Here is a 139,881-nt window from a genome sequence, read left to right as displayed (position 1 = left end):
GTAAAGCATTACAGTAATTTTTAATGTGTGGTGTGAGGATGTTTGTAAGTTTCTTGTAGTATAGTGCCGTGAGGCCGTCAGGTCCGGGGGCTTTGTTTTTTTTTAGGTTTTTGATTACTGCAGAAACTTCGTCCTCAGATATTGGTGCATGTAGTTGGTCTATCGAAGAGCTGGGGATTTTAGGTAGTTTCAACTCATCTAGGAAGGAGGATAAGGATTGCGGTGAAGGTATCTGTGGGGAGGTATATAGTTTCTGATAGTAGTCTCGAAATGTTTCGTAAACTATATCAGGGTGTGCGGAGATTCTGCCTTTGGAGTCTTTGATGGAGGTGACATTATTTAAGGATTCTTTGCATCTGAGTCTACGTGCCAACATGCCAGAAGGTTTATTTGCATATTTATAAAAAGTTGACTTAGTCCAAGTTAACGCTCTCTCTGTTTTGTTTGTAAGGATAGCGTCTAATTGTAGCTTAGTGTCTCTAATTTGTTTAATCAGAAAGAGGGAAGTGGTGGCCTGGTTAGCGAGCTCAAGTTTCATAAGTTTATTCTCTAAGCGTGTTTGTAATTCAGATCTTTGTTTTTTTTTATTGGACGCAATTTTGATTAGTGAGCCAGTAATAAATTTTTTATGCGCCAACCACACCAGTCCAGGAGAAATGTCGTTAGTGGAATTGGTCTGGAAGTACAGTCCCAACTCCTCTTTAATTGTAGAGAGTATAGCAGGGTCAGTAAGTAAGGATTCGTTCAGTCTCCATTTGAATAATTTAGAAGTGGTGATATTGAATTTAAATGTCGATAGGACAACATCGTGGTCAGACCACGATGATGGGATATGACGTGAGAATAGAACAGATGGGATCGTTCTTGCAGTAGTTAGGTGTAGGTCTATTCGAGAATAGGACTGGTGTGCGGGAGAGAAGTATGTGTAACCCTTTGTAGGGCCATTTAGTTCTCTCCACACATCGACTAGACAGTTATCTTTCATTAGGTGTTGGATTTTTTTTTTATCAGCTTTTGTTAAATCTGATCGTTTCTGAGCGCTGCTATCTAATTTAGGGTTAATGATAAAGTTGAAGTCGCCACACCAGATAAGGTGATCATACGTAAGAGAGGCTAGTTTTGATATAATTAGCTGAAAGACCGATCTCTGGGAAGTTGCGGGTAAATAGCTATTAACAATGCAAATTGTCTGGTTTTGTGATGTTCCTAGAGTAATGAGGAATCTGCCCTCTGAATCCGAATGTGTGCTAATGAGCTGAAATGGGAAGTTATTCCTAATGAAGGTGGCGACACCCCTCGTTTTTTTATCCCAGCTTGACATATAGTATTGTGAATACTTGGCATCAAAGTGTTTAGGGTGGGAGGAGGTGGAAAAATGGGTCTCCTGGAGACAAATAATGTCTGGTGCGTGTTTTGAGTAATCAAGGAAGGCTTTCTTGTGTTTAATAGGGGAGTTAAATCCTCGGACGTTATGAGAAATAACATTACACATTTTTCCGTAAATATTTACCGCTGAAGAATGTGGAGGCTCTAGCGGGAACAAGAACCGTGTCTCCGATTAGTAGGTGATGATTTAATCGATAAGTGCAGTGATGATCTCTGTGGGGAAACAATAGGAAGGGAACAGACTGGGGGAAGACAAAGACAAACATAACAATTAGTAATAACAAACGGATATCATATCCGGAAAATATGGCGATCTGGTTTACCATATTAATTGGAGTACCAGGTGTCGCCAAGTTTAGGCAGCATGTTATAAACCCGACATTTAGGCCCTTGGTAGAGAGATAGATATAAAGGAGAGGGAGAGAAGAAGAGGCAGGAGAGGAAGAGGAGAGAGGAAAAAAAAAAAAAAAAAAAGGGGAGGGGGGAGTAAGGGGGGGGGGGAGGGAAGAGAAAAGGAGAGGACTGAGGTACGGGAACGATTGGGAAGAAAGAGGGAAGAAGGGGGGAATCAGAGTGAGGTAAGGTAAGGGAGGAATAGGGTCAATTAGGAATGTGATAGTCTGAAGGACCACTTGCATTTAAAGTCAGAATAGGACATCTATACAGATATTCCGCATACATTTACTAATTCCGGAGGGTTGAGAGGAGAGGTAGTAGAGAGCCATCAACCTCCTCCCTCCAACTCCGGGAGCAATCATGATGAACAGCATCAGTCCGATCCGCCCCACAGAAATCAGGGTGGATGATCTTGTAATTTGTACATATCAGACGACCCGCGCGTTTTGGCTCCTTGTTCTGGGAATGTTTTGCCATTCTTTTTGTGGTCTTGGCTTTCTCTGCGGCATGGCTGAAGTCTCTATTGAGATCGGGATCCCAGCTTTGAGCATGGCTTGTTTCCCTTCTTCTAGTGTACGGCAGGTGTAGAGTTGGGAGCTGTATGTAAAGATGAGGGCGAAGGGGAAGCTCCATCTGTATTTAATTTGTGCTGTCTGCAGGGCTGATGTTATTGGTTTGAGGGCTCTCCTCCTGGCAAGGGTGGTTGATGCGATATCCGCATAGATATGTACCGAAGATGGTAGTCCCGGTAGGTTTGGATTATCACGTGCAGCATTCAGGATTAGATCTCGCGCTTCCTCATAATGAAGTTTTAGGATCACATCCCTGGGCATGTCGTTGTTGCGTGGTCTGCCCAGAGCTCTATGGATTCTGGTGATATGCAGCATAGACTGATCTGTGTCAGGGAGTAGTGCGGTGAAGAGGGCAGTAGCAGTGTCTTTGAGAGCTACAATATTTTCGGGGAGTCCCCTGATCCGTAGATTACCCCGACGCGATCTGTTCTCATAGTCTTCGCATCGGAGTTCTAGTTCTGTGACACGTTCTGCATGTAGTTTGAGGGTTTCGCGATCTTCTTCTAAGGCGTCTGCAGTGGCGTCCATCTTTTCTTCTAGAGCCACCGTACGTTGCATAATATCCTGAATCTGGGAGGAGATCTTCTGCATAGCTGAGGAAAGTTCAGATCTGAAAGTCTCTTGTAAAGACTTGGTAAGAGTTGCCGTGGAGATCGTTGTCTCCATATGGGGACCGGTTTCACCTTGGTCCATTATATCTCCTGTGTTCTCCGTAGAGACCAAGGGGAGAGAAGTCGTAGTAGTCACCTTGGAAATGCTGCCACTCTGAAAAAGGTCTACGATATTACGGCTCGGTGTTTGTGCCGCGCCTCTCTTCCTAGGCATCACCAGAAGGAGGGTCTCCTGAGAGTGTAGTAAGTCCAGTTGTGGTGCGTTTGGCGAAATTCAGGTGCTGATTAGGGCCTAAATAGGTAGGTCGGGTAGCGGGGATCAGCAAGACATGATTGTCACTGCTGAAAACCGCACATGCGCCTCTGAGAAGAGGATTTTTTAGATAATCCTCATAATGTGCACAGGGTTAGAGCTCAACATGGACACTAGGTGTCGCTATTGTATCAGTGGGGACGTTCTGTGGCTAGTTGAGTCTTTTTTTGTGTGTATTATAAAATGTATCACCAGTTCTTAGATTGGGCACTAGATGTCACTAGTTGTCTGACCTTCAGAGGATCTCCTTTGTATTTGAGTCCCAGGAGGATACCAGTGACACAGGAAGACTGAAATCTGGAGATTATATTAGTAATTGCTGCGCTGTAAGTTGTCTGAAATGCAATTGCTCTTCTGTAGACATAGCTCAGGGATTGGTGTAAAATAAACGATAATATTGTAAATGCAGCGCTGGACTGTGAATGAGAGGTGGTTACTGCCAATTTGGGGTGCACGTTTATGTTCTCTGCAGCCTCCTCTGTCCCTCAAAGTCCCCTCTTTATTGTGATGCACTGAGTCTGCAGTGGAAAGAATTAGTCCAAAAGATAGATCAATTCCCAGGGTAGCGAAGAGGTACTGTATTAATTGAGCTAGAGATAGGCAAAAAGGGTATGGAACAGTATGGGTTGTAATGTAATTATAAGCTGTAGGCAAGGAGAGATCTCAGCACCAGATGTAGTACTTGGTATTAATGCACACTAAGTATAATGTGTGCTCAGATCACAAACAATCCCTCCAGCTTCTTAGCCCCTAATTAAATGAGTGTGGGGGATTGGGAGACAGCGTGCGGGGTGCAGTAGTGGGTTATAGGTGGTGAGCGAACCCAGGCCGGCACAGTCTCCCAGTCAAATGTGTAGAGGATCTCCCCACACCGCACGGTAGGCTCAAGATGGCGCCGGGACTGGCGGGAAAGTCCCAGCGCTCCACACACACCGCTGCCAGGGAAGCACCCGGGACACCCACCAGGCCGTCGGAAGAAAGGAGTGCCGCCACGGAGGGTGAGTCTGACCAGATATATTTCTGATCGCTATGATCAGCTGGACGCACCATAAGGTGCAGGGGCCGAGTGGCTGCAGCTGCTGTGCGGCACCATGCGGGGCGCCTCCAGAGGTGCCAGGTCAGGGGAGTCGGCTCCACCGGTGGATAGGGAGACCTGTGAGCGGTCAGTCTCAGTAAAAGAGGGTGCGGAGGAAGGGGGGGAAGATCGTACCTCCCTGTGTCCTCTTTAGTCTGGTGCAGGTTTGCTCTGGTACTGTTGAAGATGGCGGCGTCTTCACCATCACTCCTTCCCTCCTCCTAAGACCTGCGCTCCGTGCTGGGATGAGACCCCCTAATCTTCCACAAGTTGCTCCAGGGTCAGGTACACTTCCTTGTCTGTCAAAGGAGGTTATTTTCACGATCTTTGAGTGGTTAAATTTGGTGGATAACTAGTGCCGGGCAGGAGCTCCACAAAGGTGCGACTATTCCCTTCCACAGCTAGGCCACGCCCCTAATTTATTTCTCTTTGAATCAATTCGGTCAACTCTCAATCATTACTGAAACTTAAAAAAGACATGTCTATCATGTTCAACCAAGGGCGAGGAGAAGACACTGGATCAGTGTATCCCAAACTCAAGTCCTTACGTCCCCCACCAAATAAGTTTTTGGGATTTCATTAGCATTGCAAAGACGAAAGAGACTGTGGCAATTTCTGATGCCTTGATCATAATTGTATCACCTGTGCATTAGTAAAGAAATCCTGAAAACATGATCTGTTGGAGGCCATGAAGACAGGAGTTTGCAAAACATTGCACTGGATGAGCGGAATTATGACTGCTGGTAACAACTGGAGACAATATCTATAAGAGCCTATTCAGCTTCTCCAAACGTCCTCTGGAAGCAGCGCGATCTTGATCCTGCTTTTCTTCAAAGTGGTGGAGCACCTGACCTCTTCCAGTTGCTTTTAGGTTGGAGAGTCAGTTTTAGCAAAGTCAGCTGGTTTTGGAAAGCACAAGATGCATCTAAATTATCAGGATGAGTTATAAGAGTAGAAAGCCATAATTCTGCAAAATATGTCTAATCTCACCAGCTGCTAAGACTATTGCCCTAGGAGTAGCCTTTTCCCGTGGATGTTTAAGCTTAAAGGGAACCTGTCACCCCCAAAATCGAAGGTGAGCTAAGCCCACCAGCATCAGGGGCTTATCTACAGCATTCTGGAATGCTGTAGATAAGCCCCCGATGTATCCTGAAAGATGAGAAAAAGAGGTTAGATTATACTCACCCAGGGGCGTTCCCGGTACGATGGGCGTCTCGGTCCGGTCCGGGGCCTCCCATCTTCTTACGATGACATCCTCTTCTTGTATTCATGCTGTGGCTCCGGCGCAGGGGTACTTTGTCTGCCCTGTTGAGGGCAGAGAAAAGTATTGCAGTGCGCAGGCGCCGGGCCTCTCTGACCTTTCCCGGCGCCTGCGCACTGCAGTACTTTGCTCTGCCCTCAACAGGGCAGACAAAGTACCTGTGCCGGAGCCACAGCGTGACTACAAGAAGAGGACATCATCGTATGAAGATGGGAGGCCCCTGACTGGACCGTGACGCCTATCGGACCGGACGGCAGCGGGACCGCCCCTGGGTGAGTATAATCAACAACTTAAGGTGGTGATAAAATTAAGGGCGGACACCATGAAAACTGGCATCAATTGAAATTTGCTAATGACACAGCAACAGTCAGTCATGGGCCATGCATCAGGTATCAGGGTCTGGCCCAGCATTTAGAGCTTTCAATTAAAGCTTCAATTAAGAATTGGTGGTTAAGGGAGCGTTGTAAGCCTTCTTTGCTGGGAGCCCTAATACCTCATGCAACAGCTCAATTTTTTTTCCAGCCACACTCAGATGGCACAAACATCAGTTTCACACAGTACTATTGTTAGAAAAATGTAAGAAAAGTAACGAAGGTAGTTGACTGATCAATTGACCCACAGAACATTTTATAATGGCACAGAAACAGTCAGTCATGGGCCATGCATGAGGCATCAGGGTTTGGGCTAGTATTTAGAGCTTTGAATTGAAGTTGAAATTAAGAACTGGTGGTTAAAGGATCAGTGTAAGCCTTTCTTGCTGGGAGCCCTGATATCACATGCAACAGCTCAAATTTATTTATTTTTTTTGCCCAGCCACACTCAGGTGGCACAAACATCAGTTTCATAGCGTACTGTTGGTAGAACAATGTAAGCATAGTCATGCAGATAGTTGAGTAAAAGTAAATGTGGGGCTGCCTGTTTGGGAGCTCTACTGACTCTACTGCTACAGGCAACACATATGAAGGAGACCACACTTGGATTCTCCATATTTAACCCCTTCGCGACATGCGCCGTACTAGTACTGCGCTGCCGGCACTGCATTAGTGCCAGCAGCAGTACTAGTACGGCGCCCCGATCACCGCGGTCTCACGCTGAGTGCCGCGGTGATCGGGTGTGGGTGTCAGCTGTATATGACAGCTGACACCCCGCAGCAATGCCCACGATCGGCGCTGTCGCCAATCGCGGGCATTTAACCCCTCTGATGCCGCTGTCAATAGTGACAGCGGCATAGAGGGGGATCGCGCAGGGACGGGGGCTCCCTGCGCTCTCCCACCGGAGCAGCGCGATGAGATCGCGCTGCTCCGGTGACCTGGAAGGAGTCCCCGGATCCAAGATGGCCGCGGGACTCCTTCCGGGTCATGAGATGACCCTGCTTGCCGGCGTCTGCTGAGAATTCCTCATAGCAGGCGCCGGCAAGCCTCTGCAAAGTGCCTGTCAGATCGGTGATCTGACAGAGTGCTGTGCACACTGTCAGATCACCGATCTGTGATGTCCCCTCCTGGGACAAAGTAAAAAAGTAAAAAAAAAAATTCTCCACATGTGTAAAAAAAAAAAAAAAAAAAATTCCTAAATAAAGAAGAAAAAAAAAATATATTCCCATAAATACATTTCTTTATCTAAATTTAAAAAAAATCACACAATAAAAGTACACATATTTAGTATCGCCGCGTCCGTAACGACCCCACCTATAAAACTATATCACTAGTTAACCCCTTCAGTGAACACCGTAAAAAAAAAAAAAAAAAAACGAGGCAAAAAACAACGCTTTATTCTCATACCGCCAAACAAAAAGTGGAATAACACGCGATCAAAAAGACGGATATAAATAAGCATGGTACCGCTGAAAACATCATCTTGTCCCGCAAAAAAAAAGCCGCCATACAGCATCATCAGCAGAAAAATAAAAAAGTTATAGCTCTCAGAATAAAGCGATGCAAAAACAATTATTTTTTTATATAAAATAGTTTTTATTGTGTAAAAGCGCCAAAACATAAAAAAATTACATAAATGAGTTATCGCTGTAATCGTACTGACCCGAAGAATAAAACTGCTTTATCCTTTTTACCAAACGCGGAACGGTATAAACGCCTCTCCTAAAAGAATTTCAGGAATTGCTGGTTTTTGTTCATTCCGCCTCCCAAAAATCGGAATAAAAAGCGATCAAAAAATGTCATGTACCCAAAAATGGTACCAATAAAAACGTCAACTCGTCCCGCAAAAAACAAGATCTCACATGACTCTGTGGACCAAAATATGGAAAAATTATAGCTCTCAAAATGTGGTGATGCAAAAACTATTTTTTGCAATAAAAAGCGTCTTAGTGTGTGATGGCTGCCAACCATAAAAATCCGCCAAAAAAACGCTATATAAGTAAATCAAATCCCCCTTCATCACCCCCTTAGTTAGGGAAAAATAATAAAATTTAAAAAAATATATTTATTTCCATTTTCCCGTTAGGCTACTTTCACACTAGCGTCGGTACGGGGCCGTCGCGCTGCGTCGGCCCGACATACCGACGCATACTGTGCAAGCGCTGCACAACGGGGGCAGCGGATGCTGTTTTTCCACGCATCCGCTGCCCCATTGTGAGGTGCGGGGAGGTGGGGGTGGAGTTCTAGCCGCGCATGCGCGGTCGGAAATGGTGGACCGTCGGCACAAAAAAAGTTACATGTAACGTTTTTTGCTGCTGGCGGTCCACCACAACACGACGCAACCGTCGCACGACGCTTGCGACGTGTGTCAATACGTCGCTAATGTTAGTCTATGGGGAAAAAACGCATCCTGCAGATGACTTTGCAGGATGCGTTTTTTCGCCAAAACGACGCATTGCGACGTATGCAAAAAAACGCTAGTGTGAAAGTAGCGCTAGGGTTAGGACTAGGGATAGGGCTAGGGTTAGGGTTGGGGTTAGGGTTTCAGTTAGAATTGGGGAGTTTTCACTGTTTAGGCACATCAGGGGCTCTCCAAACGCAACATGGCATTCGATCTCAACGCGTTTGTTTGCGTAAAAAACGCATGCGTTTTTATAGAGAAAAACCAGAACACACACTGAAAAGTCACCCACCACCATCAAGGTGATAAAGGGATCCAAACCCTAACCATAACCCTACCCCTAAACTCACCCCTAACCGTTTAATGAACATTTTCTGACAGTCATAGTGCCACGTATTTCAGTGCCACGTATTTCAGTGCCACGTCTTTCAGTGCCACGTATTTCAGTGCCACGATATTTCAGTGCCACGATATTTCAGTGCCACGTCTTTCAGTGCCACGATATTTCAGTGCCACGATATTTCAGTGCCACGTATTTCAGTGCCACGTCTTTGAAATATCGTGGCACTGAAATACGTGGCACTGAAATACGTGGCACTGAAATACGTGGCACTGAAATATCGTGGCATTTACGTGAAATACGTGGCACTTATATACGTGGCACTTATATACGTGGCACTTATATACGTGGCCACTGAAATATCGTGGCACTTATATACGTATATAAACGTATTTCAGTGCCACGTATTTCAGTGCCACGTATTTCAGTGCCACGTATTTCAGGTTAGGGTTAGGGGTAGGGTTAGGGGTAGGGTTAGGGTTAGATTTTTCTGTTTTTTTCTTGTTTTCTTGTGTTTTTCTATAAAAACGCATGCGTCTAAAAAACACATGCGTTTTACCGCGTTTACATGCGTTTTTTCACACATGCGTTTTTTTTTAAAACGCATGCAGATAAAAACGCAAGTGTGAAACCAGCCTTACCCTTGGGAAAATAAAAACATGGGGGCTAAAATATAATTTTCGTGGAAAAAAATATATTTTTTATTTTCGCGGCTCTGCGTGATAAACTGTAGTGAAACACTTGTTGGTTCAAAGTTCTCACAACACATCTAGATAAGTTCCGTGGGGGGTCTAGTTTCCAATATGGGGTCACTTGTGGGGGGTTTCTACTGTTTAGGTACATCAGGGGCTCTGCAAATGCAACATGACACCTGCAGACCAATCCATCTAAGTCTGCATTTCAAACGGCGCTCCTTCCCTTCCGAGCTCTGCCGTGCGCACAAACAGTGGTTCCCCCCCATATATGGGGTATCAGCGTACTCAGGACAAATTGGACAACAACTTTTGTTGTCCAATTTCTCCTGTTACCCTTGAGAAAATAAAAACGTGGGGGCTAAAATATAATTTTCGTGAAGAAAAAAAATTATTTTTTATTTTCACGGCTCTGCGTGATAAACTGTAGTGAAACACTTGTTGGTTCAAAGTTCTCACAACACATCTAGATAAGTTCCGTGGGGGGTCTAGTTTCCAATATGGGGTCACTTGTGGGGGGTTTCTACTGTTTAGGTGCATCAGGGGCTCTGCAAATGCAACATGACACCTGCAGACCAATCCATCTAAGTCTTCATTTCAAACGGCGTTCCTTCCCTTCCGAGCTCTGCCGTGTGCCCAAACAGTGGTTCCCCTCAATGTATGGGGTATCAGCGTACTCAGGACAAATTGGACAATAACTTTTGTGGTCCAATTTCTCCTGTTACCCTTGGGGAAAAAAAATTGCGGGCTAAAACATCATTTTGTGGAAAGAAAAAATGATTTTTTAATTTTCACAGTGCTACATTATAAACTTCTGTGAAGCACTTGGAAGTTCAAAGTGCTCACCACACATCTAGATTAGTTCCTTAGAGGGTCTACTTTCCAAAATGGTGTCACTTGTGGGGGTTTCCACTGTTTAGGCACGTCAGGGGCTCTCCAAACACGACATGGGTTCCGATCTCAATTCCAGCCAATTTTGCATTGAAAAGTCAAATGGCGCTCCTTCCCTTCCGAGCTCTGCCATGCGCCCAAACAGTGGTTTATCCCCATATATGAAGTATCAGCGTACGCAGGACAAATTGCACAACAACTTTTGGGGTCCAATTTATCCTGCTACCCTTGGGAAAATAAAAAATTTGGGGCAAAAAGATCATTTTTTGTGAAAATTAATATTAATTTTTTTTTACGGCTCTACATTATAAACTTCTGTGAAGCACTTGGAGGTTCAACGTGCTCACCACACATCTAGATTAGTTCCTTAGAGGGTCTACTTTCCAAAATGGTGTCACTTGTGGGGGTTTCCACTGTTTAGGCACGTCAGGGGCTCTCCAAACACGACATGGGTTCCGATCTCAATTCCAGCCAATTTTGCATTGAAAAGTCAAATGGCGCTCCTTCCCTTCCGAGCTCTGCCATGCGCCCAAACAGTGGTTTATCCCCATATATGAAGTATCAGCGTACTCAGGACAAATTGCACAACAACTTTTGGGGTCCAATTTATCCTGCTACCCTTGGGAAAATAAAAAATTTGGGGCAAAAAGATCATTTTTTGTGAAAATTAATATTAATTTTTTTTTTACGGCTCTACATTATAAACTTCTGTGAAGCACTTGCAGGTTCAAAGTGCTCACCACACATCTAGATTAGTTCCTTAGAGGGTCTACTTTCCAAAATGGTGTCACTTGTGGGGGTTTCCACTGTTTAGGCACGTCAGGGGCTCTCCAAACACGACATGGGTTCCGATCTCAATTCCAGCCAATTTTGCATTGAAAAGTCAAATGGCGCTCCTTCCCTTCCGAGCTCTGCCATGCGCCCAAACAGTGGTTTATCCCCATATATGAAGTATCAGCGTACGCAGGACAAATTGCACAACAACTTTTGGGGTCCAATTTATCCTGCTACCCTTGGGAAAATAAAAAATTTGGGGCAAAAAGATCATTTTTTGTGAAAATTAATATTAATTTTTTTTTATGGCTCTACATTATAAACTTCTGTGAAGCACTTGGAGGTTCAAAGTGCTCACCACACATCTAGATAAGTTCCTTAGGTGGTCTTCTTTCCAAAATGGTGTCACTTGTGGGGGTTTCCACTGTTTAGGCACGTCAGGGGCTCTCCAAACACGACATGGGTTCCGATCTCAATTCCAGCCAATTTTGCATTGAAAAGTCAAATGGCGCTCCTTCCCTTCCGAGCTCTGCCATGTGCCCAATCAATGGTTTACCCCAACATGTGGGGTATCGGCGTACTCAGGACAAATTGTACAACAACTTTTTTGGTCCAATTTCTCCTGTTACCCTTGGTAAAGTAAAACAAATTGGATCTGAAGTAAAAATTTTGTGAAAAAAAAGTTGAATGTTCATTTTTTTTTAAACATTCCAAACTGATATAACTCTCTAATTTAAGGACATAAAAAAGAAAAATTTGAAAATTGCTAAATTTTCATAATTTTCGACAAATTTCTGTTTTTTTCACAAATAAATGCAAGTCATATCGAAGAAGTTTTACCACTATCATAAAGTACAATATGTCACGAGAAAACAATCTCAGAATCACCAGGATCCGTTGAAGCGTTTCAGAGTTATGACCTCATAAAGTGACAGTGGTCAGAATTGTAAAAATTGGCCGTGTCACTTAGGTGAAAACAGGCTTTGGGGTGAAGGGGTTAAAAAAAATATATTGTTATAAATCCTTAAAGTGGCATCAATTTTCACAGAAACAATATAATAGGCCTTTGACACACTTTCCATTACAGGCAACCCACCAGTTGGAGACCCAACTTGGAGTCTCCACATTAGAAAAAAATATTTGTAACATCAGCAGCAGTAGCAACAGCAGGCACAGAAGACACCACAGAGAATGCACAGACTGCAATAATGCGAGATCAACATATGACACTAATAACAACACCATCGCCTAGTCTGCCCAGCCTGCAATTGTGGTGCATAAGACGACTTGTTCATTTTGATGAAACTTAGGCGGTCTACACTTTCAGGGAACAGCCAGATGACACCACCAGCAGCGCTGAAGACATGTTCTGAGACATCGCTGGTTGCCGAGCATGACAGGTGAGCTCAGGCCACTCTTCCATTTTTGAAAAACAAAATGCAAAAGGGTCCAAACCCCCTCAAATGGCATTGATATTGAGCTTCAGATACTCTTGCACCATCCTCTTCAGTCATTCACAGCGTGTCAGACTTGTACTCTGTTCTGCTGGTGCACGGGCTGGTCTAAAAAATGTGTGAAATGACTCACAGAAATTGCTTACACCATTTATGCTGCTGCTAATGTTTTTGCGATGACGCCTTGACGTTCCCATGGTTGGACGTCTAGAACTAGGATGCAAACTGTGTGTCTCACTGCTGTCTTGGGGTAAACCACTTTAAAGATTGACTACAAGCATGTTTCGATATTCCAGCATGCGCACATCCCTATCCAGGGGAGAAAGCATCTGGCTAAATTTACTCCTGTACTATGGCTCTAACAGAGTGGCAACTCAGTAGTAAGTACTATTTTTAACCCTAAGAATACGGGTGCCATGTTGAAGATAGGGCAGTAAGAAGGCGCGCATGTGTCGGGCACTTCCATTAGGTTCAAGTCCTTGGTTTGTTGGTGGCAGGGTAACACTCAAGGTTGCTTTCATCATCCCCTCCTGCCAACCTCGGACAACAGACAGGGGATCATTATCCTCTTCAACTCCTGACTGTTATGTGTCCATCATCTCGTCCTCCTCCATTTGTTCCTCAGCCCTTGCAACCTTTACTAACAGTTTGTCTGGTACCATGAGGCCCCCTCGATCACTGTAAGCAACCCTTCCATGACACCTGCCTGCACAATGACAGTCCAGGAATTTGAGATATTGTTATCATTTTCGCATCCTCCTCTTCCTCTGGGATCACCACCTCCTCACACAGACTAATCAAAGTGTGTTCCAACATGTACATGACCAGAATAGTGATGCTGATAATGGCATCGTCAGCGCTAACCGTATTAGTAGCTATTTCAAAACTGTGTAGAAAGGTGCAGAAGTCCTTCATCTGTGACCACTCCGTAAACATGATTTGCACCATGTCTGCACTGCATTGGCCCAGGCTATGCAAAAGGAAATACTGCACCAAGTCTCAGCAGTTGCTGCAATATCTGCAGAGTGGAATTTCACTGTGTTGGAATATCGCAAATCAAATGGCTAACCAGTAGACCAAAAGACCTCTGTAGTGACTCAAGTCGATGACCTGTATGGTGCGATCGGCGGAAATGAGCACACAGCGATCGTGCTTTCTGCAGCAGCGCATCCAGGCCTAGATAGTGGTGGAGAAATTGCTGTGCCACCAGGTTGAGGATGTGAGCCATGCAAAGCATGTGTGTGAGGTTGCCCAGCATAGTGCCACCTTCAGCTTTGCACCGCTATCGCACACGACCTTCCCTGGCTCGTGGTTCAGTGGTGACAGCCATTGCTCTAACTCGGCCTGGATAGCTGTCCATAACTCTTGAGCCATGTGATCGCAATCTCCAAGGCATATTAATTTGAACACTGCCTGATTGCAGTGAGCCATGGCTGCACAGCATGGAGGTGGGGTAGATTCTAGTTGCACTGTTGGAACACGTGTATTATTAAGGAAGAAGTTGAGGGAACAGGTAGAGACCCTAGAGGAGGTGGAGGAGCAAGAAGCAGTGGAGGAAGTGTTAGATACAGAGGTTTGTCTCACATTACTTTGGGATTCCAAGACTTGTGGAGCAGCCCCTTGACCGCCTGTCCCCACGGCCATCAGAGTCACCCAGTGCCCAGTCAGTGAGATGTAACACCTCTGCCCAAGTTTGCTTGTTCATGTGTCAGCGGTGAAATGCACCCTGGCAGAGATAGATTTTTTCAGGGAATGGATGTTGTTGTCGGCGACATGCTGGTGTAGCACAGTCACAGCCTACAGTAATGGTGACTGGGCAACTGGTACTGGGGACTGCAACGACCATCAATTTTCTGAAACCGCCTGTATCCACCAGGCGGGAAGGCAGCATTTCCGTGGCCAACAGATTGGAGATGGTGGAGTTCAAGCTCTTAGCTTTGGCATGTGTTCTTTTACGAGCCCACAACTGCGGGTAGCGAGGGATAGTTGCTGTGATGAGAGAGGGTGGAGTACGGAGAACAGGACAAGCTGTTGGAGGTGCAAGCAGAGATGTTATGGTGGATTGAGAAAAATGTCTTGTGCTAGGTGACACAAAAACAGAAGTCATGTCCACTTCTGTAACAGCTGACGGGCTCTCACTCAGCCCAAATGTAGGAGGTAAACAAGTGGAGTTTCTGTGGTTGGAGACTTGTGTTTTAAGACTTGGTATGGTGATGGAGAAGGAAGAAGCAGCGGATGTAGTTGATGTGATGGCTGGTGGTTGGCAAGGCCCACTAGTTGGCATTTTAGCTCAATGGGATTCCCACACTAAGGCATGTTGATCGCTCATGGGCCAGTTCATGCATGTAGTTGTAAAATTATTGCAATTTTTGCCTCTACTGAATTTTTTTGAAAATTTGGCAGATAACGTGAGTTGGGTCATCCTTTGCAGTCTCAAAAAAGGCCCAGGCTAGGCAACCCTTGTCGCCCCTGCGAACTGCACACTCATGACCGGTGCTGGACTCAGCCAGAGTTGGGGCTGAGGATGCAGTGCTTGTTGTGGTTGCATCACAGCTCTGCAGAATGGGCCATCTGTAGTTCCCCACAGTCAGCTGGGCGTTTGGAAATTTGTGAAGCGGGGGAAACAAGTGTGATTGGGGTGACCCCTCTGAGGATTGTACTGTGTATGATGTTAGGGTGGAGGAAGAGGAGGAGAGGCTACATGATGCAGCGCTTGCCATCCACTGCGGCACATGCTCTTTCTGGCCCTCATCTACAAGGTGTACTGCTGTGCGGCTGCCATAGAAAGGGAATGGAGTAGTCCATCCAGTAACAGATGTAGTTAGTGGTCTTTGGATAGGACGAGATGGTATTTGTTCAGTTGAGCTTTCATTAACATTATCCCCTAACCCACGTACACGTCAAACACAAAGCCTATTCCCTGTTATGATCCGGTGACTTTGGAGCCGCATGAACTTTCTCTGGAGTAGGTGGAAACTGTACTGACCGCAAAACCTGAACTAACACCGCAACTAGAAGTAGCCGTGGGGTGTGCCTAACAAACCCTAGACACCTCGACACAGCCGGAGGACTAAATACCCCTATAGATGGAAATAGGAATACTACCTTGCCTCAGAGCAGAACCCCAAAGGATAGGCAGCCCCCCACGAATATTGACTGTGAGTAGGAGAGGAAAGACACATGCAGGCAGAAAACAGGATTCAGCAAAAGAGGCCACTCTAGCTAAATAGGGAAAGATAAGACAGAATACTAAGCGGTCAGTATTAAAAACCCTTCCAAAAATATCCACAGCAGATAATACAAAAAGTTCCACAATCTAACTAAAGACATGGAATGTATATCTGCCACTCCAGAGAATCCAACAAGACTGACTGAGAAAACTGAGAAATTGAGAAAATACTAACACAATCTAAGCTGGACAAAAAAACACTGAATAGCACAGAATTATAAAGCACACAGCATGTGTGCCACAGAAACAAAACCAGACACTTATCTTTGCTGATTTGGCAGAAGGAACCAAACCAGGACCAAAACCTCCCAACAACTGGACAACTGGCAAGGACTAATGAATCCTGCACGCCTAAATACCCCAGTCAGAACTGCAATCAGCAGATACACCTGACCAGGACTGCAACTCAGGGACAACTGCATTACCACTACAACCACCGAGGGAGCCCAAAAGCAGAATTCACAACAGTACCCCCCCCCCTTGAGGAGGGGTCACCGAACCCTCACCAGAGCCCCCAGACTGATCAGGACGAGCCAGATGAAAAGCATGAACCAAATCAGCAGCATGGACATCAGAGGCAAAAACCCAAGAATTATCCTCCTGGCCATAACCCTTCCATTTGACAAGATACTGAAGCCTCCGCCTCGAAAAACGAGAATCCAAAATCTTCTCAACCACATACTCCAACTCCCCATCAACCAACACAGGGGCCAGAGGATCAACAGAGGGAACAACGGGTACCACATATTTCCTCAATAAAGATCTATGGAAGACATTATGGATAGCAAAAGAGGCCGGAAGTGCCAATCGAAAAGACACCGGATTAATAATCCCAGAAATCCTATAAGGACCAATAAACCGAGGCTTAAACTTAGGAGAAGAAACCTTCATAGGAACATGACGGGAAGACAACCAGACCAGATCCCCAACCTGAAGCCGGGAACCAACACACCGATGACGGTTAGCAAAACGTTGAGCCTCCTCCTGAGACAACACCAAATTGTCCACCACATGAGCCCAAATCTGCTGCAACCTGTCAACCACCGAATCCACACCAGGACAGTCAGAAGGCTCAACCTGCCCAGAAGAAAAACGAGGATGAAAACCAAACTTACAAAAAAAAGGCGAAACCAAAGTAGCCGAACTATCCCGATTATTAAGGGCAAACTCGGCCAATGGCAAAAAGGCCACCCAATCATCCTGATCAGCAGACACAAAGCATCTCAAATAAGTCTCCAAGGTCTGATTAGTTCGCTCGGTTTGGCCATTTGTCTGAGAATGAAATGCAGAGGAAAAAGATAAATCAATGCCCAGCCTAGCACAAAAGGCCCGCCAAAACCTAGAAACAAACTGGGAACCTCTGTCAGACACAATATTCTCCGGAATACCATGCAAACGAACCACATGCTGAAAAAACAACGAAACTAAATCTGAAGAGGAAGGCAATTTAGGCAAAGGCACCAAATGAACCATCTTAGAAAACCGGTCACAAACAACCCAGATAACCGACATCCTCTGGGAAACAGGAAGATCAGAAATAAAATCCATAGAAATATGCCTCCAGGGCCTCTCAGGGACCGGCAATGGCAAAAGCAACCCACTAGCACGGGAACAACAAGGCTTGGCCCGTGCACAAGTCCCACAGGACTGCACAAAAGAACGCACATCATGTGATAAAGAAGGCCACCAAAAGGACCTACCAACCAAGTCTCTGGTACCAAAAATACCAGGATGACCAGCCAACACAGAACAGTGAACCTCAGAAATCACTCTACTAGTCCATCTGTCAGGAACAAACAGTTTCCCCACAGGACAACGATCAGGTCTGTCAGCCTGAAATTCCTGAAGAACCCGTCGTAAATCAGGGGAAATAGCAGAAAGAACCACCCCTTCTTTCAGAATGCCGACCGGTTCAAGGACCTCAGGAGAATCAGGCAAAAAACTCCTAGAAAGGGCATCAGCCTTAATATTCTTGGAACCCGGAAGATACGAGACCACAAAATCAAAACGGGAAAAAAACAAGGACCATCGAGCCTGTCTAGGATTCAGCCGCTTGGTAGACTCGAGGTAAATCAAATTCTTATGATCGGTCAAGACCACAATACGGTGCTTAGCTCCCTCAAGCCAATGTCGCCACTCCTCAAATGCCCACTTCATAGCCAACAACTCCCGATTGCCGACATCATAATTGCGTTCAGCAGGCGAAAATTTATGGGAAAAGAATGCACACGGTTTCATCAAGGAACCAACATGATCCCTCTGGGACAAAACGGCCCCTGCGCCAATCTCAGAAGCGTCAATCTCAACCTGAAACGGAAGAGAAACATCCGGTTGGCGCAACACTGGAGCAGAAGTAAATTGACGTTTAAGCTCCTGAAAGGCAGAAACAGCCGCAGAGGACCAATTCGCCACATCAGTGCCTTTCTTCGTCAAATCGGTCAAGGGTTTAACCACACTGAAAAAGTTAACAATGAAACGGCGATAAAAATTTGCAAAACCCAAAAACTTCTGAAGGCTCTTTACGGACGTGGGTTGAATCCAATCATGAATGGCCTGAACCTTAACCGGATCCATCTCAATAGATGAAGGAGAAAAAATAAAACCCAAAAAAGAAACCTTCTGCACCCCAAAGAGACACTTAGACCCCTTCACAAACAAAGCATTGTCACGAAGGATCTGAAATACCATCCTGACCTGTTCCACATGAGACTCCCAATCATCAGAAAAAAATCAAAATATCGTCCAAATATACAATCAAGAATTTATCAATATACTGTAAGTCCAGAAGATATCATGCATGAAAGATTGAAAAACAGATGGAGCATTAGTGAGCCCGAACGGCATCACAAGGTATTCAAAATGGCCTTCGGGCGTATTGAACGCAGTTTTCCATTCATCACCCTGCTTAATACGAACAAGATTATACGCCCCCCGAAGGTCAATCTTCGTAAACCAACTAACCCCCTTAATCCTAGCAAACAAATCGGAAAGCAAAGGTAAAGGGTATTGAAACTTGACCGTCATCTTATTCAAGAGGCGATAATCAATACAGGGTCTCAAGGAGCCATCCTTCTTAGCAACCAAAAAAAATCCCGCTCCCATCGGTGAAGAAGATGGCCGAATATGCCCTTTCTCCAAAGACTCCTTAACATAACTCCTGATAGCGGTATGTTCAGGCACAGACAGGTTGAAGAGTCGGCCCTTAGGAAACTTACAGCCTGGAATCAAATCAATAGCACAATCACAGTCCCTGTGCGGTGGAAGAGAACTGGACTTGGGCTCATCGAATACATCCTGAAAATCAGACAAAAACTCTGGAATTTTGGAAGAGGAAGAAGAGGAGATAGACATTAAAGGAACATCATTATGAACCCCCTGACAACCCCAGCTAGTCACAGACATAGACTTCCAATCCAACACAGGATTATGTACCTGCAACCACGGAAAACCCAACACGTTAGCATCATGTAAATTATGCAATACCAGAAATCGACAATCTTCCTGATGGGCTGGCGCCATGCGCATGGTCACCTGTGTCCAAAACTGGGGCTTATTTTTAGCCAACCAGAGAAAAAGAGGGAAGAAAAGGCCAAGCAAACTGCAGAAAAAAAAAATGACTCAACACCTTTCTTCCCTTCTTCTGAGATGCATTTAACTCATAGTCGGCCAGTTGTACTGTTATGATCCGGTGACTTTGGAGCCGCATGAACTTTCTCTGGAGTAAGTAGAAACTGTACTGACCGCAAAACCTGAACTAACACCGCAACTAGAAGTAGCCGTGGGGTGTGCCTAACAAACCCTAGACATCTCGACACAGCCGGAGGACTAAATACCCCTATAGATGGAAATAGGAATACTACCTTGCCTCAGAGCAGAACCCCAAAGGATAGGCAGCCCCCCACGAATATTGACTGTGAGTAGGAGAGGAAAGACACACGCAGGCAGAAAACAGGATTCAGCAAAAGAGGCCACTCTAGCTAAATAGGGAAAGATAGGACAGAATACTAAGCGGTTAGTATTAAAAACCCTTCCAAAAATATCCACAGCAGATAATACAAAAAGTTCCACAATCTAACTAAAGACATGGAATGTATATTTGCCACTTCAGAGAATCCAACAAGACTGAGAAAATACTGACACAATCTAAGCTGGACAAAAAAACACTGAATAGCACAGAATTATAAAGCTCACAGCATGTGTGCCACAGAAACAAAACCAGACACTTATCTTTGCTGATTTGGCAGAAGGCAGAAGGAACCAAACCAGGACCAAAACCTCCCAACAACCATGGACAACTGGCAAGGACCAATGAATCCTGCACGCCTAAATACCCCAGTCAGAACTGCAATCAGCAGATACACCTGACCAGGACTGCAACTCAGGGACAACTGCATTATCACCTACAACCACCGGAGGGAGCCCAAAAGCAGAATTCACAACAATTCCCCTTTCGACCACCACCTCGCTTTTTCCCACTCATGTTCTATTTTCCCCTTTTCACAAACTTAGACCCACAGCTGTCAATCACCTGTCACTAAATGAACAATCACTATTTATTTTCTTAGATAGTGTATCATATGGTGTGACTTATGTCTTAAAAAAAAAGGCATGACTGATTTAGTAAAGCTTCAATGTTATGTTTCTGGGTTTACCTCAGTTGCAACTACTCATTGCCAGTCTTGTTTGATATGTCTGATGTTCAATGCAGGGAAACCCATAAGGACACCTCAGCCTTTTACCAGATCCAGAGGTTGGAGACTCACTTTGTACAACTGCTAAGATGTACACTGTCTGAATATGTGCTTGTGTGTGTGAATGTGTTCTCTGGGTAGATAAAAGCGTGTAAGGACAGCGACAGCCCAAGCTACAAACTACCAACAGAAATGGTCTCTAGATTTGGGATAGCATAGGTAATCAAAAGTCAGGTACTGTGGCTTGTCACGGCAACTTTAGGAATATATCAGCGTTTCCATGTCGGATTTTATGATATTGCAAGTGGTAAGGTTGAACATTTTATCTTTATTCTAAAAAAAGAAAACAGTACAGGTTTGTGGACAGACTGGCTTAAAAATGGACTGAACTCTTTAGTCCGGCACTATTAATGCATATGTAGCGCCCCCGCAGGGCCGAGGGGTACCCGGTACCGGGCCTCTGAGTCTCTGGTCTGGGATTGTCACGGTGGCTAGACCCGGTCCGTGACCCTGCTGAGGGGCGTACAATGAAGGTGGAGGTGTAGGAGGGTGTTATCGTGCTGTGCAGTGCAGGTTGCAGTAAATAACGAGGACACCAGGTTGCAGTCTCTTTACCTCTTTACTGAAGGTCTCAGAGTCCTCAGTCCGAAGTACGGTTAACCAGGCTACGCAAGTCCGGCCGGTCCGATGGCACCTCCAGAGTTCCCTTTGCAGGTGGAAATCTGTGCCTACCTTCTAGCGCTTGTGTGTTGTGGTCCTCCCCTGCTGCGCTTACGGGATAGTCCCCACAACTGTTGTGTCTGTTTCTCGTGTTCCCTCACAACTCGACTCTCATGTTCTTCTTCTTCGTCCCCCCAGATGATATGGCTAGGACGCACCCGTATGACGGGTAGGCTCGGAGTTCTTCCGGGACCCTAGAGTCGCCCCTCTCCAAATGTTGCCCCCTATGTCTTCGTAGGTGATTTGGTGAGACAGCCAGCCTATAACTCACTGTCCTGCCGTAGGTTTGAAGTAAGGCCTGGAGCTCTATACTTCCTCGGCGTTCCGGCCACCGGTTATTTGCGCCTCAATAGGATGTTGCCTCGGTCTCACAGCACAACTCCTACTGGTATTTCTCCTTGTTGCGTTGATTTCGTTTCTCACTCAGCACAATAAACCTCGCTTCTTGTCCTTTCTTGGGGTACCGCCGCTATATCGTGCAGGCGTGGTCCCGTAACGTTCTCTCTGTTTGCTAGGCCTCTGTCAGGATCCCACCCCTGACAGGGACCCCTCTGAATCTTCCCCTACAACACCCTCTGCCACAAGGTGTTGCCTGGTTCCAACCCAGTCAGCTTTCTGATCTCACTTCCTATCTAACCCCCAGTTTTACCAGACTGTGAGGAGTGGCCTAATGCATAGCGCCCTTAGCTCCCCCTGGAGGCCAGACTGTGAAATGTATTGGTGTATGTGATACCTGGTCAGATGAACTCCTTCAGTGCCATCAGACGTACCATAGCCCCCCTTAGTGGCGGAGCAACAGTACTGCAATGACCAGGACTCTGGGGCGCTGCACATACACCCCAAAAATCTCTGAACTCGCGAAAGAAAATTTCAAAATGGGACTAGATCCTAAAAATTACTTATGACTCTCAATTGTGTCCAGTACATGGAATATTGATTTAAATGTAGAGTTACTTGGTGTGCTACCTTATTTGAACAGGCAGGTCTTTGCTGTTCTTCTTGATCCACACTCTGTGCACCTGCATAACTACATGCCAGAGATTGTATGATGGCCAGATTACATCTTGCCAAGGAGTTGCAACCCGGGGCATGGCGCTTCCAGATATTGTTGAATTCTACAGCTGCTAAGCAATAGTGCAAATAGTCCAGATGCCCCCCGAGCCATGACACACCTCCTGAGCAGGAATATACTTTGTGTGAAACACCTCCTGATCTGTAGTCCACATTGTATGTAATCCATTGTATTTCTTACATTTGCTCTGCCCGCTGTTTCCACGGACTAGAAACTAGGACCTCCACCTACCAGTCTACTGTCGGGTGAAGATGAAGGCCTTACTGTTTGTGTTGCTTCTTCCAGCGCTCTCCAGTGCCGAACAATTGGATGACAGAAAGCCAAAATTGGATAATATTAACGTAAGAAATTTAGACTCATCAGATTGTTGGGTGTGTAGCGATGGGCTGATGACTACTACTGGGGAGTATGCTCTAAGGCCGGGGTCACACTTGCAACTACAATGCGAGAAACGCGTGCCAGTCTCTCGCATCAATACCCGGCACTGTCGCCGGCACGTGTGAGGCTGCATGTTTTCTATGCAGCTGAACGCTCCAGTCCGAACCGCCGGCGACAGTGCCGGGTATTGATGCGCGAGTTTCTCACATTGCAGTTGCAAGTGTGACCCCGGCCTATTAGTAATGTCACCAGCAGTAATATAGATGAATGCTCTAACATGTACTGTAGTGTAATTATGTTAGAGGGGTACATGCATATCAGTAGGAACTCTACAAATGCTTTTTTTATTTCACATAGTTTGCTAAATATTTACACAGGACTGACAATGTAAACTTTAATGATTATAAAAAATTGCCTCCGAATTCTGCATGTGAATGGGAGATAACCCAGAAGTGGCCACTACACAGTGTATGGAGCCTTGCTGTTCCACCAGTTGCCAACAGAGCAGATATAAGCTGATTTGTGGCGATACCAGGTGTTGGACCCCAATAAAACTTAAAGGGGTTTTCCAGAAAACAAAAAAAATTCTCCCACCGTCCCATTCTCCCCCTCCATCACCATCCCTATTGCAATTTGTTTAGGAAAAATTCTTTACTCGCTCTCCCCAGGTCCAGAACGGAATCTCTGCCTCTTCTCCCGGTGTCTGTTATTATCTGCAGCCCTGCAGCCAATATTTGAGCTCAGCGTTTCTGTGCCGCTCGTGAAATCAAGTCGTCCCAAACTGCTGAGCTCCGTTATTGGCTGCAGAGCTGTCAACATGACATTAGCGCTGTGGACAACAGCAGACACCAGAGACTCCGCTTCGAACACAGGAGAGTGTGAAAGTAAAGTTTGTTTCCTGAATCTGGAAAGCCCCTCTAAGGGTATTTTCACTAGAGTTGAGCGAATATGTTCGGAATCGGTCGCTGAATCTAAATTTGCCATATTCGTGCCAAACTCATGTTTGATGATTGGTTCCCAACACATTCGTTCATTTCTACACCCATTCACTCCAATCACGTTCGGCTATGTACGGCAAATATTTTAAAAACTATATTTGCCGCCGACCATAATTGGAACCGAATTTAGAAAATTTCGCTCAACTCAACTTTTTTCTGCAATTTGTACTCTGTTTTTTTTTCCAAGTAAAAAATGCAACATTTGACAATCCCAGCAAAGAGAAAGTGATCTTTGAAATCTCATGCATGTGCTGCTCATTTTTTCCTTGCAGATTTGAAGCAGTTTCATATCCCCAAGATGTCAATTCTTTCAGTGTATTACACCCATGCTAATGAATGGGAATAAAACACATTAAAAAAAAACATGTATTTTACGCTGTGTTTTTCCTGCCAACACTCCAGCATTTGCAGCAGAAGAATCTACTCAAAAATCAAATACTGAACCGCGCACAAAGTTTTTTGATGAACTGAAATAACAAAACTTGGGTAAATAAATCCTGCAGTTTTTCACTATTATATGCCTGAAGCGCTGACATCTCTAGCTATCTATATACAGTGGGTGAAATGACCATAAATTATGTGTAATAATGAGATAATGGCTAATGACAAAGGTAAAAAGTATTGAACACGTGAAGAAAGAGAGATGCAAAAAGCCCTGGAAAGTCATGACACCAGCTGAAATCTATCAGTAATTAGAAAGCAATCCTGCCACTTAGTGATTAATAATATCAGCTGGTTCATCTGATGCCTAAAAAAAGGGTCTCATTACCAAGGTGCCACACAAGAAACATCCATGATGGGTAAAACCCGTGAGCTGTCTCAATAACTTTGCAACCTTATTGTTTTAAAACATACTGATGACATTGGTAGAAAGAGACTGAATAGAGTTTCCACCTGACTAGCTCCAGAACTTTTCAGGTCATGTGATCAGTCATTTTATGCAGGGCTGTGGAGTCGGTGTCCATTTTGGTGGAGTCAGAGTCTGTATAAAATGGACCGACTCCTAAAATATACAATAAATAGAAAAAAGCACAAACAATTAGCTTGGGTTAACTTGATATACATGCAGCACATAAACGCATGTTCACATTGGCCATAAAGCATACAAAACCTACAGGAAGCAAAATGAGCATAAACCCTGCTGTAACTAAATAGCTCAAGCGCGACACGAACCAAAAAAATATTTGTATCCAAACTTCTGATTTTTTTTAAACACTAAAATAATTTTTTTTTAAATGTACATGTTTGATATCACCGAGGCAACTATTCGGGAAGCGCTATAGCTATTCGGATAATCACTTATCCGAAGCTATTCGATCATCCCTACTAATTACCGGCACTGTGCTACAGTATAATTACCCGCACTGTGCCCCTGAATATATAATTACCTGCACTGTGCCCCCTGAATATATAATTACCTGCACTGTGCCCCCTGAATATATAATTACCCGCACTGTGCCCCCTGAATATATAAAGACCCGCACTATGCCCCCTGAATATATAATTACCTGCACTGTGCCCCCTGAATATATAATTACCTTCACTGTGCCCCTGAAATATATAATTACCTGCACTGTGCCCCCTGAATATATAATTACCTGCACTGTGCCCCCTGAATATATAATTACCTTCACTGTGCCCCCTGAATATATAATTACCTTCACTGTGCCCCCTGAATATATAATTACCTGTATTGTGCTCCAGAATATATAATTACCTGCACTGTGCCCCTGAATATATAATTACCTGCACTGTGCCCCCTGAATATAAAATTACCCTCACTGTGCCCCCTGAATATATAATTACCTGCACTGTGCCCCCTGAATATATAATTACCCTCACTGTGCCCCCTGAATATATAATTACTCGCACTGTGCCCCCTGAATATATAATTATCTGTATTGTGCTCCAGAATATATAATTACCTGCACTGTGCCCCCTGAATATATAATTACCTGCACTGTGCACCCTGAATATATAATTACCCTCACTGTGCCCCCTGAATATATAATTACCCGCACTGTGCCCCCTGAATATATAATTACCTGCACTGTGCCCCCTGAATATATAATTACCTGCACTGTGCCCCCTGAATATATAATTACCTGCACTGTGCACCCTGAATATATAATTACCTGCACTGTGCCCCCTGAATATATAATTACCTGCACTGTGCACCCTGAATATATAATTACCCGCACTGTGCCCTCTGAATATATAATTACCCGCACTGTGCCCTCTGAATATATAATTACCTGCACTGTGCCCCCTGAATATATACTGTAATTAACCGTATTGTGCCCCCTGAATATATAATTACCTGCACTGTGCCCCAAATATATAATTACCCGCACTGTGCCCCCGAATATATAATTACCAGCACTGTGCCCCCGAATATATAATTACCTGCACTGTGCCCCCGAATATATCATTACCCGCACTATGCCCCCTGAATATATAATTACCTGCACTGTGCCCCCTGAATATATACTGTAATTACCCGTATTGTGCCCGCTGAATATATAATTATCTGCACTGTGCCCCCGAATATATAATTAACAGCACTGTGCCCCCGAATATATAATTAACCGCACTGTGCCCCCGAATATATAATTACCCGCACTGTGCCCCCGAATATATAATTACCCGCACTGTGCTCCCAGAGTATATAGTTGCCTGCACATTGCCCTGTGTATTCACTCCTCAACATTGAAATTACAACTCTAGGAAGGAAAAGTCATGGAATTCTGGAAATCATGGGATGGAGACTTCACTGATCTGTAAATGAAAAAAAAAGGACACAACGTTTTCAAACCATCTCGCTTTATTCAGTCTGGAGTCTGAGCGCCAACTCTGTACCCCGGCAATAATCCAAGAAGCTCGCTCACCTCCTGACGTCCCAGTGCTGTCCACCACCTTCTGCCTTGGCCTCTATTGGCCGGGGTCCTGCTGAATGACCCAGACATCATTTCATCACCTCCATCACAAAGACGGCAGCAGCCACTCTATCTATCTATCTATCTATCTATCTATCTATCTATCTATCTATCTATCTATCTATCTATCTATCTCTCTATCTATCTATCTATCTATCTATCTATCTATCTATCTATCTATCTATCTATCTATCTATCACAGACCACTGTCTTATGTGTCACCATTGTGTTCTATATTTTCAGAATGGTAAATCCAGTTTGCGTACAATCATGAACATTGTGAAGGACTGGAGAGCAAAAGGTAAGTTGAGAGATATTGACCGAATCTCCCAATTTCTTGGTGAACAAATATAATACAATAACAGATATCAGACTATGTGGTTCCTTACTGAATATAATTACACTTTATATTTTTCATCTATATAGACCACATTTATTATTTTTCAACAATTGAAAAAAATTAAAGTTTGTGTTTATACTTTTTTAACATTTCATTTTTTGTAATGGTGTAAAAAATGTAATGAAAAACTTAATATTTTCAACTTTTAAACACTAGGGGGAAGCAGGTGCTAACATTAGCCTTGAAAACTTAGTGTAGTGCTAGCTCACATTACGACTGCAGTAAAAGTGGGCGGGGTCTGCTGGCAGGTGTATGAGGTCACTCCTTCCCACCCCTTCTGGATGAAAAAGGGAGGGAGAGGATAAAGTCTAAGATCACGTTGCAGAGACATTTTTTTGGGGTGTTATCTGGTAGTTATAAGTGGGCGGATCGCCCCAAAATGTGAATTTAGCAGATTAGCTCAAATGCAATTTCGGTAAAGAAAAAAAAGCTTTTTAGTATGATCTGAGGACATCCAAAGAATAATGTTCTGGGAAGGGCTTAAAGACCAATAAAACATCATATTCACCTGCCTCTGCTTCCTGCTGGCTCCCTCTGGTGCCGGTCTCCTCTTCAATTCTTGGAGATGTTTCCGTCACTTGCAAAGCTTTGACACAAGTTCTGACGTCATGACTCATGGCGTTATACCTGGAAAAGCGGCTGAGCTGGGGTCGGGATGAGCCAGAAAGTGGTTAAACAATAGTAAAAATATCAAACTCTCCTGGTTCTCCACCACTCCTCCACTGATTTGCAAAGGCCAGTCTCCACTTCCCACCACTCCTCCACTAGTCTCCACCTTACTCCACTTCCCACCACTCCTCCACTAGTTTCCACCTCACTCTTTTCCGCTGCTTCGGCACCGACTTGGCCTTAATGTAGGTCCTGACATCGAGATGTCACAATATATACGTCACCCCCTCCATGGTCACATGGGGCAGCAGATGTTATAACATTATACCTTGCTTGGAAGCCTAGTCAGCACCAAAATAGTGACGCCGAAGATGAGCAGGTGTCTGAGGAAGCCAACAGAGGATTGTCGGGAAGTTGAGTTGGTAGAGACAACTGACGGGCTAAGTAGATATCTTATTGCTTTTTTTAATGTATTTATGACCCATACTAATCCTGCAAAATGGTGGCCAGCCTTTCTAGTCAAATTCCCCCAAAAATTCAAATTTTCCAGAATTTGTGGATTTTGGGAAATTTAGAACCGATTGGCTCATCCTTAATTATAGTATTATTTGTTAGAAGAGCTGCATGGCTAAAATGTGACATAAAATAGTATTAACATGGCAAAGTTAAGAAGAACAGAAAAACTGCAAAGGTCCATATGGCCCTGTGCGCACTGAATGCATTGGTTATACTGAAGAACATCCTGTGATATCACGCACATGTACAGATAACTAATATACGTTTTTGTGCAGATTCTGACGGAAATATTGATGTGATGGCTCCAAAATCAGCCCGAGATCTTACGCAGAAGAAATGCCCGAATGTATCCTTTACTAAAGCAGAAACAAGGCAGTGAGCGCCAGTTTTGGCTTTTCGGCAATGCCAAAAACTATTACAGATACATGAAAATAGCAATAATTACTGATAGAAGGGAAAATCCTCGCGTCATGTTTTGCCTCCACAGGTCTTGTATTAAACCCAACACCTCTACACAGCACGATTTTACAGTGTAAAGACCTAGCCGTAATGGCGATATTATACAGATTCAGTTGACACCTTTGTTGAAAAAAAAAATTATTTAGCATTTGAAGGGGCAGGACTGTGTTTTGGGCCTTCCCCGACCACTCCACCTGCCTTGAATGACGTCAATGATTTTTCAGTTAATAAATAACAAAAGACTGACTGTCACTTCTAAACAGAAAACTGGTGTGTACAGGTGCAAACTAAAGTAGCATAATAAGAAAAAAAAGAGTGATTACGCACCCTTCGGGCGCATGCTGTGATTACGAACCACGCAATGTGGTGTAACCACGCAGCAGACTGACCTCGCAATGGGGTGTACCCACGCACCAGACTGGCGTATGTGCAGACTAGTAGCAAACATAAATACCTGGTGTACCTCTCCTGCCACTCCTACCTTGTGTATGAAAAAGCTCTGTAGTTAATACTGTTCTGGTAGCGCTATCCATGAAACAAGTGAACGGGTAGAGCTATCCCATAGCCCTATTCCTAAAGCAAATGAACGGGTAGAGCTATCCGATAGCGCTATTCCTCAATGTTCCAGAGTGTAAGCTATTTCACATGGGTGAGCGCACTTGGGATCTGCCCCCAAGGCAATGCCCATGCCCAATGTTTGGTCCGTAGACCACGAGTTAGTCCCGCTTTTGTGTACACTTTTTTTTGGCTTTTGCAATTGTTAAAAAGCTTAATAAAAGACTTCTTTGTACACCCAGCTGACAGTAAACCATTTGTCAACATTAGGAATCAGTTTACCTTGCTTCTGTGTCTCAAATATTTTGACCCTTATTTGTTGGCTTTTCCTTCCCCTGGAGAAAGCCACATATAACTGCCCGTGTGAAAACACTGGGAGAGGCAATACAATATCCAAGGACTGTCCCTGAGATTTATTGATGGTCATTACGAAAGCCAACACGACAGGAAACTGACGCCGTCGCATCTGGACTGTCAAGTTTTTATCTTTGGAAACAAGGTCAATTCTTGGAATAAGAACTGTCTGACCCATTGCTTTTCCATTTAAAGCAAGGACATGAATAACGTTTGCTTTTAAGCTTTTCACATAAAGCCTTGTGCCATTACAAAGGCCACGCTTTCTGTTAAGATTACGCAGGAGCATAATTACAGCTCCTGGTTTCAGCTTTAGTTCATGAGGAGGCATCCCAGTGGGATTCAAAGAGCTAAGAAACTCTACAGGGTAATCTGTGAGAATCACACCCTCCTCTTCCGCAATTGTGTCAACGGAGCGATATGTTGAGTGTTCACCTTGAACTTGACTAAGAATTTTGTCGTTCAAGGCGTGAAAGTCATCATTCAATGGCGTAAGAATTGCTTTATTGGCAAATGCTTCTACCGTTGCATCGGCAATCTCAATTGAGTCACCAAAAATAGCTGTAATTAAATCACCCTCTTTATTTAAAGAATTTGGGATTTCAATTGTGTCTTCTGGTAGACCATACACATTTGACAACTCTCCATTGCCAAGTTTCAGTAACCATGAGTTGTACTCAACTTTGTCCTGAGACGTTCTCATATTCTGTTGTAACTGGAACCGTGAAAACTGATTCCAGGATTTTGAGTATTTAATGGTGGACTCTACAATTTGGGCTCTTTTTCCACCTTCCAGCATTGGTAGTGTTTGACGAAAGTCACCACCGTTTGTGAAAACTTTTCCACCAAATGGTCTTTTTTTTCCACATGTGTCTTGGAACGATTATCCTCAGCGTTCATATTAAAACAGGGAGTCATTGTTACTTCGTCCCACATAACGACAGATGACTCCCTAAGCTCCTTTGCTTGAAGTGAGGTTGGCTTAATTTTTTACACTGTGGTCTCATTTGTTGTAATTCCAAGGCCAATCTTGGAATGGTAGATGCTACCGTTTTGTAGTAATGTAGCCGCCAATCCAGTGGAGGCTACTGAGCAGATAGACTTCTTTTCTGCTTGTAGTGTCTTGTGCAAGGAGCTGTACAAAAATGTCTTCCCACTGCCTCCTGGGCCGTCCAGAAAAAAACAGTGTGAGCTAGTGTCTTGACTGCTTGCATAATTGCATCGAAAGCTGATTTCTGAGCTTCATTAAGCATAGCTTTCAATTGCTCAGCCTCCTGCTTTATTACAGCATAATTCAGTTGGTCCAGTATTTAATCTGGAACATTTACTGGAATTGGCACAGGATTTTTTATTGCTTAAGAGCACTTCATTAATATCGCGAAGAGCCAGTTTCTCAGCAATTTCTGGAGTATACTGCCTGGTGTAATCCTCCATAAATTCGGTTTTATATTTTTGCCATAATGCCAATGGTTTAGCTGGTTCCCCATATACACAAATTATAGCAAATAATTTGTGAAGTTTGTAGAGCATTTGGAAAGCGATTGCATCCCTTATACCGTCATCCCATTGGGAATTGTCTTCCAAAAGATGAAGATCAATGCACTCATTTTTATACATGTCATGTACAACTCCATTGACAGTCCTTAAGTCAGCATAAGACTTTGCTCCTCTTACGTGAAGTAAAAGGAGTCTTAGGTAATACAGCCCACCATCTGTTAAAGAGATTGTATACATTCGGGCAATTGTTTTCCCAAATTGAGCCCGTCGTTTTTTCCATCCACAGACAGTGTTCAGGGATTTCACTGTACAAATACTGACGGGTGGAAGCGTCAACTCTATTTAGCTCAAAATAAGCCTGCAGAGTAGAGGCTTTTGAGTCCAAAATAACCATATCCACATTACCATCTTCGAAAAACACTTGCTGTATGTTTTCAAGGTAAGCAGCATGGTATGTAAAGCATCGTGCATTTTATTTTTTCTGAATCTCCACATGCCCTCAGTTGCGCTTATATACCTAGAATCTAGGTACATGGCTGGTTCATTCCAGTTTAATGTATAAAATTTGATATTGGCACAGTCATGTCCTTTGTATACATATTTGAAAAGATATTTAACACTTTTTATTGAAGCACATATCTCAACATTGATATGGCAATTGTACTTGAGTAATAAATAGGTATTGTATGCAACTACCCATCTATTGTCGATTTCTTGCGTTCCTCGTCTAGTTTTCCGAGTATTGTGTCTATGGTACTGTGGGTAACTATCAACATTGGGGTTTGTCTCTGTATTAAATTCCTTTGGGAATTTTTTTGCGCATTGACCATCTGTCATGCATATAGCACCAGGTTGATCTTCGCCACATGGGCCATGAATCATGTGCTTCATCACTGCCTCATGCAGTTTTGGATTTGCTGTCTCATTTGGGATTTAAGCAGAGACCAATTTGTCAATTATTTCTTTGTCCCTTGGTTTATCTTCCTCTCTGAGGATTAAGAGCATGTGAGCGTGTGGTAGTCCACGCTTTTGAAATTCTATTACAAGTGCAGCGCCCCAGAGCCCTGGTCGTTGCAGTAGTGTCGCTCTCCCACCAGGGGGAGTGATGTTACGTCTGATGGTACTAAAGGAGTTCACCTGACCAGGTATCACAGTCACACACTACACTTCACACTCCAGTCCACCAGGGGGAGCAAAGGTGCTATTTGCTAGGCCACTCCTCACACACGGGTAAGACTGGTGGGTTGGATGGGAAGTTAGGCAGAACGCTACTGGGTTTGACCTGTTAGGCAGACAGGGGGAGAAGGAGGAACATCTGAGCTGCAGACAGAGGTCCCTGTCAGGGCTGGGATCCTGACGGAGACAGAGCGAGAGTTAGAACATTACGGAGCTGCGCCTGCACTTCATTGCGGCAACATCCTAAGAAAGGACACGAAGCGAAGTATATTGTGGAGAGTGAGAAACGAGATCACAGCACAAGGAGATAACACCGGGAGGAGGGTCTGCCCCGAGATCGGCGGCCTCCTTCTGAGGCGTGTAGCCGGTGGCTGGAACACCGAGGGAGTAATTGGCTCTACGCATTACTTTGAACTATGGCAGGACAGTTAATTCCAAGTTGGCTGCCCAACCTTAATACCTAATGAAGACGACGGAGGCAAATTGTGGGAGAGGGGCGTCTCTAGGGTCCCTATAAAATAGCTCCAGGCCTACCCCGTCATACGGGTCGTCCTATCCATACCATCTGGGGGACGGAGAGAGAATATCAGAAACATACACGACAGTTGTGAGGACTATCCCGTGGTGCTCAGCAGGGAAGTACTACAACACACAGGCGCTAGTAGGAAGGCACTGATTTCCACCTGCAAAGGGGACTCTGGATGTGCCTTCGGACCGGCCGGATTCAGCTAGCCCTGTTAGCAGTGCTCTGGATTGTGGACGCTGAAGTAAAAAGGTAAAGAGACTGCAACCTTGTGTCCTCGTTATTTACTGCGACCTACACCATCAACATCTACCTTACTGGGAAGCCCTGGGGACATACTTCACCTGTGGGAAGGTATACCATCTAGCTGCCATAACATCACCCCAGCGGACCCCCCAAGCAGCGTCGGTCATCCTGACCGAATACCACAGGTGGCGTCACGAACACCGTACAGACAACTACTACAAACTACAACAACAACAGTTCCACCCACTTCAAGTGCACGTCCCCACACTGGGGCCACGGACCGGGTCGGGCCACCGTGACATCCTCAGAGCAGACGAAGGACCCGGTGCCAAGTATTCCCATTGTCCCACGCGTGGGGGAGCTGCACATGCACATAGGCACCTACACAGCCAAAAATGTGTTTTTTTCAAAATCTCGTTAAGCACGGCTTGTAGTTTGATTTTAAATACTCATGCAACCAAATCTGGTCTGTTGTGAATTCCGTTCTCGGACTGCCTCCTGTGGTCATGAATGGTACTTCGGTGAGTTTTGTCCTTGGACAAAACTCTAGTGGCTTTGAGTGGAACTGCTGGTCCTTGAGGTTGACTTTCTCAGCTGCCTCGTTTATTGCTAGGCTGGCTTCTCTATTTAACTCCACTCAGATCGTTACTTCATGCCAGCTGTCAATGTATCAGTATTGGTTCAGATCTCTCTTGGACTTCTCAGATGACCTGTTGACTCCAGCAGAAGCTAAGTTCCTGCTAGTTCATTGTTGTTACTGTTATTTCTAGTCCAGCTTGCTATCATGATATTTCCTTGCTAGCTGGAAGCTCTGGGGGTGCAGAGTTGCACCTCCACACCGTGAGTCGGTGTGGAGGTCTTTTTGCATACTCTGCGTGGTTTTTGTAGTTTTTTTTGTGCTGACCGCATAGTTCCTTTTTCTATCCTCTGACTATTTAGTGAAGACTGGCCTCCTTTGCTAAAACCTGTTTCATTCCTGTGTTTGTGACTTTCCTCTAAACTCACCGTCAATATATGTGGAGGCTGCCTTTTCCTTTGGGGAATTTCTCTGAGGCAAGGTAAGGCTTCCATTTCTATCTTTAGGGGTAGTTAGCTCTTAGGCTGTGAAGAGGCGTCTAGGGAGAGTTAGGTACGCTCCACGGCTATTTCTAGTGTGTGTGATAGGAGTAGGGTTTGCGGTCAGCAGAGTTCCCACTTACCCAGAGCTTGTCCTGATTCCTAGTTTAACCATCAGGTCATTCCGGGTGCACCTAACCACCAGGTCCATAATAGTACAGCTGGCCCACAAAGTGTTAATGCATCTCAAAAGAGGGATAAGAGAAGTTCTGAACCCATTTTTTTTTCTTTGCAGTGTGTTTTGTCTCTCTTTTCCCCTTAACCTCTGGGAGGTTCAGGACTTAGGTGTAAATATGGATATACAAGGTCTGTCCTCTTGTGTGGATCAACTCACTGCAAGGGTACAAAGCATTCAAGATTATGTAGTTCAGAATCCGATGTTAGATCCTAGAATTCCAATGCCTGATTTGTTCTCTGGGGATAGATCTAAGTTTCTGAATTTCAAAAATAATTGTAGACTGTTTCTTGCTTTGAAACCCGCTCCTCTGGTGACCCCATTCAGCAAGTAAAAATTATTATTTCTTTGTTACGTGGTGACCCTCAAGACTGGGCATTCTCCCTTGCGCCAGGAGATCCTGCATTGCTTAATGTAGATGTGTTTTTTCTGGCGCTTGGATTGCTTTATGACGAACCTAATTCAGTGGATCAGGCAGAGAAAATCTTGCTGGCTTTGTGTCAGGGTCAGGATGAAGCGGAGGTATATTGCCAGAAGTTTAGAAAATGGTCTGTGCTTACTCAATGGAATGAGTGTGCCCTGGCAGCAATTTTTAGAAAGGGTCTTTCTGAAGCCGTTAAGGATGTTATGGTGGGGTTCCCCACGCCTGCTGGTTTGAATGACTCAATGTCCTTGGCCATTCAAATTGATCGGCGTTTGCGTGAGCGCAATGTTGTGCACCATTTGGCGGTGTCCTCTGAGCGGAGGTCTGAGCCTATGCAATGTGATAGGACTTTGATCAGAGCTGAACGGCAAGAACACAGGCGTCAGAATGGGCTGTGTTTTTACTGTGGTGACTCCAGTCATGCTATCTCTGATTGCCCTAAGCGCGCTAAGCGGTTTGCTAGGTCTGTCACCATTGGTACTGTACAGCCTAAATTTCTTTTGTCTGTTACTCTGATTTGCTCTTTGTCGTCCTACTCTGTTATGGCATTTGTGGATTCGGGCGCTGCCCTGAATTTGATGGATTTGGAGTTTGCCAGGCGCTGCGGTTTTCCCTTGGAGCCTTTGCAGCATCCTATTCCATTAAGGGGAATTGATGCTACGCCTTTGGCCAAGAATAAACCTCAGTACTGGACTCAGTTGACCATGTGCATGGCTCCTGCACATCAGGAAGATATTCGCTTTTTGGTGTTGCATAATTTGCATGATGTGGTCGTGTTGGGTTTGCCATGGCTACAGATTCATAATCCAGTATTGGATTGGAAATCAATGTCTGTGTCTAGTTGGGGTTGTCAAGGGGTACATGGCGATGTTCCGTTGATGTCAATTTCTTCTTCCACTCCTTCTGAAGTCCCTGAGTTCTTGTCGGATTACCGGGATGTATTTGATGAACCCAAATCCAGTACTCTACCTCCTCATAGGGACTGTGATTGTGCTATTAATTTGATTCCTGGTTGTAAGTTTCCTAAGGGCCGACTCTTCAATTTATCTGTGCCAGAACACGCCGCTATGTGGAGTTATATAAAGGAGTCCTTGGAGAAAGGGCATATTTGCCCGTCTTCGTCACCGTTGGGAGCAGGGTTCTTTTTTGTGGCCAAGAAGGATGGTTCTCTGAGACCCTGTATAGATTACCGCCTTCTCAATAAAATCACGGTCAAATTTCAGTACCCTTTACCTCTGCTGTCAGATTTGTTCGCTCGGATTAAGGGGGCTAGATGGTTCACCAAGATAGATCTTCGAGGGGCGTATAATCTTGTGCGTATTAAACAGGGCGATGAATGGAAAACAGCATTTAATACGCCCAAGGGCCATTTTGAGTACCTGGTGATGCCTTTTGGGCTTTCTAATGCTCCATCTGTGTTTCAGTCCTTTATGCATGACATCTTCCGAAAGTATCTGGATAGATTCATGATAGTATATTTGGATGATATTTTGGTCTTTTCGGATGATTGGGAGTCTCATGTTAAGCAGGTCAGAATGGTTTTCCAGGTCCTTCGTGCTAATTCCTTGTTTGTGAAGGGGTCTAAATGTCTCTTCGGAGTTCAGAAGGTTTCCTTTTTGGGCTTCATTTTTCCCCTTCTACTATCGAGATGGATCCTGTTAAAGTTCAGGCCATTTATGATTGGACTCAACCTACATCTGTGAAGAGCCTTCAGAAATTCCTGGGCTTTGCTAATTTTTACCGTCGCTTCATCACTAACTTTTCTAGTGTGGTTAAACCTTTGACTGATTTGACAAAGAAAGGTGCTGATGTGGTGAATTGGTCTGCTGCGGCCGTTGAGGCTTTTCAGGAGTTGAAACGTCGCTTTTCTTCGGCCCCTGTGTTGCGTCAGCCATATGTTTCGCTCCCTTTTCAGGTCGAGGTTGATGCTTCTGAAATTGGAGCGGGGGCTGTTTTGTCTCAGAGAGGTTCTGATGGTTCTGTGATGAAGCCATGTGCTTTCTTTTCTAGAAAGTTTTCGCCTGCTGAGCGTAATTATGATGTTGGCAATCGGGAGTTGCTAGCTATGAAGTGGGCATTCGAGGAGTGGCGACATTGGCTTGAGGGAGCCAAACACCGCGTGGTGGTCTTGACGGATCACAAGAATCTGACTTATCTCGAGTCTGCCAAGCGGTTGAATCCTAGACAGGCTCGATGGTCGCTGTTTTTCTCCCGTTTCGATTTTGTGGTCTCCTACCTTCCGGGTACAAAGAATGTGAAGGCTGATGCCCTTTCTAGGAGTTTTGTGCCTGATTCTCCGGGAGCCCCGGAACCGGCTGGTATTCTCAAAGAGGGGGTAATTCTGTCTACCATCTCCCCTGATTTGTGGCGGGTGCTTCAGGAGTTTCAGGCTGATAGACCTGACCGTTGTCCAGCGGAGAAACTGTTTGTCCCGGATAGATGGACTAGTAGAGTTATCTGTCATGGTTCCCAATGGCAGGGGAACGTCAAAACACAAAAATAACGGACGAGCTCTGGGTGATGGAATCTCGAGCTGACCGTGAGCTAAATCTACCACACAACTAATAGCAGCCAGGGAGCATACCTACGATTATCCCTAGATGCCACGCGCCAGCCGGAGGACTAACTACTCCTGGTAGAGGAAGAAACAGACCTGGCTTACCTCTAGTGAAATACCCCAAAGATGATAGAAGCCCCCCACATATAATAACGGTGAGTTCAGAGGAAACTACATACACAGTATGAAAGTAGATTTAGCAAAGAGAGGTCCACTTACTAGATAGCAGAAGGATACAAAAGAGGACTTCACGGTCAACTGAAAACCCTTTAAAAAAAAAAACCATCCTGAAATTACTTTAAGACTCCTGTGTCAACTCATGACACAGGAGTGGCAATTTCAGCCCACAAGAGCTTCCAGCTACAGAGAATAACAAAACTGCAAACTGGACAAAGATACAAAAACAAAAGGACAAAAGTCCACTTAGCTGATCAGCAGACTAGTAGCAGGAACATGCAACCGAAGGCTCTGGTTACAATGATGACCGGCAAGGAAATGACTGGAGAGCAAGGCTAAATAGGAAACTCCCAAACACTGATGGGAGCAGGTGAACTGAGACCGCAAAGCACACACAAGTCATCAGTACCACCAGCAACCACCAGGGGAGCCCAAAAGCGGATTCACAACAGTACCCCCCCCTTAAGGAGGGGGCACCGAACCCTCACGAGAACCACCAGGGCGATCTGGATGAGCCCTATGAAAGGCACGAACCAAATCCGAGGCATGAACATCAGAGGCAGTTACCCAAGAATTATCTTCTTGACCATAGCCCTTCCATTTAACCAGATATTGAAGTCTCCGTCTGGAAATACGGGAGTCCAGGATCTTCTCTACAACGTACTCCAATTCACCCTCAACCAGCACAGGAGCAGGAGGTTCAGTAGAAGGAACCACCGGTACCTCATACCTCCGCAACAACGACCGATGGAATACATTATGGATAGCGAAAGATGCCGGGAGGTCCAAACGAAAGGACACAGGGTTAAGAATCTCCAAAATCCTATAAGGACCGATGAACCGAGGCTTAAACTTAGGAGAAGAAACCCTCATAGGGACAAAATGGGAAGACAACCACACCAAGTCCCCAACACGAAGGCGAGGACCAACACGACGACGGCGGTTAGCAAACTGCTGAGTCCTCTCCTGGGACAACTTCAAATTGTCCACCACTTGTCCCCAAATCCGATGCAACCGATCCACCACAGCATCCACTCCCGGACAATCCGAAGATTCCACCTGACCAGATGAAAAACGAGGGTGAAACCCTGAATTGCAAAAGAAAGGGGAAACCAAAGTGGCAGAACTAGCCCGATTATTAAGAGCAAATTCTGCCAACGGCAAAAAGGCAACCCAGTCATCCTGATCCGCAGACACAAAACACCTCAAATAAGTCTCCAAAGTTTGATTAGTTCGCTCCGTCTGGCCATTAGTCTGAGGATGGAATGCAGACGAAAAAGACAAATCAATGCCCAACCTGGCACAGAATGCCCGCCAAAATCTAGACACGAACTGGGTTCCCCTGTCAGAAACGATGTTTTCCGGAATACCATGCAAGCGAACCACATTTTGAAAAAATAGAGGGACCAATTCAGATGAGGAAGGCAACTTGGGCAAAGGTACCAAATGAACCATTTTAGAAAAACGGTCACACACCACCCAGATGACAGACATTTTCTGAGAAACAGGGTGATCAGAAATAAAGTCCATAGAGATGTGCGTCCAAGGCCTCTTCGGGATAGGCAAGGGCAACAATAACCCACTAGCCCTAGAACAACAAGGCTTAACCCGAGCACAAACATCACAAGACTGCACAAAAACACGCACATCTCGAGACAGGGAAGGCCACCAGAAGGACCTAGCCACCAAATCTCTGGTACCAAAAATTCCAGGATGACCTGCCAGCGTAGAAGAATGAACTTCCGAGATGACTCTACTGGTCCAAACATCAGGAACAAACAGTCTACCAGGCGGACAACGATCAGGTCTATCCGCCTGAAATTCTTGCAAAGCACGTCGCAGGTCTGGGGAGACAGCAGACAAAACCACCCCATCCTTAAGGATACCAGCAGGTTCAGAATCCCCAGGAGAGTCAGGCTCAAAACTCCTAGAAAGAGCATCTGCCTTCACATTTTTAGAACCCGGTAGGTATGAGACCACAAAATTAAACCGAGAGAAAAACAACGACCAGCGTGCCTGTCTAGGATTCAGGCGCCTGGCCGACTCTAGATAAATCAGATTCTTGTGATCAGTCAAAACCACCACCTGATGTCTGGCACCCTCAAGCCAATGACGCCACTCCTCAAACGCCCACTTCATGGCCAAAAGCTCCCAATTATCAACATCATAGTTCCGCTCGGAGGCCGAAAATTTTCGAGAAAAGAACGCACAAGGTCTCATCACTGAGCAGTCGGAACTTTTCTGCGACAAAACCGCCCCTGCTCCGATCTCGGAAGCATCGACCTCAACCTGAAAGGGAAGAGAAACATCAGGCTGGCGCAACACAGGGGCAGACGAAAAGCGGCGCTTAAGCTCCCGAAAGGCCTCCACAGCAGCAGGGGACCAATCGGCAACATCAGCACCCCTTTTAGTCAAATCAGTCAAAGGCTTAGCAACGCCAGAAAACCCAGTTATAAATCGACGATAAAAATTAGCAAAGCCCAAGAATTTCTGAAGACTCTTAAGAGAAGTAGGCTGCGTCCAGTCACAAATAGCCCGAACCTTGACAGGGTCCATCTCAATAGAAGAAGGGGAAAAAATGTACCCCAAAAAAGAAATCTTTTGAACCCCAAAAACACACTTTGAACCCTTTACACACAAAGAACTAGCCCGCAAAACCTGAAAAATCCTCCTGACCTGTTGAACATGAGACTCCCAGTCATCAGAAAAAATCAAAATATCATCCAAATACACAATCATAAATTTATCCAAATATTCACGGAAAATATCATGCATAAAGGACTGAAAGACTGAAGGTGCATTAGAAAGGCCGAAAGGCATTACTAAATACTCAAAATGGCCCTCATGCGTATTAAATGCAGTTTTCCACTCATCCCCCTGCTTAATTCGCACCAAATTATACGCCCCACGAAGATCAATCTTAGAGAACCACTTATCCCCCCTTATGCGAGCAAACAAATCAGTCAGCAAGGGCAACGGATACTGATATTTGACTGTAATTTTATTCAGGAGTCGATAATCAATACAAGGCCTCAGAGAGCCATCTTTTTTAGACACAAAGAAAAAAATGGCTCCTAAAGGAGATGAAGAAGGACGAATATGTCCCTTTTCCAGGGACTCCTTGATATACTCTCGCATAGCAGTATGTTCAGGTACAGATAAATTAAACAAACGACCCTTTGGAAATTTACTGCCAGGAATCAGATCTATGGCGCAATCACAATCTCTGTGGGGAGGGAGTGAACCAATTTTAGGCTCCTCAAAAACATCACGATAATCAGACAAAAATGCCGGAATCTCAGAGGGAGTAGATGACGAAATGGAAACCAAAGGTACATCCCCATGAGCCCCCCGACATCCCCAGCTTATCACAGACATTGTTTTCCAGTCAAGGACTGGGTTATGAGCTTGTAACCATGGTAATCCAAGCACTAAAACATCATGTAAATTGTACAACACAAGGAAGCGAATCACCTCCTGATGGTCTGGAGTCATACGCATAGTCACTTGCGTCCAGAACTGTGGTTTATTCATAGCCAATGGTGTAGAATCAATACCCTTCAGAGGTATAGGGACTTCCAGAGGCTCTAAATCAAACCCACAGCGCCTGGCAAAGGACCAATCCATAAGACTCAGGGCGGCGCCAGAGTCCACATAGGCATCCACGGTAATAACTGATAATGAACAAATCAAGGTTACAGACAGAATAAATTTAGACTGTAAAGTGCCAATTGAAATAGACTTGTCAACCTTCTTTGTGCGTTTAGAGCATGCTGATATAACATGAGCAGAATCACCACAATAGAAGCATAACCCATTTTTACGCCTATAATTCTGCCGCTCGCTTCTGGACAGAGTTCTGTCACATTGCATATTCTCTGGCATCTTTTCAGAAGATACCGCCAAATGGTGCACAGGCTTGCGCTCCCGCAAACGCCGATCAATCTGAATAGCCATTGTCATGGACTCATTCAGACCTGTAGGCGCAGGGAACCCGACCATAACATCTTTAAAGGCATCAGAGAGGCCCTCTCTGAAATTTGCCGCTAGGGCGCACTCATTCCACTGAGTAAGCACAGACCATCTACGAAATTTTTGGCAGTATATCTCAGCTTCATCTTGCCCTTGAGATAGGGCTATCAAAGCTTTTTCAGCTTGAATCTCCAAATTAGGTTCCTCATAAAGCAACCCTAAAGCCAGAAAAAACACATCCACATTGAGCAACGCAGGATCCCCTGGTGTCAATGAAAATGCCCAATTTTGAGGGTCACCTCGCAGCAAAGAAATTACAATCTTAACCTGCTGGACAGGATCTCCAGAGGAGTGAGGTCTGAGAGAAAGGAATAATTTACAATTATATTTGAAATTCAGAAACCGAGATCTATCTCCGGAAAACACCTCTGGTGTAGGAATTTTAGGTTCAGACATAGGAGTATGTATAACAAAATCTTGTAAATTTTGAACCTTAGTAGCAAGATTATTTAAACCTGCAGCCAAACTCTGAGGATCCATCTTTAAACAGGTGAGATCAGAGCCATTCAAGGATTAGAAGGAGAGAAAGGCAAAGGCTGTAATTAGAGCTGAAATACAACTGATCCAACTATGGAGCAAGCATAGGGGAGAAAAAAAAAATATCTGCAGACTTCTTTTTCTCTCCTTTCTTCTGCCAATAACTTTAACACATGGCCGGTCATACTGTCATGGTTCCCAATGGCAGGGGAACGTCAAAACACAAAAATAACGGACGAGCTCTGGGTGATGGAATCTCGAGCTGACCGTGAGCTAAATCTACCACACAACTAATAGCAGCCAGGGAGCATACCTACGATTATCCCTAGATGCCACGCGCCAGCCGGAGGACTAACTACTCCTGGTAGAGGAAGAAACAGACCTGGCTTACCTCTAGTGAAATACCCCAAAGATGATAGAAGCCCCCCACATATAATAACGGTGAGTTCAGAGGAAACTACATACACAGTATGAAAGTAGATTTAGCAAAGAGAGGTCCACTTACTAGATAGCAGAAGGATACAAAAGAGGACTTCACGGTCAACTGAAAACCCTTTAAAAAAAAAACATCCTGAAATTACTTTAAGACTCCTGTGTCAACTCATGACACAGGAGTGGCAATTTCAGCCCACAAGAGCTTCCAGCTACAGAGAATAACAAAACTGCAAACTGGACAAAGATACAAAAACAAAAGGACAAAAGTCCACTTAGCTGATCAGCAGACTAGTAGCAGGAACATGCAACCGAAGGCTCTGGTTACAATGATGACCGGCAAGGAAATGACTGGAGAGCAAGGCTAAATAGGAAACTCCCAAACACTGATGGGAGCAGGTGAACTGAGACCGCAAAGCACACACAAGTCATCAGTACCACCAGCAACCACCAGGGGAGCCCAAAAGCGGATTCACAACAGTTATCTCTGAGGTTCATTGTTCGGTGTTGGCTGGTCATCCTGGGATTTTTGGTACCAGAGATTTGGTGGCTAGGTCCATTTGGTGGCCTTCCTTGTCACGGGATGTGCGTTCTTTTGTGCAGTCTTGTGGGACTTGTGCTCGGGCCAAGCCCTGCTGTTCTCGTGCCAGTGGGTTACTTTTGCCCTTGCCGGTCCCTAAGAGGCCCTGGACGCACATTTCCATGGATTTTATTTCTGATCTCCCTATCTCTCAAAGGATGTCTGTCATCTGGGTGGTCTGTGATCGCTTTTCTAAGATGGTCTATTTGGTACCCCTGCCTAAATTACCTTCTTCCGCTGATTTGGTTCCATTATTTTTTCAGCATGTGGTTCATTTGCATGGCATTCCAGAGAACATTGTGTCGGACAGAGGTTCCCAGTTTGTCTAGGTTTTGGCGGTCCTTTTGTGCGAAGATGGGCATTGATTTGTCTTTTTATTCTGCTTTCCATCCTCAGACAAATGGCCAAACCGAACGAACCAATCAGACTTTGGAGACCTATCTGAGATGCTTTGTTTCTGCTGATCAGGATGATTGGGTGACCTTCTTGCCTATGGCTGAGTTCGCCCTTAATAATCGGGCTAGTTCGGCTACTTTGGTTTCGCCTTTTTTTTGCAATTCTGGTTTTCATCCTCGTTTTTCTTCAGGGCAGGTAGAGCCTTCTGACTGTCCTGGTGTGGATTCTGTGGTGGACAGGTTGCAGCAAATTTGGACTCACGTAGTGGACAATTTGACGTTGTCCCAGGAGAAGGCTCAACGTTTCGCTAACCGCCGTCGCTGTGTTGGTCCCCGACTTCGTGTTGGGGATTTGGTTTGGTTGTCTTCTCGTTATGTTCCTATGAAGGTTTCTTCTCCTAAGTTTAAGCCTCGTTTCATTGGTCCTTACAAGATTTCTGAAATTCTCAATCCTGTGTCATTTCGTTTGGTCCTTCCATCTTCTTTTGCCATCCATAATGTGTTCCATAGGTCGTTGTTGCGGAGATATGTGGCGCCTATGGTTCCCTCTGTGATCCTCCTGCTCCGGTGTTGGTCGAGGGGGAGTTGAAGTATATGGTAGAGAAGATTTTGGATTCTCGTATTTCAAGACGGAAGCTTCAGTACCTGGTTAAATGGAAGGGCTATGGTCAGGAGGATAATTCCTGGGTTGTTGCCTCCGATGTCCATGCTGCCGATTTGGTTCGTGCCTTTCACGTGGCTCGTCCTGATCGGCCTGGGGGCCCTGGTGAAGGTTCGGTGACCCCTCCTCAAGGGGGGGTACTGTTGTGAATTCCGTTCTCGGACTCCCTCCTGTGGTCATGAATGGTACTTCGGTGAGTTTTGTCCTTGGACCCCCTCTAGTGGCTTTGAGTGGAACTGCTGGTCCTTGAGGTTGGCTTTCTCAGCTGCCTCGTTTATTGCTAGGCTGGCTTCTCTATTTAACTCCACTCAGATCGTTACTTCATGCCAGCTGTCAATGTCTCAGTATTGGTTCAGATCACTCTTTGACTTCTCAGATGACCTGTCGACTCCAGCAGAAGCTAAGTTCCTGCTAGTTCATTGTTGTTACTGTTATTTCTAGTCCAGCTTGCTATCATGATATTTCCTTGCTAGCTGGAAGCTCTGGGGGTGCAGAGTTGCACCTCCACACCGTGAGTCGGTGTGGAGGTCTTTTTGCATACTCTGCGTGGTTTTTGTAGTTTTTTTGTGCTGACCGCATAGTTCCCTTTTCTATCCTCTGACTATTTAGTGAAGACTGGCCTCCTTTGCTAAAACCTGTTTCATTCCTGTGTTTGTGACTTTCCTCTAAACTCACCGTCAATATATGTGGGGGCTGCCTTTTCCTTTGGGGAATTTCTCTGAGGCAAGGTAAGGCTTCCATTTCTATCTTTAGGGGTAGTTAGCTCTTAGGCTGTGAAGAGGCGTCTAGGGAGAGTTAGGTACGCTCCACGGCTATTTCTAGTGTGTGTGATAGGAGTAGGGTTTGCGGTCAGCAGAGTTCCCACTTCCCCAGAGCTTGTCCCGATTCCTAGTTTAACCATCAGGTCATTCTGGGTGCACCTAACCACCAGGTCCATAACACTGGTCTGAACTCTGGCCTTTGCCATGGTTCTAAGTTTTCAGTAATTTCTGTCCACTTTGGGTTACAGGTCATCGTAGCAAAAAGATCTTGTGTTCCGAATTTTCGGACAATTGTCATGGCGTCTTGGTAATTTTGCTGCATAGCTCTTGGGCTTCCAGTGAAAGTGGATGGTAAAATTACTGGTGTCCCTGCTTTTAGCCCTTGGTGTAATGCAGCATTATGGATGTGATCCATAACGCTGGCATAACTGTTGTAGCGTAATGTCTTTTGATTTTGTTTTATAAATTCGATCCTGTCGGATTCAATTTTGACATAACTGTCAACGATAAATTGTTGCGTCAACTTCCCAGCATTTAAAAGGGGATTGAACTCGTCACGAATGGCAAGCCTGTATGCATAGTACTGCAACAGGCTGATTTTTCTTGTCGATCTTGATCCACTGGCATGGATGGTAGATGAATGTCACCAATTCTTTGATGTTGCACACTTTGGGCAATTGGAGTTGTCAAATTTATTGTCCATCCACTGTCCCCATATGGGAATAGAAGTGGATATTTCATTGCATCACACTTTCTGTGAAGAAAGCTGATTTGAAAAGTTTGGTTTTCACTTTTGAGGTGAACTCTGATGTCCCTATTAAATGGGGGTTCACCCATTGCATTTTGATAAATTATATCTACTTCATTGCACCTTGGTGAATTGTAGCCTCTGGTCATCATTTTAGTCATTTATAATTGACATTGTTATTTCAATTGGATCGCGATTTTCTAATTCAGCAATCCTCTCTTCCTCTATTCAAATTCCCTCATCATTGTGAAGGCTCTTGCGAGTGGGTTAATTGCTTTCATTTTCTCTCCAAGAGATGATAGCAGTGCTGGGAGGCACTTTTTATTTGCTTGACTTCTTCTACTTGATGCTTCTTCACTGTCCAAGATATAAATCTGGGCAAACTTGGGAGTACTACTCACAGCGGGATGCAATGGGGCAGTTCTGTGGTAAATTTGCACATGAATTCGAAAACAGTATGGACCATGCCCAGGAGGTGGCGCTACATGTGCTCCCATTGAAGCCAAAGCAAGTAAGCTATTGTATTGCCTTATATTAGCCATAAAGTTATTGGAGTCCTGATGATCTCCTTTCATCAACTTGACTAATTGATCATCCATTCGAATGGGACGTAATTGGATGCGCCCTCTTATGCAGCAGGAAGGGAATGTTTTGTCCTGCGCCATTTCATCTTTGAAATTTTTAGATTGGCAGAACTGACATCGAAATGTAAGTTCGCCAGCATAGTGCTCTTCAATACGTGTCTCATCAATTTGATTGAGAAGTCCTCTAGCGGCAAATGTAACTTGCTATGGCTCTTGCATTTTGGACAAGTATTCTATCTTGCTCTCTTTTTTGTGAAATATGTGTATCACTTTGTGCATTGCGTGTTGCTCGTTGTTGTGCAGCATTAGATGCTCTACGTAATTCAGTTACTTCATTCCTTTCTCTTGCTCTGGATGCCCTCTCTCAGGCTGCATCAGCAGTTCTTCGACAATTTCATTCGTCTTCTGTTTCATTAAGATGCAGGTTAAGCATCTGTATGCGATTTGCTTCTCTACATGCAGCAGCGCGCTCAATTTGATCCATCTTTGCAATGTTGCCTCACACTGTTGCCTCACAATGTTGCCTCACAGTGTTGCCTCACAGTGTTGCCTCACAGGCTAACGTTCAAAAAAGGCTTATGCCTTAACTCGCCACCAGGGAGAGCTCCTCTCCTTAGGTATCCATGGTTACGCCCATGCAGTTAGCTGCTAGTGGTAGTAACTATGGATACCTAAGTTACTGTTCAGCTGAGGATGACTCATTGTGCACAGACACATGGTTGAGCTGTGGATGACTCATTGTGCACAGACACAAGGACAAATTAGGTATATTGATAATGTGAACCTGCGCTTTGGAGGAGGTATTGGGATTATCTAAGTTCTCCCTCTGACAGGGATTCTAGAGTAATATGTAATATTGCGTTTTTGGTGCATGTTTGCTTCTTTCCGAGCTGAAATGGGCCAAAAACGCTATGCAATCCTTATTCCAGTTAATTAAAGGAGAATCCTGAAGTGCTGTGCACATGATCAGTAATTTTCCTTTGAGTATTTTCAGTGTGTGTTTTTTCTGCAGCATATCATTTTGTGTAGATTTTTACAGTTTTTCACCCATTGACTTTAATTAAATCAGTCAAATCCACAGCAAAAACGCAGGTATAAAAATGTTTGCAGATTTGCTGTGGATTTCCTGAGTTTTTTTGGACTTCCTATGGTGTTTCCCATGCTGTCATCTGTGTGACAGCGTGGGAAACACCTGAGCGGCAGTTCTAATAGGAAGTAACGTTACAGTCAGTAACTGTACCGCCGTCAGAGCACTGCGGGGTCACTCTGTCAGATGTCAGTGTGACCCCGCAGCTGTGACTATGACCCCACAAACATACTGTGACCAGCAGTAAAAATCTCACTGCAGGTCAGCAGGCGTCGGCTGATGAGAGACTACTGCTCCTATCAGGCTACGTTTGCTGTCATTGATAACAGTAATGGAAGGAGCCGCTGATGAGAGAAGTAGTCTCTCGTCACCCAGTACCTGTGCTCAAATTTAAAAAAAATAAAACATGTAAAATAATGAAATACATATTCAAATAAAAATAAATAACACATTATACTCACCTAACGCCTAATCCGCGATGCCCATGTCCCCTGTAAACAATCAAAAATAATAAACCACCATATACTTTCCTGTCCACTGTAGTCCACGTAATCCAGAGTGTCCCAAGTTCTCACATGTAGAGCAGTCACATCAGGAGATGTGACCACTCTAACTGGCCACCGGCTATACACTGAGAGGAGGTAATCGCTCCCACAATGTATGGCGCTGAGCTGTCATGAGGTCACAGGAGTTCATCAACTAGCGAGCTCCGGTGATATGGCACCATCGCTGAATGAGAACTTTGTCACGCAGTGGTGGTGCTGTAAGTGAGATCACCGGGGCTCATCAGCTGATGAACTCCGGTGAACTGTCTCACGGCAGCTCAGCAATAGACAGGAAAACACGTGTTTTTGTTGCAGTGTTTTGCTGCCAAGAGATGCAGAAATCTTGCAGAAATTTCTGCAAGCAAATACTCAACATGTGCACATAGCCATAGTGCGCACAGAATAGATTAGTAGCCTTATAGTGCCTTCATACAAGAATAAAATTAGGCATGTTGGGCTTTAAGGCACACACTTAAAGCTAGAGTTCCAATGCAGGTGGATATAATTTCAGATATGCAAATTCAAGAGGTGCTAATTTGCATATGATATTTTGTTTGAATTTTAGCGACAAGTGGATTGGTCGGATTACCGGCAGCTGGGTTAAGAGGCAAATTAGAAGCAGCATTGGGGTCATTCATACTCACATAAAGAGAATCTGTCGCCAGGTCATAAGTGATCAGTCTTTGCTACTATTTAATTCCTGCTGCTCCCTAGCGTATACAGTTTTTGTTTTTTAAATGTGCTATATACTTCTAGAGATATTGGTCTTTCTATTCAGTGCTGATTTTTATGATCTTCACCAAGGGCTTACAGGATAATTATGCAGTGCAGCCTATGAGGGTCCTGTCAGAGGAGCCATAAAGAACTATACAAATTAGCTCTGAAAGGCCCATATCTCTTGAACCATATGGTGGATTTAAAAAAACAAACAAAAATGGAATGTTCAGAGGAGCAGTGGGAGAAGCATAAGAGTAAACAGGTCAGGTCCACTTTAAGGAGCCCATGCACGTGAGCTTACTATTGGCTGAACGCTGATTTGGAAGTCTTGATCTCCATACTGGTGCACACGGAGGAGAATAAGCCGTGGACAGACACTAAGAGAACAAGAGGATTGAGTGGTTAAATTCAGCATTCCCGATCCTTCTTCAGAACAGAGTAGGGCACTCTCCGTACACATTGGGCTCTGCTCCTATGTCCTGTTATCATCCATTTGTAGCACATCCAGTATTTTAAAAAAAAGCAAACAAAAATAAAAACAAAAACTGACCCTTTAAATACAAAGCAAAAACATGCAAAATGGAAACCAAAGATTCCATCTTTGAACACATCTTTAAAAGGAAAACTGATCCGTTTGAAAACACAATGGTTTTAGTTTTGCTTCAGTTTGTTTTCCATTTGCATCGGATCCATTTTTACAGAGGTGTCTCTGTCACCTCTAGTGTTCTGTGCTAAAAAATGGATCCAATAACAAATAAAACAATAAAAAATGCATGACCTTTTCTTATGATCTGCTTCCCCATAGACTTCAATATTTTTTTTAAAAAATGCATTCGTGTTCCATCCATTTTTTTTCTTTTGTGCAGACTACGATTTCTGTTCCAGCTTGAAAACAAATTACAGCTGTAAAGGCGGCAAAAGGAACAAAAGGAAGACATTAAGTGCACCATCTATTCTATTTTAAATGATTGGGTCCTGAACTGAAACATTTTACGCTTAATTTTATGATCCCAAAAAGGATCCTTAAATGGAAACTGGACATGTGAACAGAGAATTAGATGATCAGCAGCTCCTGACAAAATCACAGTGTTGGCATAATTCTTCTCTAAGAACCTTTAGCCCTTTATTACTACAAGAAAGGGGGGTCTCATAGCAGCACTGTTCTCATCAGTCCAATCACCACTATTTAGTTACTGACTAATTTTAATTGATAAACGATTTGTGACAAATGAATTGAAAAACCTTAACTACAGCGTATCCAGATTGACATTGTCGTGACAAAGATATTATACCTAGCAGGTAAGGACGACGGCTGGTAAAGGACGGTGGATATACCGGTATATGCTCTTTTCTATATATGAGTCTCATCATTTACTATATAATGAGAATTATTCACTGGATAGAGAAGACCTTAAGTAAGGGTTCGTTCACACTAGTGCATAAATTGGACGAGTGCAAAGTTAGAAAAAAAGGTATTGCGCTCGGACCAATGCTATTCAATGAGGTCTATATTCAGCATGCTGAGATTTCACTCCAAAATCAAATGCGTATGAGAAAAAAAATCAGGTACTGATGAATGCAACTTAATGCCAAGAAATGAGCCTTCTAGTCTACCGGCTGATGTGGCCTACTAGGCTTTGTCATGAGCATGGTGTAAAACTAACAGGTCTGACACACTGCAACACACATTCTCTATATACTATATAAGATAAGTCTGCATTGAAAAAGGACCAATCAGATGAAGTATCGGGCAGATGAGCTTGCTGTTACACCGCCAATGTGTAGATGCCACCTCAGTCCCCAAAAATGGATTTTCAGTGTCGTAGGGATTTTGAGGCTATGAGTCGAACGCATAAGAGATCTGTTCCTGCAAAGGTGACCTGTGAAGGAAAAGGTATAGCCAGCATTGTAGGAGAGACTGGGGTACCTAGCAAGACAAGAGTAGATTAGAGATAGGTGCAGAATTTGACAGTCCAGGAATGTACAGCTCAGAAGAAGCGAGTGTGACTAGTGGGCGAAGGCCTAGAGGAATAGTTCAGGAGAAACCCATCCAAATGTGAGTGCGGGAGGCACCAGGATTGGTAGAGAGCCCAATCTGGAGTATCAAAGTGCGGAATAGACAGGATCCAACAGAAACCCAGAAGAGAGGGTGAAGTTCAATATTACATTCGTGATAACACAAGCTCAAGTGCAGCAGAACAGAGAGGGAGAAGTTGAGAAGTTTATTGTGTCTACAATGTCACCAGAAATGATGCCTCTATAATGGAAGTTTATCAATAGAGGCTGATTATTCAGAAACCTTCTATTTTTTTTTTTTCTGTGAAGCCAGGTATTCTGAGGTCCTACTACAGAGGCCGCAGTGACATAAAGACTCCTCTGCTCCTGGAGCCCGGAAGCACCATAACCATAACCGGTTTTCAGATAAGGTTCAATGATTAAGAAATTAACAAAATGCAAAGTGAACAAGCAAAAGAGGAATGTAAATCACATCAATATTTGGTGACCGCCACTTGCCTTCATCAATTCTTCTATATACACTTGCACACAGTTTTTGACGAAACTCGGCAGGGAGGATGTTCCAAACATTCAACCAGTGTCATTGCAAACTATCTTTAGTGTAAAGAACGAGGAGTCCCGGTAGTGATGATCTGGCCCGATAGTCCTAAACTCATCATTATCCAGTCTGTTTGGTATTATATGAAGAGACAGATGGATTTGTACAAGCCGCATACACAGATCTGGGGTCAGATCTCCAAGAAGTCCCTTCAAAAACTGTTTGTAAGTGACAAGAAACCAGAAGAAGTGATGAAAGCAAAGGACGGTTACCAAATATTGATGGGATTCAGAATTCTCTTTTTTTCATTCAGTTTCCATTTTGCTAATTGCCAAAAAATAAACTATTATCACTTCTAATATGAAAGCGTTATTACTCTGTAGCATTTTTTCGACACTTGCCTAAAACTTTTTGAATAAAAGTTTTGTGAAGCAAATCTGACAGATGTTCTTTTAATGGCATCTATGTGCTCTGCCACAGAGTTGATAGAAGGAAAAGTAGTAAAAGATCTTATTCGATATTAATCTGATAAATGTTTTGCTTTTTTCCTACAGACTACCTATATTGGCAGACTGGAAAGGAGAATTAAAGAATCTTTAGATGAGGTGAGTAGAACAGAGTTTGATACTAGTTTTATACATTATATGAAAAGTAGTTTGAACATTTGTACCAAGGCGCTAAAGTTAGAGCGAGTCCAGAAGTGAAGCAAATAGAAATGTACTTATTCCTACTAATAAAGGGTTTCTACTCACTACCACGACTATTAGTCATTAACACAACTCAAAAAACACATATAGGTAAACCTTAGAACTTTGCGTCACCAGATTGTGGAGCGCCCACCAGGGCGGTGGGGATACTCGGTACCGGGCCGGTTCTTAAAGGAATGTGTCACCGCAGCAGTGACCCAGTCCGTGGCCCTGGGCATCCAATAAAATGATGAAATGAAATGAAAGAGGAATAAAGTTTATAGGGGATTTGCTCGTGACGCCACCTGTGGTACTCGGCTAGGAATGGCCGACGCTGCTTAAAGGAGACTGCTGGGACTGATGGTGATGCAGCAGAGTTGTTACAGCTCTCCCAGTGGCGTAGGAAGGGGGGTGCGGGGGGGGCGGGCCGCCCCGGGCGGCACAATGCCGGGGGCGGCTCCGACCCAGAGAGGAGGAGGGAAAAAAAAAAAAAGAGAGAGACGCGAGCCCTTTAAATCTTCGGGCGGCGCCGACCGCCGCCACGACCAGGCCCCCCCCCCTCCCGGTGCCAGCGCTGGCATTGGGCCCCCCTTTAATACTCACCTCTCCTGGTTCCTGCGGCAGCTGCAGCGTCTTCAGCGCCCTCTGACTCTGCGACGTCTCAGGGCAGAGGGTGCGATGACGTCATCACTGCGCGCTCAGCCTCTCTGTCATGAGCGTTGCAGAGCCGGAGAGACGCTGAGTGCACGGGACCTGCGCTGGGAACGGGAGAGGTGAGGATTTTACTTTTTTTTTTTTTTTTTTTTATGTCTGACTCAGACAGACTGGGGGCAATATGCTGGAGACAGACTGGGGGCAATATGCTGGAGACAGACTGGGGGCAATATGCTGTAGACAGACTGGGGGCAATATGCTGGAGACAGACTGGGGGCAATATGCTGGAGACAGACTGGGGGCAATATGCTGGAGACAGACTGGGGGCAATATGCTGGAGACACACTGGGGGTAATATGCTGGAGACAGACTGGGGGCAATATGCTGGAGACAGACTGGGGGCAATATGCTGGAGACAGACTGGGGGCAATATGCTGGAGACAGACTGGGGGTAATATGCTGGAGACAGACTGGGAGCAATATGCTGGAGACAGACTGGGGGCAATATTCTGGAGACAGACTGGGGGTAATATGCTGGAGACACACTGGGGGTAATATGCTGGAGACAGACTGAGAGCAATATTCTGGAGACAGACTGGGGGTAATATGCTGGAGACAGACTGGGGGCAATATGCTGGAGACACACTGGGGGCAATATGCTGGAGACAGACTGGGGGTAATATGCTGGAGACACACTGGGGGTGATATGCTGGAGACAGACTGGGGGCAATATGCTGGAGACAGACTGGGAGCAATATGCTGGAGACAGACTGGGGGCAATATGCTGGAGACACACTGGGGGCAATATGCTGGAGACAGACTGGGGGCAATATGCTGGAGACAGACTGGGGCAATATGCTGGAGACAGACTGGGGGGCAATATGCTGGAGACAGACTGGGGGTAATATGCTGGAGACAGACTGGGGGCAATATGCTGGAGACACACTGGGGGCAATATGCTGGAGACAGACTGGGAGCAATATGCTGGAGACAGACTGGGGGCAATATGCTGGAGACACACTGGGGGCAATATGCTGGAGACAGACTGGGGGTAATATGCTGGAGACAGACTGGGGGCAATATGCTGGAGACAGACTGGGGGCAATATGCTGGAGACAGACTGGGGCAATATGCTGGAGACAGACTGGGGGGCAATATGCTGGAGACAGACTGGGGGTAATATGCTGGAGACAGACTGGGGGCAATATGCTGGAGACACACTGGGGGCAATATGCTGGAGACACACTGGGGGCAATATGCTGGAGACACACTGGGGGCAATATGCTGGAGACACACTGGGGGCAATATGCTGGAGACAGACTGGGGGTAATATGCTGGAGACAGACTGGGGGCAATATGCTGGAGACAGACTGGGGGCAGTATGCTGGAGACAGACTGGGGGCAATATGCTGGAGACAGACTGGGGGTAATATGCTGGAGACAGACTGGGGGCAATATGCTGGAGACAGACTGGGGGCAATATGCTGGAGACAGACTGGGGGCAATATGCTGGAGACAGACTGGGGGCAATATGCTGGAGACAGACTGGGGGTAATATGCTGGAGACAGACTGGGGGCAATATGCTGGAGACAGACTGGGGGCAATATGCTGGAGACAGACTGGGGGCAATATGCTGGAGACAGACTGGGGGCAGATTGCTAGACGCACTGGGGGCAGATTGCTGGACGCACTGGGGGCAGATTGCTGGACGCACTGGGGCAGATTGCTGGACGCACTGGGGGCAGATTGCTGGACGCACTGGGGGCAGATTGCTGGACGCACTGGGGCAGATTGCTGGACACACTGGGGCAATGCTGGACACACTGGGGGCAGTGCTGGACACACTGGGGGCAATGCTGGACACTGGGGCAGATTGCTGGACACACTGGGGGCAATGCTGGACACTGGGGCAGATTGCTGGACACACTGGGGGCAATATGCTGGAGACAGACTGGGGGTAATATGCTGGAGACAGACTGGGGGTAATATGCTGGAGACAGACTGGGGGCAATATGCTGGAGACAGACTGGGGGCAATATGCTGGAGACACAGTGAGGGCAATATGCTGGAGACAGACTGAGGGCAATATGCTGGAGACAGACTGGGGGCAATATGCTGGAGACAGACTGGGGGCAATATGCTGGAGACAGACTGGGGGTAATATGCTGGAGACAGACTGGGGGCAATATGCTGGAGACACACTGGGGGCAATATGCTGGAGACACAATGGGGGCAATATGCTGGAGACACACTGGGGGCAATATGCTGGAGACACACTGGGGGCAATATGCTGGAGACAGACTGGGGGTAATATGCTGGAGACAGACTGGGGGCAATATGCTGGAGACAGACTGGGGGTAATATGCTGGAGACAGACTGGGGGCAGTATGCTGGAGACAGACTGGGGGCAATATGCTGGAGACAGACTGGGGGTAATATGCTGGAGACAGACTGGGGGCAATATGCTGGAGACAGACTGGGGGCAATATGCTGGAGACAGACTGGGGGCAATATGCTGGAGACAGACTGGGGGCAATATGCTGGAGACAGACTGGGGGTAATATGCTGGAGACAGACTGGGGGCAATATGCTGGAGACAGACTGGGGGCAATATGCTGGAGACAGACTGGGGGCAATATGCTGGAGACAGACTGGGGGCAGATTGCTAGACGCACTGGGGGCAGATTGCTGGACGCACTGGGGGCAGATTGCTGGACGCACTGGGGCAGATTGCTGGACGCACTGGGGGCAGATTGCTGGACGCACTGGGGGCAGATTGCTGGACGCACTGGGGCAGATTGCTGGACACACTGGGGCAATGCTGGACACACTGGGGGCAGTGCTGGACACACTGGGGGCAATGCTGGACACTGGGGCAGATTGCTGGACACACTGGGGGCAATGCTGGACACTGGGGCAGATTGCTGGACACACTGGGGGCAATATGCTGGAGACAGACTGGGGGTAATATGCTGGAGACAGACTGGGGGTAATATGCTGGAGACAGACTGGGGGCAATATGCTGGAGACAGACTGGGGGCAATATGCTGGAGACACAGTGAGGGCAATATGCTGGAGACAGACTGAGGGCAATATGCTGGAGACAGACTGGGGGCAATATGCTGGAGACAGACTGGGGGCAGATTGATAGACGCACTGGGGGCAGATTGCTGGACGCACTGGGGGCAGATTGCTGGACGCACTGGGGCAGATTGCTGGACGCACTGGGGGCAGATTGCTGGACGCACTGGGGGCAGATTGCTGGACGCACTGGGGGCAGATTGCTGGACACACTGGGGGCAATGCTGGACACACTGGGGGCAATGCTGGACACTGGGGCAGATTGCTGGACACACTGGGGGCAATGCTGGACACTGGGGAAGATTGCTGGACACACTGGGGGCAATGCTGGACACTGGGGGCAATGCTGGACACTGGGGGCAATGTTGGACACTGGGGCAGATTGCTGGACACACTGGGGACAATGCTGGACACTGGGGCAGATTGCTGGACACACTGGGGGCAATGCTGGACACTGGGGCAGATTGCTGGACACACTGGGGGCAAAGCTGGACACTGGGTCAGATTGCTGGACACACTGGGGGCAATGCTGGACACTGGGGGCAATTCTGGACACTGGGGGCAATGCTGGACACTGGGGCAAATTGCTGGACACACTGGGGGCAATGCTGGACACTGGGGCAGATTGCTGGACACACTGGGGGCAATGCTGGACACTGGGGCAGATTGCTGGACACACTGGGGGCAATGCTGGACACTGGGGCAGATTGCTGGACACACTGGGGGCAATGCTGGACACTGGGGCAGATTGCTGGACACACTGGGGGCAATGCTGGACACTGGGGGCAATGCTGGACACTGGGGCAGATTGCTGGACACACTGGGGGCAATGCTGGACACTGGGGCAGATTGCTGGACACACTGGGGGCAATGCTGGACACTGGGACAGATTGCTGGACACACTGGGGGCAATGCTGGACATTGGGGGCAATGCTGGACACTGGGGGCAATGCTGGACACTGGGGCAGATTGCTGGACGCACTGGGGGCAGATTGCTGGACGCACTGGGGGCAGATTGCTGGACACACTGGGGGCAATGCTGGACACACTGGGGGCAATGCTGGACACTGGGGCAGATTGCTGGACACACTGGGGGCAATGCTGGACACTGGGGCAGATTGCTGGACACACTGGGGGCAATGCTGGACACTGGGGCGGATTGCTGGACACACTGGGGGCAATGCTGGACACTGGGGCAGATTGCTGGACACAATGGGGGCAATGCTGGACACTGGGGCAGATTGCTGGACACACTGGGGACAATGCTGGACACTGGGGCAGATTGCTGGACACACTAAGGTAATGCTGGACACACTGGGGCAATGCTGGACACTGCGCCTGTGCAGCCGCCCTGCTTGTGAATCCCAGCCCCGTACTCTGCATAATGCATAACACACTGTGGGGCTGGGATTACCAAGGTGGGTGGCCGCACAGGCGCAGTCTGCAAGCCTGGCTGTGATGTCAGACGGCCAGAGCTCTCTGCGCCTGCACCAAACAGCGATACACAGCGCAGGCCCCGGATTTTATGGGTAAACAGTGCTGAGGGGGCGGTGCCCGGCGTTGAGTGACGGCAATGGGGGGGGCGCCAAACTCGGAATCAGCCCCGGGCGGCAAAAGCTCTAGCTACGCCAGTGAGCTCTCCACAGGTAGAGCTAGGCCCCAGGGCACTTATGGTGGTAAATGTGATGGTGGATGTTGTGGTGAAGGGCAGGTGACGCAGTAATAATTCAGAGGACAGAGCAGGGTGCAGTTTCCACACCTTTACTCACAGTTCTTAGATGCAATCCCCAGCCGGGGGGCTCTGTCCTCCGGGTCTGTGGTCCAGCAACCTCTCAGGTAATTTGGAGTGCACTTTGCCAGGACCCCGTTCTTATGTTCCTTTCCTGGCCGTCTCGCTGCACTGGCTCCCCCCTCTCCTGCCCTGCGCCTTCACACACAGTGTCCCAAGCCAGCAACCTTGGATCTTGTCGGGCGACGTCTCTCTAGTCCCCTTGGTCCTGTGTGGCTGCCTTTTCAGCGAATGTTTGTGGATGTGGCACATACAGATACCAGAGCCTTCGGCTGGCTAGCTGAGTCTTGTAGTTCTCCACTAATCTTGGGGGCCGGTTCCCCACTGCGACCTGGTCCCTCCACCTGGTGATGGTCAGCGTGGATGCGGGCCCCACGGGTGGATTCCTCACTAACTGTGCCCCTAGGACCCCTTCTCTCTCTTCTTTCTGTAGCTTCACCTTTCTCTAGCTCCCTCTCTCTGGGAGCTCCTTTCTTCACGTCTCACTCCTTCTACTTCCTCACACAATCTCCCACATCTGCTCTGCTCTCCTCCCCACATACTGACTACACACTCCCCTACAACCCTCACCACCTTTCTTGCCTGAGTGAGATCCCGCCCCTTTTTCTAGGGTCTGCCCAACTTGACAGGCTAAGTGATGTAATGTTGGATGCAAGTGTCTGGGTCCCTAGTAGAGCCCCCTCCTTACCTGAGAGCAGAGTCCCACACCTCTGGATGAGGTGCAGTACCTCTGTGGCAACCGGACCTCAGGGGCGCCACAATTGTAACAGCTGTGAGCAGCCAATCCACCATCTGTACCAGCCGCACCAATGGTCTTCTAGAATGAACTTAAACTAGCTCCATATTGGGCTGGCTTACATTCCCGGTGACCATTTGCATTTCCTTGGTGGTTGGAGTGCCAGTCATAGCATAAGGTATGTCTACCCTTACCAACTGTTAGGACATCTGCCCTCGAAGTGGTCTTTTTAGTAGTGGTTTTTTTTGGCAGATGTTAACTTTTTCTCTATAGGCTAATAGGAATTCCTCTACACTGGCAGTATTTCTTAGGGAGTTATAAGATATTGTCAACCTAATGTACCATTTCTGCTCCAAAACGACGCACTTTTCGGGTCTATGGCATATCTTCTTATGAAACAATTTTTAGATGTTTTTCCATGGGCTTCACTCTGGGATTTGAAAAATGTATGTTAAAAAATATATTACTCATCCTGTAATTATCTTATTCTCACAGTGGATCAGTACAAAATTGGCCTGAGAATAAATCCACTGGAACAACGAACACAGGAAAGACGATTCACCTAATCCTCCAATCAGCACGGCTTAGTACATTCCTATTAGATCTGTTAAATCCATAAAAGTTAACTATTATAATAAAGTTATATTCAGACATGCAGAAGATTCTCTTGTGTGAACTCTACGTCTTGTCGTAATTTGGTGTCAATTATTTTCCTTTAAATATTTTACGTAATCACACAGTGTCCAACATGAATTATAGTCCACAAGACCCTCTTCTCGCCATCCTCACTGAGCTTTCCAAATGTGAAGTAAAGATTTACTTGGCCAAGTGAAATAGTTTTTTTGCCCCCTTTTCCGCCATAGCATCTGGTTGGCAAAATGGCCAACTTTGAGTCAACATTTTGACAAATTTTGGGGCACAAATTGCTCCAGAATTCTGGTGCATTGGGCTTCATAAATCTCCCTCATTATTGCTATAAATATCTGAAGAGAACCTGTGACTGGATTCACACTGCTTGATCTATGGACAGCATGAATCAGAGATCGGCTCCTGCACTACAAACATCTATGTTTTACTCTGAAATGCTCCTAGGACGAGGTGACTGGTCCACAAGGCAGTTACCCGTTGACTCTTTTCTGCCCTCTTGTAATGAGAGCTTTTACCTTTCATAGTGTACAGTTGGTTTCCATGGGGCTTGGCCTCCCATGACCCTGGTCAAGTGTGCGCAGTACCTCTTTTCCAGAAGAGGGGTTAACTCCTAACATACTAGCCACTTCTCTCCGGCATATTGGTTTCTATACACCAGTTGGCTGCTCACCTTCCTTCCCCTTCCGCTCTTTTCCAGACAAGCTGCTGTTATAAATCCTGAAAAAAACACCATCCATCACTTGTCCCACAACAGTTCTCCTAATCACGACTCTCCTTTTCCTGAGCCGTATGCTTTTTCAAATGCCCTGGTATCTCTATGAAATATAGTGATAGCAGTGTAGACTACAAATAAACCTTGGAAAGATGAATGTGCTACAGCAGAACTTGTGCTTTATTGTTCTACTAATACTAATAGCTCTGCTGCTCAACAGAACTGTCAATCAAGGATGAAAGTCTGCCCTGCCAGAAACCAGGAGGTGAGAAAACTAAGATGACTGCATAGCTCTGAGCTACTCAATAGACAACTAGAAAATACCAGTTTAACTCTCAATACAATACTATACAACTTAAGCTGATCACATGGGTAAGCAAACTTGCTGTACAACAGTGCTCCAGTACTCAGGTGAAGTACAAAATCTTTCTTTTTTTTTTTATAAGCATTGTGCAATATAATACTCAAAAATTTCACAAACATTTTTTTTAGAATTGCACCAAATTTGTCAACGTTGTGCATCATTTTGATCAATGTGTTGCAAATCCCACCAGCAAAAACACAAAGACAAGACAGAAAAAATGACAAAAAAAGGCAATTGATGTGTAAAGCGGAGCAGGGCGGTAGCTGTGAGTGAAGTATTTGTATTCTATGCGCCGACACACTACAGGAAAATGGGGGGTCTTGGCTGGGCGTGTCTGTACTTTAGATATTGGGGTGCTATGCCCTTGCAGACTGCATATGCCAGTGACTTCGGCTGGCCAGGGCCAGGTGTGGTAAAGTTCAATGAGGCAGACCACCACTCAATCTGCCTTCCTGACAGGAAACTCTCTCTGTCCCTTCACTATATCCCTCTTCCTCTGTCCCAATCCTTAACCCTAACTGTCCCTAGTAACTACCTGTGACTGGGTAGAACACAACCTATTGCTAATAATGCACTAAACACATTGTACGCCAAAATATATTGCAAGAATACATCTGTCTTCAAGGGGGAATGTTTGCAGAACTTCCATCTTCCTACATTTTCCACTTCTTTAACGATGGTCGTCCTCGTCCATCCAGAACCTAAAAAACATTAATACTGCTCGCCACCATATAATATATAAAACAATGCGGAGTCCTCTTCTTCTCATAGAGCAACGCTGCCCCGGTCCTACTTGGTAAGGACCTCGGAACAGCAACCAACCAACTCGGCACCTGTTCATCAAGTTAATCTGGCCCTTCATGGTAAGGGCCCTGGAACAAACATGTAGCAAAATCCATCCATTTGAGGGTAGCCCATACGACAATGGCACAGTCCAGTATCCTGTCATCAGTACTTAGGACAAGGGCACAGTCCCTTATTGGCAATGTTCTTCCTGAATTGGGCTCAGTCCTTAACTGAGGGTGTTGAACCCTCCAGCTGCTTCAATGCCTTCCAATGCAGCAGGGAAAAGTGCAACAAACAAAGTAAAAACAGTCCCGACTGTTTTGGGTAAAGACAGTCCATTTTTTGGAACTTATTCCAGACATCGGGGTGCAACAGGCACAACATGAATATTTCCAGCTTTCGACTTCTTTAGGCATTGTTCATTTGTCCTTGAAGGTTCCTTCTCCTTCCTCAGGGGAACCCGCAAATTACCTCTCTCTTATTTCTGAGCCTCCTTCTCCTTGCACATGTTCTGCAGGCTGTCCAACCTCTAATACCATGGGGACCCCAGGTACATGGACATGAGTTGCTTCAACGTGGTGTGACCTGAACCATGACAGACCTTTGTGACGGTGAGAACAACCTCCAACATTCTCCGGGTGTGATGTACGTCGCACCTCCAGTTTGGCTGGTTTCCATGACTCTCTCCCAGGCCCTCTGTGCCTTCCACCAGCTCATGACAGCTACCATACATTCATGCACCACACTGACCACATACCACCTGCGATGTCTGTAAGAATAAGAATTACATATTCTGCCTCCGATGCACGTATGTGAGATGTGTCTGAAGGATGTGAGCATGGAACTATGTGCAAGCATTGGCAGATAATGTTACTCACTACCTTCCCTCCTATGCTTGACCGACTGCATGTGGTAAATCCAGAAGGACGATGCTGTGATAAATTTTAACAGGTTTTATTCACAGTATCTTAATGAGAAGAGGTAAGATGTCAGGTAAAACGAAAGTATGAAGATGAGGTAGAACATGGAGGGTTGAGGGTAGATGGAACAAGGGAATCCTCTTTTCAATCTTGATGAACGTGCTACCAAGATGGAACTGACCAAAAGAAAGGATGTGAGGAAAAAGACAGAAGGAGCTACAGAGAACGAGCCCTTGTGGGAATTACAGCTTCAGAACAAGAAAACATATAATAACCATAACTAGTAGATGGCAGCAAAGTATAACATATACTGTAGCCATAATAACTACGGTATATATGATAGACAAAGTAAACCATGTAACATTAGGCAAATGTCCCTGTAGTGGCTGAAAGCCTTTTCAGACTATTAGCTGAACAGCACATTACAACTCACGTACTGTGATACTTTGCTTTGTAACGGATTCAAGGATTGCGATGCATAATAAAATGTTCACACAAGAATTGAGTAAACAAAAGATGAATTTACCTAATAAATGATAAGAAATAAACAGTCACTAAAAGCAATAAAATAACATTATTCATACATTGCATTATTATGGTAGAAGTCATGAGGCTGTCTCGTTCTCTGTATATCCCATCTCTGTTGCATGTGTCTCCCCTCCCCTCATTAAAAGTTCAGTCCTCTTTTATATGTTAATCTCTCCAATGTATCTCAGTTAAAAACCTTTGATCTATAATGGCATACCAGTGTCAAACCTCCTTTAATCAAATAGATAAGATTTCACTACATGACATCCTGGGGACTTAACAACCTCCAATTAATATATATAGGATAAACATCTCCTGGGAAAGGTCTAATCAGGTAAAGGCCCCGTCTCACATAGCGATTTACCAACGATCACGACCAGCGATATGACCTGGCCGTGATCGTTGGTAAGTCGCTGTGTGGTCGCTGGGGAGCTGTCACACAGACAGCTCTCTCCAGCGACCAACGATCAGGGGAACGACTTCGGCATCGTTGAAACTGTCTTCAACGATGCCGAAGTCCCCCTGCAGCACCCGGGTAACCAGGGTAAACATCGGGTTACTAAGCGCAGGGCCGCGCTTAGTAACCCGATGTTTACCCTGGTTACCAAAAAAAAACAAACAGTACATACTCGCCATCTGATGTCCGTCAGGTCCCTTGCCGTCTGCTTCCTGCTCTGACAGTGCCGCCGTACAGTGAGAGCAGAGCGCAGCGGTGACGTCACTGCTGTGATCTGCTCTCACTGTACGGCCGGATCTCAGTCAGAGCAGGAAGCAGACGGCAAGGGACCTGACGGACATCAGATGGTGAGTATGTACTGTTTGTTTTTTTTTTACATTTACGCTGGTAACCAGGGTAAACATCGGGTTACTAAGCGCGGCCCTGCGCTTAGTAACCCGATGTTTACCCTGGTTACCAGTGAAGACATCGCTGGATTGGTGTCACACACACCGATTCAGCGATGTCAGCGGGACCTCAACGACCAAAAAAAGGTCCAGGCCATTCCGACACGACCAGCGATCTCACAGCAGGGGCCTGATCGCTGGTACGTGTCACACATAGCGAGATCGCTACTGAGGTCGCTGTTGCGTCACAAAACTTGTGACTCAGCAGCGATCTCGCTAGCGATCTCGCTATGTGAGACGGGGCCTTAACTCTCATCTTTGATCAAAAGACTCCTTTAGGAGATACGGTAAGTGTAAATGACCGGTCATTCACATTCCTTTGTTAGGTGGGTCAGCTTTTGCTAACTCCCTGAACATAAGTATATATGTGTATATATATATATATATATATATATATATATATATATATATATATATATATATATATCTGATTGAAACCATATCAATAATTTGTATTAATTAATTAGAGTGTTGAAACCATAAAACAATAACTTACTACACACATACGTAGAGGCCAAATGATTCAAAATTTGTAATGAGCCCATATTGCAAAAATTATTAGCCCAAAATACATGCATTTAAGTAAAAAAAAAGTAGTCCTTTAAAACGTGCAACCAAGGGACGTTTTCAGACGATCGCTTCCCTTTAAAGGAATATTTAATAAGTGATTGTTTCATCTGCATAGTAGATACAGAGCACGTTAGACATTTATTGAAATATGTGGACAGCTTTTATAACCTATAGATGTGTAACACTACAGTATATCATAGGTCTCCGCTGCACGGAGGTGTAGATATAAGAGGTGCAGAGAAAGAAGTCACATCCCGGTGCCTGGAAGTGACTGAAGGGCTGTAAGTCATATAAGAAGATACCAATTTAACAGATGGTATATATAGGTGAGAGTCCTGTAGTCATGAGACAGGCCCCGAAGGACAATTTTTGCACGCACGGATGAATGCTTCTTCGAGTCTTTGTGCTGCACGGTGTATGTGTGTGTGTGCTAGAGATCAGCAAATCAAATTAATGTCATATTTTTAAAAATTTGCTGAACCCATCAAATTCAAGCAATTTGATATTCACTTTGCGTGAATCGCCTAAATCGGCCACAATTTTACACATCGCAGAAGACTGAATCAGCGGGAGAAGGATGATATGACCTCAGGTGTGGCTGGGCTTGCTTGCCCATAATGCTTTACAGCTATGACATCACATGGTATAACACAGTCAATCAGGACAGACTACCACAGCCTGTATAAAAGCAGAGGCAGGGAATGCAGCAGCCGTATAGTGGTGAATCTGGATAGTGAGAGAACGTCACAGCTTGCCGTTTAGCCATAGAGATAGGGAGAGAAAGCCATAAAACACTGATAAAATGTACAGATAGTGTGTGACAGCACATCAGTGAAGATTAGCGGCTGAGGAAAAGAATAAAGCATTTATAGGAGAGTCATTGTGTTACCGGTTACGATCCGTTTGCCCATAGCCCCATATATTGGTGTCACATTGACATTACTAAGGCTAGGTTTGCGTTAAAGAGCTTGAATAACATCTTAGGAGAAGGTACCGTCACATTAAGCGACGCTGCAGCGATAGCGACAGCGATGCCGATCGCTGCAGCGTCGCTGTTTGATCGCTGGGGAGCTGTCACACAGACCGCTCTCCAGCGACCAACGATGCCGAGGTCCCCGGGTAACCAGGGTAAGCATCGGGTTGCTAAGCGCAGGGCCGCGCTTAGTAACCCGATGTTTACCCTGGTTACCAGCGTAAAAGTTAAAAAAACAAACAGCACATACTCACCAGCGCGTCCCCCAGCCTCTGCTTCCTGACACTGACTGAGCTCCGGCCCTAACAGCACAGCGGTGACGTCACCGCTGTGCTTTCACTTTCAGTTTAGGGCCGGCGCTCAGTCAGTGTCAGGAAGCAGAGGCTGTGGGACGCGCTGGTGAGTATGTGCTGTTTGTTTTTTTAACTTTTACGCTGGTAACCAGGGTAAACATCGGGTTACTAAGCGCGGCCCTGCGCTTAGTAACCCGATGTTTACCCTGGTTACCAGTGTAAAATATCGCTGGTATGGTTGCTTTTGCTGTCAAACACGGCGATACACGGCGACCTAGCGACCAAATAATGTGCAGACCTTCTAGCAGCGACCAGCAATTTCACAGCGGGATCCAGATCGCTGCTGCGTGTCAAATACAGCGATATCGCTCCCTAGGACGCTGCAACGTCACAGATCGCTGGCGACGTTGCTTAGTGTGACGGTACCTTTAGGAGACCTATAAACGTTCCTTCAGGACAACTGGAGGATTTGGAGCGCTTTTACTTTGCCGCAAAACGAATTTCCTGGACAAATTCAGTGAAGCTAGTGAATCCACATTTTAAGAGATTCGCTCATCTCTAGTATGTGCTCTTATATTTCTATATGTGTAACTGTATTTGTGCGTGTGGACAGGGCCCTATGTCTGTGACAGATTGATATTTTTCATGCTTTTTTCTCCCTTCTTTATATCAGTCCAGTACAGATCCACTGCGGAGAGAACAGAGATGACAACAGTCAATGATTGGTGACAGACATTACCTCGTGTGGCTCATCCATGACATTACATTAGTCATGAAGGAAATATGATATTTCTTCCACTCGCTGGTTAAAGTCTTGTAAAACCAAGCCATTATTATACACTAATTTAGGCCTAAACAGCGCCACTATTGTTCTTAGGCTATGTCTGGTATTGCAGCTCATCATTTACTTAAATACTGGTCACAGCCCATGGCCACATTCCCACCTTCAGTATTCGGTCAGTATTTTACCTCAGTATTTTACCTCAGTATTTGTAGCCAAACCCAGAAGTGGGTGATAAATACAGAAGTGGTGACGTGTTTCTATTATACTTTTCCTCTGATTTTGGCGACAAATACTGATGTAAAATACTGACCAAATACTGTATGTGTGAATGTGGCCTTTAGACAACAATGGCACAATTTTTTAACTAAAAAAAAAAAACATGTAAAAAGTAATGGTTGTAAAAAGACCTTAAATGCATAAGATTACCTCAGATAATGATAGACTGACGTTTCCATTCTTATCAGTGTCCAGGATCTTAAACATTTCTGAAGAGAAAAGGAAAACAGAAAAATGTGATAATACTCAATGCCAGTCTGCAGCTACCTGGTGTAAAGGCTTCATAGAAATTGGATAAAAACGTAATATTACGGCCAATTTTCACCATTTATCTCTAAAATCTTGGCTGTTTAAGAGATTTTTTTTAACTGTCCAGTGTGATGAGAAAAAGACGTAGATGAAAAACACATATGCGTTTTTAGTGTGTTTCCACCTGCGGAAAAGCAATAAGTAGGTATGTAATCTGCACATGACTTTATCAACAAGGTTTTATCATACTATAGAGCAAGAAGTTTTCAAAACAAAGCAGTTGTTTAAAACATGATATACCCAAAAAAAAGATTTAAAAAACCGCAGTGGAAAAATCGCAATAAACACGCAGGTAAAAAGCATAATAAAAATGCAATGAAAACATGAATAACGCGGAGTCCAGGGGTGTAACGAACGTGGTTGCAGAGTGTGCAACCAGACCCGAAGATGGAAGGGGCCCCCAACACCAGTGCATATTTCAACTGGATATGCATTTGATGACGTACATCCAGCTGAAATGCATTGCAGTGCAAAGACCGCCTGGCCCTGGACGGCAATATACTCCACTGGCCAATCAGAGGCCAGCAACTGACGTCGGCGTGCAAGTCACTGGCTGTGTATAGCAGTGATGCCATGTGCTGCCCGTCACTTACACACTGAAGTCAGCTGTCTGCTTCAGAAGAGGACATCGCATGGGAATGGAGGAAGATGAGTAGAATTACCTAATCGTTTTTATGTATTAAAGAACAGTGGTACAACAGGGACATATATACCAAGATGGGGGACATATACCAGGATGGGGCACATATATATGAGGATGAGGGACATACATATACCAGAGTGGGCCCAGGGTGGTAGACATACAGTGGGTATGGAAAGTATTCAGACCCCTTTCAATTTTTCACTCTCTGTTTCATTGCAGCCATTTGGTACATTCAACAAAGTTCATTTTTTTCTCATTAATGTACACTCTGCACCCCATCTAGACTGAAAAAAACAGAAATGTAGAAATTTTTGCAAATGTATTAAAAAAGAAAAACTGAAATATCACATAAGTCATAAGTATTCAGACCCTTTGCTCAGACACTCATATTTAAGTCACATGTTGTCCATTTCATTGTGTTCCTCCTTGAGATGTTTCTACTCCTTCATTAGAGTCCAGCTGTGTTTAATTAAACTGATAGTACTTGATTTGGAAAGGCGCACACCTGTCTGTATAAGACCTCACAGTGCATGTCAGCCCAAATGAGAATCATGAGGTCAAAGGATCTGGCCATGGAGCTCAGAGACAGAATTGTGGCAAGGCACAGATCTGGCCAAGGTTACAACAGAATTTCTGCTGTACTCAAGGTTCCTAAGAGCACAGTGGCCTCCATAATCCTTAAATGGAAGAAGTTTGGGACCACCAGAAGTCTTTGCAGACCTGGCCGTCCAGCAAAACTGAGCAATCGTGGGAGAAGAGCCTTGGTGAGAGAGGTAAAGAAGAACCCCAAGATCACTGTGGCTGAGCTCCAGAGATGCAGTAGGGAGATGGGAGAAATATCCACAAAGTCAACTATCAATGCAGCCCTCCACTAGTCGGGCCTTTATGGCAGAGTGGCCCGACGAAAGCCTCTCCTCAGTGCAAGACATATGAAAGACCGCAAAGAGTTTGCTAAAAAACACATGAAGGACTCCCAGACTATGAGAAATAAGATTCTCTGGTCTGATGAGACGAAGATAGACCTTTTTGGTGATAATTCTAAGCGGTATGTGTGGAGAAAACCAGGAACTGCTCATCACCTGCCCAATACAATCCCAACAGTGAAACATGGTGGTGGCAGCATCATGCTATGGGGATGTTTTTCAGCTGCAGGGACATTGAAGGAAATATGAATGCGGCCAAGTACAGAGATATCCTGGATGAAAACCTCTTCCAGAGTGCTCTGGACCTCAGACTTGGCAGAAGGTTCACCTTCCAACAAGACAATGACCCTAAGCACACAGCTAAAATAACAAAGGAGTGGTTTCAGAACAACTCTGACCATTCTTGACTGTCCCAGCCAGAGCCCTGACCTAAACCCAATTGAGCATCTCTGGAGAGACATGAAGGTGGCGTCCACCAACGTTCACCATCCAACCTGAGGGAACTAGAGAGGATCTGCAAGGAAGACTGGCAGAGGATCCCCAAATCCAGGTGTGAAAAACTTGTTGCATCATTCCCAAGAAGATTCATGGCTGTACCAACTCAAAAGGTGCTTCTACTCAATACTGAGCAAAGGGTCTGAAGAATTATGACCATGTGATATGCCTTGCCACAATTCTGTCTCTGAGCTCCTTGGCTAGTGCCTTTGACCTCATAATTCTCATTTGGTCTGACATGCAATATGAGCTGTGAGATCTTATATAGACAGGTGTGCGTCTTTCCAAATCAAGTCCTATCAGTTTAATTAAACACAGCTGGACTCCAATGAAAGAGTAGAACCATCCCAAGGAGGATCACAAGGAAATGGACAGCATGTGACTTAACCCCTTAATCCCATATGACGTACTATCTGATCGTACTATTTTTTTTTTTAAACATTCCAAAAATTCCTGTGAAACACCTGAAGGGTTAATAAACATCTTGAATGTGGTTTTGAGCGCCTTGAGGGGTGCAGTTTTTAGAATGGTGTCACACTTGGTTATTTTCTATCATATAGACCCCTCAAAATGACTTCAAATGTGATGTGGTCCCTAAAAAATATTGGTGTTGTAAAAATGAGAAATTGCTGGTCAACTTTTAACCCTTATAACTCCCTAACAAAAAACAATTTTGGTTCCAAAATTGTGCTGCTGTAAAGTAGACATGTGGGAAATGTTACTTATTAATTATTTTGTGTGACATATCTCTGTGATTTAAGGGCATAAAAATTCAAAGTTGGAAAATTGCAAAATTTTCAACATTTTCGCCAAATTTCCATTTTTTTCACAAATAAACGCAAGTTATATCGAAGAAATGTTACCACTATCATGAAGAATATGTCACGAGAAAACAATGTCAGAATCGCCAAGATCCGTTGAAGCGTTCCAGAGTTATAACCTCATAAAGGGACAGTGGTCAGAATTGTAAAAATTGGCCCGGTCATTAACGTGCAAACCACCCTTCGGGCTTAAGGGGTTAAACACGAGTGTCTGAGCAAAGCGTCTGAATACTTATGACCATGTGATATTTCAGTTTTTATTTTTTAATATATTTGCAAAAATGTCTGCATTTCTGTTTTCTTTCCATGCAGGGTGGGGTGCAGAGTGTACAATAATGAGAAAAATGAACCTTTTTGAATTTACCAAATGGCTGCAATGAAATGTACCCACTGTATATTCCAGGAAGGGTGTCTTACATACCATAATAGGAGACATATATACCAGGATGGGCCCAGTATAGGGAACATATATATCAGGATAGGGTATATATATATACACCAGGGTGGGCCCAGGATGGTAGACATATATTCCAGGATGGGCCCAGGATAGGTGTCATATATACCACGATAGGGAACATATACACCAGGATGGGCCCAGTATAGGAGACATATATACCAGGAAGGGGCCCAGAATGAGGGACATATATACCAGGATGAGGTACATTTTACTATGAAGGTGCCCAGGATAGGGGACATAACTACATAATGGGGGAGGGCAACACATATGTCCTTATAGGATTTTAGAATGCTACAAGGGCCCATACATCTGACAATTTTGTACTGGGGCCCATCGGACTCTAGTTATGTCACTGGTAGTGTCACTACTTACTAAACAAGGTCTCCAAGCGGATCAGGCATGCAATGAAGTCTTCAAAGTTGATATTCAGTTCACCGGAGACGCAACGCTGGACAATAACTTCCTGAATCCGGTTATTAAGGTTAAAGCCTAAGAGGAAAACCCGGATTATTTTATCATCAATGTATCTGGAGCTCTACAGACAGTGAATAATTCTCTCTTGCTGTTCATACCCCCAACCCATCCCCACATGCCCTGCGTTTGGCATTACTCAGTTTGTTCCTTCAACTTTTTATTATTTCACAAAGTTTTGTAGTCACCAGCTTTGAGTAGGGCGTTCCGCATTTCATGGGCATCGATGGTTCCAGAGAAGTTGGCATCGGCTTCCAGGAAGATTTTCTGTGATACAAATTAGTAGTAAATTTACTTACAACTAGAATAGGTTGGTGTTATCTAACAGAAGTAACAGAATGAGGGTTTGGTGCCCAATGGTTAGTTGCAAAAATTTTGTAAAAATGGCGGTGACATCCAAGAGGATTTCAAAATGTTATGTTTCCCCTGTGTATTGGGTCCGACTTACTGGCAAAATGTCCGGTGATACCGATCTTCACGGCAGTCACATAACTATGGACAGATAGTCAAGGGACAATAGGGCAGTGCTAAAACTGGCCAGCTACATGAGATTACTGTTGGCAGAAAGCTCTTTTTCTCGACTTCTCGTTCATGTATTTTTAACAGGGAGAGAGGAGAAAGCCGCTGCCAGACTCTTATTTCTCAAAAAAAAACAAAAGGATCGGGGACCAAAATTCCAACAACCGATCCTTCTCTCCCCCACAATCTTCTGTTGGGGAGAGTTGGGAGACCCCCCATACACATCTGATGGTTGGCCTATCCCGAAAAGGTTCAGATAGCTTTCATACAATGTGGGTGAGGTTCTTAAAGAGGTCAAAAGTGTTTAATATTGTTTTACTCCCTCTGCTCCCCTGAGTGTTACGTTGTTTCTTCTTTCTTAAAAATCCACCACACAGATCCAAAGATATGGGTCTATCTATTTAGTGCGGTCAAAACACTATATTTTATAGTCTTTACCAAAGCGGCCTTGCTCACAACCTAAAGACCTGCCCCCAGAGAATCTGTGAGCCACACACCCTTGTAAAAGAAAAATAAACATAAAATTATCATTAAATGGAAAGGCCCATATCTCTGGAACCGTGTGGTGGATTTTTAAGGGGAAAACAAAACACAATACTCAAGGGAGCAGCAAGGATAATATGTGGGGAAAAACTGGCCACGTTTGATGGGATGACAAGGTCCTCTTTAAGGAACTAATGAACCTAAGGGTGGTCATCAGAGCCTTTGTATTTCCCATTAAGAGGGAGAGGAGATTACCCCTCACAAAACATTAAGACATGCTGAAAACATATGGACGTCATAAAGGGGGTCTTCCTCTTGGGATCTCCCTTTATAATCCATATCAGTCAGCTCCAAAGTAGAAGCCCCATATCTTGGGGACATAACTCGACAATTACATGCCTGCCCACTCATCTGAATGGTCGGTATGTAGTAATCCTTGTAGTAATCGGATCCACAGTAACCAGATGATTGAGGAGGTTGTCCTTGTCATCCTGAGAAGACAACTTGCACTTCTTGGCCACATAAAGAGTTAACAGTATAGAAATACCATGTAATGCTCCAGCTTCCTCCACAGGATTTTATACTCTTCGCTGCTCAGCGTCCCGGTGTTGTCCACCTGTGATTCCAGAGTTAAGGTTGTCTTCATGTCTGGTCGCCCCCCGTGGTGCGTGAACAAGGGGATTACAGAGACACCAAGTCACAAACTTTCACTTATGTATTCCCACAGATGCCAACTCCAAATAACTTATGTCACAAACAAGAAAAAGCGAATCCTAACTCTGAACAGATCGGAGAGGGTAATGTGACGAAGGATGATTTGCACAGTAGCTGCTTCTTTAAGCAGAGTATGATGGCGGTGGTGGATGTTTTGTGCATCTAATCCCCAATCACGAAGAAGCAGCATTAACTTGAAAAGAACAGTCTATTACTAAGGATAATGAGGTGAATAACTATATACAAATAGTAGGTAATTGGTGGTCAAATTTACACTCATGGTCAAAGGTTGACCCATACATACAGACAGGTAGACTTGTCGTATCCATTCAGTTTACTGGTTCTCAGGTTGTCCCTCTGGTAATCCTCACTCAGTATTCCTTACTTAGGCCGGCGTCACACTAAACGTATGGAAAATCGGTCCCAGTCTCCCTGCCGAGAGTCGCACGAGTGTTCTCCGTATGGTCATCCGCGTGTAATGTGTTTGCAATGCGATGATGCGATTTTCTCCCACCCATGTATCCGTATAACATGTGTATGGTTTTACGTTTCTCACTGATTTTCCCTATTGAATTAAATTGCTCAAAGGGCTGAAATGAGAAAAATGTGAGCTAGATAGATGGTCCATGTGGCGTCCGAGTTTTTCTCGCACCCATAGACTTGCATTGGGGAGTCTCGGACGATATACGAGTACAATCGCAGCATGCTGCTACTTTACACGCACATCGAATACGCCTGAGAAAAAATACAGTGATGTGAGCTGCCCCATAGATTACACTGGTCCGAGTGCTATGTGATGTTTTCTCGCATAGCACTTGTCCGTATTCTACGGGAGTGTGACGCTGGCCTTAGGACGGAGCGGTGCTTCTCCTCCTGTTTTTTCTCCTTGAGGTATAATAGGAGTCCTTCCAATCTGAAGGCTGTCAGCTCCCCTCCTTTTTCATCAGTCCCTTTAAGACCCAGCAGTCAGAGGGAGATCAGCATCTCCTCTTTGCAGTCTGCCTTCCTCTACTGACTTCTCTTTCCTGACACTCTAAGGCTATGTGCACATGTCAGGATTTCTTGCAGAAATTTCCTGACAAAAACCGGACATTTCTGCCAGAAATCCGCATGCGTTTTTTATGCGTTTTTTGCGCTTTTTTCACGTTTTTTCCCCAATGCATTAAATAGCGGGAAAAGCGCAAAAAATCCGCAAAATTAATGAACATGCTGCTTTTTTTACGGCGATGCGTTGTTTTTTTTCGCGGAAAAAAATGCATCATGTGCACAAAAATTGCAGAATGCATTCTAAATGATAGGATGCATTTTTATAGCATTTTTATCACGAAAAAAACGCGAAAAAACCTGAACGTGTGCACATACCCTTACAGCTGCAGCCATTGGCTGACTGTCAGGGGAGCTTGTTCCAGCTCTTTCCAAAAACGTATGCATAAGGGCTTGTTCACACGATCCTTTTTTCGCTGCGGAATTTTCAGGTCCTGATTTGTGAAAACCGCAGTGCAAAACCTGCGGTGGTTTTCACTGCGGTTTTCAGTCGTTTTTCTACTGCGGATTCCACTGCAGGTTTCCAGCTGCATTTTCCTATTGGTGCAGGTGGAAACCCGCTGCGGAATCCGCAGACAGAATTGACATGGTACTTCTTTTTTTCCGCTGAAAATCCGCGCTGATTTTCAAGCCGAAAAAAGGATAGTGGGCACAGCGGATTTCATTTTCCATAGGGTAACATTGTACTGTACCCTGCATGGAAAACGTCTGCGGATCCGCAGCTGCAAATCCGCTGCGGATCCGCAGCGAAAAAAGGATCGTGTGAACATAGCCTAAAAAGCAGAGCTGAGTCATGTAAACAAGCCCCTGTGTGGGAAGATTTACCCTTTGAATGCTGCCTGTCAGCAAGTAAAGGTACCTTCACACGAAACGACATTATAACGATATCGCTAGCAATCCGTGACGTTGCAGCGTCCTCGCTAGCGATATCGTTTCGTTTGACACGCAGCAGCGATCAGGATCCTGCTGTGATGTCGCTGGTCGCTGAATAAAGTCCAGAACTTTATTTGGTCGTCCGATCGCTGTGTATCGTTGTGTTTGAAAGCAAAAGCAACGATACCAGCGATATTTTACACTGGTAACCAGGGTAAACATCGGGTTACTAAGCGCAGGGCCGCGCTTAGTTACCCGATGTTTACCCTGGTTACTAGCGTAAAATGTAAAAAAAACAAACAGCACATACTCACATTGCGTCCCCTGCAGTCTGCTTCCTCCTCTGACTCAGCGCCGCAAAGTGAAAGTGAAAGCAGCACAGCGGTGACGTCACCGCTCTGCTCTCACTGTACGACGCTCAGTCAGTCAGGAAGTGGACGCAGGGGGACGTGAATGTAAGTATGTGCTGTTTGTTTTTTTTAGATTTTACGCTGGTAACCAGGGTAAACATCGGGTTACTAAGCGCGGCCCTGCGCTTAGTTACCCGATGTTTACCCTGGTTACCAGGGGACCTCGGCATAGTTGATCGCTGGAGAGCGGTCTGTGTGACAGCTCTCCAGCGACCAAACAGCGACGCTGCAGCGATCGACATCGTTGTCGCTATCGCTGCAGCGTCGCTTCGTGTGAAGGTACCTTTAATCCCTCTGAAGCTGAAATACATAGTATTAATAGTTAGTTACTGAATATTTATTGCAATTATGGAAGGATACATCCAGGAGATTAATCATTTCTTTACAGGTTTTCAGACTGAAGCCATCTGACTTGATGTCATCACCTGTAACAGTGGGAAAATAGATATAGTAGCGATACAGTAGACAGATAGATAAATAGATAGATAGATAGATAGATAGATAGATAAATAGATAGATAAATAATAGATAGATAGTCGAAGAAAATAACTTACGATTGGACAATAACTTGTTTAGGACACTTTTTAGATCCTCTGCATTGAATTCAGATTTCTAGGAAAATTTGTATAAAATGGGTGTTATTATTGGTGTGATTCAGAATAGACCCCACCATAAGCAGAGCTCTGCCAAATTTACTCTGCACATATTAATATTAATGTCCATCATAATGCTTTTTAGTCCACAATTCCATTTGTCAAATATTTGTCAAATATTCATTAACCTGATTAGCTTTTATAACACATTTGTATAGCGGTAGGTGTTTTGTCTTATTATTTGAAATATGATCATTCTTATTGTATGCCATCACTAGGGGGAGCTCACTACATACAGATTTATACAGCCACCACTAGAGGAGCTCTCTAAATACAGATTTATACAGTCACCACTAGGAGGAGCTCACTACATACAGATTTATACAGTCATCGTCCGGAGATGAGCGGGCTAGGAAAATGGGTGGGGGGAAGAAAAAGGCCATCTAACTCGATCACTCATGATGGCGGCACCCACCCCATTGACTCTAGCGACCATTAATGTCGCTAGTATGAAGTCTGATGTGGCTAGATTTGCGGCCTTTGACTTTCTCACCCGATTTGAGGCTGAAATTTTGTTTTTGCAGGAGACCAGGCTTACGGATATGGGGGCCATACGCAAGGCGGAGAGCGAGTGGAGGTGCAGGTCTTCGTACTGGTCTCTTGCGGCCGAGTCGTGTAGCAGGGTGGCAGTCCTTTTTAAGACTGCATCAGTTGAATTCCGGAGAGTTATCGAGGTAGAAATGGGGAGATGCCTGGTCTTAGACGTCTTCATGAGGGGACAGGAGCTTCGGCTCATTAACATCTATGGTCCGCAGTCAAAGTGGGACTGTAAATGTCTCTTCCTGAAGTTTAAGCCCTATCTTTTTACGAGTCGGCAGGTGGTCTTTGGAGGTGACTTTAACACTGTCACAAGGCTTCGTGATAGGGGAGGCTCCATTGACCGGCTGGCTTATGATAGCAATACTCTTAATAGCATAGCTAGTGATGCTTGCCTGGTGGATATCCACATCTGGCACACCCCAGGTCACTGTGGTTTCACCTTTCATAGAGGTAATTGTAGGTCTAGGATAGACAGGTTTTTTTTAAAGGAGGAAGCCATCTCTTCTGCAGTGTCCGTTGTTGAGGTGGAGTTCTCTGATCACTGTCTGATTTCTTTTTCTCTGAATGTTTCAGAAACCCCTCGGATGGGAAGGGGACTATGGAAGCTGAATTTGTCCCTCTTGGAAGAAGCAGAGATAAGACAATCCTTTGAGGACTTTCTTCAGAGCCAGGTACCGCTTTTGGATCTCTATAGCGATAAGTCAGAGTGGTGGGAGATGTTTAAGGATCGGGCTGCGAGTTTCTTCCGCCAGCTCTCGAGCCTCAGGAGCCTGAGCAGGTACCGCCTGTATCAGGAACTGAGGAGGAAACTCGAACATCTCGTCTCGGCTGGAGGTGACAGTGAGGAGTCTTTACTCAAGAGGTGTCAGTACGATAGGCACACATCTTTGGTTTTTGAGAGGGATTTCGGGAGGTACCGCTCGCCTGACCCCTACAGAAACTGAAAGATGTCAGTGAGTTGTAAGGTGGTGACAGGTTTGGTCGGTACGATACGGGTTCCCTGAACAGATCCAAATCAGGGATCCTGGAGGTGATCAGATGTTTCTACTCACAGCTCTTGGGGAAGAGGGATCTGGATCATAACGTGATGTCGGCTTTCCTGGCCGAGGCCATCCCTGAGCCAGGGGATGACCCCTCGCTTCACGTTTTGACAGAACCAATCAGGGAAGAGGAAGTGCGACTGGCTATTGATGGGCTTTGGTCTAAGAAATCGCCAGGTCCGGATGGCTTAACATCCGAGTTTTATAAGACCTTTAGGGACTCCTTGGTCCCCCTCTTGACTGAGGTGTTTAACGAGTGTCTCTCCTCGGGTGCTCTTTCCCGGTCAATGAGGCAGTCGGCCCTGATTATCCTGTCAAATGGTAAGGATTCGTCCCCTATTGAGAATTGGCATCCCATAGTGCTTCTCAATACGGACCGGAAGGTTCTGGCAAAGGTGCTGTTCAAACGGCTGGTGAAGTTTGCACCCCGGCTCCTTTCGGGGGCCCAGCACTGCTCTGTTCCAGGCCACAGTACGTTTAGTGCTGTGCTCGGTGTCCGAGAGGCAGTGGAGCAGGGCAGGGCAGGTCACTGGAAGGGGTACTTGCTGTCTTTAGACCAAGCGAAGGCTTTTGATCGGGTTAACCACGATTACCTCTGGTCCATCCTTCTGAGGTACGATCTGCCTGGGGGGTTTGTAAATTGGCTAAAGATCTTGTACGCGGGGGCAGAGACTTTCCCGCTCGTGAATGGTTGGTCTGGCCGCCCTTTTGAGGTTGGGTGTGGGGTCCGCCAGGGCTGTCCTTTGAGCCCGCTGTTATACGTGTTCGCGATAGATCCCCTTTTAAGGAGGATTGAGAGTGGGCCGTTGGCGGAAGTCAGGATGGACCAGGTAGCCCCGGAAGCCACTCTGAGGGTGGTAGCGTATGCCGATGACGTCTCCCTTTTCGTGTCCTCGGGTGAGGAGGCGGAGTGGGTCATGTCTGAGGTTGATCGCTACTCGGAGGCTTCTGGGTCCAGAATTAATCAGGAAAAGTGTGAGAGTTTCTGGCTGGGAGGGGGAGACCCTAGTTTTGGTTTCCCGGACACTCTTCCAGAGCTCCATGCATTGGCAAAAATCCTAGGCATCGAATTTGGCCCTGGGGACTACCCCCAGCAAAATTGGGAGGGCAGACTTAAGATCGCCGCCCAGAAGGTGGACCAATGGAAGGATTGGTCTTTGACCCTGAGGGAAAGGATTAGCCTGGTTAAGGTTTTTTTGCTACCCTTGTTAATACCTGGGCAGTGTCTGCATGTTGCCAGAGCCGCTCTGGACACGGGTCTACAGCCTGTTTTTCCAGATGTTATGGGGAAATAGGCTGAACCTAGTCAAGCGGGAGGTCACATATCGCACAAGGAGACTAGGAGGGTTGGGTATGGTCAACCCAGTGGTGTTTCTAATAAACACTTTTGTCAAGACTAACATCGCCAACCTCTGGTCAGAGAGGGCTCCTCCTTGGGTATTCTCCTGCAGGGGATGGCTTCGACCCTTCTTCCAGGAATGGAAGACAGGAGGACAAGTGAAGGACCTGCGCACACCACATGGGCATCTCCCGACTTACGTTACCCCGGTTCTGAAGGTGATCCGCCGGTGGGGTATGAGAATGTGGGAGATCAGGACCATGTCGAGGAAATTCCTTGACAGGAGGGTCCTGTTGACCCATTTCCAGAAGCCTCTGGTGCACAAAGACTGCCCAAGTCGGGATCTGGAGGGTGGGCTGAGGTTATTGAATTCTACACGGGTCCCCTTGAAGTTTTGGGACTTGGCTTGGCGCTGCTTCCAAACTGGGAAACTGTATGTAAGGGACAACCTGAAGTGTAGGAACGCTGATGATTGGGGTTGTCCCCGTGAGGTGTGTTGCGACACGCTGGAAAGCATGGAGCACTTCCTCCTTCAGTGTCCTTTTAATACAGGGGTCTACAACAGGGTGGGTGCTTCCATAGGCTGGCCTCGGCTGGCACACCTTTCCTATGCGGAGTGGGCGTATGGGGCATTCGGATCCCTGGGTGGCCGAGATCGGGGCACTTTATTTCTAGTCAGTTTAGTCGTCAGGTTTTACACGTGGAACGCACGGTGCTTAGTGTCAACTCAGCAGAAAATCCTCCTCCAGGACGAGGTTGTTAGGAACATTCTGGGTGGCCTGGTGAAGGTGCGCTCTCTGGAGTATGACAGGCTAGGTGCAGCGAGGGCCTCTCTTCTCTGGAGAGGGTTCTCATTTAATGTACCTAGGGGTAAGATAAGCAGGTAAATGATAGGGACAGGTAGATAGCTTCAGTAGGGACAGGTAGATAGTTAGGGACAGGATAGGAACAGTCCAGGGACAGTTAGGTAGGCACGCGGTGAGTTAGGTAGGGTAGTAGGGTCAGGCAGGGAGAGACAGGGAAAGGTAGGTAGATAAATAGGGGCAGATGTCTAGACAGGTAGGGACGGCTGGTAGGGTAAGGATTGTTAGGGTAGAAGCCTGTCATCTCTGGTTTCCTGGTGGCGGGCTGGGGCTTTTCACTATCAGATTTTTGTTTTGCAGAAGTGAATTACTGATATAGGGCTCAGAGGCACCAATCCTGGCTCTGGGTAAGTGTTGTAATATAGAGAGTTATGTAGCATTGTATTGTACGGTGTATTGATGATCCTGTGGCTTTCAGGGTTAATGCACCTGTAAGCAAGAGGTTATGAGTTACTCGGTGAGCTTATTTTTGTATTGTGTGTGTGTGTGTGGGTGGGGGGGTTAGTGGCGGGAGGGAGGGGTTTAGTGGTAGGTTGTTTATAGTTGTATTTGCTGTGTAAAAAAAAAAAAAAAAAAAATTGTGTGTGTGAATTAGATAGATGAGTTTAAGCCAGGTGGCTATGATGTTTCTTTTTGGGCGATAGACCAGAGTTTTCTTTGTCAGGTTTGGTATGAAGTGTGTATGTGCGCGTGTATTAATAAAATGTTTCTTCTGTCCTTGGGTGAGGTAACCTGGGGAGGAGGAGATCTGGATGAATCAAAAAGTGAAAAGACGAGTAAAAGACAGAAAACAGCATAAGAAAGAAAGATGGAGGAAGCTTCTCTGAGAAAGAAGAAGGCAGTTTGTTTTCTTTTGCGGGGTTGCTTTGACTGAGGGCAGTTATGCTGGACTCGGACTTTGCTTTAGACTGGGGGGGGTAATGTTGGACTCAGACAATTGCTATTGCTGGGGTTTTGATTTTTGCTATTTATTGATTGTATGGTTTGTATTTTTATAATAAAAGAGTTCACTACATGTAGATTTATACAGTCACCATTATACAGTAATATGTATACTACTAGATGGTGGCCCGATTCTAACGCATCGGGTATTCTAAAATATGTATGCGTAGTGTATAGCACAGCCCACGTAGTATATTGCGCAGCCCACGGAGTATATTGTGCAGCCCACGCAGTACATTGCGCAGCCCACGCAGTACATTGCGCAGCCAACGCAGTACATTGCGCAGCCAACGCAGTACATTGCGCAGCCAACGCAGTACATTGCGCAGCCAATGCAGTACATTGCGCAGCCCACGTAGTACATTGCGCAGCGTACGTAGTATATTGCGCAGCCCACGTTGTATATTGCGCAGCCCACGTAGTACATTGCGCAGCCCACATAGTACATTGCGCAGCCCACGTTATACATTGCGCAGCCCACGTTGTACATTGCGCAGCCCAAGTAGTGTATTGCGCAGCCCACGTAGTATATTGCGCAGCCCACGTTGTATATTGCGCAGCCCACGTTGTACATTGTGCATCCCACGTAGTATATTGCGCAGCCCACGTAGTATATTGCGCAGCCCACGTAGTATATTGCGCAGCCCACGTTGTACATTGCGCAGCCCACATTGTACATTGCGCAGCCCACGTAGTACATTGCACAGCCCACGTTGTACATTGCGCAGCCCACGTTGTACATTGCGCAACCCACGTAGTATATTGCGCAGCCCACGTTGTATATTACGCAGCCCACGTTGTATATTGTGCAGCCCACGTTGTATATTGTGCAGCCCACGTAGTATATTGCGCAGCCCATGTAGTATATTGCGCAGCCCACGTTGTACATTGCACAGCCCACTGTTGTGAATTCCATTCTTGAACTCCCTCCTGTGGTCATGAATGATACTTCGGCGAGTTCTGTCCGTGGACTCCCTCTGGTGGCTGTGAGTGGAACTGCTGGTTCTGAGGTTGCTTCCTCAGCTGCCCTCGTTTGCGGCTGGGTTGGCTTCTCTATTTAACTCCACTCAGATCGTTACTCCATGCCAGCTGTCAATGTATTAGCACTGGTTCAGATCTCTCTCGGATCTTTCTGATGACCTGTCTACTCCAGCAGAAGCTAAGTCCCTGCTAGTTCATTTGTTGTTCATTGTGTACTGAATATATTTCTTAGTACTTGCTAAGTTCTAGTCCAGCTTGCTAACATGATATTGCCTTGCTAGCTGGAAGCTCTGGGTTGCAGAGTGGCACCTCCGCACCGTGAGTCGGTGCGGGGGTCTTTTTGCACACTCTGCGTGGCTTTTTGTAGTTTTTTGTGCTGACCACATAGATCCCTTTCTTATCCTCAGTCTATCTAGTAAGTCTGGCCTCCTTTGCTGAAACCTGTTTCATCCCTGTGTTTGTGACTTTCCTCTTAACTCACAGTTAATATATGTGGGGGGCTGCCTTTACCTTTGGGGAATTTTCTCTGAGGCAAGGAAAGGCTTATTTTCCTATCTTTAGGGGTAGTTAGCTCTTAGGCTGTGAAGAGGCATCTAGGGAGAGTTAGGTACGCTCCACAGCTATTTCTAGTGTGTGTGTTATAGGATTAGGATTTGCGGTCAGCAGAGTTCCCACTTCCCAGAGCTCGTCCTGTCTTCTAGTTTAACCATCAGGTCATTCCAGGTGCACCTAACCACCAGGTCCATAACAGTACAGCTGGCCCACAAAGTGTTAATGCATCTCAATAGAGGGATAAGAGAAGTTCTGAGACCATTTTTTGTTCTCTGCAGTGTGTTTTGTCTTTCTTTTCCCCTTAACCTCTGGGTGGTTCAGGACTCAGGTGTAGATATGGACATTCAAGGTCTGTCCTCTTGTGTTGATCACCTCACTGCGAGGGTACAAAGCATTCAAGATTATTTAGTTCAGAATCCTATGTTAGAGCCTAGAATTCCAATTCCTGATTTGTTTTTTGGAGATAGATCAAAATTTCTGAATGTCAAAAATAATTGTAAACTGTTTCTTGCTTTGAAACCCCGCTCCTCTGGTGACCCCATTCAGCAAGTAAAAATCATTATTTCTTTGTTACGTGGCGACCCACAAGACTGGGCATTCTCCCTTGCACCAGGAGATCCTGCATTGCTTAATGTAGATGCGTTTTTTCTGGCGCTTGGATTGCTTTATGACGAACCTAACTCTGTGGATCAGGCAGAGAAAATCTTGCTAGCTTTGTGTCAAGGTCAGGATGAAGCGGAGGTATATTGCCAGGAGTTTAGAAAGTGGTCTGTGCTCACTCAGTGGAATGAGTGCCCTTGCAGCAATTTTCAGAAAAGGTCTTTCTGAAGCCCTTAAGGATGTTATGGTGGGGTTTCCCACGCCTGCTGGTCTGAATGAATCAATGTCCTTGGCCATTCAGATCGATCGGCGCTTGCGTGAACGCAAGGTTGTGCGCCATTTGGCGGTGTCTTCTGAGCAGAGGCCTGAGCCTATGCAATGTGATAGGACTTTGACCAGAGCTGAACAGCAAGAACACAGACGTCAGAATGGGCTGTGTTTTTACTGTGGTGACCCCACTCATGCTATCTCTGATTGTCCTAAGCGCACTAAGCGGTTCGCTAGGTCCGTCACCATTGGTACTGTACAGCCTAAATTTCTTTTGTCCGTTACTCTGATTTGCTCTTTGTCGTCCTACTCTGTTATGGCATTTGTGGACTTAGGCGCTGCCCTGAATTTGATGGACTTAGAGTTTGCCAGGCTCTGTGGTTTTTTCTTGGAGCCCTTGCAGTATCCTATTCCATTAAGGGGAATTGATGCTACGCCTTTGGCCAAGAATAAGCCTCAGTACTGGACTCAATTGACCATGTGCATGTGCAGCGCCCCAGAGTCCTGGTCGTTGCAGTACTGATGCTCCGCCGCTAAGGGGGGCTATGGTACGTCTGATGGCACTGAAGGAGTCCACCTGACCAGGTATCACAGACACCAATACACTTCACAGTCTGGCCTCCAGGGGGAGCTAAGGGTACTATGTACTAGGCCACTCCTCACAATCTGGTAAAACTGGGGGTTGGATAGGAAGTTAGAGAGAAGCTGACTGGGAATCGAACAGGCAACATCCTGTGGCAGAGGGTGTTGCGGGGAGAGACTCAGGGGGGTCCCTGTCAGGGGTGGGATCCTGGCAGAGACCTAGCGAACTGAGAGAACGTTACGGGACCGCGCCTGCACGAGATAGCGGCGGTGCCCTAAGAAAGGACAAGAAGCGAGGTTTATTGTGCTGAGTGAGAAACGAGATTAACGCAACAAGGAGAAATACCAGTAGGAGTCGTGCTGTAAGACGAGGCAACATCCTACTGAGGCGCGTAGCCGGTGGCCGGAACGCCGAGGAAGTACTAGGCTCCAAGCAATACTTCAAACCTACGGCAGGACAGTCAGCTATAGGCGGGCTGTCTCACACAAATCACCTACGAAGACATAGGGGGCAACAACAGGAGAAGGGCGACACTAGGGTCCAGGAAGAGCTCCGAGCCTACCCGTCATACGGGTGCGTCCTAGCCATATCACCTGGGGGACGAAGAAGAACATCAGAATCGAGTTGTGAGGGAACTTCAGAAACAGACACAACAGTTGTGGGGACTATCCCGTAAGCACAGCAGGGGAGGACCACAACACACAAGCGCTAGAAGGTAGGCACAGATTTCCACCTGCAAAGGGAACTCTGGAGGTGCCATCGGACCGGACGGACTTGCGCAGCCTGGTTAACCGTATTCCGGACTGAGGATCCTGGAGCCTTCAGTAAAGAGGTAAAGAGACTGCAACCTGGTGTCCTCGTTATTTACTGTGACCAGCACTGCACCGCACTACCACCACCATCCACACCTTTCATTGGGCGCGCCTCAGCAGGGTCACGGACCGGGTCTAGCCACCGTGACAACCCCAGAGCAGAGACTCAGAGGCCCGGTACCGGATACCCCTCGGCCCTGCGGCAGTGGGGGCGCTACAATTTGGCGTCACGAACAGGATCTACTTAAGCCTGAAGAATCAGGTCATGTGTGCCTTGGAACTGTGATTTGTTGTGCTTGGACTGTGACTTATTGAAGGCACTGTGTATTGCCACTTGCCGCCAAAAGTTCCCGCCAAAACCCGTCGCCATTACAGCGCTGAGGAGAGCGCAGGAGAAGAAGAGGGGCGTGGAGTAGGCGTGGACAAGCTGAAGAGCGCGAAAGACAATGGCCGCCCAGTCTAATTATTTCTGCACCGTGAGGACGTGTCCGTCAGCAGCCGAGATCCGCCTCCTGATTCTCAATGGTGGGCGGAGACAGAGAAAATGAAACCGCCCACGAAGGAGAGAGCGGGAAAAGGACGAGGAAGAGGAAGCGAACCACGTGGAGGACGCCATGGCGAGCTGCCCGGAACCGGAGCGTGGGGTCGGAGCAGAGGACTCCCCCAGCTACCCGGAGGGACACCGTGACCAGGCCTCCACCGCTGATACGGACTTCCTGCCGGCCGGAGTGGATGAGCTCAGCGACCAACTCCTGCGGACGCAGCTGAGCACTGAGGCCGGGTGGAAGAAGACCTTCATCGGGAGCCTCACCAGACATCTGTCGGCAGCCTCGTCTGGTCCGGAGCAAGAAAGAAGTTGCAGCGCTCCGAAGCCAGAAAGCAAGGCTCTGCCGGAAAGCGAGATGCTGCAAACGGAGATGACAACGTCGCAGCGCAAGGCCCTGCAACCAGCGTTCCAGATCCCAGCGGAGACGGAGCAGATCGGCACCAGAGGGACCGCGTCTAAAGCAGGTATGAAGAACGACCCTGCCTCGCCAGCAGAGGACCTGCTGATAGACCCCGTCGCGTTACCCCCTCTCCCTGGGACCTATAGACTCCGGCGCTTTACACCCTGGGATCGGGCCACGGGTATGGAGCACTTCTTAAAGGCCCCGATCTCGCCGATCACCTTGCCGAGCGAGGTCTATGCGGAGCTACGGCCGCCAGAGCGAGAGTAAACCTCGATGCCATGGATATGTAAATAGTTAACTGTTTGTCCTCTTGCTGCTATAACCCGATCAGGTTAACTCTTAAAGGGATCCCTTTGTTTACCCGGGATCCCTTCTTCTGCTTTTTGTTTTTGTTTCCTGTTTTATCATTGTTGAAAGAACTGCTGGATCATGAACACTGCATGATTACAAACTCCTTGTAAATAGTTTGCACCTTCTTAAGGGTGCCCTCTACTGGTTTTATAAAAGAAAGGACTCTTTGCGAAGAAACTGTTCCTGGAAGCAGTACTGGAGTCCTTGCTGCACACGGACTTGCAGCTTGAGAAGTTGCACTACCTCATAGAGACTTAGTCCCCTCTTAAAGGGAACGTTCACCCATAGCACTTAAAGTATAATGATGCCTTAAGAGAAATAGTGATAATGCTTACATGTAAAGTTATATGTAGTCAGACAGTTGATAGTAAGAAATGTTTAATGATGTTGCTAGAAGAATGAGGACAGGAAGTGAACCCAGATGGGGTTAATCGGTGAGTCTTCCTAGGAGCCATACAGAGATGGCTCGGTGATCCTGAACTGAGAGGTGGAAGATAAGTTCTATACTGTGTATAGTAGCAGAAAGGCAGTAGGCCCGGGCGAAAGGGGCGGTCCTGCAACAGAACGAGAGGCAGTAGGCCTGGGGCAGATAGACAGGCGGTCCTGCAGATGTAAGGATGGAAAATGAAGGAAAAGTTGATTAGCCTTATAGTGTTTTATAAGAAGGTCTTTAGTGGATTTAGCGTGTACATCCTTAAAGGCAATGTTAAGTTATTGTTCAAAAATTTGCACTTAGTAGAATACCCGGTTGGGTAAGAGAAGTTATTTATAGTATGTTATTTAAAATATTTAACCATGTTTGTAACGTTCAAGTGTCCTCACCTCCCATAAAGGTAAGCTCTGTTCAAACTTACTTATTGTTATTGCATTTCAAAATTGTATGTCTTTTTGCTGACATGTATTGTTGTTTTCTTCCCAGTCCAGGAGTACTGGATTTAACCGGGGGGGAGTGCAGCGCCCCAGAGTCCTGGTCGTTGCAGTACTGATGCTCCGCCGCTAAGGGGGGCTATGGTACGTCTGATGGCACTGAAGGAGTCCACCTGACCAGGTATCACAGACACCAATACACTTCACAGTCTGGCCTCCAGGGGGAGCTAAGGGTACTATGTATTAGGCCACTCCTCACAATCTGGTAAAACTGGGGGTTGGATAGGAAGTTAGAGAGAAGCTGACTGGGAATCGAACAGGCAACATCCTGTGGCAGAGGGTGTTGCGGGGAGAGACTCAGGGGGGTCCCTGTCAGGGGTGGGATCCTGGCAGAGACCTAGCGAACTGAGAGAATGTTACGGGACCGCGCCTGCACGAGATAGCGGCGGTGCCCTAAGAAAGGACAAGAAGCGAGGTTTATTGTGCTGAGTGAGAAACGAGATTAACGCAACATGGAGAAATACCAGTAGGAGTCGTGCTGTAAGACGAGGCAACATCCTACTGAGGCGCGTAGCCGGTGGCCGGAACGCCGAGGAAGTACTAGGCTCCAAGCAATACTTCAAACCTACGGCAGGACAGTCAGCTATAGGCGGGCTGTCTCACACAAATCACCTACGAAGACATAGGGGGCAACAACAGGAGAAGGGTGACACTAGGGTCCAGGAAGAGCTCCGAGCCTACCCGTCATACGGGTGCGTCCTAGCCATATCACCTGGGGGACGAAGAAGAACATCAGAATCGAGTTGTGAGGGAACTTCAGAAACAGACACAACAGTTGTGGGGACTATCCCGTAAGCACAGCAGGGGAGGACCACAACACACAAGCGCTAGAAGGTAGGCACAGATTTCCACCTGCAAAGGGAACTCTGGAGGTGCCATCGGACCGGACGGACTTGCGCAGCCTGGTTAACCGTATTCCGGACTGAGGATCCTGGAGCCTTCAGTAAAGAGGTAAAGAGACTGCAACCTGGTGTCCTCGTTATTTACTGTGACCAGCACTGCACCGCACTACCACCACCATCCACACCTTTCATTGGGCGCCCCTCAGCAGGGTCACGGACCGGGTCTAGCCACCGTGACAACCCCAGAGCAGAGACTCAGAGGCCCGGTACCGGGTACCCCTCGGCCCTGCGGCAGTGGGGGCGCTACACATGGCTCCTGCACATCAGGAAGATGTTCGCTTTTTGGTGTTGCATAATTTGCATGATGTGGTCGTGTTGGGTTTGCCATGGCTACAGGTCCATAATCCAGTATTGGATTGGAAATCAATGTCTGTGTCCAGTTGGGGTTGTCAAGGGGTACATGGTGACGTTCCGTTGTTGTCAATTTCTCCTTCTACTCCTTCTGAAGTCCCTGAGTTTTTGTCGGATTACCGAGATGTATTCGATGAGCCCAAATCCAGTGCCCTACCTCCTCATAGGGATTGTGATTGTGCTATTAATTTGATTCCTGGTAGTAAATTTCCTATGGGACGACTTTTCAATTTATCTGTGCCAGAACACGCCGCTATGCGGAGTTATATAAAGGAGTCCTTGGAGAAAGGGCATATTCGCCCGTCGTCGTCACCATTGGGAGCAGGGTTCTTTTTTGTGGCCAAGAAGGATGGTTCTCTGAGACCTTGTATAGATTACCGCCTTCTCAATAAAATCACGGTCAAATTTCAGTACCCTTTGCCTCTACTGTCTGATTTGTTTGCTCGGATTAAGGGGGCTAGTTGGTTCACCAAGATAGATCTTCGAGGGGCGTATAATCTGGTGCGTATTAAACAGGGCGATGAATGGAAAAAAGTATTTAATACGCCCGAGGGCCATTTTGAGTACCTGGTGATGCCATTCGGGCTTTCTAATGCTCCATCTGTGTTTCAGTCCTTTATGCATGACATCTTCCGAAAGTATTTGGATAGATTCATTATTGTATATTTGGATGATATTTTGGTCTTTTCGGATGATTGGGAGTCTCATGTGAAGCAGGTCAGAATGGTGTTCCAGGTTCTTCGTGCTAATTATTTGTTTGTGAAGGGGTCTAAATGTCTCTTCGGAGTTCAGAAGGTTTCCTTTTTGGGTTTCATTTTTTCCCCTTCTACTATCGAGATGGATCCTGTTAAAGTTCAGGCCATTTATGATTGGACTCAGCCTACATCTGTGAAGAGCCTTCAGAAATTCTTGGGCTTTGCTAATTTTTACCGTCGCTTCATCGCTAATTTTTCTAGTGTTGTTAAACCGTTGACTGATTTGACCAAGAAAGGTGCTGATGTGGTGAATTGGTCCTCTGCGGCCGTTGAGGCTTTTTGGGAGTTGAAACGTCGTTTTTCTTCGGCCCCTGTGTTGTGTCAGCCAGATGTTTCGCTCCCTTTTCAGGTCGAGGTTGATGCTTCTGAGATTGGAGCAGGGGCTGTTTTGTCTCAAAGATCTTCTGATGGCTCTGTGATGAAGCCATGTGCTTTCTTTTCTAGAAAGTTTTCGCCTGCTGAGCGTAATTATGATGTTGGCAATCGGGAGTTGTTGGCTATGAAGTGGGCGTTCGAGGAGTGGCGACATTGGCTTGAGGGAGCCAAGCATCGCGTAGTGGTCTTAACGGATCACAAAAATCTGACTTATCTCGAGTCTGCCAAGCGGTTGAATCCTAGACAGGCTCGATGGTCGCTGGTTTTCTCCCGTTTCAATTTTGTGGTTTCATACCTTCCGGGTTCTAAGAATGTGAAGGCCGATGCCCTTTCAAGGAGTTTTGTGCCTGATTCCCCGGGAGTTCCTGAGCCGGCTGGTATTCTCCAAGAGGGGGTAATTCTGTCTGCCATCTCACCTGATTTGCGGCGGGCGCTGCAGGAGTTTCAGGCTGATAGACCTGACCGTTGTCCAGCAGAAAAACTGTTTGTCCCTGATAGATGGACTAGTAGAGTTATCTCTGAGGTTCATTGTTCGGTGTTGGCTGGTCATCCTGGGATTTTTGGTACCAGAGATTTGGTGGCTAGGTCCTTTTGGTGGCCTTCCTTGCCACGGGATGTGCGTTCTTTTGTGCAGTCTTGTGGGACTTGTGCTCGGGCCAAGCCCTGCTGTTCTCGTGCCAGTGGGTTACTTTTGCCCTTGCCAGTCCCGAAAAGGCCTTGGACGCATGTTTCCATGGATTTTATTTCAGATCTCCCTGTCTCTCAAAGGATGTCGGTCATCTGAGTGGTTTGTGATCGCTTCTCTAAGATGGTCCATTTGGTACCCTTGCCTAAATTACCTTCCTCCTCTGATTTGGTTCCACTATTTTTCCAGCATGTGGTTCGTTTGCATGGCATTCCAGAGAACATCGTGTCGGACAGAGGTTCCCAGTTTGTTTCAAGGTTTTGGCGGTCCTTTTGTGCTAAGATGGGCATTGATTTGTCTTTCTCTTCGGCTTTCCATCCTCAGACAAATGGCCAAACCGAACGAACTAATCAGACTTTGGAGACCTATCTGAGATGCTTTGTTTCTGCTGATCAGGATGATTGGGTGACCTTCTTGCCATTGGCTGAGTTCGCCCTTAATAATCGGGCCAGTTCGGCTACCTTGGTTTCGCCTTTTTTTTGTAATTCTGGTTTTCATCCTCGTTTTTCTTCAGGGCAGGTTGAGCCTTCGGACTGTCCTGGTGTGGATTCTGTGGTGGACAGGTTGCAGCAAATTTGGACTCATGTAGTGGACAATTTGACATTGCCCCAGGAGAAGGCTCAACGTTTCGCCAACCGCCGTCGCTGTGTTGGTCCCCGACTTCGTGTTGGGGATTTGGTTTGGTTGTCGTCTCGTTATGTCCCTATGAAGGTTTCTTCTCCTAAGTTTAAGCCTCGTTTCATTGGTCCTTATAAGATTTCTGAAATTCTCAATCCTGTGTCGTTTCGTTTGACCCTTCCAGCTTCTTTTGCCATCCATAATGTGTTCCATAGGTCGTTGTTGCGGAGATATGTGGCGCCTATGGTTCCCTCCGTTGACCCTCCTGCTCCGGTGTTGGTCGAGGGGGAGTTGGAGTATGTGGTGGAGAAGATTTTGGAATCTTGCATTTCGAGACGGAAACTTCAGTACCTGGTCAAATGGAAGGGCTATGGTCAGGAGGATAATTCCTGGGTTTTTGCCTCCGATGTCCATGCGGCCGAGTTGGTTCGTGCCTTTCATTTGGCTCGTCCTGATCGGCCTGGGGGCTCTGGTGAGGGTTCGGTGACCCCTCCTCAAGGGGGGGGTACTGTTGTGAATTCCGTTCTTGAACTCCCTCCTGTGGTCATGAATGATACTTCGGCGAGTTCTGTCCGTGGACTCCCTCTGGTGGCTGTGAGTGGAACTGCTGGTTCTGAGGTTGCTTCCTCAGCTGCCCTCGTTTGTGGCTGGGTTGGCTTCTCTATTTAACTCCACTCAGATCATTACTCCATGCCAGCTGTCAATGTATTAGCACTGGTTCAGATCTCTCTCGGATCTTTCTGATGACCTGTCTTCTCCAGCAGAAGCTAAGTCCCTGCTAGTTCATTTGTTGTTCATTGTGTACTGAATATATTTCTTTGTACTTGCTAAGTTCTAGTCCAGCTTGCTAACATGATATTGCCTTGCTAGCTGGAAGCTCTGGGTTGCAGAGTGGCACCTCCGCACCGTGAGTCGGTGCGGGGGTCTTTTTTCACACTCTGCGTGGCTTTTTGTAGTTTTTTGTGCTGACCACATAGATCCCTTTCTTATCCTCAGTCTATCTAGTAAGTCTGGCCTCCTTTGCTGAAACCTGTTTCATCCCTGTGTTTGTGACTTTCCTCTTAACTCACAGTTAATATATGTGGAGGGCTGCCTTTACCTTTGGGGAATTTTCTCTGAGGCAAGGAAAGGCTTATTTCCTATCTTTAGGGGTAGTTAGCTCTTAGGCTGTGAAGAGGCGTCTAGGGAGAGTTAGGTACGCTCCACAGCTATTTCTAGTGTGTGTGTTATAGGATTAGGATTTGCGGTCAGCAGAGTTCCCACTTCCCAGAGCTCGTCCTGCCTTCTAGTTTAACCATCAGGTCATTCCAGGTGTACCTAACCACCAGGTCCTTAACAGCCCACGTTGTATATTGCGCAGCCCACGTTGCATATTGCGCAGCCCACGTTGTATATTGCGCAGCCCATGCAGTATATTGCGCAGTCCACGTAGTATACTGCGCAGCCCAGGCAGTATATTGCGCAGTCCACGTTGTATATTGGGCAGCCCACGTAGTATATTGCGCAGCCCACGCAGTATATTGCGCAGTCCACGTTGTATATTGTGCAGCCCACGTTGTACATTGCAGAGCCCACGTTGTATATAGGCTGCATAGGCAGCATCAATAGTAAAAAATTGGAGACACACAGGGTTAATAGCAGCGGTTACGGAGTGCGTTACCCACGGCATAACGCGGTCCGTTACCGCCGGCATTAACCCTGTGTGAGCGGTGACCGGAGGGGTGTATGCGGGCGCCGGGCACTGAGTGCGGGGAGTAAGGAGCGGCCATTTTCTTCCGGACTGTGAGCGTCGCTGATTGGTCGTGGGCGTTTTGCCACGACCAATCAGAGACTTGGATTCCATGAGAGACAGAGGCCGCGACCAATGAATATCCGTGACAGACAGAAAGAAAGACAGAAAGACGGAAGTGACCCTTAGACAATTATATAGTAGATGTGTCCATATTCCCTGTGTGTAATTGGCCTATTACAATAAATGCTGGTTACCTCTTCACCTGGCTCCACTGCTCCATTCTGACATTCTGTATCAGGGATTACACTCAATAGCTGTTCTAGGACAGAGGACGCCGTCGCACTCAGTTTTGGTTCCTGTGGCACACAAGGAAACCTCGATTTTACAAATGGCACATGGTAGGTGGAGGCCTTTTTACAGCTTTTGCATTTGACGTGTATACAATCCTAGTTTGTCTTTTTAACCATGTTTCTACTTTAGGCATTTTTTATATAGATAACACTTCCTGACTATTACTCAGTTATTACAGTGCATCAAAAATTTAGCAATCGGTGTGATGATTAAATATAGATTAAAGGGGTTGTTCAAATCGTATATATTGATGACCTATCCATTAATCTCTAATCACCAGGGGTCTGACACCTAACACCCTAGTCAAGCAACTGTTTGCAGCTCCTACGGTGGCGGATGAAAATAGTGTACAGAGCCGTTACAGCACAGCGCCATATACTCTCTAGTGGCCATTCATGGTATTGCAGCCAAGATCACATTCATTTCAATAGCAGTTGATCCGCAATACCCAAGAATGGCCACTACATGGTGTATGGAGCTGTTCTCCATTGATTTCCTATTGATTACCCATCTTTAGGAGAGGTCATTAATATCTTAGTACAAAACCAGAATTCTTCTGACTTCACCTGTACTTCAATGACATTAGCGACCACCACGTTGCCAATTTCTCTAAAATAAATAAATAAATAATTAATTAAAAAAACACAAAAATTAGTAAAAAAAATTAAAAAATACATTGAAAAAAAAGGGTCTAACTTACAGAGCTTCGGCATCTCTCTCCGTGAAGACGCGTAGACAGAAATCTGCCTCCTGAGCCGGATAAAAGGTTGCAGGGACAACCACGTATTTTCCGATCGGGAGCTGGAAACGCTTGGACACCTCGCGGAGGTTCTTGTAGTTGTCCGTATGAGCGACGTCCTTGTACTTCTTGAAGAAATCTTTCCCCATTTGAACACTGAATGAAGCCTTGAGGAAATCATGGAGAACAATGTATATTACAGACATATGGTCTCCTCTACATAAGCTGCCGCCATTTCTTCCTCTAAGAGACGTCAATGGGCAAAGAAATGAATTTCGTGCAAAATCAAAAATTTTCTTTTTTTTTTTTTTGCTTTTGACTTTTTTTTTTTTGCAACTTTTTAATTGTAAAAAAACCTCAAAAGTTTTCCTAATTTGCTCAAAAATATCTGATGTGCCTAAAATCGCTCCCGAAGATAACCGGAGTATACCGTATTTTGGGCCACTTTTTTTTTTCCACAATGTATTCGTTTCAGATGAATCATGAATTTCGTCATGAATCAGACAAAAACACCTAGAAACCCCAAAAAGTGAACACATAAGATAGAGTTTTAAAAAAGGTGTAAATTAAAAGAAGAATTCCAAACAAATGAAAAACAGGCAAAAAAAAAACCATCAAAACTTAGCAAAAAAAAAGTGGTGCAAGTGCAATAATGAAGCAAGCCCACTTGTCTAGCAGCTCGGCAAATCAAGGTAGCCTTTAAAGTCAATACGTCCCCTTAAATCCAGCATTCTCTGGTGACTGATTATTTTAGGATATCTTTATTAGATTTGGAGCTATATATTTTATGAAAGCTGAGTTTTGACCACTTTTAACAAATGGTTAATTTCTACCTTCCACGACTAGAGGGAGCTCACGATATACTGTTAAACACTGCAGCATCTCACAATTTTTTTCTTTCCTTAATTTCTTTCTTTTATGTCAAGAACCATAACATTTTTTTTTTCCCCTGGCAAAGTTTGACATATGAGAACTAGCTTTTTTGCGGGAGGAGTTTTTAATGACACCATTCACTTTGCCATACAATGTACTGAAAAACTGGGCAAAAAATTCCATCTGGGTGGAAATGGTGAAAAATAAATGCACCTTTGAAATTTTGGGTTTTATTTTTACTGCATTCATTATGCAGTAAAAGTAACCTTTCGGTCACAGGTTTACGGGGACAGAGAGGAGCCATAAGACCGCAGCGTCTGATTTGTCCTACTCCTCCACTAATTACAGTAGAAGCCCTTCCTATTAAATGGTGCAGGTTTCTGTTAGCAGTGCAGGGGTTAATATGTTCAGCTTAGAGTCTCTGTAGCTTCCTGCTTGGATAATCTCAGCTGTTCAGTGTTGACCACTCCCCTCTCCCATATATATACTGGCCTCTGGCAATCTGGATTGCCAGTGTTAGTCTTGTACTGCCTGGTGTGGAGTGGAGGTGCTGGTTGTTGGTAGAGGCATTTGGAGTGTTGATCTGAGACTGTTGCTTGGTGTTTCTGCTGTGTGCAAATGCTCACCCTCTTCTATTTGGTTTTCTTTCCTTTTCTCCTCTGTGTTTCGCACCATTGTCTGTGAGTGCATATGTGTATGATTGTTGTTATCTTTGATTTATCCCTGTACGTCCTCCCTAGTTACTCTAGTTTGTGTGTGTATGTATATGTGTATATATATATATATATATATATATATATATATATGTGTATATGTATATGTATATATATATATACACACATACACTATTAGTCCCCACTTCTCTTTTCGGGGAGAGGAACAGATATAGGACTGATTCAGTAGTTCAGCAAGGTATTTGGCCCCTGCATCTTCACCATCAGAAGTAATCTGGGGAGCAGGGATAGCTAGGGCTCCTCTAGCGTTAGGGACAGGGAAGGAGCCCCTGGCCCCGAGTACTCTGACAACAGAGTTCTGACACTTTCAATATTGTGCTTAGGTAAGTATAAATACAGCGATACCAAACCAAATAGAATTTTTTATTATTTTAGTAGTTTAAAAAAATCTGAACTTTGTACAAAAATAATATTCTGGGCTTGTTTTTTTTGAGTGCTGATCGATATTTATATCCGTGATTGACAGCAGTATTTAAATGGTTAAACTGTAGCGAACAGATCATGTTGTTGGCGATAGATGCTGGCTGTGAAACACAGCTTCCATCTGCCCCATACAGCCCTCACGCGACCAGGTCATTAAGGGGTTATTATACAGTGAGCATGCAGTATGAGCTCCCTCTACTGGTGGCTGAACGCGGACAGAATGTTATTTTATGATTTAACTCTGTAGTCTTGAATTATTAATTGTTTTTGTTTGTTTTAGTCATCTTTCTATCCTTTTTTTTTTTTTTAACTTTGCACCAAATTAATCAAAACGGCACAAAATGTTTGGTGAGTTTTGTGATATTTTTGCTCTGTTTCATCTTTTTAGAACAAAATGTATTTGTATGCGCAAATTTAAAATGGATTTTGCATTCCGCCAGGGTCCCGGAGGACCATTGTGCACAATATTTGCAACATTTCCATAAGGCGCAAATGATTATATTACTCCAAAGGTAACTGTATAATAAACATGTCCACAATATAGAGTATATAAAAAATAGCAAGGACTGAAAAACTATAAAAGCCATAAAAAATTTGGAGAAAGCATAAAAATTCCTAAAATTTTAATTTTTAATTACTAAAAAAAAAAAAAAAAAGCAAAAAAAAAAAAAAAATGCAAAAATGATGGTTAGACAGAAGAGATTCAGAAACAAAAAATCTGACAACTATAATGATGAATTAAGAGCTGAATTCTGGTTCAGTTTAGAATAAAAGGTTACTCCCCAACATTAAAGCTAAATTCGCATGGCCGATAGTCACTGCCTGAGCGTAGACCATGATGTCCACACTGGCCATGGGTCTCCTACCCCAAACTCATAGTCATAGATGAGATTGTTGAGTTCAGGCCAGGAGAACCGCCGCCGGTCCAGTCATCATGGTCTGGGCTTGGGCCGTGATGTGCAAAATGAGCCTAAAAATTATCCCATAACTGTGATGGATGGGCGTTCGACCGTTTGGACCTTCACCAATCCTTAGAATGGGGCTCTGAAATGCAAATGTATGCACACCCCCCCAACATCAATCAATGTCAGCTATTGTGCCTGTAGGGGGTAAAAATTATTCCAATCCGGTAGTTTGTATATATAGAGGGGGGAGGAAGAAAGGACCGGGAGAGACGTGTGCCCGGAGCGCTGCGTCTGCCGTTATCAATCGTACCTCCTTGGGGATCTGCAAGAGAAAGGATGAAGAAATCATAAGCCACAAGATCAATCTCCAAGTAGTATCCCATCTTATACATGGCGCACAGGCTCTTCTATGCATGGCAAGAAGTGATGACATTTTCTAGGCAGTTCCGACTTGGGAACCTGACTCAGTATATCGGGCTAATTTTTGGATCAACATTATCCATAATTTCATGCAGTCCCAATGCAAAATCTGTAACACGGCCCCCACCTATCGCAAATATATAATACTGACATATTCTTAAGGGACTTTTCGACCCACTCTGACACCCAGGTGCAAATGATACCTTCACCCTCCCCTCCCCCACTTATAGTTACACCAGCTCCCATTGAATTTAAAAGGTTGTGCCATCATTAAAATAAGTCACCTACTTAAAAGATGGGTGGGAGTCCGACCACTGGGACCCCAATTGATCACAGGCTTATAATTCCCCGCGTGTTACCACTCCAGTAATGGGACTTCAGAGTACAACAATTTCTCCAAAAGTCCCTTGGAAAGTGAAAGGAGTGGATGGCACATATGCGAGGTCATAGCGGCATTCTAGAGCCCCATAATTGGGATTTTGGGGAAATCCCGATAGTCAGACCCCCGGTGATCAGCAAGTTGTCACCTATCCACAGAATAACTTTTAAAAATGGAAGATCCCTTTAATCAATCTGTATTCAGCAAGCTCCCCCTAGTGGTGGCTGCTGGAAGCTAAAATGTTATCATATCTCTGGGGAAGAAGAGAAGAGAAGGGGATTTGGAGAAAAATGATATTTGCAAAGAAATATTATGCACAGAAATTTTGAGATTTAAGTAGGCGTAAGAATTTTTCTGCATGGATGAGACATATATTGTTATTAACTACTATTGACCCCCGATACAAAGAAATGTAGAATAAATGTAGTATGGCTCTGCCAAGCGACCACAAGGCAGGCGCATGAATCCCTTTGACCTTGACATGATCGAAGGGCTCTGTTTAGAGGTCAGGAGTTTGGGTACCCCACTATGGGCAGCCCTCAAGGGCTCATATGTAACAGCTAACATAGGGCAAACTATGTGTATGACCCCTCTGACCTGGTAGATATAGAAGCCGATGTTATATAAACTCCCGCCCTCGGGCTTCTTCCGTCTTCGCTCCTTTTGCATCAGGCTCACAATGACCGTGCACAATGATGTACCCGTGCCCCCGGCGCCATCATCGTCAGGTTCCTCCAATGTGATCAGGAACTGAGGATTGGTCCAAAAAGTGGCTGTTTGAGGAATAAAGAAGCGTCTGATGAATCTGCACATGCCACGAAAATCTCTTTAATCCGGCAGTCGGTAATCCGGAATATGGCGTCTCTTACGGTTTCCCTTGCACCCTCCGGCGGTGCATCCGGCCGCCCAGTTCCCTGTGAATTCGGTGAGGCACCACTGGTGTTTCCCTTTGTAGCTCACGTTGTCCAGATTAAGATGACATATCTCTACTCGGAAAAATTCAGCCAGAAAGGAAGAAAACGGCATCCTGAAAAAGGGCACAAAATACAATAAAACCGTCCATAGGGGCCGCTCTTCCCCAGTAACCTCACCCATGTCTCCTTTCCCCAGTAGTCGGAGCTGGGCATCCTACCTCCCCCCAGTATTCCCAGCAGGACCCATCATTCCCTTGTAGTTACAGAAGGGCCAAGTCACCTTTCCCCAGTAGTCGGACCTGGGCTTCCTACCTCCCCCCAGTATTCCCAGCAGGACCCATCATTCCCTTGTAGTTACAGAAGGGCCATGTCACCTTTCCCCAGTAGTCGGACCTGGGCTTCCTACCTCCCCCCAGTATTCCCAGCAGGACCCCTCATTCCCTTGTTGTTACAGAAGGGCCACGTCACCTTTCCCCAGTAGTCGGACCTGGGCTTCCTACCTCCCCCCAGTATTCACATCAGGACCCCTCATTCCCTTGTAGTTACAGAAGGGCCATGTCACCTTTCCCCAGTAGTCAGAGCTGGGCTTCCTACCTCCCCCCAGTATTCACAGCAGGACCCATCTGTTGTGAATTCCGTTCTCAGGCTCCCTCCTGTGGTCATGAGTGGTACTGTGTGAATTTGTTCTTGGGATCCCTCTGGTGGCCTTTAGCGATATGGCTGGTCTTGGCTGGGCTCAGCTGATTCATTTCCTGCCTATGCTGGGCCTATTTAATTCACCTGGCCCTTCATTTGTTGCCTGCTGTCGGTGTATTCAGTCTGGATTCTGAGCTCTCCTGAATATTTCTTGTGACCAGTCTCCTGTTGGTGAAGCTAAGTTTGCTTGTTCATTTTTGCTCATTATCTCCTTGAAAACGTTTCTCAGTATATGATGAGTTCAGTCCAGCTTGCTTTTATGTGATATTTTCGCTTGCTGGTTAGTTCTGGGGTGCAGAGTGCGCCCCCCACATCGTGAGTCGGTGTGAGGGTTCTTGCATTTTCTGCGTGGCTTGTTTTTGATAGTTTTTATACTGACCGCACAGACTCCTGCCTTTTTTCTGTCTATCTAGTATTAGCGGGCCTCATTTGCTAAACCTGTTTCATTTCTACGTTTGTGTTTTCCCCTTAACTCACCGTTATTATTTGTGGGGGGCTTTCTAAAACTTTGGGGTTATTTCTCTGAGGCAAGTGAGGTCTTTGCTTTCTCTCTAGGGGTAGTCAGTTTCTCAGGCTGTGGATAGGATCAGGATTGCGGTCAGTATAGCTTCCACATCCCCAGAGCTTGTCCTATGTATTCAGGTCATATTTGCCTGGTCAGTTTTGAGATCCTGCCACCAGATCCATAACACCCATCATTCCCTTGTAGTTACAGAAGGGCCATGTCACCTTTCCCCAGTAGTTGGAGCTGGGCTTCCTACCTCCTCCCAGTATTCACAGCAGGGGCCCTCATTCCCCCAGTATTCACAGAAGGGCATCATCCCCCCTTCCACAGGGCCATAACTGCATTTTCTCATCTCTTTAGTATTCATCATAGGGCCCCACATTCCCCTACTACTCACAGAAGGCTAACTCCCTTTTTCCCATGTGGTCATATCTGGGCTTCTCCCACCGCCCCCGAATATTCACAGCAGGGCCCTTCATCATTCACCCCTAGTTCTCACAAAGGGCCACTTTTCTTTCCTACGTGGCTATAGCCATACTTCCTCTTCCCCAAATATTCTCAGCAGGGCGAATAATTTTCTCCCAGAAACAAAGGGCATCTACCCCTTTTTCCCTTGTAGTCATTGCTGAACTTTCTTTGTCCTCCCATTATTCACAGCAGGACTTCATCTTTCACCCTCCCCCAGTGGTCACAGCTGGGCCTCCACCTCCCCCACTACTCATTGCCGGACCCTTTATTATTCTGCTAGTGTTTACAGGAGGGTCTCTCACCCTTTCTCCAGTAGTCACAGCTGGGCTTCCTCCTCCCCAGTGCTCACAGCAAAGCGTCCCCTGTCTCTACCCTCCCAGTTGTCCTATCTGGATATTGCTGCCATGAGACTAGCCAACATGAAGGGAAGGTACTCTGTGAAGGTACTTTCTGGAATCATCACCACCACTTTTGACAAATCAAAACATAGATCACATCTGGGGGGTTTTAGCATCTTCCGCAGGTTTTGTACATTTGTTGCACAGTTTACAACTCAACACAATTTACTCACCAGGTTTCTCCATCGTCGCAATCAGTTTTAAGATCTGCCTTTATTCTTGGGTCAACTTTATCCCATTCTGGTGCTCTGCGAGATGACAAAATCCCGAGTTTATACAAATGCTGCCTCGCTGATTGCCCAGGGAGTTTTCATTCACACAATATGATTATACCGAAATGGTTTTTACTCTGGGAGTCCGCACAACAATGTTTGAAAAATATTTTCAAATGTTTTTTTTTTTTTTAAATAATAAAAATAATAATAATGTGGGAAAACAACAATTACTGCTGCCCTGTCTCGATATAAATGATGTAGGCACAGACAGTACTGTTACCTTGTCTCCACATAAATGATGTAGGCACAGACAGTACTGTTACCTTGTCTCCACATAAATGATGTAGGCACAGATAGTACGGCCACCGTGTCTCCACATAAATGATGTAGGCACCGATAGTACGGCCACCGTGTCTCAACGTAAATGATGTAGGCACAGATAGTACAGCCACCGTGTCTCAACGTAAATGATGTAGGCACAGATAGTACAGCCACCGTGTCTCAACGTAAATTATGTAGGCACAGATAGTACTGCCTCCCTGTCTCTTCCTGTAAATGATGTAAGTACAAATAGTACTGTCTCCCTATCTCTCCCTGTAAATGATGAGGGTACAGACAGTACAGCCTCCCTGTCTCTTCCTGAAAATGATGTAGGTTCAGGTAGTACTGCCTCCCTATCTCTCCCTGTAAATGATGAGGGTACAGATAGTACAGCCTCCCTGTCTTTTAGCGCCCCCACGGTCGCATGGCCGAGGGGTACCCGGTACCGGGCCTCTATGTCTCAGTTCTGGGGTTGTCACGGTGGCTAGACCCGGTCCGTGACCCTGCTGAGGGGCGCCCAATCAACGGTGTAGATGGTGGTGTGCAGTGCAGGTCGTGATGAATAACGAGGACACAGGGTTGCAGTCTCTTTACCTCTTTACTGAAGGCTTCAGGATCCTCAGTCCGGAATACGGTTAACCGGGCTGCCTGAGTCCAGCCGGTCCGATGGCACCTCCAGAGTTCCCTTTGCAGGTGGAAATCTGTGCCTACCTTCTAGCGCTTGTGTTGTAGTCCTTCCCTGCTGAGCTTACGGGATAGTCCTCACAATTGTTGTGTCTGTTTCTGAAGTTCCCTCACAACTCGATTCTGATGTTCTTCTTCGTCCCCCCAGATGATATGGCTAGGACGCACCCGTATGACGGGTAGGCTCGGAGGTCTTCCGGGACCCTAGAGTCGCCCCTCTCCAACTGTTGCCCCCTGTGTCTGCTTAGGTGATTTTGGGTGAGACAGCCCGCCTAGAACTGACTGTCCTGCCGTAGGTTTGAAGTAAGGCCTGGAGCTCAATACTTCCTCGGCGTTTCCGGCCACGGGCTGCGCGCCTCAGTAGGATGTTGCCTCGTCTTACAGCACGACTCCTACTGGTGATTCTCCTTTTTGCGTTGATCTTGTTTCTCACTTAGCACAATAAACCTTGCTTCTTGTCCTTTCTTGGGGTACCGCCGCTATAAAGTGCACGCGCAGTCCCTTAACGTTCTTTCTGCTCACTAGGCCTCTGTCAGGATCCCACCCCTGACAGGGACCCCCCCTGAATCTTCCCCTGCAACACCCTCTGCCACAGGATGTTGCCTGGTTCCAACCCAGTCAGCTTTCTCACTAACTTCCTATCTAACCCCCAGTTTTACCAGATTGTGAGGAGTGGCCTAATACATAGCACCCTTAGCTCCCCCTGGAGGCCAGACTGTGAAGTGTATTGGTGTCTGTGATACCTGCTCAGGTGAACTCCTTCAGTGCCATCAGACGTACCATAGCCCCCCTTAGCGGCGGAGCAACAGTACTGCAACGACCAGGACTCTGGGGCGCTGCACTCCCCCCCGGTTAAATCCAGTACTCCTGGACTGGGAAGAAAACAACAATACATGTCAGCAAAAAGACATACAATTTTGGAAATGCAAGAACAAGTAAATTTGAATAGAGCTTTCCTTTATGGGAGGTGAGGACACTTGAACGTTACAAACATGGTTAAATATTTTAAATAACATACTATAATTAACTTTTCTTACCCAACTGGGTATTCTACTTAGTGCAATTTCTGAACAATGATTTAACATTGCCTTTAAGGACGTATGAGCTGTATCCACTAAAGACCTTCTTATAAAACGCTATAAGGCTAACCAACTTTTCTTCATTTTCCACCTTTACATCTGCAGGACCGCCTGTCTATCTGCCCAGGCCTACTGCCTCTCGCTCTGTTGCAGGACCGCCCCATTCCTCATCCGGGCCTACTGCCTTTCTGCTACTATACACAGTATAGAACTTATCAACCTTCTCTCAGTTCAAGATTGCTGAGCCATCTCTGTACGGCTCCTAGGAGGACTCACCGACTAACCCCGTACGGGTTCACTTCCTGTCCTCATTCTCTAACACATTATTAAGCATTTCTTACAATTAACTAGCTGACTACATATAACTTCTACATGTGAGCATTATTCGACTTTAAGTGCTATTGGTGAACGTTCCCTTTAAGAGGGGACCAAGTCTCTTGGAGGTAGTGCAACTTCTCAAGCTGCAAGTTTGTATACAGCAAGGACTCCGGTACTGTTTCCAGGAACAATTTCTTCGCACAGAGTCCTTTTCTTTGTAAAACCAGTAGAGGGCACCTTTAAGAAGGTGCAAACTATTTACAATACAGTTTGTGAATCATTCACCGTCCATGATTCGGTAGTCTTTATAACGTAGGTGAACAAGGAGCAAAAAGGAAAATAAAAGCAAAAATAAAAGCAATAGGGATCCCGGGTAAACAAAGGGATCCCTTCAAGAATAACCCTAGTCGGGTTTAAAGCAGCAAAACATCAGGAAGACAAACAGTTAACTATGTACAGTTTCCGGTTTCTGAGGTTTAGTTGGATGGCTTCCAGGGCTGCACCTGGCACTTAACCCTTCTTGGTCTGGGAAAAGTGAGGTCCAGGGTTACACCCAGTGTTGGACAAACGCCGTTAATCCGTCTTTCATGTACAGTTAAATCATGCGCAGCGATGGAGGTCTGTGCAGCTTGAGTATGGGCATTTGCTGCAGCAGAGATAGCGGCTGCTGCAAGATCAGTCACTGGAACGGAGTCAGCAGCTGTGGCACTAGCAGTCACTGGAGTGGTGTCGGTCGTCAGGGCAGGGTCGTCCTTCATACCTGCTTCAGATGCGGTCCCTCCGGTGCCGGTCTGCTCTGCCTCTGCTGGGGTCTGGAACGCTGGTTGCAGGGCCTTCTGCTGCGACGTTGTCATCTCTGCTTGCAGCATCCCGCTTTCCGGCAGGGCCTTGCTTTCCGGTTTCGGTGCGCTGGAACTTCTTTCCTGCTCCGGACCAGACGAGGCTGCTGACAGGCGTCTGGTGAGGCTCCCGATGAAGGTCTTCTTCCACCCGGCCTCAGTGCTCAGCTGCGTCCGCAGGAGTTGGTCGCTGAGCTCTTCCACGCCAGCCTGCAGGAAATCAGCATCAGCGGTGGAGGCCTGGTTACGGTGCCCCCCGGGTAGCTGGGGGAGTCCTCTACTCCGACCCCGCGCTCCGGCTCCGGGTGGCTGGCCATGGCGTCCTCCACGTGGCTGGCTTCTTCTTTGTCCTTTTCCCGCTCTCTCCTTCGTGGGTGGTCTCGCTTTCGTTGTCGCCGCCCTCCATTGAGAATTAGGAGGCGGATCTCGGCTGCTGACGGACACGTCCTCACAGCACAGTAATACTTAGACTGGGCGGCCATTGTCTTTCGCGCTCTCCAGCTTGTCTACGCCCACTCCACGCCCTTCTTCTCCTGCGCTCTCCTTAGCGCTGTAATGGCGGCGGTTTTGGCGGGAACTTCTGGCGGCAAGTGGCAATCCACAGTCTTTGTAATAAGTCACAGTCCAAGCACAATAAATCACAGTTCCAAGGCACACATGACCTGATTCTTCAGGCTTAAGTAGATCCTGTTCGTGACGCCAAGTTGTAGCGCCCCCACGGTCGCAGGGCCGAGGGGTACCCGGTACCGGGCCTCTATGTCTCAGTTCTGGGGTTGTCACAGTGGCTAGACCCGGTCCGTGACCCTGCTGAGGGGCGCCCAATGAAAGGTGTAGATGGTGGTGTGCAGTGCAGGTCGCGATGAATAACGAGGACACAGGGTTGCTGTCTCTTTACCTCTTTACTGAAGGCTTCATGATCCTCAGTCTGGAATACGGTTAACCGGGCTGCCTGAGTCTGGCCGGTCCGATGGCACCTCCAGAGTTCCCTTTGCAGGTGGAAATCTGTGCCTACCTTCTAGCGCTTGTGTGTTGTAGTCCTTCCCTGCTGAGCTTACGGGATAGTCCTCACAACTGTTGTGTCTGTTTCTGAAGTTCCATCACAACTCGATTCTGATGTTCTTCTTCGTCCCCCAGATGATATGGCTAGGACGCACCCGTATGACGGGTAGGCTCGGAGGTCTTCCGGGACCCTAGAGTCGCCCCTCTCCAACTGTTGCCCCCTGTGTCTGCTTAGGTGATTTTGGGTGAGACAGCCCGCCTAGAACTGACTGTCCTGCCGTAGGTTTGAAGTAAGGCCTGGAGCTCAATACTTCCTCGGCGTTTCCGGCCACCGGCTATGCGCCTCAGTAGGATGTTGCTTCGTCTTACAGCACGACTCCTACTGGTGATTCTCCTTGTTGCGTTGATCTCGTTTCTCACTCAGCACAATAAACCTCGCTTCTTGTCCTTTCTTGGGGTACCGCCGCTATAAAGTGCAGGTGCGGTCCCTTAACGTTCTTTCTGTTCGCTAGGCCTCTGTCAGGATCCCACCCCTGACAGGGACCCCCCTGAATCTTCCCCTGCAACACCCTCTGCCACAGGATGTTGCCTGGTTCCAACCCAGTCAGCTTTCTCACTAACTTCCTATCTAACCCCCAGTTTTACCAGATTGTGAGGAGTGGCCTAATAAATAGAACCCTTAGCTCCCCCTGGAGGCCAGACTGTGAAGTGTATTGGTGTCTGTGATACCTGGTCAGATGAACTCCTTCAGTGCCATCAGACGTACCATAGCCCCCCTTAGTGGCGGAGCAACAGTACTGCAACGACCAGGACTCTGGGGCGCTGCAGTCTCTTCCTGTAAATGATGTAGATACAGGTAGTACTGTATCCCTATCTCTCCCTGTAAATGATGAGGGTACAGATAGTACAGCCTCCCTGTCTCTTCCTGTAAATGATGTAGGTACAGATAGTACTGTATCCCTATCTCTCCCTGTAAATGATGAGAGTACAGATAGTACAGCCTCCCTGTCTCTTCCTGTAAATGATGTAGGTACAGATAGTACTGTATCCCTATCTCTCCCTGTAAATGATGAGGGTACAGATAGTACAGCCTCCCTGTCTCTTCCTGAAAATTATGTAGGCACAGATAGTACTGCTTCCCTATCTCTCCCTGTGAATGATGAGGGTACAGATAGCACTGCCTCCCTGTCTCTTCCTGCAAATTATGTAGGTGCATATAGTATTGCTTCCCTATCTCTCCTTGTAAATTATGAGGATACAGATAGTACTGCATCCTTGTCTCTTCCTGTAAATGATGTTGATAAAGATAGTACTACTGCCCTGTCTGTGTCTCCTTGCAAATGAGGTAGGTACAGATATTACTGCATCCATTTTCTTGTTCTATCAATTATTGTAAGCACAGATAGTACTGTCTGTTTTACTCCAACCTGGAAAAGGTGGTATCTGGCCAGACAAGGCCATAAATGCAGTGTGTCCAACTTACCTATCACTCCATGCTCCGTTCCATTCCTTATAACCCCATGGGTTTCTCACTCTGACAATCTGGACTGTATCGCCACGATAGGGAATCTGTTCATGACAAGTGACAATCCATTTACCATTTATCTTTAAGGTTTAAAAGTGACAAAAAAGTCCTTTTTCTACATCTATATGTTACCTCTTCAGCTCCGGTCAGGGAATACGCGTGGTTCTTGACCACATTGGTGCTGACGACTATTTCTCCTGTCCCAGAGTCAGATTTCTGTGATAAATGATAAATATATCAGGTCTCTTTATTAACCATATGCAATTTTATTGTTTCCAAGTGAGTTGGTGGCCAAAACACAGACAGCAAATTTCCTTTCCCCTTTAAGGCTCACTACTTAATACCCAATATCCAAGAATGTAACTATAACGGGTAGGGGGTTTCAGTCGCACCCAGGCTCTGGAGCCCAGAAGTGCCCACATAGGTCCCTTTGGCGCATGTGAAGAGATCAATACTATTAAAGACTGAGATTTTGCATTGACACACATCAGCTTGCAGTTACGCCACTGACAATATTGTTGGCGGTCAAGGGTGATGAACCAGTTAACATACAGAATTACAATATTGGGTGCAGTTCTATTGATAGGATACAAATTCTCTGCTTTCATTCACAAAACCAATATTTTATGTTCCTTTAGAGGACGACAAGGATAAATAAAAAATTTTTACTCCCATTTTCAGTGGTTTCTATTCTGGACCCAAACATTGTTCTGTGTGAATGAAAAATAGTCCTGAAACTGCAGTACAATGCCTACACCATCATACAATTGACAAAATAATAGTGCAATACACTGTTGTAACTACCTCGAGAAATAATATACTGCCCGCGTAGTAACATTGCTGCACAATGCCTATGTAAACATCACCATATGGTGCCGAAATAATGCTACCATATAACAATGGCCTTATAATACTGCCATACGATTACGACCAACAGAGATGGCAAGCCGTGGGCACCAAGCTTTTCCCAGCACCCGCTTTAGCTACAGCAGCCAATATCCAGCCCTGACAAATCCCAGGAGACTTACGGTGCTACACGTGAGCAGCGATCTCTTCCTTAAGGCTGTCTGGATGATCTGAAACAAATTCGGTGGAGCGCTATCGAAATAATAGAGTTCACCAATCCCACCGGTGAAGTCCTCCAAAGCCTCTAATGGTACACCTCCCGCAAGTGCTTCATACGACCCATTCACCCTACAAACAGATACAGATTAAAAGGAAACTCCGGCAGAAATGATGGAGTTATGTCATTACGCCCCACCCCAGGTATGGTAATCTATCAACCTTTCCCTGTAAATGATAGTCACATATTGTACCTGCCCATACAGTATATATAGTGCCTCCCTGTATATGATCTAGGTACAGATAGTAGTGTCTCCTTGTCTCTCCCTGTAAATCATAGAATGGTAGAGTTGGAAGGGGCCTCCAAGGTCATCGTGTCCAACCCCCTGCTCAAAGCAGGAGTCACTAAACCATCCCAGACAGATGTCTGTCCATCCTTCTGTTGAAGGAGAACTCACCACCTCTCGTGGCCGCCTGTTCCACTCATTGATCACCCTCACTAAATAATGTAGGTACAGTATGTCTCTCCCGGTACATAATGTACATTCAAATAGTACTGCCTGCTTACCTCTTCCTATAAATAATGTAGGCACAGATAGTACTGCATCCCTGTTTCTCCTTACTACTGATGTAGATTCATACAGTGCTACGTTAATGACTCTAGTTATAAATGCAGCTCCAGTGGATAGCACAGTATCTGAGAGCCTCATTGTGAATTGTGTAGGTACAGATAGGACAGTTTCCCTACTTCTTTTTGTAAATGGTGTAGGTATAGATAGTACTGCCTCCCCGTCTCTCCTTGTACATAATGTAGGTACAGATAGTACTTCCTTTCTCTAGCTGTAATATATGTACTGGGTACAAGTAATACTGCCTCCCTTTCTCTCTATAAATGATGTAGGTACAGATAGTACTGCGTCCTTGTCACTTCATGTGTAGATAATACTGCCTCCTTTTCTCTTTTGTATATGATGTAGCTATAGATAGTACTGCCTTGCTGTAAAATATGTAGGTTCAGATAGTATTGCTTCACTGTCATTCCCTGAAAATGATGTAAGCACAGATAGTACTGGTTCCCTGTTGCTCTCTATCAGTACATATAAGTGTAGCTCCATCTCTTCATGTAAATGATGTACTGTATATATTGGGTCCTGCTCCCCTCTCTCACTCTGTAAGTAATGTGGATCCAGATCGTACTGCCTTCCTTATTACTCTTGACGTAGGTATATATAGTATCCCTGTAGATGATGTATCAATAGATATTACTGCCTCACTGTGACTCATTGGTATGTAGGTATTTATGTAGGTATAGATAGTACACCCTCGCTGTAAGTGATGTAGGCACAGATAGTACTGCCTCCCTGTTTCTCCTTACTGGTAGATACAAACAGTGCCTGGTCACAAATGTAGCTCCATTGGGTGGTACAGTATTTCAGACAGTACAACATGGATTATGTAGGTAATGATGGTACTGCCTCCCTATTATTCCCTGTGAATTATGTATGTACTGATAGTACTACTTCCCTGTCTTTCCCTGTAAGTGACGTAGGTTCAGATAATACTGCCTCGCTTTCACTCCCAGTAAATGATGTATGCACAGATAGTACTGCCACCCTGTCTCCATGTAAATGATGTAGGCACATATAGCACTGCCACCCAGTCTCCACGTTAATGATGTAGGCACAGATAGTACTGCCTCCCTGTCACTCACTGGAAATTATGTAGGTACAGGTAGTACGGCCTCCCGTTAATGATTTAGGTACAGATAGGGATGTAGTAAAATCTCTATCAATGCGCTTGGTAGAATTCACAACTGCACAGGTGATTATTTTAGGGTCTTACTTGGCATAGGCCTTCTCCAGGAGGACGCTCCAGAACTCATTAGCAGTGGTAGACTTGACAAACAGCAGCTTACTTTTCTTTGTAGGAAGCCGATCATCCACTACTACATCCACCCACTCGCCGTACTGCCAGAACTGGGGGGAACAGGTTATCAGTTATTATACAGGAGAATGAGCTAATCTTACACCTGATCCTTGAGTCACGGAGAACGTCATCAATGCAGAGAACGAGAATCTTATACCTGGTCTTGTTGTGGCAACAATCGTTATATTATGGGATTATTTTATTTAAGTATGACGAAAAGATCATCAATGTTATTCAAACAGATGGACTCTAGAACCAACAAAATAACCATTGTTACATGGGACTTTTTTCGACAGGTGGGTGGTGGGTCCTCCCACAGAAAAGTATGGCCACCTCTCCATTACTAACAGTGGCCTATCATTCACCTAGTGACCACCAGCTGCTAGAGTCGCTGGACCCCCACCCTGATCAGCTGATCAATGGGATGGCCACATTTAAAGGGGAGGGCTAAAGTAGAACCAAATACAACATATGATAGGTTACCTTAAAATGAAATATTCCTGCATAGTTGATGTCAAAGCTCTGATCCACGGGGACAACGCGGCAGAGACAGTCGTCATTCAAAGTCAGAGATGCGATGGAACAGAGAAACCAGCAGTCACCTGTACAGAAAAGCCTTTTATGGGGCAACGTTTTGAAGACATCAGATATACAGGGCACGATGTATCATATAGTATATCCATTTACCAATATTAGTTTTAGTGTAGTGATGAACACGACTTACCTAACGATCCCTGCCGGACATCTGCGCGACTCGCGCCTTCATTAATAAACTGTGGATTGGGTTTTATTTTCTGTAAGAGATGAATAATATAAGAGAGGATTATATTATTACTAGATGGTAGCCCGATTCTAACGCATCGGGTATTCTAGAATATGTATGTAGTTTATTTATGAAGATTTTAGAATAATATATTGAATACACAGGATTCGGCCGGCCGCGGCCAATTAGCAAAGCTTGGTTCAAATCCCGCTCCAATTCGCGGCTGGACTGCGCCTGTCGCTGATTGTTCGCAGCTGGCCATGTAGTATATAGCACAGCCACGTAGTATATAACAGCCCATGCACGCAGTGTATAACACAGGCCACGTAGTGTATAACACAGGCCATGTAGTGTATAACACAGCCCACGTAGTATATCGCACAGCCCACGTAGTACATTGCACAGCCCACGTAGTATATTGCACAGCCCACACAGTATATTGCACAGCCCACGTAGTACATTGCACAGCCCACGTAGTATATTGCACAGCCCACGTAGTATATTGCACAGCCCACACAGTACATTGCACAGCCCACGTAGTACATTGCACAGCCCACGTAGTACATTGCACAGCCCACGTAGTACATTGCGCAGCCCACGTAGTATATTGCACAGCCCATGCAGTATATTGCACAGCCCACGTAGTACATTGCACAGCCCACGTAGTACATTGCACAGCCCACACAGTATATTGCACAGCCCACACAGTATATTGCACAGCCCACACAGTATATAGCACAGCCCACGCAGTATATTGCACAGCCCACGCAGTATATTGCACAGCCCACGCAGTATATTGCACAGCCCACGCAGTATATTGCACAGCCCATGTAGCATATAGCACAGCCCACGCAGTATATTGCACAGCCCACGTAGTATATAGCAATGTGGGCATCATATCCCTGTTAAAAAAAAAGAATTAAAATAAAAAATAGTTATATACTCACCTTCCGTTGGCCCCCGCTTCGCACCGATGCTCCTCGCGCGCCTGGTCTCAAGAGGCATAGGCAGCGTCAATAGTAAAAAGTTGGTCACACAGGGTTAATAGCAGCATTAACGGAGTGCGTTACACTGCGGCATAACGCGGTCCGTTAACGCTGCCATTAACCCTTTGTGAGCGCTGACTGGAAGGGATTATGGAGCGGGCACTGACTGCGGGGAGTAAGGAGCGGCCATTTTGCCGCTGGACTGTGCCCGTCGCTGATTGGTCGTGGCTGTTTGCCGCAAACAATCAGCGACTTGGGATTTCCGTTACAGACAGACAGACAGAAAAACAGACAGAAAGACAGACAGATGGAAAGACAGACAGACAGAAAGAAAGACGGAAGTGACCCTTAGGGTATGTTTCCACGTTCAGGAAACGCTGCGTTTTTTACGCTGCGTTTTTCCGCAGCGTCAAAAACGCAGCATCCAGATGTTACAGCATAGTGGAGGGGATTTCATGAAATCCAGACTCCACTATGCGTGAAAAAACGCATGCGTTTTTGCCGCGAAAACGCATGCGTGGTGCGTTTTTTCTAAACGCAGCATGTTGCTACTATGAGCAAAACACACAGGTGACCTGCCAGTGACCTCAGGTGCAGTTTTGGTCAGGTTTTTTCCTGCATAAAATCCTGACCAAAGCCTGAAGCAAAACTGAACGTGGAAACATACCCTGAGACAATTATATAGTAGATTACAGCTTTCTATGTCTGGTAACCCATCAGATGGAGGAGCTTCTTCCTGACAGTTTCCTTTAGATAGCAACACCAACATGAGGGAGTTTCTCATACAAATCCCATAATAAATCCATTGTCAAAAAGCCGATACACCCGCCAAAACCTCCCTAAATAATGATTAGTAATACTATTTGTCTATAGGAAGAAATGGACGGTCCGGGTAACAGTATATACAATAGTATCTGCAGTAGTGATGAGCGAGCGTGCGTGAGTGGAGATTAGTGCGAGCGTGCTCGGATAAGGTGTTATCTGAGCATGCTCGTGTGCTAATCGAGCATTTAGGCGTGCTTGAAAAACATGTTCAAGTCAACGCAACTGCATGTCTCACGGTTGTTTGACAGCCGCAACATATGCAGAGATTGCTTAACAAATAGTCAATCCCTGAATGTGTTGAAGCTGTCGAATAACCATAAGACATGCAGCCACGGCGACTCGAGCATATTTTTCAAGCACGCTGAAATTCTCGATTAGGACACGAGCATGCTCAGATAACACTTTATCCGAGCACACTCACTCATCACTAATCTGCAGCTGTCATCGGCTTGAGTGCACCATGCAGGTGGCCAACGAGCTACAGGTGGATCCAAAACAGTGACCGATAACCAATGGCGCTGAAAATATAGCAAAACTCAAGTTCCCAGTCATGGGGCAAGCTGAGAATAGTAGTTTTGTAACAGCTAAATAGCCATAGATTGGAAACCACCGATCTGGAGCCATTGGTGGGCAGCTGCCAAGAGCTGGTGCAACGTGTAATGTACAAGAGTCTCCAGAGAAGTAATCTCAAACCTACTCCCAGCATGCTGAGGCTATGTGCGTATAGGTTTTTTTAGGTGTACTTTTTTGTAAGAGTTTTTGGATCGGAAACTGAGCAAAAACTCCATATTTTCCAGGAGGATTTGGAGAGTTTTTGCTTAAAAAATTCTAAAATATACTCAGTGTGCTCATACCCACTGATCCGAAACTCTCAAAATCCTCTTCAAAAACTCAAAATTCCACAAAATGTGTACACTGTAATTTTGCTGAACTATCAGAGCAGAAAAAAAGCGTAACTTCTAAGTTTTTCAATAGTTTTGAGTTTTTCAGGAAGATTTGGAGAGTTTTTGCTCAGTTTTTTTTTCAGTGATTATGTGTACACAGTTTTTGTTGCAGATATGTAAGGAGATGGACATATTGCCCACGTCCCCCCTTGAAGAAACAAGTATATTATTGTGATGTATAATGCGTAATGTGAATTGGGACATGCGTTATTAATGCTGGTAATGTGTAATTATGCTGGTAATGTGTGATGCAGGACAGTAGGGAGAGCAAGAGTTTAGCTCGGGACTAGCCCAGAGAGGGAGGTGCTGAAAGGAAAGTGACAGTTTCCTGTTAGAATGTCAGAGAGGCCCCAGAGTGTGTAGTAAGAAGACCTAGGGTCCAATGTGAGCACTGCCGCAGTTCGTGGGTGTTCCCTAACTGTGAGAGGAGCCCGAGATAAAAGGATAGTGTGATGAGGAGAAGAAACGAGGAAAGTGATCAAAAGACATTGTGAATTTCCAGAGACGGGTCCTAGGAGAGGACGGATAGCTGTGTGGCCCACAGTTTATACCGGTAATTCAAAGAGGTAACGGGCCTAAGTGGGACAGGGTACATAAGACGATGAGAGTGCCCTGGGTGGGAGATCCAGAGCGTCAGAAAAAGAGATAAGTAAGGCCATAGTGGTAAAGTAGCTCCCTTAAGGGAAAAAAGGACGCGGAACAACGGGTCAACCATAGGACTCTTAACCCCTTCCCGACCTTTGACGCATACGCTGCGTCATGAAAGTCGGTGCCAATCCGACCTGTGACGCAGTGTATGCGTCATGGAATGATCGCGTCCCTGCAGATCGGGTGAAAGGGTTAACTCCAATTTCACCCGATCTGCAGGGACAGGGGGAGTGGTACTTCAGCCCAGGGGGGGTGGCTTCACCCCCCCGTGGCTACGATCGCTCTGATTGGCTGTTGAAAGTGAAACTGCCAATCAGAGCGATTTGTAATATTTCACCTAAAAAACTGGTGAAATATTACAATCCAGCCATGGCCGATGCTGCAATATCATCGGCCATGGCTGGAAATACTGAAGTGACCCCACCCCCACCCCACCGATCGCCCCCCCAAGCCACCGATCTGTCCCGTAGTCCCCTCCGTCCTGTGCTCCGCTCCCCCGTCCTCCTGTCCGCTCCCCCCGTGCTCCTATGTCACCCCCCCGTGCTCCGATGCCCCCCCCCCGTGCCCCGATCTCCACCCCCTTATACTTACCGAGGCTCCCGGTGTCGGTCCGTCTTCTCCATGGGCGCCACCATCTTCCAAAATGGCGGGTGCATGCTCAGTGCGCCCGCCGAATCTGCCGGCCGGCAGATTCGTTAGAAGTACATTTTGATCGCTGTGGTAGGTTCTATCACAGCGATCAAAATAAAAAAAATAATAAATAAACCCCCCCTTTATCACCCCCATAGGTAGGGACAATAATAAAATAAAGAAAATATTTTTTTTTATTTTTCCACTAGGGTTAGGGTTAGAACTAGGGTTAGAACTAGGGGTAGGGTTAGGGTTAGGGGTAGGGTTAGGGTTACGGGTAGGGTTAGGGTTAGGGGTAGGGTTAGGGTTATGGCATGCGCACACAGTGCGGATTTGGCCGCGGATCCGCAGCGGATCCGCTGCGGATTGGCCGCGGATCCGCAGCGGATTGGCCGCGGATCCGCAGAGGATTGGCCGCGGATCCGCAGCGGATTGGCCGCTGCAAATTCGTTGCAGTTTTCCATCAGGTTTACAGTACCATGTACACCTATGGAAAACCAAATCCGCTGTGCCCATGGTGCGGAAAATTCCGTGCAGAAACGCTGCGTTGTATTTTCCGCAGCATGTCAATTCTTTGTGCGGATTCCGCAGCGTTTTACACCTGTTCCTCAATAGGAATCCGCAGGTGAAATCCGCACAAAAAAACACTGGAAATCTGCTGTAAATCCGCAGGTAAAACGCAGTGCCTTTTACCTGCAGATTTTTCAAAAATCGTGCGGAAGAATCTCACACGAATCCGCAACGTGGGCACATAGCCTTAGGGTTAGGGTTGGAATTAGAGTTAGGGTTGGAATTAGGGCTAGGGTTGGAAATAGGGTTAAGATTAGGCTTGTGGTTAGGGTTACGGATAGGGTTAGGGGTGTGTTGGGGTTACAGTTGTGGTTAGGGTTGGGATTAGGGTTAGGGTTGGGATTAGGGTTAGGATTAGGGTTAGGGTTGGAATTAGGGTTACGGGTGTGTTGGGGTTAGGGTTGTGGTTAGGGGTGTGTTGGGGTTAGGGTTGTGATTAGGGTTATGGCTACAGTTGGGATTAGGGTTAGGGGTGTGTTGGGGTTAGTGTTGAAGTTAGAATTGAGGGGTTTCCACTGCTTAGGCACATCAGGGGTCTCCAAACGCAACATGGCGCCACCATTGATTCCAGCCAATCTTGCGTTCAAAAAGTCAAATGGTGCTCCCTCCCTTCCAAGCCCCGACGTGCGCCCAAACAGTGGTTTACCCCCACATTTGGGGTACCAGCGTACTCAGGACAAACTGGGCAACAACTGTTGGGGTCCAATTTCTCCTGTTACCCTTGCAAAAATAAAAAATTACTTGCTAAAACATATTTTTTGAGGAAAGAACAATTATTTTTTATTTTCACGGCTCTGCGTTATAAACTTCTGTGAAGCACTTGGGGGTTGAAAGTGCTCACCACACATCTAGATAAGTTCCTTCAGGGGTCTAGTTTCCAAAATGGGGTCACTTGTGGGGTGTTTCTACTGTTTAGGCACATCAGGGGCTCTGCAAATGCAACGTGATGCCCGCAGACCATTCCATCAAAGTCTGCATTTCAAATGTCACTACTTCCCTTCCGAGCCCTGACGTGCGCCCAAACAGTGGTTTACCCCCACATATGGGGTACCAGCACACTCACAACAAACTGGGCAACAAATATTGGGGCCCAATTTCTCCTGTTACCCTTGTGAAAATAAAAAATTGCTTGCTAAAACATCTTTTTTGAGGAAAGAAAAATGATTTTTTATTTTCACGGCTCTGCGTTATAAACTTCTGTGAAGCACTTGGGGGTTGAAAGTGCTCACCACACATCTAGATAAGTTCCTTCAGGGGTCTAGTTTCCAAAATGGGGTCACTTGTGGGGTGTTTCTACTGTTTAGGCACATCAGGGGCTCTGCAAATGCAATGTGAAGCCCGCAGACCATTCCATCAAAGTCTGCATTTCAAATGTCACTACTTCCCTTCCGAGCCCTGACGTGTGCCCAAACAGTGGTTTACCCCCACATATAGGGTATCAGCGTACTCACAACAAACTGGGCAACAAATATTGGGGTCCAATTTCTCCTGTTACACTTGTGAAAATAAAAAATTGCTTGCTAAAACATCTTTTTTGAGGAAAGAAAAATGATTTTTTATTTTCACGGCTCTGCGTTGTAAACTTCTGTGAAGCACTTGGGGGTTGAATGTGCTCACCACACATCTAGATAAGTTCATTGGGGGGTCTAGTTTCCAAAATGGGGTCACTTGTGGGGGGTTTCTACTGTTTAGGCATATCAGGGGCTCTGCAAACGTAACATGATGCCCGCAGACCATTCCATCAAAGTCTGCATTCCAAAACGTCACTACTTCCCTTCCGAGCCCCGGCATGTGCCCAAACAGTGGTTAACCCCCACATATGGGGTATCAGCGTACTCAGGAGAAACTGGACAACAACTTTTGGGGTCCAATTTCTCCTGTTACCCTTGCAAAAATAAAAAATTATGGGCTAAAAAAATATTTTTGAGGAAAGGAAACACATTTATTATTTTCACGGCTCTGCGTTATAAACTTCTGTGAAGCACTTGGGGGTTCAAAGTGATCACCACACATCTAGATAAGTTCCCTTGGGGGTCTAGTTTCCAAAATGGAGTCACTTGTGGGGAGTTCCTACTGTTTAGGCACATCAGGGGCTCTGCAAACGCAACCTGACGCCCGCAGAGCATTCCATCAAAGTCTGCATTTCAAAACGTCACTACTTCCCTTCCGAACCCCGACGTGTGCCAAAACAGTGGTTTACCCCCACATATGGGGTATCAGCGTACTCAGGAGAAACTGGACAACAACTTTTGGGGTCCAATTTCTCCTGTTACCCTTGGGAAAATAAAAAATTGTGGGCTAAAAAATCATTTTTGAGAAAAGAAAAATTATTTTTTATTTTCATGGCTCTGCGTTATAAACTTCTGTGAAGCACTTGGGGGTTCAAAGTGCTCACCACACATCTAGATTAGTTCCTTGGGAGGTCTAGTTTCCAAAATGGGGTCACTTGTGCGGGAGCTCCAATGTTTAGGCACACAGGGGCTCTCCAAACGCGACATGGTGTCCGCTAATGATTGGAGCTAATTTTCCATTCAAAAAGCCAAATGGCGTGCCTTCCCTTCCGAGCCCTGCCGTGCGCCCAAACAGTGGTTTACCCCCACATATGGGGTATCATCGTACTCAGGACAAACTGGACAACAACATTTGGGGTCCAATTTCTCCTATTACCCTTGGGAAAATAAAAAATTCTGGGCTAAAAATCATTTTTGAGGAAAGAAAAATTATTTTTTATTTTCACGGCTCTGCGTTATAAACTTCTGTGAAGCACCTGGGGGTTATAAGTGCTCACTATGCATCTAGATAAGTTCCTTGGGGGGTCTAGTTTCCAAAATGGGGTCACTTGTAGGGGAGCTCCAATGTTTAGGCACACAGGGGCTCTCCAAACGCGACATGGTGTCAGCTAACGATTGGAGCTAATTTTCCATTCAAAAAGTCAAATGGCACGCCTCCCCTTCCGAGCCTTGCCGTGCACCCAAACAGTGGTTTACCCCCACATATGAGGTATCGGCGTACTCAGGAGAAATTGCCAAACAAATTTTAGGATCCATTTTATCCTGTTGCCCATGTGAAAATGAAAAAATTGAGGCTAAAAGAAATTTTGTGTGAAAAAAAAGTACTTTTTCATTTTTACGGATCAATTTGTGAAGCACCTGAGGGTTTAAAGTGCTCACTATGCTTCTAGATAAGTTCCTTGGGGGGTCTAGTTTCCAAAATGGGGTCACTTGTGGGGGAGCTCCAATGTTTAGGCACACAGGGGCTCTCCAAACGTGACATGGTGTCCGCTAGCGATGGAGATAATTTTTCATTCAAAAAGTCAAATGGCGCTCCTTCCCTTCCGAGCCTTACCATGTGCCCAAACAGTGGTTTACCCCCACATGTGAGGTATCGGTGTACTCAGGAGAAATTGTCCAACAAATTTTAGGATCCATTTTATCCTGTTGCCCATGTGAAAATGAAAAAATTGAGGCTAAAATTATTTTTTTGTGAAAAAAAAGTACTGTTTCATTTTTACGGATCAATTTGTGAAGCATTTGGGGGATTAAAGTGCTCACTATGCTTCTAGATAAGTTCCTTGGGGGGTCTAGTTTCCAAAATGGGGTCACTTGTGGGGGAGCTCCAATGTTTAGGCACACGGGGTCTCTCCAAACGCGACATGGTGTCCGCTAAAGATTGGAGCCAATTTTTCATTGAAAAAGTCAAATGGCGCTCCTTCCCTTCCGAGCCTTACCATGTGCCCAAACAGTGGTTTACCCCCACATATGAGGTATCAGCGTACTCAGGACAAATTGGACAACAACGTTCGTGGTCCAGTTTCTCCTTTTACCCTTGGGAAAATAAAAAAAATTTCGCTAAAAGATCATTTTTGTGACTAAAAAGTTAAATGTTCATTTTTTACTTCCATGTTGCTTCTGCTGCTGTGAAACACCTGAAGGGTTAATAAACTTCTTGAATGTGGTTTTGAGCACCTTGAGAGGTGCAGTTTTTAGAATGGTGTCACTTTTGGGTATTTTCAGCCATATAGAACCCTCAAACTGACTTCAAATGTGAGGTGGTCCCTAAAAAAAATGGTTTTGTAAATTTTGTTGTAAAAATGAGAAATCACTGGTCAAATTTTAACCCTTATAACTTCCTAGGAAAAAAAAAATTTGTTTCCAAAATTGTGCTGATGTAAAGTAGACATGTGGGAAATGTTATTTATTAACTATTTTGTGTCACATATCTCTCTGGTTTAACAGAATAAAAATTCAAAATGTGAAAATTGCGAAATTTTCAAAATTTTTGCCAAATTTCCGTTTTTTTCACAAATAAACTCAGAAATTATCGACCTAAATTTACCACTAACATGAAGGCCAACATGTCACGAAAAAAACAATCTCAGAATCGCTAGGATCCGTTGAAGCGTTCCTGAGTTATTACCTCATAAAGGGACACTGGTCAGAATTGCAAAAAACGGCAAGGTCATTAAGGCCAAAATAGGCTGGGTCATGAAGGGTCATAAACTCTTGGTCTCCCTCCTTGAACTGTTCAACACCTCGTCCTGGCAAACCAGTAACATCGGTTACATGCAGCCTGCATGGGCATAGTTCCCTCACACCACAAGTCCACACACCAAGGAAAGACCCACTAACTTCAGGTATCGTGCCAGGGCATAAGAGAAGCGTACCTCTCCCATGGCTACCGTCCCGTGGAACATTACATATACTGAGAGGAAACTGAGCAGAAACTGCCAAATCATCGTCCAAATCTCAAAAACATGGAGTTTCTGCTCAGCATAGAGTGTGAAGAATGAACAAGTAACATCTTTTATCTGCTCCCAGGTATCTGAGCCCTGCAGTGGTTAAAAGAAGTTGTGAGATGGATCAGACCCATTACAAGATGTCGTCTGCACATGTCCTAAGGCTATGTCCATATTGAGTTTTTACTAAGCATTTTAGGAGCAAAAACGTGCACCCTGAGTCTTTTTGCTGTGTTTTTTTTTTTTAGACAAAACTGAGTAGGACCTCCAAGTCTTTGAGAAGCTTTGAGGAGGATTTGAAGACATAATTCTCAGTTCCATTTTGGTTTCTGCTCCAAAACCTCGAAGAAAAATTCCATGTGGACATAGCCACTAACTGGAAAATCTCCAAATCCTCCTACATATCTCAACGCTCCACAAAAACATTACGCTTCTGCTCATTTTCAGCTCCGACAACTCACCAAAAAGACTCTGTGTGCACATAGCCTTAGAGTTGTAGTCTTGTGACAGGCAGAAATTCACAAGTGATGAAAGTAAGACATAGATTATACTTGGGAAATAGAATGAATACGCCCAATAAAATAAAGAGAGGTCAAGATAGCAGAATGATCCATAGTATAAATGTATCATTCAGTGTTTCCTCACCGACGGTCTTTTCCACTCAAGTCCTTGAACTTTCTCCGAGTTGGGACCCAGATCCTTAAATCCGAGAGACGACCAAGCGGCAGGAAATGTTGGGTCCTCGAATAACGTCCCAGAAGCCAAGCACTGTGCCCTCAACTCCTCAAAGTCTTGGTTTAAGTATTTCTTTGGGGTCTTATTGGCCCCAATACCTAAAGCTGTGGCTCTGTCCTTGGCCAGTTTAGCAGCTACGCCTGCCATAGTACCGGGCTTCTGTGTGTAGGGAGACTGAAGACTATAGAGAAGATCTCAATATATATGTATATAGTCAGTAAACCAGGTGTAATAAATTACCCGAGGACATAGGGGAGGAGGAAACAGCTGGAGGAATTCCTGACTAGCAGGGTATAGGGCGTGTAATTGTGGTAGTAACGTCACTGTCACATATCCACATATCTGCAGGAGAGAGAAGGTCACTATTATGAATCTCCACCTTCTAATCTGATGATCTTTTCTCTCATCCATAAGCTGAGACTAAAATTCAGCTCTGGCAATTGCAAGCATGCTGTCCTCTACCTGCTTTCATAGATGGGGGTCTCTATTGGAAATATAACCCTGCCTGATACCAGAGGAAATACAAAGTAACTGTAATTTAGATGTAATTCCAAAATTAATGACAAAATTCTATATTATCATGATAATGCTTCTGAATAAATCCAGTAGAGCAAAACGAATATCACCAATAATACCGCCGTACGAGGATAAATAATACTTCCACACTATGACATAATACCACCACATAGTGATCGAATAATTCCACTATACTGATCAACAAGATAATCACAGTATATAAAGATCAATTTTACTGTGATGATGATGATGATGATGATAAATGCTGCAATATTAGAGACAAATAATAAAATAATGCCGCCAGACCATAATAATAATTGTATTTCTATAGCACCGAAATATTCTGCAGCACTTTAAAATTTAGTAGGGACGTGTACAAACAATAAAGACATCACAAAGTAACACATAATTCAACAGTTACAGGAGGAGCGAGGGTCCTGCTCACAAACTGTATAAAAATAGAGGGGACACAATGGGTAGAACGTGCTGTTATACATGATCCAGCCATCATTATAATAAGGCATTTCATATACTAGAAGCTACATAGCTACAGAGAGGATCTGTCTAAGTACAGTCACCAAGTGCTGTTGGGGGCATGGACACAGACGAATAGGAGAGACTAGATTGTGAGGAAAATTTAGAAAAAGGGAACAGGAGTTAGGTTAGTGAAGTGAGACGATACGCCTCTGTCTAAAGAGGTGTATTTTTAAAGCATACTTAAAAATGTAGAGGCTAGGAACTAGTCGGATTGTCTGGGGTAGAGCATTCCAGAAAACTGGCGCAGCACGAGAGAAGTCTTGGAGACGTAGGTGCAAGGTTTGGATTATGGAGGATGTTAGTCATAGATGAGTTGCAGAATAGAGGGTAGGATGATAGACAGAGATGAGGGAGGATATGTGGGGCGGTGCAGAACTGTGGAGAGCTTTGTGGGTGAGAGTGATAAGTTTGTATTGTACACTGTAGCGGATGGGTAACCAGTGCAACGACTGGCACAGGGTGGAGGCATTGGACAGAAATACAACTCTGGCTGCTGCATTCAAGACGGATTGGAGAGGAAAGTTTGGTTAGAAGGAGAACAATCAGTAGAGAGTTGCAGTAGTCCAGACAAGAATGAATAAAAGTGACAGAAGAGTTTTTCAAAGGGGAGAAAAGGTGGAATTATGGAGATCTTGAGGAAATGAAACTATTTGACCGCAAAACGCGCGTTGGGGTACGTGGCCGAGGTCAAGGCGGGACAATCTACGGAGATGGGTAATTATTAATATGATGTTTGTGCAGGAATGGTAGGCATACAAAGCGATGTAGTGATGACTACATTGATGGTACTGTGACTTGTAAAAAATTTATGCACTTTATGCTAGTTATATATACTTTAAGGCACATGTACCTAATAAAGGGTCAATTTAACATATGTATTTATATACATGTATTCTCACTTTCTCTGTTTGCAATTTCTTTCAATATATCCTGACCTTTTCTTCGTCTGTTGTTTACACCTATGGATTTAATCACTGATCTACTATGAAGGAACCCATGTAATAATTGTTTGCATTATTTGTACTGGATTTTGTTCTTTAATAAAAAAAAATTGTATTTTTGGTATATTTTTTTACTCTTTTTTCTCCTTATTATGTATGTTCATTTTATGGAGTGCATTTTATGGGGCGACTTGTGCACATACCCTTTTTTGGGAAGATTGGAGTTGGCCTTTCAGGATTCCTATTCTGAACCAGCTTTATCTGGTAGAGCTGCCAGGAATTTCCGAAGAAGAAAAGGGGAGACTGAGAGTTTATAATGACTATATGATATTTTATGGAACTTGTGGTCTCTTCAAAGAGGTCCATAAATCTAAAGGGATGTGGGGATGTTCGCATTTTTCCTTTGAACACTTGTGGGTAGAGGAAAATTATCGCTGCAGGAAAACGTTCCATTCACCTTGTTAGTGTCTGTGCATATAACAGCGGGGGTCCCCTTTACTAGTCAGACCAAGCTCCTCCAGAGGAACCGGTGCACTACATGAATGGTCCGTTGATGTTGTGTAACACGTCCTCCCCTCACCCGGGCAATAAAAGTATTGCAGTGACGATTAATTAGGGACATCAGACGCTCGGACCCTTCACTATAAGGCATACTAAGGGCCAGTCAGTGTTGCCAGACTATGTAGATACATGCTCTCTATTGGTAACACCCATTTGTCAATTTATTCAGGAGTAATAAATGGGCACAAGACAGAGGTATAAGAAGGGATGGTCCAGAATTGGTATTTCTTGAGGAAGACCGGTATCTACTAAAATAAGTCATGTCAGGAGCGGGGGACAGATATTTGCACCCGTGCCTGCAAGGACTGATCATGTTTGGCTGCTTCTTTGGCAGCTTTGTTCTCTTCTTGTAAATAAGTTGTTGTTTTTTTTGCTGTTTCTTGTCTGGTATGAAGGCAGGAGGTGAAAGCATTTACTGATGGAGAGATAAAAGTCAGGGCTGGGACTGTTGCACTTTCTACCTTGTAAAATCTGGAGGTTTCAACAGGATCAGTTCTAAAATGGCATTTATGAGCCCTGGAGCCTCAGCCCAGTAAAAATGAAGCAACTTTACTAATAGTGAGCGGATCTATCTGGCAGCAAAGAATTAGTTAAGATTGTAAGAAACTCAGCTGCGATAAACACTGTGGACAGAATTATTAGCAGCTTGTTTCCCTCAAGCAAAAAGGACCAAAAAATAGATTTATCCGACTCTGAAAAGTCACAAATTCTTACAGAGGACTCAGCTCAGTAAATTGCTCAGATATTGGGATTGTAACCGTGGGCTAGGTACTCGTCTCTTACACCTCAGCTTGTTACATGAAGGTGGGGGTCCCGGCTGGGTGTGTAGGCTTCGTCTATGGGGGCACTACCGATGACTTTGGTTGGCCAGGACCAGATGTTGAAGACTTCAATGAGGGAGACAACCAGTCAAAAATAATCTTTTTACTGAGCGACATCTTGATGGGGATTATGTACAGTAGATAGCGGGGGCACAGCTTGATGAACGTTTCCTCCCCCATACGGAGCATTTTCACACACTGTCTCAATTCCTTCCTCTGAACTCACTTGACCTCTGTCCCCAATGGTTCACCTGCCTTAACCACCACCACCCAGCTCAGTACTACCATCCAGTTAGTGAGTCCTATTCACAACCTGCGGTTCCATGTACTCTTCCCTTTTAAGGGACCTAATTTGCAAATATGGCCGGTACATAGCTTCTCTGCTTGCTGATGTCTTTGAACCCCCCCCCCCCCCCCCCGGCACTGTCTTCATCTCATGTTCTCTGTCCCATGCTGGCCCGTTACCTCTCTGAGTTATGAACTCGGGGCCATACTGCTAGGCATCCTGTTCCAAGACCCATCTCCAGTGCATCACTGTTTTTCAGTCACTTCTCTATTTCCCTCTCTCTGTACTCAGGATCACGCTATCCACTGCTTCGGTTTCCACTCACGTCAAGGACATCCATGTCTGACAAGCGGCAAACTGTAGACAAGGATCCAGTAGCATAGCTACTGGGGGGCAGAGGGGGCCATCGCCCCAGGCCCCACGCTCTGAGGGGGCCCAACCAGAGCTATGCTACTGTAACTGTATCAGTGTGTACAGTACGCCGATACAGTTACATTCTGCAGCAGAGCAGAGAGAATCGATCTCCCTGCTTTGCCGCCCAACCGCTATGGGGCCCCTGAACAGGCAGAGGGGGGGGGGGGCCGGTTCCAGCAGTGGGCCCCCCACCTTTCATCGCAGATTCAGCTGTATCGGCTGGATGCCGATACAGCTGACCGCATTGATGAGGGAAGGAGCGCTACGCACCCTCTCCCAGCATCCCTCTGTCAGCGTCTGACACTGACAGCGGGCGTGATGATGTCACTACTCAGCGCCCGCTGTCCGGAGATGTGCGGGCTCTCGGAGCAGCGGAGAAGCCAGGAAGAAAAAAGGTGAGTATTTATTTATTTTTACTGTATGGGGCTGTCATATACTACAGAGTCTGCCTATGGGGGGCTGCCTTATTACAGAGTCTGCCTATGGGGGGTCTGCCTTATTACAGAGTCTGCCTATGGGGGGTTGCCTTATTACAGAGTCTGCCTATGGGGGGTCTGCCTTATTACAGAGTCTGCCTATGGGGGGTTGCCTTAAACTACAGAGTCTGCCTATGGGGGGCTGCCTTATTACAGAGTCTGCCTATGGGGGGTCTGCCTTATTACAGAGTCTGCCTATGGGGGGTTGCCTTAAACTACAGAGTCTGCCTATGGGGGGCTGCCTTATTACAAAGTCTGCCTATGGGGGGCTGCCTTATTACAGAGTCTGCCTATGGGAGTGTCTGCCTTATAGTACAGAATCTGCCTATGGGGGGTCTGCCTATGGGGGGCTGCCTTATACTAGAGTCTGCCTATGGGGGTCTGCCTTATACTACAGAGTCTGCCTATGGGGGGCTGCCTTATTACAGAGTCTGCCTATGGGGGGTCTGCCTTATACTACAGTCTGCCTATGGGGGGCTGCCTTATTACAGAGTCTGCCTATGGGGGCTGCCTAATTACAGAGTCTGCCTATGGGGTTCTGCCTTATACTACAGAGTCTGCCTATGGGGGTCTGCCTTATACTACAGAGTCTGCCTATGGTGGGGTCTGCCTTATACTACAGAGTCTGCCTATGGGGGACTACCTTATTGCAGAGTCTGCCTATGGGGGTCTGCCTTATTCTACAGAGTCTGCCTATGGGGGGCTGCCTTATTACAGAGTCTATGTGGGGCTGCCTTATTACAGAGTCTGCCTATGGGGGGTCTGCCTTATACTACAGAGTCTGCCTATGGGGGGTCTGCCTTATACTACAGAGTCTGCCTAAGAGAGGGCTGCCTTATACTACAGTCTGCCTATGGGGGGCTGACTTATACTATAGAGTGCCTATGGGGGTCTGCCTTATACTAAAGAGTCTGCCTATGGCGGGTGTTATGATCCCAATGGTAGAGGATCTCTGGCAAGTCTGCCAAAACATAGGAACTGCTCTAGGGAGGTGAAAACTGGGCTAACCGCATACCTGATCCTAACACACAACTAAAAGTAGCCAGTGAATGTGCCTACGTTGATTCTAGACGTCTCGAGCCAGCCGGAGAACTGACTACCCCTAGAGGGATAATTAGACCTCACTTGCCTCCAGAGAAATTGAACCCCAAAGATATAGAAAGCCCCCAACAAATAATAACGGTGAGGCAAGAGGAAAACACAAACGTAGAGATGAACTAGATTCAGCAAAGTGAGGCCCACTAATCTAGATAGGCAGAAAATAGAAAGTGAACTATGCGGTCAGCAAAAAACCCTGCAAAAACATCCATGCTGAATATTCAAGAACCCCCACACCGACTGACGATGTGAGGGGAGAATATCAGCACCCTAGAGCTTCCAGCGAGCTAGAAAATCACATATTGAGCAGGCTGGACAAAAACACTGAAAATGCAAATGATCCAAAGAATGCAAACAGGACTTAGCTTTTCTTGAATGAGTCAGAGGGCAAGGAATCAGGAGGAGACCAAATAGAACTGAATACATTGATGCCAGGCAAGAGACTGAGTCCAAAGGAGGACTAAATAGGGAACACCCACAGCTTAATGAAACAGCTGAAGCCCAGGCTAGCAGAAAGACATGACTCATACAATACCATTAGTGACCACAAAAGGGAGCCCAGAAACACAGTTCACAACAGTATCCCCCCCTTGAGGAGGGGTCACCGAACCCTCACCAAGACCCCCAGGGCGATCAGGATGAGCAGCGTGAAATGCACGAACCAAATCAGCCGCATGAACATCAGAGGCAACAACCCAGGAATTATCCTCCTGACCATAGCCCTTCCACTTAACCAAATACTGCAGTCTACGTCTAGAGATACGAGAATCCAAGATCTTCTCTACCACGTACTCCAACTCGCCCTCAACCAAAACCGGGGCAGGAGGCTCAACAGCAGGAACCACCGGCACCACGTACCGCCGCAACAAGGACCTATGGAACACATTATGAATAGCAAATGACGCTGGAAGGTCCAAACGAAAAGACACCGGGTTAAGGATTTCCAAAATCTTATAAGGACCGATAAAGCGAGGCTTGAACTTAGGAGAGGAGACATTCAAAGGAACATGCCGAGAAGACAACCAAACCAAATCCCCAATACAAAGTCGGGGACCCACACCGCGGCGGCGGTTGGCAAAACGCTGAGCCTTCTCCTGTGACAATTTCAAATTGTCCACCACATGGTTCCAAATCCGCTGCAACCTATCCACCACAGAATCAACCCCAGGACAGTCAGAAGGTTCAACCTGGCCCGAGGAAAAACGAGGATGAAAACCAGAATTGCAGAAAAAGGGCGAAACCAAAGTGGCAGAACTAGCCCTATTATTAAGGGCAAACTCGGCCAGTGGCAAAAAGGTCACCCAATCATCCTGATCCGCAGAAACAAAACATCTTAAATAAGTTTCCAACGTCTGATTAGTTCGCTCGGTTTGGCCATTAGTCTGAGGATGAAAAGCCGATGAGAACGACAAGTCAATACCCATCTTAGCACAAAAGGATCGCCAGAATCTGGACACAAACTGGGATCCTCTGTCAGACACAATATTCTCAGGGATGCCGTGCAAACGAACCACATTCCGAAAGAACAAAGGAACCAAATCGGAGGAGGAAGGCAACTTAGGTAAGGGCACCAAATGGACCATTTTCGAAAAAAGATCGCACACCACCCAGATGACCGACATCCTCTGAGACACTGGAAGATCCAAAATAAAATCCATGGAAATGTGCGTCCAAGGCCTCTTCGGGATAGGCAAGGGCAAAAGCAAGCCGCTGGCACGAGAACAGCAAGGCTTAGCCCGAGCACAAATCCCACAGGACTGCACAAAGGAACGCACATCCCGCGACAAGGAAGGCCACCAAAAGGACCTAGCCACCAAATCTCTGGTACCAAAAATCCCAGGATGCCCCGCCAACACCGAAGAATGAACCTCGGAAATAACTCTGCTGGTCCATCTATCGGGGACAAACAGTCTCTCTGGTGGGCAACGATCAGGTCTATCAGCCTGAAATTTCTGCAGCACTCGTCGCAAATCTGGGGAAATGGCAGACAAAATCACTCCCTCTCTGAGAATACCAGCCGGTTCAGAGACTCCCGGAGAGTCAGGCACAAAACTCCTAGAAAGCGCATCAGCCTTCACGTTCTTCGAACCAGGCAGGTATGAGACGACAAAGTCAAAACGGGAGAAAAACAACGACCAACGAGCCTGTCTAGGATTCAGACGCTTGGCAGACTCGAGATAAATCAGATTTTTATGATCAGTCAAGACCACCACACGATGCTTAGCTCCCTCGAGCCAATGTCGCCACTCCTCAAATGCCCACTTCATAGCCAGCAACTCCCGATTACCAACATCATAGTTCCGCTCAGCAGGCGAAAATTTTCTGGAAAAGAAAGCACATGGCTTCATCACAGAGCCATCAGAGCTTCTCTGCGACAAAACGGCCCCTGCACCAATCTCAGAAGCATCAACTTCAACCTGGAAGGGAAGAGAGACATCCGGCTGGCACAAGACTGGCGCTGAAGTAAACCGGTGCTTCAGCTCCCGAAAGGCCTCCACGGCCGCAGGAGACCAATTAGCAACATCGGAACCTTTCTTGGTCATATCCGTCAAAGGTTTAACTACGCTAAAAAAATTAGCGATAAAACGACGGTAAAAGTTAGCAAAGCCCAAGAACTTCTGAAGGCTCTTAACAGACGTGGGCTGAGTCCAGTCATGAATGGCACGGACCTTGACTGGGTCCATCTCCACAGTAGAAGGGGAAAAGATGAAACCCAAAAAAGAAACCTTCTGTACTCCAAAGAGACATTTTGAGCCCTTCACAAACAAAGCATTATCACGCAGAACCTGAAACACCATCCTGACCTGGTTCACATGGGACTCCCAATCATCAGAAAAAACCAAAATATCATCCAGATAAACAATCATAAATTTATCCAGATATTTTCGGAAGATATCATGCATGAAGGACTGAAACACAGAAGGAGCATTAGAGAGTCCAAAAGGCATCACCAAGTACTCAAAATGACCCTCGGGCGTATTAAATGCTGTTTTCCATTCATCTCCCTGCTTAATGCGTACAAGGTTATACGCACCACGAAGATCTATCTTGGTGAACCAACTGGCACCCTTAATCCGAGCAAACAAATCAGACAACAAAGGCAAAGGATACTGAAATTTGACCGTGATCTTATTCAGAAGACGATAATCTATACAAGGTCTCAAAGACCCGTCCTTCTTGGCCACAAAAAAAAAACCTGCACCAAGAGGAGAAGAGGATGGACGAATATGTCCCTTCTCCAAAGACTCCTTTATATAACTCCGCATCGCGGCATGCTCAGGTACAGATAAATTAAAGAGTCGACCCTTAGGAAATTTACTACCAGGAATCAAATTTATAGCACAATCACAGTCCCTATGAGGAGGAAGGGCACTGGACCTGGGCTCACTAAATACATCCTGGTAATCTGACAAAAACTCAGGGGTCTCAGAAGGAGTGGAAGAAGCAATAGACACCAACGGAGTATCGCCATGAATCCCCCGACAACCCCAACTTGACACAGTCATAGCATTCCAATCCAAAACTGGATTATGGATCTGTAGCCATGGCAGACCCAAAACGACAACATCATGCAAATCATGCAAAACAAGGAAGCGAATCACCTCCTTATGTACAGGAGTCATGCACATGGTCACCTGCGTCCAATACTGAGGCTTATTCTCTGCCAACGGCGTAGCATCAATTCCTCTAAGAGGAATAGGAATTTCCAAAGGCTCCAGGACCAAACCACAGCGCCAGGCAAACGAAAAATCCATCAGACTCAGAGCAGCACCTGAATCCACAAAAGCCATGACTGAGTAAGAAGATAATGAACAAATTAAGGTTACAGACAAAATAAATTTAGGCTGTAAAGTACTAATGGCGACAGGATTAACAACTCTTTTTAAGCGCTTAGAGCATGCTGAGATAACATGCGTTGAATCACCACAGTAAAAACACAACCCATTTTGACGTCTATGATTTTGCCGTTCGGCTCTGGTCAGAATTCTGTCACATTGCATAGGGTCAGGTGTCCGTTCAGACAGCACCGCCAAAGGATTAGCAGATTTGCGCTCCCGCAAACGCCGATCAATTTGAATGGCCAGAGCCATTGAATCATTCAGACTTGTAGGGATAGGAAACCCCACCATCACATTCTTAATGGCTTCAGAAAGACCATTTCTGAAATTTGCGGCCAGGACACACTCATTCCATTGAGTAAGCACGGACCATTTCCGAAATTTTTGACAATACACCTCAGCATCGTCCTGACCTTGAGAGATAGCTAGCAACGCCTTTTCAGCCTGATTTTCAAGATTAAGCTCCTCATAAAGCAAACCAAGCGCCAGAAAAAACGCATCAACATTCACCAATGCAGGATCTCCTGGCGCCAGAGAGAAAGCCCAATCTTGAGGGTCGCCACGCAAGAAGGAGATAACAATTTTAACTTGCTGAGCGGAATCACCAGAGGAACGAGGTCTCAGAGACAGAAACAATTTACAATTATTCCTAAAATTCAGGAACTTAGATCTATCTCCAAAAAACAGCTCAGGAATAGGTATTTTTGGTTCAGACATAGGGCTATGGATAACAAAATCCTGAATGCTTTGCACCCTAGCAGCCAGCTGATCCACACTAGAAGTCAGAGTCTGAACATTCATGTCGGCAGCTGAGCTCCAAGCCACTCAGAGTATAAGGGGATGGAAGAAGCTAGACAAACTGCAGCAAAAAAAAAAAAAAAAAATACTCAGACTTCTTTTTAATCCCGCTTCTGCGATGCAATAAACATTTCCTTTTGGCCTGGCATACTGTTATGATCCCAATGGTAGAGGATCTCTGGCAAGTCTGCCAAAACATAGGAACTGCTCTAGGGAGGTGGAAACTGGGCTAACCGCATACCTGATCCTAACACACAACTAAAAGTAGCCGGTGAACGTGCCTACGTTGATTCTAGACGTCTCGAGCCAGCCGGAGAACTGACTACCCCTAGAGGGAAAATTAGACCTCACTTGCCTCCAGAGAAATTGAACCCCAAAGATATAGAAAGCCCCCAACAAATAATAACGGTGTGGCAAGAGGAAAACACAAACGTAGAGATGAACTAGATTCAGCAAAGTGAGGCCCACTAATCTAGATAGGCAGAAAATAGAAAGTGAACTATGCGGTCAGCAAAAAACCCTGCAAAAACATCCACGCTGAATATTCAAGAACCCCCACACCGACTGACGATGTGAGGGGAGAATATCAGCACCCTAGAGCGTCCAGCGAGCTAGAAAATCACATATTGAGCAGGCTGGACAAAAACACTGAAAATGCAAATGATCCAAAGAATGCAAACAGGACTTAGCTTTTCTTGAATGAGTCAGAGGGCAAGGAATCAGGAGGAGACCAAATAGAACTGAATACATTGATGCCAGGCAAGAGACTGAGTCCAAAGGAGGACTAAATAGGGAACACCCACAGCTTAATGAAACAGCTGAAGCCCAGGCTAGCAGAAAGACATGACTCATACAATGCCATTAGTGACCACAAGAGGGAGCCCAGAAACACAGTTCACAACAGGCGGGCTGCCTTATACTGCAGAGTCTGCCTATGGGGGGCTGCCTTATACTAGAGTCTGCCTATGGGGGGTCTGCCTTATACTAAAATGCCTGTTAGGACTCTGAACATTTTTTATTACCTTTTGTGCATTACTGCCCTTTTCCAAGATGGCGTCTTTGGTCTCATGTGCACTGTGTCTTCCTGCTATAAAACTCCACCCCAGCCTTCAGTCTGTGCTAGCGTATTCTGCCTTGCATCCAGCTCCCGACTCTGGTGACTCCCTGGCTATATACCTGCTCCTGTGAACCTGTGTGGTGATCCTGCTACTCTGCTCTGAGTTCCTGCTGCATACACCAGTTTCCAGTAATCCTCCTTCATCTGCTGCTCGTGTTTACTTCCATCTGCATTTGCTGGACATGTAAGCTGTTGCTGCTCTGCAAAATCCTGAGACTTTTACCCAGGCCTCCCTGGTTGAGCTAAGATATTATTTGAACTGCCTTATAAGCATATCTATCTGTGTTTGGACTAAAACAAGGACTTATTCGTGTCAAGTATCCTCAAGAATAATTGTGCTTCATAGACTTTCTGCGTGATTGCATTTTCCTCTGAAGTTTCCTATAGACTGCTAAGCTGTGTTTAATATTTACACCAAGTGTTGTGGACTTGAGTTTCTCTCTGCACCTGTTTGAATCCCCGTGTGATAATATAGACTTTACCACTTGTAAAACTGTGTCCTGTAGTTGTCTTGTTCCACGCAAAGAGTCTCCTGAGTTATCCCCTATGATTATTACAGTGTCTGCCTATGGGGGGTCTGCCTTATACTACAGAGTTTGCCTATGGGGGCTGCCTAATACTACAGAGTCTGCCTATGGGGGGCTGCCTTATACTACAGAGTCTGTCTATGGGTGGCTGCCTTATACTGCAGAGTCTGCCTATGGGGGGCTGCCTTATTACAGAGTCTACCTATGTGGGGCTGACTTGTTATGGAGTCTGCCTATGGGGGGTCTGCCTTATACTACAGATTCTGCCTATGAGGGGGTATGCCTTATACTACAGAGTCTGCCTATGAGGGGTCTGCTTTATACTACAGAGTCTGCTTATGGGGGGCTGCCTTATTACAGAGTCTGCCTATGGGGGGCTGCCTTATTACAGAGTCTGACTATGGGGGCTGCCTTATTACAGAGTCTGCCTATGGGGGTCTGCCTTATACTACAGAGTCTGCCTATCGGGGGGCTGCTTTATACTACAGAGTCTGCCTATGGGGGGCTGCCTTATGCTACAGACTCTGCCTATGTGGGGTCTGCCTTATACTACAGAGTCTGCCTATGAGGGGGCTACCTTATTACAGAGTCTGCCTTTGGGGTTTTGCCTTATACTACAGAGTGTGCCTATGAGGGGGCTGCCTTATACTACAGAGTCTGCCTATGGGTGGCTGCTTTATTACAGAGTCTGCCTATGGGGGATGCCTTATTACAGTGTCTGCCTATGGGGGGTCTGCCTTATATTACAGAGTCTGCCTATGGGGGTCTGCCTTATATTACAGAGTCTGCCTATGGGGGACTGCATTATACTACTGAGTCTGCCTATGGGGGGCTGCCTTATTACAGAGTCAGCCTATGGGGGCTGCTTTATTACGGAGTCTGCCTATGTGGGGCTGCCTTTTTACAGAGTCTGCCTATGGGGGGGCTGCCTAATACTAGAGTCTGCCTATGTGGGGCTGCCTTATTACAGAGTCTGCCTATGGGAGGTCTGAATTATACTACAGAGTCTGCCTATGGGGGTCTGCCTTATACTACAGAGTCTGCCTATGAGGCAGCTGCCTTATACTACAGAGTCTGCCTATGGGGGGCTGCCTTATTACAGAGTCTGCCTATGGGGGCTGCCTTATTACAGAGTCTGCCTATGGGGGTCTGCCTTATTCTACAGTCTGCCTATGGGGGCTGCCTTATTCTACAGTCTGCCTATGGGGGGCTGCCTTATACTACAGAGTCTGCCTATGGGGGGGCTACCTTATTACAGAGTCTGCCTTTGGAGGGTTTCTCTTAGACTGCAGAGTCTGCCTATGGAGGGCTGCCTTATACTACAGAGTCTGCCTATGGGGGCTACCTTATTACAGAGTCTGCCTATGGGGGTCTGCCTTATACTAGAGTCTGTGTTATGAACCGGTGACCCTGGAGCAGCATGAGACTTGTTGTGAACTCTGCTTTCAGGCTCCCTCTTGTGGTCACAGGTGGTATTGTGTGACTTTTGTTTTGGGTTCCCCCTGGTGGCTTTGTTTGTTATCCTGCGGGTCTGTGGCTGGATCAGCTGCCTCGTTATTCACTTGGGAGTTTCCTATTTAGCTCTGTTTCACTTCTACTTGTTGCCGGCTGTCAATGTATTCAGTGCTATTCTGATTACTCCTGATTATCTTCGGTTTCAGTCTCTTCAGGAGAAGCTAAGTTCTGTTTAATTATTTTTTGCTCATCAGTCTGCAATATGATTTCTGTGTATGATGAGTTTAGTCCAGCTTGCTAATATGTGATTTATTGCTGCTGGTAAGCTCTGGGGTACAGAGTTGCTTCCCCCGCACCGTTAGTTGGTGCGGGGGCTCGAGCAATCTCTGCGTGGATATTTTGAATAGGGTTTTTAATTGACCGCACAGTTCCCTTTCTATTTTCTGCTATCTAGTGTTAGCGGGCCTCATTTGCTAAATCTAATTTCATCTCTGCGTTTGTGCTTTCCCCTTAACTCACCGTTAATATTTGTGGGGGGCTATTCTATATCTTTGGGGTCATTTCACTGAGGCTAGTGAGGACTTTCGTTCCCTCTAGGAATAGTCAGTTTCTCAGGCCGTGAAGAGACGTCTAGGATTTTCAGGTAACGTTCCACGGCTACCTATAGTTGTGTGCGGATAGGATCAGGTTGCGGTCAATTCAGTTACCACTTCCCCAGAGTTTGTAGTCTGTTTAGTTACTTAGCTAGTCCAACTTGCGATCCTTGCCACTAGGATCAGAACAGAGACTATCTCTGGAGTAGGTGGTACCTGTACTGACCGCAAACCTAATCTGAAACCGCAACTAGAAGTAGCCGTGGGGTGTACCTAACACGGCCTAGACACCTCGACACAGCCGGAGGACTAAATACCCCTAAAGTTGGAAATGGGAATTCTATCTTGCCTCTGAGCAGATCCCCAAAGGATAGACAGCCCCCCACAAATATTGACTGTGAGTTTAAGAGGAAGGACGTACACAGGCAGAAAAACAGGGTTTAGCAAAAGAGGCACTTCTAGCTAAATAGAAAAGGATAGGACAGAATTCTAAGCGGTCAGTATTAAAATCCTAAAAATATCCACAGCAGAAAATACTATATTCTACATCTAAATAAAGACATAGATTGTATTTCTGCATCTCCAGAGAAACCAGCATGACAGAAAAATCAAAACAAGTCTAAGCTGGACAAAAACATATTAAATTGCACTGAACAGTAAAGCAAACTGCAAGTATGCTGCAGGGACAAAAACCAGACACTTATCTTAGCTGACTTGACAGCAGGGCATGAGGAGCCAGACAGAGATGCAATCCCTTCAAGAACAATTGACAACTGGCACTGACTAAAGGATCCAGCAAGCCTAAATAGCCCAGTCAGAATTGCAATAAGCAGATACACCTGATGAAGACTGCGATCCAAAGACAGCAGCACTACCACTTATAACCACCGGAGGGAGCCCAAGAGCAGAATTCACAACAAGTCTGCCTATGGGGGCTGCCTTATTACAGAGTCTGCCTATAGGGGGTTGCATTATACTACAGAGTCTGCCTATGGGGGGCCTGCCTCACACTACAGAATCTGCCTATGGGGGGCTGTCTTATACTACAGAGTCTGACTATGGGGCTACCTTATTATAGAGTCTGCCTTTGGGGGGTCTGCCTTATACTACAGAGTCTGCCTATGGGGGTCTGCCTTATACTACAGAGTCTGCCTATTGGGGGCTGCCTTATTGCAGAGTCTGCCTATGGGGGCTGCCTTATTACAGAGTCTGCCTATGGGGGGTCTGCCTTATACTACAGAGTCTGCCTATGGGGGCTGCCTTATGCTACAGAGTCTGCCTATGGGGGGCTGCCTTATACTACAGAGTCAGCCTATGGGGTGCATTATGCTATATGAAGGCCTATGGGAAATGCATTATACTATATTGAGAACTATCTGGTGCAGTGTTGCAGCCATCAGTTTGGGGGCTACTAAGGGGTCAGTATACTGTGGAGGGTACTATACAGTGAGGGGGCATTATACTGTGTATAGGGGAGCTGTACAGGGGGAGACTCGGGACATTATAAAATGTAAAGTGGGCACTTATTGTTATAGGGGAACTCAGGTTACTGTGACTGTCAAAGAGGCACACAGGACATTATTACTTTCTAGGGGGCAAAATATGGGCACTGTTTTCTAGGGCAGTTGCACCCAGCATTACTATATTATAGAGGGTTACTTTAGAATTTAGAGCGCACAGAGAACCACACAGCAGGGGCAGTAATAGGGACACATACGGCAGCAGCGGCTCAGTATTGGGGTATCAGGTGCAGTAATAGGGACACATACGGCAGCAGCGGCTCAGTATTGGGGTATCAGGTGCAGTAATAGGGACACATACGGCAGCAGCGGCTCAGTATTGGGGTATCAGGGGCAGTAATAGGGACACATACGGCAGCAGTGGCTCAGTATTGGGGTATCAGGGGCAGTAATAGGGACACATACGGTAGCAGCGGCTCAGTATTGGGGTATCAGTTGCAGTAATAGGGTCACATATGACAGCAGCGGCTCAGTATTGGGGTATCAGGTGCGGTAACAGGGACACATATGGAAGCAGCGGCTCAGTATTGGGGTATCAGGTGCAGTAATAGGGTCACATATGGCAGCAGCGGCTCAGTATTGGGGTATCAGGGTCAGTAATAGGGACACATACGGCAGCAGCGGCTCAGTATTGGGGTATCAGGGGCAGTAATAGGGACACATACGGCAGCAGCGGCTCAGTATTGGGGTATCAAGGGCAGTAATAGGGTCACATACGGCAGCAGCGGCTCAGTATTGGGGTATCAGGGGCAGTAATAGGGACACATACGGCAGCAGCGGCTCAGTATTGGGGTATCAGGTGCGGTAACAGGGACACATATGGAAGCAGCGGCTCAGTATTGAGGTATCAGGGGCAGTAATAGGGACACATACGGCAGCAGCGGCTCAGTATTGGGGTATCAGGGGCAGTAATAGGGACACATACGGCAGCAGCGGCTCAGTATTGGGGTATCAAGGGCAGTAATAGGGTCACATACGGCAGCAGCGGCTCAGTATTGGGGTATCAGGGGCAGTAATAGGGACACATACGGCAGCAGCGGCTCAGTATTGGGGTATCAAGGGCAGTAATAGGGACACATGCAGCAGCAGCGGCTCAGTATTGGGGTATCAGGTGCAGTAATAGGGACACATACGGCAGCAGCGGCTCAGTATTGGGGTATCAGGGGCAGTAATAGGGACACATACGGCAGCAGCGGCTCAGTATTGGGGTATCAAGGGCAGTAATAGGGTCACATACGGCAGCAGCGGCTCAGTATTGGGGTATCAGGTGTAGTAATAGGGACACATACGGCAGCAGCGGCTCAGTATTAAGGTATCAGGTGCAGTAATAGGGGCACATACGGCAGCAGCGGCTCAGTATTGGGGTATCAGGTGCAGTAATAAGGACACATACGGCAGCAGCGGCTCAGTATTGGGGTATCAGGTGCAGTAATAGGGACACATACAGCAGCAGCAGCTCAGTATTGGGGTATCAGGTGCAGTAATAGGGACACATACGGCAGCAGCGGCTCAGTATTGGGGTATCAGGGGCAGTAATAGGGACACATACGGCAGCAGCGGCTCAGTATTGGGGTATCAGGGGCAGTAATAGGGACACATATGGCAGCAGCGGCTCAGTATTGGGGTATCAGGGGCAGTAATAGGGTCACATACGGCAGCAGCGGCTCAGTATTGGGGTATCAGGGGCAGTAATAGGGACATATACGGCAGCAGCGGCTCAGTATTGGGATATCAGGGGCAGTAATAGGGACACATACGGCAGCAGCAGCTCAGTATTGGGGTATCAGGTGTAGTAATAGGGACACATACGGCAGCAGAGGCTCAGTATTGGGGTATCAGGGGCAGTAATAGGGACACATACGGCAGCAGCGGCTCAGTATTGGGGTATCAGGGGCAGTAATAGGGACACATACGGCAGCAGCGGCTCAGTATTGGGGTATCAGGTGCAGTAATAGGGACACATACGGCAGCAGCGGCTCAGTATTGGGGTATCAGGTGCAGTAATAGGGACACATACGGCAGCAGTGGCTCAGTATTGGGGTATCAGGGGCAGTAATAGGGACACATACGGCAGCAGCGGCTCAGTATTGGGGTTCAGGGGCAGTAATACGGACACATACGGCAGCAGTGGCTCAGTATTGGGATATCAGGGGCAGTAATACGGACACATACGGCAGCAGCGGCCCAGTATTGGGGTATCAGGGGCAGTAATAGGGACACATACGGCAGCAGCGGCTCAGTATTGGGGTATCAGGTGCAGTAATAGGGACACATACGGCAGCAGCGGCTCAGTATTGGGGTATCAGGTGCAGTAATAGGGACACATACGGCAGCAGCGGCTCAGTATTGGGGTATCAAGGGCAGTAATAGGGTCACATACGGCAGCAGCGGCTCAGTATTGGGGTATCAGGGGCAGTAATAGGGACACATACGGCAGCAGCGGCTCAGTATTGGGGTATCAAGGGCAGTAATAGGGACACATGCAGCAGCAGCGGCTCAGTATTGGGGTATCAGGTGCAGTAATAGGGACACATACGGCAGCAGCGGCTCAGTATTGGGGTATCAGGGGCAGTAATAGGGACACATACGGCAGCAGCGGCTCAGTATTGGGGTATCAAGGGCAGTAATAGGGTCACATACGGCAGCAGCGGCTCAGTATTGGGGTATCAGGTGTAGTAATAGGGACACATACGGCAGCAGCGGCTCAGTATTAAGGTATCAGGTGCAGTAATAGGGGCACATACGGCAGCAGCGGCTCAGTATTGGGGTATCAGGTGCAGTAATAAGGACACATACGGCAGCAGCGGCTCAGTATTGGGGTATCAGGTGCAGTAATAGGGACACATACAGCAGCAGCAGCTCAGTATTGGGGTATCAGGTGCAGTAATAGGGACACATACGGCAGCAGCGGCTCAGTATTGGGGTATCAGGGGCAGTAATAGGGACACATACGGCAGCAGCGGCTCAGTATTGGGGTATCAGGGGCAGTAATAGGGACACATATGGCAGCAGCGGCTCAGTATTGGGGTATCAGGGGCAGTAATAGGGTCACATACGGCAGCAGCGGCTCAGTATTGGGGTATCAGGGGCAGTAATAGGGACATATACGGCAGCAGCGGCTCAGTATTGGGATATCAGGGGCAGTAATAGGGACACATACGGCAGCAGCAGCTCAGTATTGGGGTATCAGGTGTAGTAATAGGGACACATACGGCAGCAGAGGCTCAGTATTGGGGTATCAGGGGCAGTAATAGGGACACATACGGCAGCAGCGGCTCAGTATTGGGGTATCAGGGGCAGTAATAGGGACACATACGGCAGCAGCGGCTCAGTATTGGGGTATCAGGTGCAGTAATACGGACACATACGGCAGCAGCGGCCCAGTATTGGGGTATCAGGGGCAGTAATAGGGACACATACGGCAGCAGCGGCTCAGTATTGGGGTATCAGGTGCAGTAATAGGGACACATACGGCAGCAGCGGCTCAGTATTGGGGTATCAGGTGCAGTAATAGGGACACATACGGCAGCAGCGGCTCAGTATTGGGGTATCAGGTGCAGTAATAGGGACACATACGGCAGCAGCGGCTCAGTATTGGGGTATCAGGTGCAGTAATAGGGACACATACGGCAGCAGCGGCTCAGTATTGGGGTATCAGGTGCGGTAATAGGGACACATACGGCAGCAGCGGCTCAGTATTGGGGTATCAGGTGCGGTAATAGGGACACATACGGCAGCAGCGGCTCAGTATTGGGGTATCAGGGGCAGTAATAGGGACACATACGGCAGCAGAGGCTCAGTATTGGGGTATCAGGGGCAGTAATAGGGACACATAAGGCAGCAGCGGCTCAGTATTGGGGTATCAGGTGTAGTAATAGGGACACATACGGCAGCAGCGGCTCAGTATTGGGGTATCAGGGGCAGTAATAGGGTCACATACGGCAGCAGCGGCTCAGTATTGGGGTATCAGGTGCAGTAATAGGGACACATACGGCAGCAGCGGCTCAGTATTGGGGTATCATGGGCAGTAATAGGGTCACATACGGCAGCAGAGGCTCAGTATTGGGGTATCAGGTGCAGTAATAGGGACACATACGGCAGCAGCGGCTCAGTATTGGGGTATCAGGGGCAGTAATAGGGACACATACGGCAGCAGCGGCTCAGTATTAGGGTATCATGGGCAGTAATAGGGTCACATACGGCAGCAGAGGCTCAGTATTGGGGTATCATGGGCAGTAATAGGGACACATACGGCAGCAGCAGCTCAGTATTGGGGTATCAGGTGCAGTAATAGGGACACATACGGCAGCAGCGGCTCAGTATTGGGGTATCAGGGGCAGTAATAGGGACACATACGGCAGCAGCGGCTCAGTATTGGGGTATCAGGTGCAGTAATAGGGACACATACGGCAGCAGCGGCTCAGTATTGGGGTATCAGGTGCAGTAATAGGGACACATACAGCAGCAGCGGCTCAGTATTGGGGTATCAGGGGCAGTAATAGGGACACATACGGCAGCAGCGGCTCAGTATTGGGGTATCAGGTGCGGTAATAGGGACACATACGGCAGCAGCGGCTCAGTATTGGGGTATCAGGTGCAGTAATAGGGACACATACGGCAGCAGCGGCTCAGTATTGGGGTATCAGGGGCAGTAATAGGGACACATACGGCAGCAGAGGCTCAGTATTGGGGTATCAGGGGCAGTAATAGGGACACATACGGCAGCAGCGGCTCAGTATTGGGGTATCAGGTGCAGTAATAGGGACACATAAGGCAGCAGCGGCTCAGTATTGGGGTATCAGGTGTAGTAATAGGGACACATACGGCAGCAGCGGCTCAGTATTGTGGTATCAGGTGCAGTAATAGGGACACATACGGCAGCAGCGGCTCAGTATTGGGGTATCAGGGGCAGTAATAGGGACACATACGGCAGCAGCGGCTCAGTATTGGGGTATCAGGGGCAGTAATAGGGACACATACGGCAGCAGAGGCTCAGTATTGGGGTATCAGGGGCAGTAATAGGGACACATACGGCAGCAGCGGCTCAGTATTGGGGTATCAGGGGCAGTAATAGGGACACATACGGCAGCAGCGGCTCAGTATTGGGGTATCAGGTGCAGTAATAGGGACACATACGGCAGCAGCGGCTCAGTATTGGGGTATCAGGTGTAGTAATAGGGACACATACGGCAGCAGCGGCTCAGTATTGGGGTATCAGGGGCAGTAATAGGGACACATATGGCAGCAGCGGCTCAGTATTGGGGTATCAGGAGCAGTAATAGGGACACATACGGCAGCAGCGGCTCAGTATTGGGGTATCAGGTGCAGTAATAGGGACACATATGGCAGCAGAGGCTCAGTATTGGGGTATCAGGTGCAGTAATAGGGACACATACGGCAGCAGCGGCTCAGTATTGGGGTATCAGGTGCAGTAATAGGGACACATACAGCAGCAGCGGCTCAGTATTGGGTTATCAGGGGCAGTAATAGGGACACATACGGCAGCAGCGGCTCAGTATTGGGGTATCAGGAGCAGTAATAGGGACACATACGACAGCAGCGGCTCAGTATCGGAGTATCAGGGGCAGTAATAGGGACACATACGGCAGCAGCGGCTCAGTATTGGGGTATCAGGTGCAGTAATAGGGACACATACAGCAGCAGCGGCTCAGTATTGGGATATCAGGGGCAGTAATAGGGACACATACGGCAGCAGCGGCTCAGTATTGGGGTATCAGGAGCAGTAATAGGGACACATACGACAGCAGCGGCTCAGTATAGGAGTATCAGGGGCAGTAATAGGGACACATACGGCAGCAGCGGCTCAGTATTGGGGTATCAGGTGCAGTAATAGGGACACATAAGGCAGCAGCGGCTCAGTATTGGGGTATCAGGTGCAGTAATACGGACACATACGGCAGCAGCGGCCCAGTATTGGGGTATCAGGGGCAGTAATAGGGACACATATGGCAGCAGCGGCTCAGTATTGGGGTATCAGGTGCAGTAATAGGGACACATACAGCAGCAGCGGCTCAGTATTGGGGTATCAGGTGCAGTAATAGGGACACATACGGCAGCAGCGGCTCAGTATTGGGGTATCAGGTGTAGTAATAGGGACACATATGGCAGCAGCAGCTCAGTATTGGGGTATCAGGGGCAGTAATAGGGACA

At 46.2% G+C, this 139,881-nt stretch overlaps 1 protein-coding gene and 1 long non-coding RNA gene across 2 annotated transcripts; one reads left to right on the top strand and one right to left on the bottom strand.

Moving 5' to 3' along the window:
• The first annotated feature begins 22,417 nt into the window (after positions 1–22,417).
• On the top strand, positions 22,418–58,453 carry LOC143809049 (uncharacterized). The gene is made up of 6 exons (XR_013222045.1): positions 22,418–22,590; positions 26,805–26,862; positions 28,362–28,432; positions 49,627–49,663; positions 51,473–51,523; positions 58,361–58,453. It is a non-coding gene; the product is annotated as an uncharacterized LOC143809049 (long non-coding RNA).
• A 6,543-nt stretch (positions 58,454–64,996) lies between these two features.
• Positions 64,997–118,417, bottom strand: LOC143804273 (calpain-8-like). The gene is made up of 21 exons (XM_077282207.1): positions 118,122–118,417; positions 108,100–108,169; positions 107,859–107,977; positions 107,292–107,425; positions 105,416–105,581; positions 104,520–104,603; positions 104,346–104,431; positions 98,581–98,655; positions 96,296–96,453; positions 96,024–96,199; positions 94,938–94,949; positions 91,654–91,859; positions 91,520–91,562; positions 90,857–90,958; positions 74,339–74,396; positions 74,145–74,209; positions 71,291–71,359; positions 69,930–70,008; positions 69,643–69,759; positions 65,773–65,831; positions 64,997–65,250 (listed from the first exon to the last, which is right to left on the bottom strand). The coding sequence occupies exons 1-21, from the start codon at positions 118,356–118,358 to the stop codon at positions 65,227–65,229; spliced, it is 2,139 nt and encodes a 712-aa protein (XP_077138322.1). The 5' UTR covers positions 118,359–118,417; the 3' UTR covers positions 64,997–65,226.
• Positions 118,418–139,881: the final 21,464 nt, after the last annotated feature.

Source organism: Ranitomeya variabilis, chromosome 2 (genome assembly GCF_051348905.1).
Source record: "Ranitomeya variabilis isolate aRanVar5 chromosome 2, aRanVar5.hap1, whole genome shotgun sequence".
NCBI lineage: Eukaryota > Metazoa > Chordata > Amphibia > Anura > Dendrobatidae > Ranitomeya > Ranitomeya variabilis.
The sequence above is the reverse complement of the archived record's forward strand: the minus strand, read 5'-3'. Positions and strand labels throughout refer to the sequence as shown.

What these genes read in the sequence shown, in the direction of transcription:
- LOC143804273 (XM_077282207.1), bottom strand. Translation starts at nt 118,358, where the DNA reads ATGGCAGGCGTAGCTGCTAAACTGGCCAAGGACAGAGCCACAGCTTTA. An exon ending in CTGGAGAAGGCCTATGCCAA is followed by an intron (nt 105,582 to 107,291) that starts GTAAGACCCTAA and finishes ATCTGTTTGTAG; the next exon opens with GGTGAATGGGTCGTATGAAG. An exon ending in AAACAAGTTATTGTCCAATC is followed by an intron (nt 74,210 to 74,338) that starts GTAAGTTATTTT and finishes CCACTGTTACAG; the next exon opens with GTGATGACATCAAGTCAGAT.